General features: G+C 44.7%; 6 protein-coding genes and 1 long non-coding RNA gene across 17 annotated transcripts; 2 read left to right on the forward strand and 5 right to left on the reverse strand.

Moving 5' to 3' along the window:
- Positions 1-3,958: 3,958 nt before the first annotated feature.
- Positions 3,959-10,072, reverse strand: LOC107310625 (lymphocyte antigen 6E). Its single transcript, XM_015856443.2, has 3 exons — positions 9,929-10,072; positions 5,827-5,946; positions 3,959-4,790 (listed from the first exon to the last, which is right to left on the reverse strand). The coding sequence occupies exons 1-3, from the start codon at positions 9,978-9,980 to the stop codon at positions 4,582-4,584; spliced, it is 381 nt and encodes a 126-aa protein (XP_015711929.1). The 5' UTR covers positions 9,981-10,072; the 3' UTR covers positions 3,959-4,581.
- Positions 10,073-13,889: 3,817 nt separating this feature from the next.
- LOC107310616 (lymphocyte antigen 6E-like) lies at positions 13,890-25,137 on the reverse strand. The gene is made up of 3 exons (XM_015856423.2): positions 24,569-25,137; positions 20,593-20,712; positions 13,890-19,893 (listed from the first exon to the last, which is right to left on the reverse strand). Exons 1-3 carry the CDS (start codon positions 24,618-24,620, stop codon positions 19,682-19,684), a joined length of 384 nt encoding a protein of 127 aa, XP_015711909.1. The 5' UTR covers positions 24,621-25,137; the 3' UTR covers positions 13,890-19,681.
- A 5,243-nt stretch (positions 25,138-30,380) lies between these two features.
- Positions 30,381-35,560, reverse strand: LOC107310639 (lymphocyte antigen 6E-like). The gene is made up of 3 exons (XM_015856472.1): positions 35,377-35,560; positions 31,792-31,911; positions 30,381-30,995 (listed from the first exon to the last, which is right to left on the reverse strand). Exons 1-3 carry the CDS (start codon positions 35,426-35,428, stop codon positions 30,787-30,789), a joined length of 381 nt encoding a protein of 126 aa, XP_015711958.1. The 5' UTR covers positions 35,429-35,560; the 3' UTR covers positions 30,381-30,786.
- Positions 35,561-38,905: 3,345 nt separating this feature from the next.
- LOC107310617 (lymphocyte antigen 6E-like) lies at positions 38,906-43,084 on the reverse strand. Of its 2 annotated transcripts, none has more exons than XR_001553659.2 (3): positions 41,619-43,084; positions 40,109-40,228; positions 38,906-39,609 (listed from the first exon to the last, which is right to left on the reverse strand). XR_001553659.2 is itself a non-coding variant. In XM_015856424.2 (3 exons), exons 1-3 carry the CDS (start codon positions 43,053-43,055, stop codon positions 39,401-39,403), a joined length of 381 nt encoding a protein of 126 aa, XP_015711910.2. In that variant the 3' UTR covers positions 38,906-39,400. The 2 variants fall into 2 exon arrangements, 1 of the variants encoding a protein (XP_015711910.2); XM_015856424.2 differs by having other exon boundaries at positions 43,004-43,055.
- Positions 43,085-52,852: 9,768 nt separating this feature from the next.
- Positions 52,853-65,094, forward strand: LOC116652996. The gene is made up of 2 exons (XR_004306307.1): positions 52,853-55,972; positions 63,052-65,094. It is a non-coding gene; the product is annotated as an uncharacterized LOC116652996 (long non-coding RNA).
- Positions 65,095-68,125: 3,031 nt separating this feature from the next.
- On the reverse strand, positions 68,126-84,519 carry TOP1MT (DNA topoisomerase I mitochondrial). Of its 8 annotated transcripts, none has more exons than XM_015856444.2 (14): positions 77,979-78,136; positions 76,150-76,265; positions 75,718-75,839; positions 75,016-75,138; positions 74,402-74,589; positions 73,966-74,110; positions 72,937-73,080; positions 72,548-72,733; positions 72,395-72,463; positions 71,437-71,551; positions 70,882-71,009; positions 69,995-70,089; positions 69,026-69,175; positions 68,126-68,572 (listed from the first exon to the last, which is right to left on the reverse strand). In XM_015856444.2, exons 3-14 carry the CDS (start codon positions 75,781-75,783, stop codon positions 68,470-68,472), a joined length of 1,512 nt encoding a protein of 503 aa, XP_015711930.1. In that variant the 5' UTR covers positions 75,784-75,839; positions 76,150-76,265; positions 77,979-78,136; the 3' UTR covers positions 68,126-68,469. The 8 variants fall into 8 exon arrangements, 6 of the variants coding, with proteins under 6 accessions (XP_015711930.1, XP_015711931.1, XP_015711932.1 ...); XM_015856445.2 differs by lacking the exon at positions 77,979-78,136 and adding an exon at positions 77,405-77,656; XM_015856446.2 differs by lacking the exon at positions 77,979-78,136 and adding an exon at positions 77,021-77,095.
- Positions 84,520-86,508: 1,989 nt separating this feature from the next.
- RHPN1 (rhophilin Rho GTPase binding protein 1) lies at positions 86,509-109,363 on the forward strand. 3 transcript variants are annotated; one of them, XM_015856452.2, is made up of 15 exons: positions 86,509-86,672; positions 92,523-92,641; positions 95,633-95,761; positions 97,550-97,625; positions 97,989-98,066; positions 99,202-99,326; positions 99,721-99,887; positions 100,213-100,400; positions 100,525-100,681; positions 102,096-102,215; positions 104,206-104,400; positions 104,536-104,612; positions 105,826-105,972; positions 106,528-106,686; positions 106,997-109,363. In XM_015856452.2, exons 1-15 carry the CDS (start codon positions 86,571-86,573, stop codon positions 107,192-107,194), a joined length of 2,037 nt encoding a protein of 678 aa, XP_015711938.1. In that variant the 5' UTR covers positions 86,509-86,570; the 3' UTR covers positions 107,195-109,363. The 3 variants fall into 3 exon arrangements, with proteins under 3 accessions (XP_015711938.1, XP_015711940.1, XP_015711939.1); XM_015856454.2 differs by having other exon boundaries at positions 107,000-109,363; XM_015856453.2 differs by having other exon boundaries at positions 92,526-92,641.
- Positions 109,364-141,717: the final 32,354 nt, after the last annotated feature.

Here is a 141,717-nt window from a genome sequence, read left to right on the forward strand (position 1 = left end):
TGTCTTTATTCTTCTTATTCTCTTACAATAAAGGTAACACACAGTTACAAAGCTCACGCATATGCATTAGTAAAATTGACATTTCTTGGTAACCATCTCAGTGAAATGAAATAATTCAACAAAGCTGGAATAAAATGCATTAATATTTTCTTCTGCAACACTTTATTGGCCTTATTATATTTTCATGAAGTGTTTCAGTTTTGATTAACTGGTAGGTTTGGGGCTGGAAATGTGCTCGGAAAACGTTGGACCTGGGAAGCCTATTATGCTTTTTAATTCTCAATTGACACTAACGGCACAGAGTTGGACAAATTAATACATTCCATCAACTTCTGAAGCCTCTCGTTTTCTGCTTTGCATGCAATTATGTGGTTAAAGGTAGCTCACCCTTGGGTCCCGATTCTCTATTTCGTTTGTATTAAGGTTTTCTCCTTGACCTGTGAGATCTTGGCTTCAAAGCATCTCTACCAGGTCTAGCAAAAACCAGTAGATGGCAGGGTTGACCCAGGGCTTTGTTTGCCTGTGCGCCATAAATACTCCCAGCAAAATGCAGACTTGAGCACTCTCTTTCAGTTTGAGACCCTCAAACAACAGCATTTCAGATGGGAAAGCAGTTCCTCAAAGGAAAATAGTCAAGACCTACATAACCTGCAGTGAAAGAACCCAACTGCAGCAGGCAAATCATTGAGATCACAAGACTGAAGGTCTTGAAACAGTGCTCAAAACATCCAGGCATTCAGTTGAGTATCACATCTTCCTTCTCCAGAGATGGGAGAGCAGGGACAGCTGTATCTCACTCCAGAATGAAAGCACGACCTCCACGGATCATGCAGTGTTGGTGGGACCACAGCCATCTCCATTGCAAAAGTCTCCAGGAAGAAAGTTATCTCAGGTAACACATAACTTGAATGAATCAACACCAAGCAAGGACATCCTCTGCATATCAGGATCAAGCAATTGGAAATATTTATTCTTGCTGTTTGTTCAAGGAAATCACATGAAGTCTATTATATTCCAAAAGGAGAAGGTCTGTCCTTTTGTAAGAAAAGAATCTCAAAAACACTTTTGGAAGAACGCTGTTCATTTTTTAAGTCTTCCTTTCAGCAAAGAGCAAGCCCAGTTGAACTTGAGCAGGAAGCACTGGAGCTGCAGTAAGCTTCAAGCATGTACAGAAAGTACATAAAAAATGGGAGCCCTTGTGATGTTAACATAGTGGTAGGCGGCAGCACCTGCCATTGAAATACAGCCATTTCCAGGATGGAAGCAGAGAAACCATTTTCTCATTAGCGTGCTCCGAAGTGGGCAGTTTTTGACCTAAGCCGATCTCATTTTCCAGTAAAAATTGCTCCAGGGTATTTTATATAAAGCAAAGCTGTCTCCCCATTAAGCCTTTTTCTGGTCTGAAAAAGTGAAGATCTGAGATTTCCACAAAGATTTCAATCTCTAATTCCACAAGCCAAGTAAACATATTCAAAGCACTTAAGGGCTGTCCCATCATGGCCCTCCAGCTCCAAATCAGCCATTTGGTTTGACAAGTCTCCAGTTTCAATGCTCTGTAAATGCTGGGATCTTACTCTATTTTCTTCATGTTGTTAATGTTTTTTAATTACTACATTTGCATATTTTGAGGCTTTTCACCTCTGGGCTTTATGACAGCTACGGTTCTCATCTGATTTCAGGTGCTGGAGATTCAGGGGTAAAAAAGAAAGCATCTACAGTGAGAACTGTTCATACGATGCCTGGAATTAAACTATTGAATTACATCTCTTGCACTTGACAGGCTGCCATACCCTCCCTGTCTCTCAAATGCATATATATCAATCAAAGTGATCTTTACCAGCTGTGTTTGAAAGGAAAAATTACAAATCTCTCTTCTCCCCCATACTAAGTGTACAAGAATATACCATGCAAGGGAGAAAAGGAAAATGAAAGTGAAAAGGAAGAAAAAACCATCTCCATGTGCAATCTATTTACCATCTATATGCTTAAGAACACATGCAAATTAACCTTCAGATCACATTTCTTGGCAATGCCATTAATGTTAACGTATTTCTATAGGTTATATAGCCTGCTGACCACTCTGCACCCTTGTTCCTTTGTATAAGCAATTCCTTGTTGTGAGGAAGCTCTGAAATGCCAAAATAAGTAATGGGCCATTGGTCTGATTTTCAGGTGGTCCTGAGTAGAGCCATGAGTTGCATTCAGTAATTGCTATGGGTCCCTTCCAACTTGGGATATTCTATAATTCTATGATTGGAAGAAGTGACCATGCCTTCCAGTCCTTCTCTTAGCTTTATCACATGGCATTCTCTAGTGTGACAGCCTCAGGGCTGCCTTGTAAAGGCATGAACATGCATTAGGACATAACTATGCTGGTGGCTTTGAAGTCCAGCTCTCTCCTTGCTATTGCAAGCATAATTTGAGTCCAAAAGATGAGCAGGTAGCTAGAAGAGCCAGAGTCCCACTGATGATAGGTAGAACACTCTGGGTGCTGCCTTGGACTCACGTGATGGTATCCCCGTCCCTCTGATCCACATCCCACAGGAACTTCAGCATCTACACACATCAAGCAGTGAGGAACAACTTTATCCTGAAAAAAATAAAGGGTTTTTAACCCTCTCAGAAGGGGATATTAACTGCCCCACCCCTGTGAACTTCCCCCATGGCTTGCCACATGCTACTGCGCATAGCAGAGGGCTGGACACTGGATTACAGTGCACCTCAAGCAGGATTGAGCCTTGCTAAACCTGGAAGATGATGGAGGCTGAGATAAGCAGAGGAAGGCAAATCTCAAGCCTAGTGAGATAATAGACTATCATGCGTTCTTACTGAACTCATCACCTAATAGTGGGTTGCATTCACGATCACCCAGCCATTCCTGTTGTATACCCCATCATTAGCATCTATGACAGCTTAATTAATAGATACGGAGCAAACTGAGGAAGCAAAGACATGATAATGCTTTTGTTGTAAGATGTCTATACAACTGCACGCATCTTTCATTGATAAGTTGTTCATTACTCATTTTAAGTGGGGACAGAGGTTATAATTGAACAGCGTGTGCCACTTAGGAGTTCATTCTTTCTGACACAAAATAGAAAAAACACAATCAAAGGAAAGGGGGGCAAGGCTGAAAAGTACCAAATATTACACCTGACTTTTGCTTCTAGAAAAAAGAGCCCAGCGCAATTCTGATCAAACCATGAAAATGACTACAAACTTTCGCCTAAGATTAAGGCTCACTTTTGGCTCGTTTTGAGTCTAGCAGGCAGGAAAAGTAGGTAGGAAACCAGCATAACGTGGAGGCAGCAGGAAGATGCATCTCCCATGGGATGGCTGAAAGCTTCCAGGAGCAATGCAGTGGAGAGATCTGGGAAAATCCTGGGATCTGGAAGGCAGCAGATATGGCCAGTTTGGTGAAGTCGCCTTCTGTAGTCCACAGACACCATTGACCATCCAGGGATTGCAGGTTAAACTTAAATATCTGAATAATCATCTCTTCGCCTCAGACTTCACTATGTTTTGCAAACAGACCTTTTACCCTGGTGCATTTAGGTATTGAAGTTATCCATTATCATGATCCCAAGTCTTTAAGCTCAGAAATTGAGGCATCAAGTGTCTGTATTACACAGACTAACTTGTACAAGGCAAATTCGCAGTGCCAGGAGAATTAGGGTTGACTCAGATCCCAACAGCTGGCATTTTTCACAAAAAAATGAACCTGGAAAAAGCAATGTGAAGCATGCTGGCCAAAGGGTATTTTATCAGGGCTCTCAGAAAGGAGAGGGACAGAGAGGAGGTGAACTCATTGCTCAGAGGTGAACTGCTGAGATGGAGCACTCAAAAGACACTTGAGAGGGTAAGAAGCTCTCCTGCTGGGCATAATATTCGAGTTTTCCTCAAGTGTTCCTAATCTCTCTGGTGGCAGCAAGGAAACACACAAAGTACACATCCCCGCTCAGGTAACAACAGGAGCATGTTTATTCAGGTCTGGCACTTACAGAGCTCAGAGGGACAAGGTACATGTCATTTGTTTTCCAGAAAAAGTCAGCCCGAGATTGGAAGTGATTTATAAAAAGAGATTCCAGCTGCATTGGTTGGGAATTTGTCTCCACTGGGGTCATGCGTTCCCCATGCCTGGGGGGGGGCATGTTGGGGCACAATGGTGCCACAGGGACCTCCAGGACCATCTGAACACTGAAGTGAGCAGTGTCTGGGGACAATCGCTTCTCAGTGAGTCCCAACCTTGTTTTAAGCAAAATTAGAAAGTGGGGGCACAGGTTAAAAAAAGCAGAAACCCTTCCAAAACAATCCACTGGGAAGTGATAGAGTGCAGTGGGGTATGTCCGAAGGAGGAGGAGAAGGGTTAGGCCCAGCCACTCAGGTCTCTTGATACTGGAAGAGCGTAAAGTCTGGGAAACAATCACTGTTGGAAGCCTGTTGAGAAGTAGAAGATCTCCTTGTAGGCAGCAATAGAGAAGACATCAGCTAACGAGACCTGTGATGGCCAATGGAAGACAAGGCGCCATGTTGCAGAGGTGCAGAGGTCCCCGGGCGCAGGGTCTTCCTTGGCTTTCCCCATCACTCACGAGCCCTGAGGACGTAGACAAAGCTAACCAGGATCCCCAAGGCCAGAACAGCATAGCTGGCTTTAACACTGCTGGAACCACTGATGTTGCAGAGGAAGGAGTCGCAGCAGTAGACGGAGGCAGCCGCAATGCCGACGTTAATCCCGGCACTGGGGCAAATAGGAGAGCAGCCTTTGGAGATGGACTGGCCAGACTTGCCACCTGAATTTAGGTTGGGAAGAAGAGCAAAGAGGAGATGAGTTTAAAACCTTTCAGCTTTCTGATCACGTTTTGCAAAGGAAATAACGGTACTGAAAAGACAAGCAGCACAGAGGTTGTGAAGTTTCTCAGTGAGCTACGTCAAGTCTTTGCACCTCGAGAAACACTCCTGGCTGAATTTTCGTTGTACACAACACTTCTTCCAGGCAGCTGGCCAGAATTTGGAAATGTGGTGAAAAAAATAACCTCAAAAATCACACTCCAGCTCAATCCTAGGGCTCCTCAGGTGAGACTGGGAGAGTCAGAGAGGGATTTGAGAGCATACACTGTGTTCTGAGCTTGGCACAGCTCACATTTACCAGTGTGCACAAGAAACAGGAAGCCGTAAGCAGGTGTCAGGCTTATAAAAGCTCCCAGCCTCTTGTTTATGCACGCACAAGCCGCCCACATTACGGGCTGCAAAACTTGGGTTTGAAACTCTCTTCCCACCTGCATGCCAGAAGCAGAGGTTGGAGGAAAGTGAGGCAACCCAGGATGGAACGTGGGCTCTGCAATGTCACCAGGACACCAGCCAGAGCAGCCTGAGAGATCCTTCAGATTATTCCTGGTGCCTGTTCCCTCCTGTGTAAAGCCCGTGATTGGTGAAGGAATCTGCAAATTCCTGGGAATCCTGCTGCACCCAGAGAAAGCAAAGCAAAGGAAGGACTCACAGATAACAACCAGAACAGCAGTCAGCACTGGGCAAAAGCAGGAAGGGTAACCCTAGAATTTCCTGCAGAGGAAATCCTCTACCCTTCCACTGAATTCATCAGCAACCTCCTCTCTCCACTCCTAAATTCCCTTCAGACTCCTAGCACGAGCACACGCACGTGGGCTTTAACGTGACTTGGTTTGGCAGCAAGTTCCTCATACAGCACCCCTGGGATGGTCCAGCACTTGGCAGCCAAGCATCACTTTCTCCAACCAAACGAAAGAAAACCTTCTTGCACCTCCCCAGGTGATCCAGCTAAGAAGGGCAGAAGGTCCCATCGCCACTCACCGATTCCCACTCCGACGTACGTTGTCACACAGTGATTTTCATTCTCTGCACACTTGACAGGTGTCAGGCAGGCCCAGTTGGAGGATGCATCCGAGCACGAAAAGCAAATGAGCGTGTGGGCTGCAAGAAAAAGGCACATCTTTAAGTCAAGGGCCAGAGGAAAGATATCCCTGCTGTGGCTCCCACCTCACAACGCTCAGAACTCATTGCAACCAGCCACAGCCCACACTTGCTGTGTCAATCTGTGACAGGCTTTTTGTTCCCAAAATTTGGCCAAGTGAAGGGTACAAGCAGAAGGAATACATTTTAAGGTCTTGGTTGGAGACTTTGGTTGGTTGGCCAATAAAAGGCTCAGTGCAATTGCAGGTCAGCCTAATACTTTTACAATATGTGCCTATTTGTACCATGAGCAGGTCCATGACAACCTGAATCACAAAAACAAGCTCAGGCTTGCAGGCTGGAGTCTAAAATTTAAGCTTACTCACCTTTGCCACAGTGGTCACTGATGGGAAATGCCCCAGGTGTGATGTGACTACAGGTTTGAGCTTTTCATGGCCTGCCTTTGGCAGTAGGGCATAAAGCTCAAGCTAACACATGATAGAAATGATTTCTTAGCAAAAGCAAGCCCAGCATTTCAGCAAGGCCTGCAAGGACTTGCACTGCCCTGCTACCCAGAGAGTCATAGCACTACGACATATGCAACTAACTCTTCTAATCTGGGGCAAAGGGAGAACAAATCAGCATGATTTTCTACATGACAGACCCCAGATGAATTGGGGCAATTCCATTAGGGGAATGGATTGCACTAGGATAGCTCCCATCTCATATCCTTCACATCTGCCCATGTGAAATCAAAGGTTGGGAAACAGCACTCAGTGGAGGGAAATGGTTGCAGGAACAGCCTGGACCAGTGACTCAGCATAGACATGTGTTATTTTGCAGTGGACAGATGATCTTCTCTGTATTTTACATACAGGAACATCACATCCACACTGCAATTGTTGACCTACATACACAGAGAGCTGGTCTGCTCCCAGCGCTTGACAGGCTCTGATTTTGGAGCATTCTGACTGCAAACTCTTCCGTGAAGCCCTGCCTCTCTCTTCCTTGTTTATAGGATGCAAAATGGAGGAGTTGAAGATTCAGGATGGAAGGAAGTACAAGCTGTCTTGCTCCTGCTCCTTATCCCCTTCACCCCCATGGTAAACAGATTAGCCTAAGAAGGGGATATCAGAGAAGCCCTGGATGATTTTGCTAAGACTTGGCAGTCCCTGCTGTGGTATATTTTGAAGAATAAATTGGAAGAATGTTGATAGCAGCTGTCCCACTCTGCTATGGGCCTGCATGACCTCTTGAGGTTCTTCTCAATCATGTTTCTCTCAGAATATAAAAATATAAAAAGCCCTTTTCAGGAAAATTGGGAAGAAAAATGACTGTGCTCAGAAGAATGATTTTTGAGCAGCAATGGTCAAGGCAGGGGAAAAAAAAAAAGAATGAAAAACATAATAGCAAGTCTGACAGAAACAAATCAAAGCAGGTTATTGGGCAGGCCTGTATGTCACACACTGGAGATGAAGCAAACATCACAACCCCACAGCAAACATTTCCTGGACTGTCTCATAGAGCCTTCAACCATCATCATCAATCGGCCAATGATCCTGGCAATAAAGCAGTGTTACCCCAGCATGTCAACAGGGCAGTCACAACCCACATGGAACAGCCGGGATTATAGGGCCACCAGTAGAGTCAAGGCCTCAGGGGAGATTCCTCATTGGAACACACCTTTGGGTCTAGGAGAGTAGGAGGACTAAGAGAGAAGTAGGTCTGAGCCACTCATTGCAAGGCCATCACCGACTATAAACACCATTTCTATGGACTGCATTCTTCACTTCAATGGCCAAAAATCAGCCTGAGACACCCAAGAAAAGCTTGGCTCCCTCCTTTTCCTCTATCCCTGCTCTCAAGTTTCAGCTGACTGTCCCAAACCACTCCTCTTGCAACCACCCTGATGGCAAACTGAGGCCCAAGAAGGCAAAGCAACTCATTCCATCCCATGAGAATCATCTGCAAGCAGGAATTAAGTGGATTACAGACTTCCCACGAACATTATGGTAGCACGTCCATTCCCTTAAGCATTTGCTTGTGATGCTGAATGCAGAAGTTGAGTGGCGCAGTACTATTCATTATGCCCTAAAGATTACAGATACACACACATCATAAATATTTGTGTGCACAAATAAAAGTGCCTACAGGCACTAAATCCCCTGCCATTAAATCTATGTTAACACTGCCTTGTCCACACCTTTTCCTTTGACACATCTATTACCCTTTGTCTAAAGGTAGACTAAGTCTTTCCAGGATGGGTAAGTCTTGCAGCATAGTTTAAGAGAGGAAATATTCAGTCTTAATTAACTACTGCTGCTTTCTGCTTAGGCAAAACAGAACTAAATGACCAACTGCAGAGTGAGGAGAGCAAGAAGGCTGCATACTTCAGACAGAAGGCACAAGAGGGGAGCAGAATTATTTTACGCAGCTGGAGACAGAGCAAAGAGTTGCAGCTCAAGGCTAAAGGGAAAAAAAAAACTGAACAATGCAAAAGGAAAGCCTCGTTTCCATCAGCTAGAAAAGGCAGTTTTCTTCAACAGGAAGAATTTATGTGTTTATTTGTTTGTTGCTTGGCTCCTTGGAGGAACAAAGGGCTTCCAAACCAGAGCAGATCATTTGGGATAATTCTTCTGATAAGAGGTTGAAACCCCTCCTTGCAAAGAGCAATGCAGGGACAACAAAAAAGCCTTTGAAAGCCCACTCCAAAGCTCAGCAGCACCAGTGAAAAAATACGGAAAAATACTGTTGCTTCGGCAGCTCTCCATTCATCCCTATGCCAAATGTTCCTTTTCTTCACATTGCTTTCAGACAAGATTCTTACACACCATACGCCAGCTCTTCGGGGCACTTTGAAAACCAAGCAAAAGAAAACCCTCACTGGATGTGCTGGAAATGTTTGTAGATAAAGCAAACTCACAGCAAAGCCTTTTGCCTGGGTAAGAAGAACCTAATCTTAAGTGGAAGTAGGTATTTTCTTTTAAAGGGGCTGGGAAGGGGGGAAATGCATTAACCTCTTCCTGCCTGGGCCTGAGCACATGCTAAATGGGCTCTGATAGAAACCCAGTGTTTTAACAGCCAGTTCCTTCACAAACCCCAAGAGAAGGGGGATGTAAGAAGGGCAGAAAACAACTGTTTTCTTCTCATTGGTGTCCTCGAGAGCCACTGAGAGTGTCTGTGCTTCCTGACAAGAGGGTCAGACGATGCAAAATTCTCCCAATTTGCTCTTTGTCTGTTTTTCTCCAAGAAATGCCATACAAAAAACAACGCAGCATTTTGCATGGCCCCATTGAGTTCGGCTAGGCAGAAATCGAGTCATGGAGACTGCAGACCTGCAACTTAGCCAACTTGTTTCACACCCAGCAACAGGCAGCACGTTGGCCATGGGTTCAAGAGCAGCACCAAGATGTGCTCCAAACGACCCTGTCCCTTGAGGGTGCCACCTCCCACCCTCTTGGCCATATCAGCCTGTCGTTAAGAATCCCAGGGAACAACAGCAGCCAGAATCACAAGCGGTTCTGCCCAGACTTTACTCCTGCCATTACCGGGGCAGGGCTCCATCTCCTCCCCCCCCACACCTTCCTTCCTCCCTTCCCCTCGGCATCATCTCAACCCATTTCAGCGCCGTTATCCCGACTCGCTGCAGAGAAAAGGGGGGAGCGGAGCCACCCCCGGCTCTTTGTTCGAGCTGCAAACTGGGAAAAGCTCCAAGATACAGACGTACACAGCTGGAAGTGCACACCTATAATACAGACTGAAGTTCCAGATGCAAGGGAAACACTGCTGAGAGGTCTTGGCAAGACCCCCTCCCTTTCCAAAACCTCCGCCAACCCCCTGCATGGCTCAGCCCCACTCCCCCACACCTCTTTCACTGCCCTCACTCATTCCCGCATGCCTGCAAGACGCAAACCCCACTAATTCTCTCCCAAAGCAAAATCTTTGAGAAAAGCTTATAGAACCACGAGAAAAAGCTGGTGATATCCTGGGGTAGCCCTCTTACCTCTCTCCACGCACAGCACCGCAGCCAACACGGCGAGCAGTAACGCCTTCATGGTGCTGCGATGGGGGGGACGAGGAGATGCGCAAAGAGACAAGCAGCGAGCAACGCTAGCGATAGAGATGAGCTTTGGAGGAGGGAATGGGCAGCGGCGCCGCCCAGCGGTCCGCCTCCACGCCCCGCGCCGCCCTCCCCCTCCTCCCCCCCGGCCTTCGCTGGTTTCGTTTCCCCGCTCCATCGCTCCGGAGGCCGGGAAAGGGGTAGTCGTTAATCGTGGGGGTGGCTGGCGGGTTGATCAGAGGCTTCGTAGGAGTAAAGCCAGCTTCCCCTCTGGCCCCTTTACATCCCTGCTCCCATTTCAAGGCTTTTTCGCTCGATTTCCCTGGGGGAAGGGCATTCAGCAGGGGAACCCCTAGCATGCAGATCCTCACTCGTGCATAACCCTCTTTGCATTCACAACTCTTTGCATTCACAACTCTTTGCATTCACAGCTGTTTTCACCCACTGTATTTGTGTCCCCAAAACACACATGCACAGATCCCCTGCGTGCGCTTGTGCTCCTGATACGTCCACAACCACCCTGCATGTGTCTGCAGCTCTTTCTGTTCATGCAAGACTCCTCTAACATGTGTGATGCCCTCTTTTCATGTATGCTGCATGCACAGCCCCACACATACAAAACTAGATGGACTAGATCGTCTTCCAAAGACTTTTCCAACCTTAATGATTCTATTATTCCAAGACCCAAGAAAGTAAGCAACCAACTTTCTGACCCACTTACTAGATCCCAAATGGGATTAGACATAGACAGTTGGGAATTTAGAAAGTGTGAGACCAGGCAGCAGAGACAGCATGGGACATTCTGAGCTACACGACATGACATGACAGGTCTTCAGAACACAGAGTGGTCCAATAAAAAAGGATTGCAGTTGTGACCCAGGTTCAGCCGGTCCCAAAGATATAGCAAAGTCTTGCAGAAAATGAACTGGATAGAGGCTGCTGAGGGAGGGAGTCTGAGAAGTTTGCTGTTGAAGGGAGTCTGGGAATGCAGGTTTGACAAACTCTGTATGCCACAGCTGGGTTTAATTCTGCAGAATCAGCGTTTTCTGGCAAATGAGTCTTGTTGGAAGAAATTCCAGCTCCTGACTTTTCAGTGTGCATTCAAAGTCCTCTACTCTGAAACCAAATCTGTGCCCATAAGCTGCCACTTCCCTCATTTCTTTTATGGGTCATTTCTATTTATCACTGACTGTTATTCTAGCAGGAACTGAGTGTGTGTGGCGAGTTTTTGTGGCCTAATGTCTTCCACTGATACCAGCTGCTAGTGCTGTTTCTTTCTTTGGTTTGCAACTCAGATGCACAAAACCTGTCAAGTTTTAGCTTCGAAATTTGAGCATAATTCAGCTGCTCTGTGTGCCATTGTTCACATTAACTCATAATAATATAACATTATTATAGAGTGCCCAGCAGCCAAGTTCAGGCACTATCTGTAAAAGTCAGTCTGACTTTTTGTAGTCCGTATGTGAGCAATCTCATGGCACATCTGCTTATCAGGAAGGCAAAGCATGTTCTTTCATCCCTCCTGCTCCTTTGGTGTCTTGTGTGCTCCACACATCCCCAACAGAAACATACAAACACGTACAGCTCTCTGGTTTTCTCACCCCCACAAATTTAACCTTAGCAGTTCCATTACTTCATGCAGAGAATTCTTTCCTTTGTTGGGAAGGAAAAAAGAAGACCTTAGAGTGACAGGACACGATTCACCACAGGATCTGGAGTCATCCCAGTAATACTGAAATGATGGGTTAAGGACAGGAATAATTATAGGATGCTGCCAGTAGAACAGGTGGGCAGAGTGCTCAGGGACCAATTTACTATGGTAGATGGTATGGAAAAAGCACAAGGTAAGGCAGCTCTTCTGAAAACTCACTGGTCTAAAGCCTACATATCCTACACCACAGCCTTGGTAAGGAGGATGGCAAAGCCGTGATTGTCTCATGGCAGGGCTTTCTTTTCTAAAGCAACATACAGCCAAACACTGCTAAATAACCCAGCCTTGTAGGTTTGGGGTTTGTTGAATGACTTTGCTGAAGTGTAGGGTTCATATTTTGAATGCAAGGTGGAAAAATATGTCCTCAGAGGCAATAAGAAAGGCAGAAGGGGTAAAATCCAGCAGCAGGAATGTGGTTTGTGCTGGAGAGAAGTGGATTCAGGTAAAGAGATATGCTCAAGGTAATCCTTTTACCTTGGGAGGTAAAAGGAAGCAGCTGGAACTGAAAGCAAAGTAGTGCTAGTGTTAAGTATTACATGGTTTGGCTGTGTGCAGGGGAGAAACGGTCAGTCTGAAAATAAGGAAATGGAGATAATGGCAGCTCCCTTCACGGGTCAAGAGAACGAGTTAGCAGGGATCAGTGCAGCAATTAAAACTGGAATTACTAGGTCTGCAAGGTTTTAGGGCTGAACTGGCACTTTGGGAGTTTGCTCAGCATTTGCATAGCCTGATGGCATGCAGAGAGTTTCCTTCACTGTATATTCTGTTTCAAGGCTTGGGGAGAATGCCTGACTGTAGCCAGGGTTGTCTCTGTGAGGCACCTATACCCCAGTGGGGTTTGCAAATGGGGTTTCTCTTGCTAGTGGAGCAGAATGATTTCCCAGAGTAAATCTGCTAAAACCACTTTGTGAAGTTTTCTCATTGGCAAGCCAAGCCACAGGTGTTTCTTTGGACTTTCTTGCTGCCTACAGTGCCAAAATACTCACTTGCTCTCCATCACCTTGTCAAGACACTCTGCTGCAACCCATGGGGGCAAACCTGAGATAACAGAAAACGTGGGTGTATAGTCTTTGGGCTGCTGTATGTATTAGAATAGGACCTTTGTCTGATCAGACCAAGCAGAAGTCGGAAGCGTGCAGTCGTAGTCAGGATGACAGATTTATGAACTGTTGTTTGTAGTTGGTGTCAACATGTCAGATTTCCCTCTTTCCCAGAACCATTAAGGTGAAGGTAGTTCAATGACTGCTGCATGTCCAATCTGTATCCACGGCAGCATTCTTACTCATTCCATTCTGTATGACTCACATTCTGTCTTGCTTGTTTATTTTAGGCTTTTTGAACTGTGAAGCTTTAAGCAGAGGTCATTACTTAAGTAAAGAATTGTATTCTGATTGCTGCTGTTGAAGTGTACTGAAGGATATGTCCCTGTCTAGAACGGACAGAATACCTCCAAATAAAGGTTGCTCTAGAATGATGCACTCCAGCATTATAAACCAGCTCCTCTACCCAAACCTGACCTTTTTTTGTCCTTGTCTGGACTATGTGGCTGTCTTGCATATCTCCAGCCTTGTCCAGAATGAACCTTGGAGCCATGCTGTCGTTATTTTAACTCCAGTTCTGGTTTTGGCCTCATTTTCTACATGGCAATTGGACTGAAGCCTTTTCTCCAGCTCTGTCTGCTGGATGACCCTTGGACCTGTATAGTACATTTCCCATCTCCAGTCCTATCTCTGTTTCCTGGCTGAAATTCGGATACACGTTGTAGCTTTGTTTCCATTCCTGGCCTCTTTTGAACTGTAGTGAGGTTCTGCAGCCTTCTGCAAAGGTTTCTATGCCTGGGGACTTCTCTCTAAGTGCAGGGCTTAAAATGTCTGGTGGTTTTGGGAAAAGAAGAAACATTCCAGACCTTTCCCATCCCTTATATCAAAAACGTGTCATATACTGAAGCTGCAGGCAAGGTGCTGGACTTCGGGAGATTTGTAGTACAGAGTTCAGCATGGGTAAAATACAATTGGGTGTATATCCATGTGTGTGAAGACACCTAGAAGAAACAGAAGCACAAGGGTTAAGAGGAAAGGCATGTGTTTACTGCTGTAACCCATTCCATATTTGATTGCTTTCAAACAAAGCAGAACAACAAACTGACCTTAAGTAAAAGAATGGAGATGGGATGGGAGCAATAAAATGCCCAGTTAAGCTAAACAAAAGAACTGGAAAGTTCGGGATTTTTGAGTTACAGTTTGAGGCAAAATAAAAAGGAAAAATGAGCCAAGGCAGCTTCTTTCCTCCCAAAGGCTGTAAGAGGCAAATCCAAAATCAGCTTGTGCCCTGCCAAGTACCTTGGAAGTATGGTGAGGACTGCATAACTGTCATCTCTTGTTTAAGTGTGGCATAGAATTGACACTGGCCAGATCACCTGGCCAGTGTCACACATGTGCTGGTGCTTGTGAGAAAGGGAATAGATTAAATCTGTGAGAATAAGTTTGAGAGGGCAAAAATCAACCTGCTTAAAAAATTTTGTATGATAAAATTGCTTTCTTCTCCTGGAATATATTGTTTTACTGCACTCATTTCCTCTAGACTGCAGAAAGAGAGTTTCTTGTTCCCAAGAGCAGTGTCTGCAGGTTATCTAATTGCTGATTACATCTAATGCTTGAGCATGCCCTGGAGCCAAGGGCAGGTCCCAGATGAGCTATTGTGAACACCAGGCATAGAGCCATTGTTTGCTTCCTGCACCAGCAATGAACTTCTTTTCATGCATGATGAACCTCGTTGTGCATGATGACAGTGCTTTGCATGGTGCTTAAGGGTTTACCTGGGTGACAAATCAGCTGAAAAAGGAGAAATCCTTATCTCATTCTTATTATGCAGAGCTGTGTCAGCAAGTCTAGTGCTTGTACTCCTGATGCTGGGAACCAGGGAGGCGTTCATTCTTTGGAGTGATCTTCCTATGTGGTGTCAATGGAAGAGCATTTTGGGGTCAAATTTGGTGCTATAAAGCAAAGTCAAGCCGGAATAGCACAACACAATTATGCTTTAATGAAGAAATCATAGAATCACCAAGGTTGGAAAAGACTTTCAAGATCATCCAACCATCCACCTACCAATATTTTCCCACTAAACCATGTCCCTTAGTACAACATCTAAACATTTTTGGAGTAGGAAAGGAAAGGTAGCCAGAACCCTCATCAGCTTCATGAGAATGAGCAGTAGGAGGGAGAGAAGGGAAATGGAGGGGACCAGGAGGGGTGTCCAAGTTCATTCTCCTTTCCCAATACTCACTAATGAGATGCTGAGGACAATATATCATGCAACTGGATAATGATGCTCAAGCTGCTGATGCTGGAGGCAGTTCTCCCAGCAATCAACTCCAGCTCTTCTTCCATTAGATGCTAGGAACTTTTCTGATCCTATCTAAAAGCTCCTTTGTGGCCATGTGAACAAACCCTAAAGCAAAAAGTGGAGAGAATGCAGCAGCTCAAGCTTTACCACTGGGCAAGAGATTGGAGGGATCTCATCCCATCAAACTCCAGTTTACACTGCCTGGCATGAAGTGTGCAACTTTCCAATAGATGCAGAGTTCCAACAAGGCCTTTTTTTGTTCTGTTTCCCCAAGTATGACAGATGTTAAATGCATGATCTATTGTAAATGCAACTTCTTTTTCTGCCAAATTGCTGGAAAGGGTATTTCTTCATCCTATATTTGTGCAGATGATGTGTCTGCAGTTAACAGTAGAGCTTTGTGCTTGTCCTGCGCAGATTTCATTCTCTTTCTCAGATTCTCCCAGTGTGTCACCTGCAAACTCAATCTATTTATTCTCTATTCTGTCTGTCAAACCGGTAATTAAAATATTGCATCATACCAGAGCCATGGCATGCTGCAGAGTTTAATACATCCTTCTGGTTTGACAGTTATTTGCTTGTGCTTCTAACTAGTTTCCTAATGAGGCTGTCATGTGCTATGGTAGAAAAAAAAAACTGTATTAACACTAAAATATGTGCTAAGTACCCATTTTACCTTTATCTACTGATTTTTCCACCTTTTCATGGGTGGGAATAACACCCATCTGTCACAAAGTTCTTGTTGTTCATTGCCATCTCCTTGATAACCCCTACACCATTACAAGTTGTTTGATGTTTTATTTCAGTTTTCTTTCCAAGACTGGGACCTGGACTGACAGCTCCCCATGGTTTCCCCGTTTCCTTTATAACAATGCACACTGCATTTGGAAATCCCTGGTTTCCCACCCTGAAGAAAAAGAAACAGGTGAAACAAGCTGCGTTTCTATGATGTGCAAGATTTCCTCTATGCCTAGTCACCACTTAGTTTGGTTAATACCCTTTACTGATGTGCATATGGAAAAAAACACCTTTTCTTCTTGTGGCCTGCTTCATTTTCATGTTCTTGGTTTTCATGTGTTAGTTGGCATACCAATTAGCATGTATTAGATGTGGCTCATGTCTCCATCTGACTTCCCTTTTACCCTGCATTTACTGCAGGCTGGAAGCAAAAACACATATCCCAACTCTGAGTGTGGAGCTCAGTTATTGTGAGACTGCAGAACAGGAGCAACTCTAAGCGTCATCTAGATGTCTGCTCCTGGAACAGATCCTATATTAAAGAGCATCTCTAAACGTCATCTGGGTGTCTGCTGCCAACAAATGCAGTTAACCCTAGAGATCACCAGTAACACGATCCTGGGTATGGCCATGCACTGCATTTTCATTGGAAAAGGCAAATTTGATTCTTCCCATGGAAGAAGAGGTGATTTTTTCAGTCTATGCCCAAACTCCTGGGTTGTGAGAACCCATATCTGTGGCCTGCACCTTTCTGTAGCCCAGGAGGATAGTCTGGGACCTTAGCCAAACAACAACTCATGGCTCACTCCCAAGCAGGAAGGACAGAGATATAGTGGATTCCCCGTCCTTGGAGGCATTCCAGATCAGGCTCAGGAGCTCTGAGCAACCTAATTTAGCTGTAGGTATCCCTGTTCATTGCAGTGGAGTTGGACTAGATGATTCTAAGGAGTCCTTTCCAACTCAGTTCTATGGCTCTAAGTGTCCCTTTTCCTCTTTATTTCTCTCAAAGAATTTCAGTGATTTCCTACACAGAGAATCAGCTTTGATAAAGTCCAGGCATAAACCCTACCTAAGTAGCTACTATTGAGAGACCTTCAGTGCCTCATTCACAACTGTAGGTTTTCAGTCTGGGAGCTAAGTGGTTACTGGCATTGAAATAGTGAAAACCTGAAGGCATTTCACCCACAGATGTTCAATGGTCATAATCCTTGTACACTCAGATGCTCTGGAATCCAAACATTTCAAGAAAGGAAGGGGTTCCCTCTGAATTTGGAGACAGGGTGACATAGGAACTCCTCTGTTCATTTTGTCTTATTGGAGATAATATTTGTTTGGGTGCTCACTGTTCTTCTCTCAATCTTTGACTCCTTCCCTCCCCGCCAGCTGACCTCGCTTTGCTTTCTGCCATTCAGTGAATCTGGTTCAGATATAAATTACTCCTGCTTCCCCTTTCCTATGCTAACTTGTCTGGTGCTAAAGACAGTAATATGTCTGGCCCCGAGCCCAGCTTTCCTAGAGTTTTTGGAGAGCACCTACTGTATTGCAGGGCCTCTTGGAAGAAGTGTCTTCGATTTTCTCTGCACAGGATATTTGTGGTATACGTGTTTATGGTTTCAAGAAGCAGCATGGCCACCACAGCCTACAACACTGCTGCCAGCCTCTTCCCTTAGCAGAATCATTTCCCCCTATTTCCCAGCCATAGAATGAAATATCTAAAGCATGGGCCAGGCACCAGGCTCTAGAGATAGCAGTGGAAACACAAAAGGTAGGCATCTTTAGCTGGTCATAGAACCATAGAATGGGTTTGGGTTGGAAGAGACCTTAAAGATCATCTAGTTCCAACTCCCCATGGAGCTGGACCATGATGTTCACCATATCCCCTGGTACCTGTGTTTAAATCCTATCAGGATCCATGGACATGTGGATGTCAAATTTGCCTAAATGATTTTTAACTCAGTCCTTCTCAACCAAGAAAAAGTCTTCCTTTCTACAGAATTTCTCTCTGGACTCCTGAATCAGGGATTCCTTCATGATGATCTTGGTAGTGAAGACTGAAACAAAGAAGTCCTTCAGTATCTCTGTATTTCCTTCATCCTCTGTTGCCAGTGTCCCTGCCTCACTCTGCAGTGGACCCATATTTTCTTTAGTTTTCCTTTTGTTTCCTTTTTGAAGAAGCCCTTCTTGATGTCCTTGAAATCCCTAGACAGATTTAATTGTAAATGGGCCCGGGACTTTCTTACCATATTTCTGCCTACCCTGACAATATCCCTACAATATCCCTATATTCTATCCTGAGTCAGCTGTTGCTGCTTCCATTCCCTATACACTTCCTACCTATGCTTGATTTTTGTTTGGAATGCTTTGTTCATCCATGCAGGACTCCTGTTCACTCTGCTTGGTTTCTTGCCTGCGGAGATGCATCATTCTTTACCCTAGGGGATATGATCCTTTAATATTAACCTTGGATCTATTTTCATTCTAGGAACTCTTCTCATAGTCGATATATATATCAACTATATACTATATATCATTCTGTGGTAGTATTCATTCAAGAAGGTCCCTTGTTGAGCTTACTGACTCCCATGGTTATAGAAACCAAGACCCTGTTGCCAACACCAGCAATGGATCCTTCCACATCTGCAGCCAGAAATACGCTGACTTTCAAGACAATGCTTTAGACAAATCAAAGATCTCATTTAGCCACCAAATAAAGCATCTCATAAAAATAAATAAATAAATAAAATAACACCCACAACAACCACAAAACAAAGGCCCTGAATTGTTTGGATGAGTCCTGGTGTCAGAACACAGCTGAGCAAGTGTAGCTGCCAACTCTTCCCTTTTATACTTTCGTTCCAGAGAAGTAAGCTTGCAGCAGGAGTTATGACCAGGAAGCTCTGAGCTATTCATGTTAGTCTTCACCTGCTTGCCCCTCTTCTCTGTAGACATCTCCAGGCCTCATACAGAACTTTTCTGCCTCCCTTCAGCTGTAGCTCTTGCAGGGAGAGGAGGAAGCAGAGAGCCTGGGATGTAAAACCCAACAAAGCCCAGCACAGTCAATCATTTCTATGCTATAGTTTTCATACAGCTATTTCACAGTCTCTAAATGACTGGGTTTGGCAATAGCAGTTGGGTTGGGTTGGCTCTGAAAAAAACGAAAAAGGGAAATAGACATAGAGACATTTTCATTTCCAGCTGCACCAAGTCTGTGTATGCCAAAGCATTTCCTTCTCCCTCCCATCTCCCCACTACCAGACATTGCATCTCCTCTCTAGGTCACATTTGTTTCTCTTTTCCTTTTCTCCAGACTCAGTTGGTACATCGAAGCTGGGAGATGAAGGATGCTCGTGATAACCTTCCAAGTGCAAAGAGCCATGGGAGCCAGAAATTGTTGCTGATTGAGGCTGGAGGAATTTCCAGAGACTAGCAGAAATAAGATTTACCTCTTCTTTCCTGTTTATGAACCGATGTGTGATAACCAACATATTGTGACCTGAAGAAGATACTGAACTTCTCCAGCGTGCTGACATAACTATTGAACTATTACCTGTGTTCCTTACAGGGTGGATTGCTATTCCACATAGCGTTCATGTTGAATGTTCAACAGTCAAAGAGAAAAAAGTATGTCTCGAAGAATATCTTCAGAGCAGTAACTTTTTGAAGCCTGAACATGTCAAGAGGGTCTTTTACATGTTTTCTTAGATGACATGACTGTTTGAAGAGACTTCAGATTCAAGTAGGATTAGGAAATCAAGAGGAGTTCAGCATCTAACTTACTGATATTCTTGAAAATCTGAGACAAAGCTCATCTGCAAGTCATGAGCTCTTGAGAGAAGTAATTATCCCAGTGTAACACACTTTTATTTCAGACAATAATGCCAACACAGGGAGCTTTTCCTAACCCATCACTGTCCACAAGCAAAGATGTAAGTGATACTAGCTAGGACACCCAGGAACATCATTGCATAGCTGCCTTGCTTGCTGCTGCCTCCATTCACATTGCACAATGGTTTCTCACAGCATGTAACATTCCGATGGGCTTGGATTTGTTGCTGACTTGTTTCTGGACACGTTGGAGAGCACTTCTTGGAGATGATGTATTTAGGCTTGTCAGGGTCTAACGCAGAGGAGAAGGGTAAAAAAAAAAAAAAAAAAAAAAAAAAAAAAAAAAAAAAAAAAAAAAAAAAAAAAAAAAGAATGAATAAAATACAAGGATTATTCCTATAATGTTTTCCTAGCTAAATCTGCACTGGTGATTATTAGAAAAAAAAAAGGCTAGGAAGCAGTCCCCAAGACAAATATGTCCTCTTAGGACTAGCAGCAGTCTGGCCATGTCTATACTGCTGATATATGATGATTGTCTTCTCTGGGCTCCATGTTATATCTGTCTCTAAAGTGATATTAGCGTAGAATCATAGAATCATTTGAGCTGGAAGGAATCTTTAAAGGTCATCTTGTCCAACTCTCGTGCAGTGAACAGGGACATCTACAGCCAGATCAGAGCCTGGTCCAGCTTGACCTTGGAAAGTCTGGGGCAAGTAGTCAGATACTTTTGCATGTTACTCTAAGATAGACAATGGATAGGAAGTTTTAACCAGAATTATGGTTTAACTGGTGTTGCTATACATGGTGTCAGCATTTCCCCAACTCTTTATAACCGTATCAAGCAACTCCACACAGTGTTTGCAATAGGGAGCAGCAGGGTTTCCTAACAATTGGTGACTGGGTCTATTGTTTCCATGTGTGGCTGTGACTAGCATGAATTCATAGGGCTCCTTTTCCTACAGCGCAAATAAAGAGTTGTTCAGTAACTTACTTGTTCCAACATTGTCGCGGACAGTCACACAATATTTCTCTCCCTTTGCACACATGGAAATGGTTAAACAGTCCTTGTTGGACTCCTGTTCTTGGCACACATAGCACATAAACGGATAAACTGGGGGGAGAAAAAAAGTATGTTTTGTGTCTTAGGAACTTCAATACCTGCAATCCAAATATCTGCATTCTTCCTAGTTATATCCTGATAAATTCTCATGTGTGAATGACCAGTGACTTACTTTATCCCTTAACCTGTGGCTGCAATGTTAAATCCCTTTCTGTCTCATATGTCTCAGACTGAGAAGTATTATCGATCTGTTTGCAGTCTCTGGCAGCAGTAGATGTGAGTGGAATTCAAGGATTTGAGTGACTTTTACGATGGAGATTATTGCTGAGCAATAGCTTCTCTGTCCTGAGAGTTCCTTCATGTGGATTATCAATGGCTGCTCATTTGCTTCTCCTGAAGGGTTTGCCATGGAAAACTTAAGGATGCCTGAGTCCTGAAGTATTTTGAGGAGATGAACATTGCCTAGTGTCCTACTTTTCTTTTAGCTGTCTTGCAGAGTACTGTCATGTAGCTTTTCTTGAGGTCAGACACCACTGAGTGAGCTGGCCTAACCTCAGTCCTAGGGAGCCTAGGGAGAGCAGTTAGATGCCGTGTAGAACTTCTGCATACTACTGTAGGATAGACAGTAAATGGGAAGTCTTAACCAAAAGTATGGTTTAAATGTATTTGTCTGAAATACAGATATAGAGGATGACCAGCAGCACAGGCAGACAGTGATGAGTTGTCCTGTCTGTCAAGAATGCTTATGCTTGCTGTGAGATACAGAAGATTATATAGTAAAAAGGAAAGCCTATGGAAAGTGATGATAAAAGGAGAGAATAACAAAAAAAAAAAACCAAAACCAGAAATACAGTGTGCATGAGAAACCAGATCCTAGCTCAGCAGATTAACTGATTTATAGACTTGGTTGTGGTGATTGCATTCTGAGCTTTCCAAATCACCGGGAGCAAAATATGTGTTTGTGTGTGTAGGAGAGGGGATTAGTTTATTTAAAAACACAGATATTTTTGGAAAGTGAATCAACGCAAAATGCTTGCCAAGCTCCTGGTAAATGTGGGGACACTGTCAGTAATGAAAGGGCAGAACACAACTAGAGGACACGTTTCTGTGAGCGTGGTTTTGCCTGATAAGAAGTTGGCTACAAAGAAGTATAAGGACAGTGTAGTTCAGAGAAACTATTAAATTAGAAGTTCCTGATGGTCACGTGGCTGTTAGGTGAAGTCCTCGGTGACTGGAAAAGGGAAATATAACTCTATTTATAATAAAGGGAGGAAGGAGGACCTGGGAAACTACAGGCCAGTGAATTTCATCTCTGTAACCGGGAAGGTTATGAAACAAATCTTCCTGGAAGAAATGTTAAAGACACATGTGGGACAAGCAGGTGATCTGAGACAGCCAGCATGGCTTCACCAAGGGAAGATTGTGCCTGACCAATCTGTCGGCCTTCTGTGATGGAGTGATGGCATCAGTGGACAAAGGAAAGGCAACTAATGCTATCTACCTGGACTTGTGCAAGGCCTTTGACATGGTCCCACACCATATCCTTATCTCTAAATTGGAGAAATATAGGTTTGAAGAGTGGACTATTCAGTGGATAAGGAGTTGGTTGGATAGTCATAGACAGAGGGTTGTTGTCAGTGACTCTCTGGCCAGGTGGAGGTTGGTGACTAGTGGTATCCCACAGCAGTCTGTCTTGGGACTGATACTCTTTAATGTCTTTATCTATAACATAGATGATAGGATTGAATGAATTCTCAGCAAGTCTGCAGATGACACCAAGCTGAGTGGTGCAGTTGTGTCAACGGTTTAGTGCTGATCAGGCCCAGTTCTGTGACTGATGGGGCAGGGGGACCCTGTCCCATAAGGGAAAGGAGGGGAAGGGAAGGGAAGGGAAGGGAAGGGAAGGGAAGGNGAAGGGAAGGGAAGGGAAGGGAAGGGAAGGGAAGGGAAGGGAAGGGAAGGGAAGGGAAGGGAATCACCGAAAATGTACTGTAAGCTGAGTTCTAGGTGATTTTGATCTGTGGATGTAACAAAGGAATTAAAAAATGCATGTGATTCAGTAAAGTATGTTGTACTAAGATAAAATTGACCCCATAAATGTAGGACAAGAAACAACAGGTTGTGTTACAATTAAGAATGGCAGTGTAAATAGTGGGAACCGACGGTGTCACACCGTAGCAATGAAAACAAACATCACCCAAAGGAACACGGGCAGCAATGTCATGTGGAAGGTATGCAAGGTGGCCTTTCCACTCCGTCAAGACCTCAGCTGAAACACTGATGTCCAAATCTGTATGCGGCACTTCAAAAAATATGCAAAGCACTTGGAGAGAGACCAGAGGAAAGGGAGGAGAAGTGGTCAGAGATCTTGAAAATACAGCCTTGTAACAAATATTTGAAGCATTTAACTTTCTCGGTCAAACCGAGATAACATTGAGGAAAGACATAGTAACCCTATTCAAAGAAGAAAAAAGAACCTGCATGGAAGGTAATAAACTCCCTATGGTGAAAACGGGAGAACTACATAAGAGGAGATGGTCATTAGATGTTTAGATTAGCTCATTTAAAGTAGTGTCTTAGCAGTTCCAGGCTGTTTTATCTTCTTTTTTGGAAACTTTCAAAGCCACATCTGACAAACATCTGCCTGATCTGGCTCAGCATTGGAGCAGTGAAAAGGATCTTGACCTTCTAAGATTTCTTATGGTCCTACATTCTATACTGGTGAGATCATGGAAAGAAATTTAAATGACCATGTTTTTTGGGCTGTGAGACCAAGTGTTTTGATCAAAATTTGACACAGGAATGGAATGGAACCCCAGATACACGAGAAGAATAAAATAATGGTTGTCTCCAGGACTGCCTTTGAATTAGTATGGAAAGTTGTGATCTTTCAGTCTTGAGTGTAGAAGTCTTGAGTTAGAATTACTAGCTTTCTCTGATCTAGACTAGGCTACAGAAAGACGCTGTTTAAAAAGCTGTTTTAACATCCATTTGCAAGCTAATATCAACATGGAACATCATTGGCCCACTAGAGCAATAAAATATGCCAATGAAATGTGTTCTGCCAGAGTCCTGGATCTCATATCACATAGGACTGGGCAAAAAGTCATTTTCTTGTACAGTTTCATACCCCTTTCCTCACCCAAAAACCATCCAAAACTTGCAGACATACTGAAGAACCATCTGCCAAAATAATGTGGGAGTAAAGCTTTGATACATCGGAGAGCAAGAATTAATTAAATGCCTCTTTCTCAACCCCTGCTAGATATATATCATGGTTTCTGGGAAACCATCAGGCGTGGGGAGATATTGGCAATCTAATCGTTATTCCTACATGCCCGTAGCAATGCAGCAATACACGTGGATCAGCCTCAGAAGGAAGACACACACATTTAGAATACTTCAGGCTTCCCTTTGGAAGAAGTATGCTTTTAACACTGTGTATGCATGGAAAAGTTCTTTCACCTCTGACTCTGATTTCACCTATAAAAATCCTCTCTGCTGCATTTCCTAGTGAACAAAACAAGTGACGCACCACATGGCTCCCTATAATGAAGGAAGCAGCAGCATGGAAAAGGATGTAAAATATTTAAAACCAGTATGAATAAAAAATATGCTTTCTTATATCTTCTGGCACTTTTAACTTGCATAGCTGAGAAGGATCCTGTAGACCACTGTATGAATATAACCCAGCATCCAGTGCAACATACAACTATATTACTCGGTACTGCCTGCTGGAAAGAATTACTTTATCAAGATCTTATTTCTGCAACAAATAGTGTGCTCAGTGTTAGTCAAGGTATATGTGGAAGCTGGCAGTAGCATGGCTGAGGCTCTGCAATACTGCAAAGCTGAGGATAGCTCCCCAAATTCCATCTTCTCATTGGTAACAGCATTAGAGGCTCACCTTGCTCCACACACAGGACAGCAATCAGCAAGATAACAGGAGCAGTCTTCATCTCCACCAGATCCTCTCAGCTCAACTGGGAAGGTGTTTGGAAGACAGGTTATATACCTTTTGAACAGCAGCAGTTTTACAGGTTCCAGGCATGAAGTCAACCCAAGGGTGTGTAAGGTGCGTGTGGGAGTTCTCCATGCTGGAGCCCACGGAGCAGGATATCACAATGGGGAAAAGTCCCTTTAGCACCCCGTTTATTGCACCTCCAGTCTTATGAGTAATGGGGAAATGGGAGATGGCTCTTCTCTCTCTCTGGTTGCCTTTACTTCTCCCTGTCTTCCCACAGAAGCAGCAGCTGCACTGATGAAATAGCGGAGCCTGCAGGCAAAGGAAAACAGTCTTGGCAGTGCATTTTTGTAATCCCTTTTCCAGGGCTCATACAACAGTCTTAATTGTTACACAGAACCAGAAGGCCAGACTCACACCTACGCTGATATAGCTCCAAAGAAGTCAGTTTTACACTAAATGAAGTTGCATAGTGGTTATTCACACAAAATATTTTTGTTAATTTTTTTTTTTGTGTCAGCTTTCATTTTCTTATCCTTTCCCCCCCCCCCTTTAACTGCAGTTAATCCCTGTGCTCACTCATCTCTTCGTTGTATTTCTTGAATACCTTCTGAAATTCCATAAATGTTTTATTTAATGACGTTTTGCTTCTATTTCAGGCATCTTTTAGAGAGTCTGCTTTTCTCCATACCCAGCACTTCCTGGATATCAGGCCTCTATTTACAATACCGCCAATTGTCACTCTGGAATTCTCAGTCTACTTAAAAATAAAAAAAAAGGCCATCTTTCACAATGTCTCTTTTTCAATCTCTGCTCTTAAATAAATCATTTTCTCTGTGTATGTCTCCTCTGAATTTCTTAAGATCAGCTTCTGACATTCTGGGAAATAGGATGTGTCTTGTAAGAGCTTGTGCTTCTGCTTCAGTGTTCCTCTGAGGTGAGACTTGTCCTGCACAGCAGGGAGCAGAATGCACAAAAGAACAAGTTGTCAAAACCCCCTTTTTCTGACAATTACGGAACAACACAGCTGGTGTTTTTTGCAGTAGCCATCAGTAGGGTATTCTACTGGTCTTTGCAACACAAGGTGTTGTTTCCTTTGTGTCTGATTCATTTAACACTGGATGAATTCCTTATCCTCATGACATCTCGACACTTTGCAGGCGTTTCCAAAACTGCTCCAGGAGTTGCATAAGCAGGTGGTGAATTCCATAATTAATCAAGACCGATGTCAAAATAGTCATCTTTTCTCATGGTGTTGTAGATTTGTCAGGCTCACAGGGGGACATGCTGGTAAAGGTCACATTAAACCTTTTGCTTTGCAGAGGGCAGTCAAGTTTATTGTGTCTTATAAACAGGTTGTTGTTCCATAATCAGTGGGTATCTCTTTCTGCTGTTATTTTGCAATGAGGCTAAAAGGAAACAACCTTTTTCCTTTTGTTTTTCTCCTATTAATTAACTCATAGACTTCTGTTCTGTGCATATATTCACCTTTTCTCAGTGTGTGCAAGGCTGCCTTATTTATTGCCATAGGCCCTTGTTTTGCCAGTGGACAGGGTCAGCACAAAGGTCACAGACACCAAGTTAAAGAAGTGTGTTTATCTTTACTTAAGTTTAAAGCAATGAGATAATCATAGAATCACAGAACCATAGAATCACTCAGGTTGGAGTGATAATAAGCAAAAGGATACAGACAGAATAATACAGAACAAGGCAGTGCATTTAACCATTACTATATGATGATAGCTCCGACTTTGCTACAAGAGGTCCAGCTTTTATATTGTTGAATAAACAAGTTTACGTGACAATTAGGTGGAAACATCTGGTTTCATTCTCCCTTTGGATTCCACCTCAAGCCTGGCCAGGGCTCAAGGAGGAACCAAGGAAGTTTGCGTACTAGTAGGCCTTGACACTATGCTTCTAAACAAAGAAAGGTTAATACATTCTCATAGTGCTTTATCTAAACTACATCTTTTGCTAATGAGATGTTTTGTCCAAGATTTATATTTTGCTAATTATCATGCATATTTTGCTAATGATCAGATATGTAATGCTGAGTTGTGAGATTCACCTAGAGGTCAACTTTGGTTCGAGGCCTACTGTTCAGGCCTTAGTACTTCAACCCCATCATGCAAATCTTGCCAACACCCATTTGTTTCTACATGAACTTTAATGAAGTAGGATTTTGGCTCATTGCTTTCATCAGATCACCAGCTTATTAGTCATCAAGTGCAGCTAAGAACTGCCAACAAGTGTGTACTGAGTTTAAGAAGACAAAATTGAGTAGGAAACTTGTATGTCAAACAGGGAGCTGTTCTCAAGACATTAAAGTCTTTGCTATTCCCTGGGCATATTATAATGCTGGCGCATGCTCTCTTCCCAGCATCTAGAGAGAACTAATTTGCAGCCCAGTGACTATGATTCACAATGATTCCCTATTTCCCAAGAGGACAGATTACAAAATTCAAAGCAGTCAAAGACAACAATTAAGCAGTCAGAATGGGGAAGCAAGCTTCTCCTGCTGACCTTAGCCTGGAGGAAGGCCTGGAGCTGGCCAGTCAGGGGCACCATGTGGGAAGATCGAAATTGAGGAAGATCAAAATAAACATGGGGGCTGAGTCACCTCTGTAGAATGATTTCATCGATACTCATTTGGGAAATCTAAAATGAACCTCAGAGTGGAGCTTTGAGTTGTCTATATATTTAAGGCCAGGCTGGATATGGCTCTTTGCAACCTGGTCTGGTGACTGGCAACCCTGCACACAGCAGGTGGGTTGAAATTAAATGATCATTATGGTCCATTTCAACCCAGGCCATTCTGTGATTCTATGATTCTATTTTTGAAAAAGTTTTGGTTTTTTGAAGACCTTACACTGATCTTACACACCCGCCTTGTCTCTTCCTTTGTCCCTGGTGTACTTATTATAGAATCATAGAATTATAATCATTATCGATCTGATCTGCACAAATAAGGGAAGAAAACTGACACTGTGAGGGAAAAATAGAGACAACTCATGAAAGGAGAGCAGAAGGCAGCATAAAAATTTCCGTATCAATGGCGATAAAGCCTTGAGTTGAGGGAAAACAAGAGCCAAGGTCAAATCACCTCCTACACATGCCTGACTTAGTCAGGGCAAGGTCTCCTTGACTGATTCAAGTCCTGGCATTGTAAGTGAGAGCACTGAAAACAGAGCTCTTATGTAATCCACGTAAAGAGAGCCAACTTCTACCAAGAGCAATCCCAGCTATTTGAGTGAGACACCAGTCTTCTTCCCAAGAACCTTCAAGGCATCTCAAGTGTCTACAAGGCAGACTGGTGTTCCCATGGGAAGAGTGTGTAGTAACTGTAGCCAACAGATAAGAAACCCTGGTAGAGGGATCTGAAATTAGGCATGGAAGATGTTACATCAGGATTTCTCAGGAAGGCTAGCAGAGAGGAGTCTTCTGTTATACAAGAACTATTGCCAAGGAGAATTTTCCATGGAAGGACCTCCTGTGCCTCAGGGCAATTGCTGCTCCCATCTCCAGATAAGGACCATTTTATGTAACATGAGATGTGAGTCAGTCTTGATGGGTTGTGTTGCTGGGCAACATGGAACGTAAAACCTTTGGGGTCATAGAATAACACAGGATCACAGAATGGCCCAGGTAGGAAGGGATCTCAAGTATCATTAATCTCCAATTCCCTGCTTCAGGTAGGGCCATCATCCTGCACATTTAATACTAGACAAGGCTGACCAGGGCCCCATCCAACCTGCCTTTGAACACTTCCAGGGACAGGGCATCCACAACCTCTCTGGGCAGCCTTTTCCAGCACCTTACCACTCTCAATAGTAAAGAATAAGGAGAAACAAAGTGATAAAGGCAGGCTGGTGCCCACAGCTGGATCTGCTCCCTTTGGGACAGGAATCCTGGCTTCCCAGTGCTGTTCATAACTCCTCCATTAAACAGCCATAAGCAGAACATAGATCTTAGAATCATTAAGATTGAAAAGACCACTATGACCATCTAGTCCAAGCATTAACCCAACAAAACTGAAATCTTGCATGAATTCCTGCATTACAGAAGCAGGATCTATCACGTTTCTTCAGCCCTTTGGTCCAAACATTTTTCTTTCAGGTCCCAGCCTTCCTGTCAGCCCAAAAGAGAGGCACCTTCCAAGCTCAGGTAGCACAGAACAGTACCTTCTTTTAAACCTGGATGCCAAGAATAGGTTTATATTCCCAAGTTCACCAGGACAAGATGTGTCCTGCAATCACTGCAGTCACTGTTACTATTCCCAGCCTGATCTTGGTCTGTGCCAACTAACAATGTCCCTAAGAAATCCTAAAACTGAGGATAGCAAAGATTGGAGACTACTTCAAACAGCCTGATTTTCACAATCTCGTGATCTGGTTTAAGGGCAGGGTATGGCCATTTGAGGGCAGAGCATGGTCGCAGAAGTTGTTGGCTCGTTCAAGATGTTCAAATGTGTATGTCACAGAAGTACCTCTAAATTTAGCAGGAGGGAAAGAAAGGTGAAGGCAGCAGATTGGAAGGCAGGAACCATCTCAACTGAAGAATAGCAGTGCAGTAGAAACCATACGGACAACAAAGATTCTTGTAGCTAAAGATGGATTATCCTTGGCCAATCCTGCATTTGCACCAAGGAGAAAAAAAGTGAGATTAATCTCTAGCAAGAAAATAAGTATTGGAAGGGAAGTCCAGGCTGGCGCTGGATGAAGAAGGAAGGCTAGGAAATAGCTAGAGAACATGTAGTCAGATACAAAAGAAAGGAAGGGTGGACAAAAAGGGACAGGAGCAGGCTGAGTAAGCTGGGGCTGTAAGACCACGTTTCCTTTGCAAACCTGTTATAAAGATCCAGATATTTCTCACTATAGCTGTTCCTCTGCTCCCGGCAAGTCCCAGTTGAGTGAACAACACATACAGCTTCTCTCCCTGTGTGGTGAGTCTATGGAGACAGAACCAGCTGGGTGAGCTGCACCCAGCTAATTATCCTGGGAGATCTTTGATGGAGTAATCCTAATGGAGAGCTTCTCCAGCTCAGGAGAAAGCATTTCAGCATTAAGTGACTCACTTTGAAAGAGTTTCAGTGAGCAAATCTCTCATTCACAGCTATTATCCACAAGGAAGGTCAGCAAAGGGGAATGAGTTCCTTTAGTTTTAACACAGGTAGAAAACTTGACTAGCAAGCATAAGAGATTTGTCCTCAGCGTTAAGTATTTGTTATACACTCCAGCAGACACAGGGTAGAAACCACCTTTTCTTTTTTTCTGATGAGTTTCCTTTAAGCACTGCTTTAGCTACTTTTCTTTCTTTTCAAGATAATCCATAATGCTTATAAAGCAACTTCCACTGGAAGAAGTGATTTCTTAAATCGTTGTAAGAAAAATTTAATGCTCAAGATCCCTTCATTTTCAGTCCTACCTCATCCCCTCTGTTTGCCTGCTGAAGATCACAGCAGCCATTTACTTTCTCCAGCGGACCCAGAAGAGAAACTGAAAGCAAGTCAAATAGAACTGATCTTACTCTGAAACAGACTTACAAAATGACACTTCTAGCAATTAAAAACAAAACAAAACAAAAAATCCACAAAGGAAAACCTTAGGAGAGGCTTCCCAGAGTGAATGAGAAGTGAATGCAATATATTTCAGCATCATTTCCATCCAACTTGCAAACGAATGCTTCCACTTTTGTTGCTGGTAACGTGGATGCACCCAGCTACTGCACCCTATGTGCCGTATCACACACTCACACAACAGAGTAAAATAAAACTTTATTGTGCTCAGCTTCTGTTTTAACAAATCGAATATCAAATGGGAAAAAATGGTATAAGGGGAAAAGTGGCACAAGAGAATGGTAGGGCCAAAATGAAGGGCAAAAATGTATGGAGTTATAAAGTTTTGTAGTAGGAGAGATGGTGTCTATACAGTACTCTGTGTATGGTACAGAGCATACACAGCGTTCCAAACACCATTCTGAGGTAGGGTCATGCTCTTGCGCATGGCTGTCAGAGCATGGAAAGAGTAAAATATTTACTGATGGGATGAGACACGACAGGTTGAAGAGACAGGATGACGTTCACCCTGGCAGAAACTTCTGTACAGACGAGATAGTGAACTCTTGCAGTGCAAGGCCAAGTAGCTCCTTTCCCCCCATCCCCTTTAGAGCCCCAGACGAAGGATGCAGGCAAGACTGGCCAAGACACCCACAGCTATCATGGTGTAACTGGTTTTCACACTGCTGGCCCCACTGATGTTGCACAAGGAAGTCTGGCAGCAGCTAGTGGCAATACCTGCAATCCCTATATTCAGGTCAATTGTTGGGCAAATTGCAGCACATTTCTTGGTAATGCTTTGCTGACGGTCATCACCTGAAGTGGGAGAGAGAGATCAAGGGGAAAAGTCAGATTTTTTTATCTCATATTTTTTAATAAATGATAAACTGTCTGCACAATATGCAGTGGGGAATGTGCTGTTCTGTACTGAATGCTGATGGCTTTCCCTCGCTGCATCATTATTTGTTTATAGGTGACCTATGGAGACCTTCCCTTGACCTTAAGGCTCCTATGCCATGTTCAGACCCAGCGGAATGGAACCTGAAGCATAAATTCAGACATCTAATGCATTTCTTTAGTGCAAGATTGCCCTATCTCTAGAGATGTTCAAAGCCAGGTTGGAAAGGGCCCTGGACAACCTTATCTAATGCCTGATTTATCACTTGGCAAATGTGTCTATGGCAGGGTTTTGGAACTAGATGATCTTTTAGATCCCTTACAACCCAAGCCGTTCTATGATTCTCTGTGGTTCCACAATTCTATGTCATCATCATCTTGCCTTGGCTTTCTCCCTTGCACAGCATCCGGTCTTTTCTAGTTCTAGCACTCTGTCAATATATCTTTAAGCCCATAGATTAGACAAGGTTGTTGCACAAAGAAATCTTCTCTTTTCCATCATTTCCCTCTCCTGGGTGTGTTTTACAAGCATTGTTACGATATATTGTGACAGAGATGAATTAGCTGAGTTCACGCCTGAAGCAATACTTGTTGTTTTTGTGACAGGATCCTTCTAATTCTTCTGTCATATCTCCCGATGGGAGGACACCTGCAGTCAGCCTAATCTCAAACCTTGTTTGTCAGGAGAGAGCCCTAGAAAAAGCTTCACACTCACCGAGTCCCTTAGTAGAATATGTCGTAAGACAGTAGTTCTCATGGTCAGCACACTTGGTTGGATTTAAACATTGCATGTTGGAAGTTGCATCTTTGCATGTGAAACACGTCAAGGAGAAAGCTGCAGAAGAAGCACACAACATCCATCACTCATCTCTAGAAATATTCATAGGAAAACAAAGCTGGTGATGCTAGTCCAGGCTGAGGATCTATCAAGCACAACCACCACAGGCAGGCATCCAAATTTGGACCAAAATTGCTCTTTCTTACCAAAATTGCTTTAAGTTCAAATTCTTGTGAGTTCATTTATTCAGTAATCCTCAAGGAACATCCATTCTGGATACTTAATTGAGTCTCACTTGAATCCATTTAAATTCCTGGCATCAGAAATGTTAGTTGGAAAGTCTACTACTGGAAACATGAGGCTCTTGTGGTCTCTTTCTAACCCAATTTCTGACACCTCTCCCCATCTCCATCTGTTGGCCAATAGACCAACTGATTCCTGTCCATTCTCTTTTGCATCTCCTTCAAGTTATCTGAAGAGTCCTGGCCAATACATTCTTTCTCAGAACAGACAGGTGGACTGACAGTGAATTCTTACAAAAAAACTTGAATCCTATAAGGAAGAGAGATCTGAGAGTAAATTCTCTGGCCATACCGAATTTTTTCCCTGCATGTTCCCACAACTTATCTCAAATAAGAGACAAGACATGTAGCTCTCCATCTCAGTGTTTGGTGGGAAGGGGGATGCTTGCATCTGATGAATTCATTCCTGGGGCTTTCCTGCACTGGGAAGCAATCCTGGCTCTGTGGATGACGTGGCTCAGCAAACTAGCTCCTCAGCTTCAGCACATTCCTTTTTCTAGTCATCCAAGGGTAAATACTCACTAATACTACAAATTTGGTACATCTGTAACACCGTGCATCTGCAAAGTGCTGTGCTAATAGGAATGAATGAAAACAGCTTGTGCTCAAGTAAGCTAAAGCAGTCATTCATAGCAAAGAGATCCTTAGGGAAGGTTTCTTTGCATGATAACAGGAATTTCCTGCTCATCTGTTTATCTGGAGCAAACACTCCTGCAGTAATGCCACCCAAAGGGGATTAGTCTCATTCTTCTCATTCTCAGGCTATCCCTTTCTGTGACCAGTTAATATTCATCTTATTCTTGTGCCAGCAGTCTCCCTTAGCTTTGTTTCCCCTTCTCTTCTTTTCCCTCATCCTTCTTCTCTCTTGCCCAAGTTCCTTTGCCCTTCCTGGTACCTTTGCCAGAAGTGTCTTAGCCACATTTCTGCCCTTTTTGGACCCAAACAGGGGTCAAATAAGTCTGTCTGACCCAAACAGAATCTCCACTCCATTAACCCAAGTGACCAGAGCATGCACTGTATATCACAGGAAACCACAAAAATGAATTTTAGGGAAGAAGTACCCATCTTTCCCTGTCTATGTTGGAGCTGCTTCCTCACCCCCACTGCAGCTAACAACTCATTTTCCCTTCCCATAGCCACTCAGTACTGACCTTCACTTTCCTCTTGTGGCCTCTAATCCCCACATGTTCTACCCTCCTTCTTTTATCTCTTGATGAAGAGCACCTAGCAGAGGACACGGAGGTTGGGTGGCTGGGCTTGCAGTGTCTCAGATACCATCTCTCTCCTTTCCCAAGCTCAACATTTGCATTGCCTTGCTCACTTCTCTTGTGCAACTTGAAAGCAGGCACATCTCTGCTCCAGTCCACTGGGAACCACCCTTTCCACCTTGATAGCCATACACTCGAGCAGAGTCATCAGACTGGGTTTTCTAGACATGTAGTACATTTAGTACTTTAATGACAATTAAGATAAACTTTATAGACCTTTGCAGGAAATTGTGGAACTTGTTGCATGCCCAAGTCCTGTTTCATCCCAGATTCCCAGTGCTAGTAATTTCAGAGTCCTGTTGAACTCAGTCTCAAAGCAAGAGACTATCACAACTGCCCTTTGCTCCCAGTAAGCATCTACTGATTTTTGGGTGGTCCTGTGAGGAGCCAGGAGTTGGACTTCGTGATCCTTATGGGTCCCTTCCAACTTAGCATATTCTATGATTCTACTAAAGGCATGTGGCTGCCTTGAAGGTCTTCTGCCTCTAGTAAGGAAGATCTCTGCTCTAAATGAAATGGAACATTCTTCAGTGAAGATTTTCATGCAAATAATTTGAGCCACATGGATAAACAGTTAACATATGTAAGGCACTAGAAAGTACAAGTTCTGGCAGAGGTAGAATTTGCACCATTAAAATCATTCAGGTTCGAGATTAATTGGAATAGCTACCAGCTTTCTGGCTAGATTGCACAGCAAAGTGGTGCTGCCTATGTTTTAATTTTTATCAACTCCTTTAGTGAGTTTGCTGTCTCATCATGTGATCTTTATTAAAAAAATGTGATTTTAGTTGATAAGCTGCAGGAAGGGATTGGCTTTATTGCCTTTGAGTTTCTCAACCCCATTGAGTACATGCCAAGTTTGAAGCTGGTGAAGTCCCACAGTAAAGACAATTACAGCCTCAAATTAACTATGAGCCTTACTGGTCTGCTAGGTGGGGACTGAAACTGACAGAAATACGCAGGTATTCTCTGGCCCTATAACTGAGTCAGAGAAATATTAGGTTTATCCTAGGTTTAGAATAGGGCAAAAGCCATCTGAGCTGAGAAAATCAAACATTTCCCCTGACGTAGTCAGAGAAACATTCAGACAAGAAAAAAAGAGTTATCATAATGAGGATGGGACCCTGTGGTTCCATCCCAAACCTGGGATCAGAGTTGACAAAGAAACTGCAGGAAAGAGATGGGAGACAGAGCTACATCTTCTTGCAGCACAAACATCTCTATCAAGTTAGGTGATTAAGGTTTCTAATTGCAACCAATAAATAAGCAAGAGAAAAAATGTCAGGCTATATTTTCTTATAGGTCAAATTTGCAGGCTTATTGGAGATATTTAAGGTCAGGCTTGAGAGGTATCTGAGCACACTGATCAAGCTGTAGGTGTCCCTGTTCACAGCAGGGAACTGGACTAGATGACTTTTAAAGGTCCCTTTCAACGCAAATGGTTCTGTGATTCAGTGATTCCATATTACCAATGATTCTATATTACCTCTTCCAGCTCTGTATAATCCTCAGTTAAGTTCCCCTCCTCATGGAGCTCCACCATGCTCTCAGATCCCTACACAGAGCCAATCCAAATGCTGGAGTGAGTTGGAAGGTGTCAGGTGAGAGAGCATCTCAACCCCCACTTCAGCTCCTCAGCATCATTTCAGCCTGGACCAGGCTCTAAGCGCCTGATCTAGCTGCAGATGTCCACGTTCATTGCAGAGGAGTTGAATGAGGTGACCTTTATAGATCCCTTCCAACTCAAATAGTCCTATGGTTCTATGATTTCTCCTGGTAGGAAAACAGCAGCCCACAGAAAGGATTGGCTGCTCTTATCCCGAGGAATGGAATATCCTCTAGAGCATAATAATCACTATTTGTGCTGCAAAATCCTCTCCTCAGCCTGCAGTGTCAATGACATGCCCCAGCTCCTGCCTTTTGCTTGCACAAAACAACCCCTGGCGACTCACCAGTCTCCGTGCACAGGGCAATGACAAGCAGGACAAGAAGAGAAGCCTTCATCCTTTACAGTTCTCACAGCCTCCAAAATAAGCAGAGCTCACACGTGGCAGCTTTTATACCTCTGCTGTGTTTGCTTTTATGGCAGGATAATAACCATGGTGTTGCAGTGCGTCAGGCAATGACTGATTGAGAGTAACATGCCAGTGCTTGTATGGGGAAATATGCTTTGTTGGAAATCTAAACAAGCACATATCTTCCCCCCCTATTCTTTTCTGAGTTATTTCACAATGTGGCTTACTCATCTGGTACTAAGTATGAAACAGTTTCTAATTCTGGATAAGTAGAGGAAAAGCAACACAGGAAAACAGAACAGAGTCCACGTGAGAAGCGAGTGCTCACCTTTCCAGGCTCAGCAAAGGCTGCATCCTCCAGGATCCCATCCTCACACATTGTCTTAGTGCATATGGAAATGGATTGAATTTGAAATTGAAATTGGGATTGAAACATCTTCAAAACGTCTCCCAGGATTCTCAGTACAGCTAGATCACAAGAGCAATCTCCTTCCACTGCATTTCATAGGGGACCAGGTTTAATTTTCTGCGAGTCTTTTCAATACCGCAGTTCAAAATCCTAAATGTTTCTGTTCAAAAAAAGTGGATATTTTATATGAGGGAAGATATTCTCTTACTGGGAAATAAATTCCACCAGGCAATGAAAATGACCACCTAAATTAGAAAATAAAAATAACATCCACCCCCATCACATTGAGCAAGCTGTGAATTTTCTCAGGAATTGGGAAAAAAAATAAATGTCAGGGAGAAAAAAAAACAACAACAAACAAAACAGTGAAAGCATAGAGAGTGAGGGGCTGCCTGATCAATGCTATCAGCACATTAAGTCTTCAGAAAAAAAGAATGATAGCCAACCAGTATCATTCTAAATGCCTGATAGAAGTACACCTTTGGGTATATATATATAGAGAGAGAGCTCTATTCCTCCATTTTTACCACGTTTCTCCCTGTACAAAATCAGATCGTTCTTCATTTTCTTCTCATCTCTGTTGTTTTTTCCTCCCACCATTGTCTTTCTGCCATCTAACCATTGGGATGGAGGCACAGACCCAAAAATTATCCAGCTGAGTCCCTTGCACGTGACACTCAGAGCAACCTGTGTGCCTCAGGCTTCTGCCAGGGATTCTGCCCCTTGCTGCTCTCCATCTGTTGTATTTTCTTTTTTTCTTGGTCCCAAAATTGCTTAGATTTCCACCTCCCACTAGATGGTTGATCTTCCAGTAGGACCCACCTCCAACCATTATCTCAGTGGAAAGGCATGCCCAGTTCTTCAGGTGATGTAAGTCTTTCCAGTGTCTTGTAAACTGAACATAGAAATATTGCTAGTATGAAGACTTACGTGACTAAGGTGAGGAAATTTCTGTTTTCTCAATCGGTAGGGCATGAAACTCAGCAGGAACAGAGGCAGCAATTAACCAAGGAAGCTCAAAGGAGGGGTGTTGTTTGGCCAAGGAAAGCCAATGCCTTCGTAATATATCAGGCAGGAGGAAAACAGAAGCTTGCACCCTCCATACCAGGGACTGCAGCCCTCATTTCCTTGACATAGTTTATTATCTCCAATCCAGAAGATATTTCATATATTTTTATTGGCTAATCAACTTTTACTGCAGGCTATTCGAGGTAATGGCAGAGCAGGGTGCTCCAGCCATCAGGCAATGTCACTCTGCAGCCTGTACATTGCACTGCAGAGGCAGCCCACATTCAGGTTTATTTCAGCCAGCAGCATCCATTAACAGGTACAGAAATAGCAGATCTGCCAGGCACTTTTTTTTTCCCTTCCCTCCCTTGTAGCTTCATCCAAGGAAAACCCGAAATATGTCTTGTCTCCTGCAAGCTGCTGAGATTTGGAGATGGAGATAGTGTATTTTTATAAAGGAGTTATTGCAGGGTTTTTGCATGCTCCTGCAACTAGTCCTGTGTATGTCTCTGATGTTAATGACTTCCACTCTTATCAATACCAGGTGATATAGACTGAAAAGATTCCAAGCGGATAGAAAGAGGTCACCAGAAGGACCCAGGCAAAAGAGAAGAGAACGTTACAGCTTACAAATGTTTAGATGTTATGAAATTCCAGAACATTTTGGAAAGAGAAGTAAGGGATTTAAATGAGAGTGAGGGGGATGCGTGTTTTCCTTGTCTTGTTTTGTTCCTCTTGTTCTAAACCTAGTTGAAGTTACCATGGGAGAAGGATGAATAATTTCTTTATTTTGGTGAAAACATGTATTTATTTTCAAGAAACGAAAGCTGAAATTTAAAGTTAACCATGGTGCATAATTCAAATGTTGTTCATAGATTTTCCAGTTGGCCCAAAGCCTTAAGAATCATTTCAGAAATTAATGCGGTTAGTATACAGGGAAAAAGTGATGGTGAAAGAGATTAAAGAGAAGCACAAAAGCCAAGTTTCTGTTTCTCTTTCCAAAAAGAAATGCCTCAACACTTCAGCTGGACCATCTCATATTTCAAGGAATGCCAGGACACTCTTGTTGCCCAGAAAATAAATCTTTACAGAGTGACTAAGCCTTTCACAGCCTTCAGCCAGCACTGTGGTTTCTCACCGTGGTGCAGAAAAGTTCATGCCCTTTGCAGTTCGCCTTGAGCACTGATGGAGCAGAGCTCCCCAACCCAACTGGGCTGCATGCAGGAGTATTTTTTCCAGGCGTTACTTCTATTTAAGCCCTCCTAAAATGTGGCTCCTGCATGGTATTCCACTAGGAATTACGCACCCTCTTGCTCCAGGAGTGCGTGTCCTTTGACCATTATCTTAGAGCTCTGCTCCTCCAAGGGCTCTTCTGGGATCTCCACTTCATCTCTCCCATTCCCAAGCCTCAAAATACAGCAGCAAAAGAGATCACCCCATCTGATCAGGCAGCACCGCCTCTCTAAGCTCTTTCTGCCCATTTCCCATCCCTGTAGGCATGAGCAATCATTTAGAATCATAGAATCACAAAGGTTGGACCTCTAAGATCATCAAGTCCAATCTTCAACCCATTCCCACCATGTCCACTAAGCCATGTCCCTCAGTGCCACATTTCCATGTTTCTGGAAAACCCACAGGGACGGTGACTCCAGTATTTCCCTGGGCAGACTGTTCTGATATCTCACCATGCTTTCAGAGGAGAAATTTTTCCTGAACTACCAAACCAGAATCTTCTCCAAGCTGCCACAGAGGCCATCTCTCAATGAGTGGAACTCTTAACAGCACCGTCCTTATCTTGAACATCCCCAGCATCTCGAGGAGGTACTCTGACCCATTTTAAGAGGTGAAATCATCCACATTGCAGTGATCATATGACTTGTTAGCACTGCCAAGAGTGTAACTTGCCAAGCCCCCACTCCCATGTGCTTGTAGTTGCAAAGCAGTCCTCTATGCCTCCACGAGTGCCAGCTTGCATTGGGAACAACACAAATGGCTTTGACCTTTCCACATTGACACCTTCATTCATCAGCTCTGAGTGATCAGGCAGAACATGTGGCTTTATGGAGTGTCTTTCTTGAGCTTCTGGATGCAATTGAGTCAATGGGGAAAGGCAGCCAAGAGAGTACTCCCAGACACTAAAAAAATAAAAGGGATCTGATGTGATGTAGAGATTCAAGCTGCAGCCCGTTCAAGCAGAGCTGTTTTCTCAGGCTGAGCTTAGCGTGGATATATCAAACACTCTCTAGAATAACATAAATCTTTATTTTGTCTGACAATTGTCACGTATGTGCAATCAAAATAGCTTTCTTGGGGAAAATTAGTACAAAACAATAAGGGGGAAAAAGAAAAACCAAACTAGGAGCTACACTGCCATGACATTTTGTGGGTCAGGTCTGGGAAAAAAAAAAAAAAAGTGTTGGGAAAAAAAAGCAGAATAGCATAGACCTTGGTGGAGATACTTGACAAAAGACATTGTTTAATCTTTTTGGCAAGACCATGTGTAGGCCCTTGGGTTGCCATGTCTTCTCCCACCCCCAACCCTCATCACAATCCTGCCCTAATGACACAGATCAAACTGGCTACTGTCCCCAGGAACATCACAGCGTAGCTCAGTTTCACACTGTTGGCACCACTGAAATTGCACAGGGAGGTCTTGCAGCACTTGGTGGAAATGGCCACCACTCCAAAGTCTGTGTTGGTCTCAGGACAGTCTGCAGAACATTTCTTGGTTATGCGATATCCCATGTCTTTGCCTGGATGAAAAACAGACAAGAAAGGAGAGTTGTGAAGTAAGATTCACCTGCAAGTTCTGACCAGAGGAAAATGGGAGGAGTATAATGCTCTGAATTTAACTTGCAATGCAGGAATAACAGAGATTAACAGATCTGATGAGTACTGGGTGAGGGTTCACACAACCTGAATCAAGTGGACAACACTAGACTAAAGTCCTTGATAGAAATCCATGCCTTGCTTCATTCAGGACAGCAAAAAATCACTGTCTGTGCATATTTAATTTCTGAAACTACATTCCTTATAACTAACCCCTTTCTTATGTCACAAAGCATGGGTAAGAGCTTCCAGATAAAGCAACAAGGTCTGCTCATGAAAATATCTGTGTTCACATTATGTGACGTGAGCCTCAAGCCCTTGTGATCAACTCCAATAAGAGCGACTACTGCCCTGAAGAAATTATTGCCTATCTCCGTCCTTGGAGACAAGAAACATAATTCTTGATGTGTTACGAGTACTCACCAAACCCAGCAGCACTGTATGTGGTTGTACAGTAATTCTCATGTTCTTCACACTTGTAGGTTTTAAGGCAGTTCCAGTTGGAGTGCTCATTTTCACATGTGTAGCAAAACAAGGAGGAAGCTGGAAAGAGCATTTAAGACACACATCAGTGGCTTCAGCAACACACTTCTGGGAAGAAAGTGTCAAAAGCCATGTCCCTTCTTGGAAAATAAAAGGTACATGTTACAAATGAGTCTTCCCAGCAAGTTAAATAAGAGGTTGGTTTTGATTAATGAAGCTGAAAAGGCAAACAAACAGAAGAAAACAAGTTTTCTTTACTTCAGATTTTTGGTGATTAAATCTGAAAACACATTTTTCAGGCTGAGCAGTGCTCTCCTGTGACTTTTCCTCCAGACTAAGTTCCATTTCTCCTGGGTTTTATGCTGCCCTGGTTGGCAGCCAACCTGCAGAAGCAGAACTTGGTATAGTTTAGCATAGTGTAGTTTGGGCAAGGGGAGAATAAATTAGTACCGTTCTCAGCTGAGAGCTTAAGGTGTTTTTTTTTAGTATTTTCAGAGTGCATCTGCAAAACACTGTACAGACACGAATTAATTAAAGCCTATGATACCTCTGTGAGCTAAATTACTTAGAAGAGTCACGTTAAAGGGAGTTCCCTGGGAGAGGCTGCTCTGAACAATGGAGTGATTATTTCCACCATTGCCTTGAACAGCATGTCCTCGGTGACATTATAAGCAAGTCTCAGCCAGGGCAATTACGAAGACAGGAGGTGGAAGGATATCTATTTCTGAACAAAACTCTAGTAAATTGAGTCAAATTTCCAAGCTTGACACCTGGCCAAGCAAGAAACACAGGCGCGTGCCATTGCGTTCCCTGGAGGTTGGTTCACAATTGCTGGGAATGAAAAAATGGTTTCCATCCTGTTCAGAGTCCTGTGACCATTTCCTTAAATTTCTGGTCAGAGGTGAAGGAGGCAGCTGAGCAGATATCAAAGGCAGCCTGCTCCATTGCCACCCCTGGTTAGGATTATAGAATCATAGTAAAGTTGCAAAAGTCCACTAAGATCATCAAGTCCAACCATCAACCTATCCCCACCATGCCCACTAAACCATGCCACTTCTACCGTTTTCCTGAACACCTCCAGGAACAGTGACCACAAGAACCTGCATGGCAGAACCCCATTGATTGAGGGTTCCTGATCAAAGGTGATAAACTGGCAACCCAGAGAGGGTTTTCATTTAGACCAAAATTTACTTACTTCAGCTCTTTTTTTTTTACTTTCTTAAGTCCTTATTTCTACACAGAGCATCTCCTTTCAATTGATTTTGAACCTGTTTTTTTTTTAATCTCCTTCCACTATTCTCTGAAGCCCAGCTGCTCAGTTGATTCAAACACATCCCTAAATTTGAACCTGCCCATAACTTTTGGTTAGACAACTCCAGAAGCAGCTATAAAAGAAAATAAAAAGCCATTTTATGCCCAAACTCCCCCAGGTCAGAGAAGGAAAACCTACCTGTCTATGCTGCAGGGAGTTCAGGTGCCTTGCATACAGATTTGGAGCTTTGAACTTCACCAAATGACCGATCACCTTGTTCTGAAACCTACCCAGATGCTCTTTCAACTTCCTTTTAATTGACTCATACAACACTCAGTGCTTCTCTATCATTTGGATTGAGCCTCCCACCTTTCTCTCTGGATGTCCCCTGACTCAAGCTGTGGATTGATATCCTTTGCGTACCGTGCCAGAGCAATTCCAGACTTGCTGTCCGACCAATATGTTACCACATTTTTCATTCCATCTAGTCTTTCTTGATCTGTTTCTCTGATAAATCACACATAGCTATTTGAAAACACTTCCTTCAGAACCGAGCTTCCAGTACGTGTGCAAAAGCAAGAGAAATGCACTCATGCTCTCTTTCACTAATGCAAGACAGGAAACCACTTAAAACACTGCAGTTGTTATGAAGCTTTGCCTATGTTTGGCCTCCACCCTCCCTCCATTAGCTCCAGCTTTGCAAATGCAGTCAGAAATAGCCTTAGCAGTGCAAAAAGGCTTGCAGTACTCCTTGGGATTACAAACATGCAGGGAGAGCAACTGTTGTGGTTTTTTTATTTGATTATCTCAAGGCAGTTATCAAGTCATATCTTTATATCCTTTTGAAAGGGGCCAAGCACAACATATTGTGGATCCCATTACACATGCACTCACTCTGAGGCATTTAAGAAAGCTCATCAAAGCGGTGAGCAAAGAGCTCTTGGGTTTTCAAATATCTGCCAGCAACCTAGTTTCTTAATTGCAGTGCCATTGTGGGAAATAAAGTGAAACGCTGGCAGAAGATGAAGCCTCAACAGTAGCCCAGTTATTTTTATCAGCAACTCCAGCAGTTTCATTCAGGAACAAAAAGAAAACTGAAGGCAAAACCATGAGCCCAGCTTAATTCATGGAATCATAGAATATTTTGAGCAGGAAGGGTCCCACAGAGATCATCAAGACAAACTTCTGGCTCCACATAGGACCACCTAAAAATCAAACCCTATGTCTGAAAGCATTATCCAAACAAACTGGCTGGATTGATGGTCCTCAGCTCTTAGCATTTTTTGGTTCACGTGTGTATCTTCAGATGCTCAGAGCATAGTACTTGAGAGTGAGAGAAACACAGGTCACGAGCTCATCTTCTGTGGGGTATGAGCACCTTGGTAGAGCTCAAACAGAGGCTAAGACTCAATCTCACTAAATATCGTCTGAAGTAAGGAATACCAAAGAAAAAGTGCACTACCGATACTTCAGCAATCGCAGCAAAAGCAGTCAAATCCTCTTGTTCTTGCATTATCTCTAACTTCTCTTCTGGTATTTCCATCCTCTCCACCTGGCTGCCCCAAGCCTTTGTAGCACCTTACCTTGCTCAGCACATAGGACTGCCACCAGCAGGGCAACAAGCAAAGCCTTCATGATTGCTGTACCCTCAGAGCCCGCACAGTGTGGGATGATGCACCATCGAAAGGTTTTATACTGGGACTGTGCTTGCTTTGATTTCATCTGATTGCATCAATTTGAAGTTTTGGGGAGTGACAGCCCATAATATGGAATCAGCGCTGGGTGTGTTTGTGCGTAGGAAATAACCCATCACACGCAGCAATTTCTTCTGCCTCTCACTCCGATCCAATCTGTTATTCCAACGTCTGCAGGGCTAATTGGAGGAGCAATTTATGATTCAGACACGGGAGTCCCTTCCTACTCTATAGGGTTGAGCCACAAAACTTAAAGCAAGGCTGAGGCTGCCATGCCAGTCTGGTGTGGCTCATTGCTTTCATGTGAGGAATCATCTGGCATCCTCCATCCACAACAGGACAGATTGATATCTGTCATAATGAAAGTGGGAGAATAGGTAAATAAAGAGATTTTCACTGGCTTGCCCACAGTCCTTCAGAATGAACCCACTTGTACTGAGAAAAGTACTTAAAGCAGAAAAACCCTGTACTGTAGCATTCCCACAACACAACTGTTTGTGCCTGGGGACCGTCACTGAGGTTCTCAAGGGCTCAAGCAGGGATGGGGTCCAGTGCTTTTATTTGCTCTGCTTCTCTGCCCTCCAGAAACATTTAGGGTTTCCAAGCGACAATGTTTGTTGTTATCTGTGGATTCTATCAGGTTTTTCCAGTCCTTGGTGACCTCCTCAGTCCATCCAGGCTCCCTCCTCCTGCTCTCACAAGCATACTGTCACCTCTTGCCACATATGCACATCACGCAGCAGAGGCAAGAGAATGGGAACAGCTGTGGGAGTTAAATTGGGAATGATTAGAAATGAAAACAAGAAAGAAATGAAACACGTGCTGGCCAAGAGGAGATCTCATCAGACTAGGAACCTTCATCTTCAGAGAGAGAAAAGACCAAGGGCAGTTCATAAACAGGACGGTTCCTTCTGGGGTTTTAGGGACATGATTTATTGGTAGGTGGACATTGGACAGTGGACTACATGATCTTAGAGGTCTTTTCCCATCGTTAATGATTCTATGATTCTAAAATTCTAAGGTCATGGAGCATGTGGAAACAGAATAAAGAGCATCCAATTGTTTCTTTTCTCCACATCGCTCCCTAACACATTGGTTCACAGTCTGTATATTCAGAATCCTAAGCAGATGGCTTCCTGCCCAACCTCTACAACTTCTCTTTTGTTCCCAGTACTTCTTTTGTACAATTCCTCATTCCTTCAAACCCCAGTGCTTTCTCTCTCTGCTTTTGCCTGTTAAAGGATGGAAGTATCCTGTTTTTAGAGTCCTCCATTCTTCTTTCTAGATTTACCCTGACCTTGAGCATGAATCTTTAATCACCTCTTCTTTTAGCAAGGTTGTGTGAGTCCCACATGACAGCTAATGCAGCAATGATACTTAGGAAATAATCTGTAAAACAGCCATACTGTCTGCACCAGACATTGTACATGCATGAATGCTATCAGGAAGGAAATATAATCTGCTGGAGTGTGGGGGGAGGAAGGATAAGTATTAGTCCACATGTTTGTTTTACTTACAGTGTCCAACCTCCAGCTGGCCGGCAGTGAAATAGAAAGTAAAAACTTTCCTTTTCATCTACACTGAAAATCCAGAAAAGAAATCAAAAGTAACAAAATAAATTGAATTATTGCTCTTAATCCAGCCCCTCCTGGAGCCAACCAAGCAGAGAAATGCTTCTCCTCAGCAGGAAGAAAGGAGCAATGCATGTACACAGACCACAACAAGAAAGGAGAAAGGCTTTGAAATTAAAACAAATAAATGAGCAGTAAATAAATGACACTGTTAAAGCACAGTGCAGCTGAACAGAAAATTTACAAGTGAGAAATGGGCTGTAGGAAGTAGAAATGTAGGAAAGCATTTAAATAGATTAGAGAGGGAGAAGGCTAATAATAATAAACAAGATTAATATTTCAGCCGGAACTGGAAAGAGAGAAAGAGAGAGTTGAGAAATATTGTTACAAAGCAAAATAAATCAAAGTGAACAGACAAATCTTGAGTGGGGAAATAATTAAAGGAATGTAGGAAAATGGGATGGGAAGGAAGGATTGGTCCTCCACTGTGTCCCCTATGGTGGCATTACTTATCACTGTGGACAGTGCACATGTTTTGTGCAGATGCTGCTTGGGTATTAACCACATCCCTTTAGGGTCTGAAGAGCATTTTCTGTCGCTCCACAAATCTCAGTTGCAATCAGAATACAGGGTGTCTGTAGGCAACCAGGGTACAGAAGGCAACTAGAGCATCACCTGGCCCTTATCCCTATATCCTGAAGTAGAAAACTGCAGCTTTCAGACCCAGACAGGGTTCTGGCCATGTCTCAAACCATGCTTTTTTATTGCATGATGTTGCTATTGCAGTCACGGCCAGGGCCACCGCCAGGGCTCTGGACTCCCACCAGTATCACCAACAGGGGCCAAGTATGTCTTGAAGCTCAGTTTTTAAAAGCAAGGAGAGGAAAAAGAGCTTGTGGGGGGGGGGAGGTGGGAAGGAAAGGTAGAAAGAAGACAAAGGGGGTAGAGGGGAGGGAGAGCAGAAAGTGGGGTAGGTGGGTGCCAACCTGGTACCACAGAGGGTGTAACAAATTACCAGAGCTTGGGAGTTTTAAGGAAGAAACTTTAACCCACTTTTTGTTTGGCAATGGTCAGCACGTGTGTTTGTGCCAGACCTTGGGAGCACACTGTGCAAAGTTTGTCCCCCTTTTGTGTAAGTGCAGATAGACAAAGAGTGTTTTCTATGCAGAATGGAGTGGATACGTGTAACAAATGTCAAGGTCTGAGGAAGTTTTACTGCCAGTTCCCCCCGGTTTCTCCTTTTTTCTTTCTGGAGGATAGCTCCAATCACAGTTGTTCTTCGTCTCACTGTTGGAAACTTCACAACGTGGGAGAGATCGTGGGACAAGAAGAAAATGCACAAGCTTTGTGCTCATGTTATGCCTGAATCATGCAGCTGGTGCATGCAGGTCAAGCAGTCCAGCTTGGCCTCAGATAACATCAGGCTGGTTGGATTATGTCCTCTCCTCCCTCCTTAATGGGTCAGGGAAGGCTCTGTATTTCATTGCAGTTGCAACAGAGTTAAGTGTAGAGGCATCTAACTGGTAGAATCAAAGAATCATTAATGCTGGAAAAGACCACTTAGACTGTCGGGTCCAACTGTTGACCCTTCACCATCATGAGCATCAAACAATGTGGTCAAAGTGCCACATCTCCATGGTTCTTGAATGTCTCCAGAGATGGGGACTCTACCACTTCTCTGCAAAGCCTGTTATCACTCTTCTAGGAAATAAATTTTTCCTGACATCCAACATGAACCTCTCCTGGTAGAATTTAAGGCCATTACCTCTCATCCTAGCACCAAACAGAACAAGTAGGCTCCAAACAGGACAGAACTCCTCAAGGCAGCCTTATGGCAGATAGTGGAGGCTACTAAGCCTCCAGCTAGAAAGCACAGGACTAGCCCAAACTCACCTTGTCAGTCTGAAAACAATATGAATTTGGTAGACTTTTATCTCAGCACGACAGCTGACTGTCACCAAAAGATTCACAAGAGCTGAGTAACAGAAGTAGTGAGGCTCTAGAACAGGTTGTCCAAAGTTGTGGATGACCTATCCTTGGAAGCATGGTAGACCACGTTAAATGGGGCATGGGGCAGCCTGATCTAGTGGATGGTAATGCTGTTTACAACAGGGAAATTGGAACTAGATGATTTTTGAGGTCCCTTCCAGCCCAAGTCAGTGTATGATTCTATGATTCTATGAACATGAGGCCTACTGAGACCATGGCTACCAGCCAAGAAGCTAACAAAACCATCCTCTCACATGCCTTTAACCTCCAAGGTCCTGAGAGATAATTCAGCCCCATCAGCTTGGGACACATTAGACAACACATAGAAGCATAGAATCATAAACGCTGGAAAAGGCCACTAAGATTACTGAGTCCAGTGATGGGATCAAGTACCCTGATTCACATCCACATCAATGTCCTGGCTCAAGGATTGGATCCAGAGTAGCAAACATGGCACAAGCCCAGCTTTATCCATACCATCAGACTATCAACACAGTTAGGGCACACCCCAATCAGCAGCCCTCACATGAGACTGTTCCTTGCAAGCAATTTGGAGGTCACCACCCTGTTTGTAAAGGAAAGAGGCTGTGGATGTGAATCATCCTTCTTGGATTCAGAGCCAAGATTTATGTTGGTGGTGAGACCTCAATAGCCAGGAGGGGGGGATACTGGAGAACTCTAGGGTCTGAAGGAAAAAGGATGGTGGAGAAGCATGGCTGGGATGAAGAAGAGGTGAAAGAGAAAGTTCATAGAATCATATCATAGTATTATAGAATGGCCTGGGTTGAAAAGGACCACAATGATCATTTAGTTTTGACCTCCCTGATGTGTGCAGGGTTGCCAACCACCAGACCAGGCTGCCCAGAGCCACATCCAGCCTGGCCTTGAATGCCTCCAGGAATGGGGCATCCACAGCCTCCTTGGGCAACCTGTGTCACCACCCTCAGTGTGAGGGTATCCCTTGGGATACCCTCTAAGGAATTAATGCCTCTCCAAGGAGGACACCACTGGCCACAACTGTGTATAGAGACATTATCTTAGACAGGTTTATTGAGGCTACACTCGTAACACAGCTCACCTGATAATTCTGTCATTGCATTTCCCTGAAAGTGGGATTTTTTTTGGAGGTTCAGCTCTCCAAAAATTCAAGATCTTAGAGTCACATGGTGGTGCAGGGAACAGTCATTTGGAGCTTCCAGGCCAGGGATATATATGGGAGAAATTCATCTGTGACACAGCTATGGTAGCAGCTGGCCTTGTGAGAGCCTCCACAGGGACATCAGAAAGTCGTGCTGTACTTGACAATTTACCTTCTGTCAGAAATATAATTTCCCTTATCTATATAGGGAATATATATAGGTGCCACTATAAAGGCACCCAGAATGCCACACATCCCCTTCTTCCCCAGCAGGCAAGGAAACAGTCATGCTTTGCAAAATTGTTCTTTTTTCCTTTTTTTTTCTTCTTCTTTTTTTTTTTTTTTTAAATTTTCTTGACTCATCCAATGATTTGAGTGATGGCTCTTTCAAGGCTGGAAATATCCTCTGCTGTGCAACGTGCAACCTGACAGCTAAAATTTCCATGGTTAAATGAGAGTGAAATGAGAAAACTTCCTTTCTCCATCTGAGGGAAAGCTGTAATGAGCTCCATAGACAAGGTGTCTTCAGTTCATTTGTTTTAGGGATTCTGGTTCTGATTTCTTGCAGGTGAGACCCAACTGAGAGTGGAAAGCAAGAAGCGGTTGAGAGTAGAAAAAATTCAGTACATGCATGGCAGGATGAGGGTGCTCCAGTTTCTCTCTTGACCCACTCCTGCTCACCCAGCAAGGCGTCAAAACCCCAGTTGCATGGTGAGAAAAAGGTGCTTGTTACATCTAGAAACTCGTCACACCTTGGATAATAGCCATGCTGAAACCTCCACAACCGCATCCTCAAAGGCAGACAAGGAGGGCAAGGAGATCAGAGCTGTCTCTGTAAGAGGTGAGCCCACAGCAGGTGGAGGAGCAGTAGATGGAGGAAACATCCTGGCTGAAACCATCCCAACCCGAAAGGTGTGTTTTGAGAAGGGTAGAGAAACAAACAGCAGGATATCTGGGATCACAATCATATGCCTAACAGGGCAAGCAAGAGGGTATGTTCCCAGGAGGATTAGCCAAAGAGTAAGAGCTGTGTGTGGTTGTTTTTTTATTATTATTATTTTATTATTATCATGGAAAAAAATATGGTTTTATGGTGCATATTTTCACTGGTGGTCAAGCAGAGGGAGGGAAAGGAACTGATCTGCCTTTGCAGCATACTGCAGCCTTCCCAGGCTTTGGTTCTTCACCCTCACCCCTGATGCTCCAAGTTATGGGGAGAGCAGCTCTCTTGACACAGTCCATGCCATCTATTGGTGGAGCAGCCCCTCCTAAACCCAGCTTGCCAGTCACATAGCACAAACAAAAACTTTGAAAACCTCATGGATGACAGCCTGGGAAGGGCATGGGAACCAAAAACCACCCACACCATGCCAGGGAGCAATAGCAGCGTGAAAAAACCACCCTGGGTTTGTAGACACCATTGTGCTTGCCAAGAAAAGGGCATAGTTGGAACAACTTGTCCCAGTTTGACTGCATACACTGGGTACTGGGTTTTGACTCATTCCCAATTTGAGAACCATGCCCAAAATCACTGGCATGGTAGAGAAGTGGATTGCTGCAGCTGCAATTGCTGCTTTCCTTTGCAGCCCAAAGCACAAGCAGGGCAGTGGGAAGGAAGAAGGATCTCTGATGGGAAAAGAAACTCTATGAAGTTTTCCACTCTCTGATTGCATGGGGCAGGGAAACATCCACCCATTTCTGTGCTGTAAACACAGTGCTTGGCATCAGGCACTGCTTTTGTTCACAGCTGCTCTCTTCTGCCGCCCCAGTATAGAGGAAAACCCAACTTTAAAATCATAGAATCATTAAGGTTAAAAAGAGCACTATGATCATCAAGTCCAACCCCAAGCCATCCCTATCGTACCCACTAAACCACATCCCTCAGTGCCCCATCATCATAGTTCTTGAAAACCTCCAGGGATGGTGATTCCACCACTTCCCTGGATGGTCTGTTCCAATTCCTGACCATTCTTTTCTCAGTCTAAAAGAGATATAGGATGAAGGAAAAGCTAATAGAAATGGTTCTGCCATGGCCTCAACCCTGGAGACCTGTTCTGAAGACGTAACCTCATTTCTCATTCTCCAGGCACAGCTTTCACAGGACACCTCCTTTCTGACCCATTCACCACACCTGACATTGCCCTTTGGTATCACTATCACAACCACAACATCTTTAATGTCCCACTGCCAAGGATTCCTACTGGTGGGACAAAGTCCTACTCTGATGCCATCCGTGCATAGAATCATAGTATCATAGAATGGCCTGGGTTGAAAAGGACCACAATGATCATTTAGTTTCGACCTCCCTGCTATGTGCAGGGTTGCCAGCCACTAGACCTGGCTGCCCAGAGCCACATCCAGCCTGGCCTTGAATGCCTACAAGGGACGGGGCATTTCATCTCATTTCCCCAGAGAAGCATGGCCTTAAAGGGAGGGATGCAACACATCACACTAAGCAAGCAATTACTGCATGTGCAGGAGCTGGGATGCACAACATGGTTGTGCCATTTAAATTTCCCAAAACTCAGAAACTCTTCAAGCTTTGCTTTCTCTGAATCCATCAGTCCCACAATGTGGACAAGCCCTGGGAGCAGCATCAACCTGCAGTTATATCCAATCCAAAAGCACGGCAGCTTTTCCCCACGCAGCAAAGAACTCTGAGTGTGGGGAAAGGAGAAACAGGGGCTGTTGAGCCTGGAGAAGAGAAAGCTCCAGAGAGATAAGACAAGGAGAAGAGGTTTGTAAGGTGTGGAGAGGGGACAAAGCACTGCCCTCCCTTGTCACCACTGCTGACATCCTGATGGGAGCTGGGCAAGAAGTAGATAAGCTGGTCTCCCAGGTTTTCTAGGGCGGAGGACATTTCCAAGCCTCCTCCTTGCTCTCCTCTCTGCTGTAGCATTTAATCTGCCCTCCTCACCCACGCCAGTGCTCTCACCCACTGCTTTTAGAGGTTTCCTGAGGACACAGGACTCTGTATCTTATCCTGTTGTTGGGATCATCTCTGGGGAACAAGTCCTGGCACTGCAATCTCTACTCTTCACCACCCAGATCCTCATGGCTGGACATGAGACTAATGGCTCATAAATCCCTTCAGATAGGTTTGAGCTCATGCATCTGACTGTGCAACTTGCATCTTTGCTGACACCAAATCATGCTTTGGCCAAGCAACCCATACACTGAGCAATGTCCACTCCCTTGCCCTCACCTCCAATTGTAAAATGGTGACGAGGAAGCTGGGGAGAGAGATCCTAATAGAGCTCCTAACACGAGCTCCTCAGCTCTACAGTGAGTCAAAGAACAGCATTTCTGTAGGAGGGAGCAACGTGGGAGCAACTCTGGTTTTGCATGACAGATTTTCTTCATTGCATGACAGGGAGGATGAGTGTTACACATTGGTTATAGCAGAACAGCACTGCAGGATCTGAGCTTTGCATGGCACCAGGCGGGCAGGATTTAAGGGGTTAGGGGGGTGGCTAAACCCTACGGATAAGGAGGAATGGAGAGACAGTGGGATCGAGTATTAGAGAGGGGAGAAGATGTAAAGAGGGAATGTGCAGGAAAATTGGAAAGAGAGGACCCAGAGTCATCCATAATTCAGATTGGATGTGAATGAGAATTTATTTCTCAGAAAGAATGGCGAGGAACTGGCTGCACAGGAAGGTAATGGAGTCACTGTGCCTGGAGGTGTTCAAGAAACATGTAGATATGGCACTGAGGGACATGGTTTAGTGGGCATGGTGGTGATGGGCTAACAGTTGGACTAGATGACTGTAGTGGTCTTTTCCAACCTTAATGATTCTATGATTCTGTAATGGCACAGATCTTTCCAGTCTGATCCTCTCTTCACTCCCTAGGCCAGGGGACTTTGCAGGTGCCAAGAAAAGAAGGTTCCCTGCATAAAGTCCAGCAATTTTCAGGACTCCCAAAAGCTCTACAGGAAGGAAGAGGGGTTTGCTCCCCATTTCCAAGTAGCCAACAGCCATATCCTGTGGGTTGAAACCTTGCAGATCTTGGTACCAGCTCTGAGTATTTTGTTGGATGGTACTATGGTCCAGTGACTGGCAACCCTGCCTATGATGCAGGGGGCTTGGAGCTTGGTGACCATTAAAATCCCTTACAACCCAAACTATTCTATGGTCTATGGTCATGACATGATTCTATGAGCCTATGCTAGAGCAAGAAACAAGCTCCCCACGAGCTGGTATGAGACAAACAAGCAAACCCTATGCCAACAAACAGAGGCACATCCCCTGCTGCCGACAGCGTGGGAGCAAGCAGACGCTGGTGGCTTGCCAGGGCTGCTTACACAGTCTGGGTGGTTTCCAGCAGAGCCCTTGCATCCCTTGCATAGCTACTGGTTTCTATTCCCTTGAAAATTGCTTAGGCATTCTGTAGCCACTCTGGCACCATACAGAAGCATTAGCTCCCTCTCGTGGGCTTAGATCAGCTCTCAGTATTGGAATCCATCCAGGACTTCTCAGGGAAGTGATTTTCTATTGTTTTCTTTCTTTTTTCTCCCCTTTTTTGACATTTATCACTGAATATTCACCATGCAAAACTGAAGTTTGGTAGGAATGTGCTGACTTCTATCACGCTTCCTTTCAATAAGTACAAGGAGTTTTATTTCTCCCTGTATTTTTTGCTGCCGTTATTTTTATTTTACCAGTGATTCAAAGCAAATAATTTGGGGAATCAACCCAAAGTTTCCCAGTTCTCTACTAACTCAAGTTGATGCATTCAGAGCTGAAATACACCAAAAATGATCCAAGGGATGGAACACCTCCACTGTGAGGACAAGCTGAGAGAGCTGGGGCTGTTGAGCCTGGAGAAGAGAAGGCTCCAGGGAGATCAGAGCAGCCTTTTAGTATCTAAAAGGGGGTTTGTAAGAAAGAAGGGGACAGACACTATAGCAGGGTCTATTGTGATAAGACAAGGAGAAATGGTTTCAATCTAAGAGAGGAGATTTAGACTGAATTTTTATTTTATATTTTATTTTATTTTATTTTATTTTATTTTATTTTATTTTATTTTATTTTATTTTATTTTATTTTATTTTATTTTGCTTTAAGGGTAGTGAAGCACTGGAACAGGCTGCCCAGAGATGAGGTAGGTGACAATCAAGGTCAGCCAGGTCCAATCTCTGAGTAACCCAATTGAGCTGTTGATGTCTCTGTTCATTGCAGGGGAGTTGGACTAGCTGACCTTTAAATTCAAGATGACCTTCCAATTCAAATGGTTCTATGGATCTATGTTCATCCAGCTCCAGCCCCCTGCCATGGGCAGGGTTGCCTGCAGGGTCTCACCACCATCCCAGTGATGCTCACCACCCCAATAAGGAAACAAGGATCTGACCCTACACACCAAGTCCTACAGAGAGTTGGGCAACAGTTTGGTGGAACTGCTCTTCAGAAAGGTGCTTTGGGGTTTTCCTGCTTGCCTTAACACTCATATTGTTGGCTTGTGTGGGTGGTGGCCATAGAAAGGCTTGACTGTCTGTATTTGCCATTTGCCCTAATCTTTGCAAGCCTTGATGGCTCGAATTGGCTTCATGCACTCTTTCAGCTTTGCTCACACAGTCACAGCTTGGGCTAAATTTATTGCATGGGTTTGGCTGCTGGAGGCTGCAGGTTTGCAGCTGTGATGCTGGAGGGGAAGGGTTACAACCAGACACAGCAGATCTGACCATACAACCACCTGGCCCCAAAGCAGCTACGTCACAGCTTCCCCTTCCTTCCATTCGACTCATCACTTAGGTATTTAAACTGCTATTTATTATCTGCAATCAAATATTTATTACGTCATCTGTAATTGTGTGTTTCTTCACCTCTGTGATTATGCACATGCAAGCTCCAGCCACTGAAAGGATGCAGTGTTTCTCTTGCCGTGCTTAGGCACTTCTTCCATGCACTTTTCTCCAGTGCCTCCCATCACTTCGGGATACAACCTCAAAATGCTCTTCCTCTCCTCGACGCCATGTACTAGGATAAGCAGGGACAGGTGAAGTGCCCATTTCAAAAGTCTGATTCAAGTTCTTGGGATCCACAGGGTAATTTTCTGGATAGCCTCATCCTTGTGTTAATGATTGCCATCTATCTTTGATCCCCATCAACTCTAATTGCTGTGCAGAATCAGTTGTTAGACATTGCACTTATGTTTTTTTTTTCTCCCCACACATCTCAGAGGAGTTTTTGCTCCTCCAGGATGGTTTTGTGCCATGGAAGGAGGTCACATTTTGATGCCATAGAGCTGCAGTGCTTTTTGCTCTTCATGTTTATGTTCCCTTATGTTTACTGTGGGGCACTAGAAGGCTCTTCTGCAGAAAGGATAGAGCAAACGAAGCAGGCAAACCAAGCAAAATAAGACAGTTTTGCTTTAAAACGGCCTGGAAAACGAAAGAAAACAATCCTGTCTTTTCCTGCAGGCTGCGGGGGACTGTCTCTGCTGCCACAGGATGTATAAATCCAATGCAATGAAATATTAATTATTAGAGTCTATCCAACTGGGATTCCTTTCAGAGAGCTGAATAATTCCGGTGCACTGAAAAAAAACCAAACCAAACCAAAACACACACAAAGTCAGAGGTTTTTTTGTGTTTTTGTTTTTTTTTTTTTTTACATGAAAATATTGTGTCTGGAGTAAATTAGAGCTTTTGAGCACTCAGGCTTAGAGACAGGAGGGTGCTGTGATTGCTTCAAGGCAAAAAGAAGCAAATTCCTAATTAGGATGTGAAAAAGAGTTGTGGTCAAAGGAAGAGGTAAAGAGAGGTGCATTGGTCAGCATAGCTTCTTCAGCCCAGAGAGCTGCCCTTGCAGCTTGGTGTAGGGGTAAAGTAAAAGCAGAAGTCGATTAATAAAAGAGAGCATGCATCTCTGAAGGCTGTTGTTGTGCAGCACTTCAGAAGGAGGCATTCATCCGGAGAAGCCATGGCACTGGCCCCAGGGAGATGCACTCGGCAGGGCTCAAAGCCCCTTTTGTCCCCTTGTTTACCAGCACTGGGTTGGAAGCACCACACAGCACAGAGCATCATCCTTTGGCTGAGCAGTGCTTTGCAGATTTGAAAGCTCAGAGAGTTGATTGTGAAGCGAGTACTGGGCTGCAGATGTGCTCTGTTTTTGTCATGGGAGTTGGTGTAAAGGTTCAGCAACCAAATTACAGCCCCAGACCTGGGAAGAACTCTTCAACCCTCTCAACTTACCCAAGTTCATGCATTTCCATTCTCCTCCAAGAAGTGCTTCTTGGAAGGAGGGAAAGGCACTCAGTAACACCTCTAGCAATGAAGAATCCCTGAGCTCTCATTGTCATTATTCATTTTTTCAGCTTCCTTTTACCCTCCATTCTCTGCAGCTTCTGGAAACATTTACATGAAATACTCAAAAATCTGTATTCTTCTCTCATAAACCTCTCTAAATGTTCCTCCCCAGATTGACCCAAAGGCTGCGAATACTTTTCATTACCCTGCAGTTGCTCTGAGGGATGTCTGAGGAATGGGCAAATGAATGACTCACTGTAGGACGATGCATTGCCAAGAGGTAGATCCAGGGAAATTGATTCACTTGGCTCAAACAGCAGCTGCAAGCAAGGCAACACAAAGAGGATGGCCAATGAGAGCCCATGGAAATGAAGATGGGGACAAAGACTGCAGATAAGTATTTTGTTTCTTATAAAAGTGTGGTATCATGAACAGAACCAACAGCAACAAGAATGTCAACTGCTAATGGCATGATAGCATAGGGATGTCACTGGCACTAGCTGGGGACCAGGAGCAAGAGGCTGAACAGAGGGGGCAAGGGAGAAAATCAGTGGTTGGGATCCATTACAAGATCAGGATTATATGCTATTTCCCTTCCCCAGCAGACATGATGTGAGTTTGTACAGTTGACCTTGAATTGGCACAAAGAGGTATTTATTTCTGGTCTACCCTCTATTCCAAGGCTGGAAAGCTGCTCTTTGCTGTGTGACACCCAGCTGCATCCAAGACAAGGCAAGACTGCAGGAGAAACCCCTCTAGAGAGGCACAGACCATGCAGAATCAGCATCTCCCTCCTCCAAGCTGCAGAGGACATAGCATGGTTACTTCTCTGTCAAGTTGCTGGGGTGATGGAACTCAGACATCAGAAGCCAGTAAGAAGCTCCAGATGGAGAGGCAAGACAAGGCAGAAGGTAGCAACCTTAATATTTTATCTAATTAGTATGCATGCATGGTGTCCATATCATAGAATCATAGAATCATAGAATCAAAGAGTCATAGAATCATAGAGTCAGAGTCATAGAATGGCTTGGGTTGGAAGGGTCCATAAGGATCATCAAGTTGAAACCCCACTGCCACAGGCAAGGTTGTCAACAACTAGATCAAGTTTCCAAAGTCCCCATCCAACTTGGTCTCAGTGCTGTGGTAGCAACAGTAATGGGAGGACAGTTGGACTAGATGATCTTGTAGGTCCTATCCAACCTTGAGATTCTATGATTCTATGATCACATCCAGAGACAGGACACCACAACCTCTCTGGGCAACCTGTTCCAGTACTACATCACACTCTCATTGAAAGACTTCCCCCTGACATACCCTTCTGGGGAAATCTGATCATGTTCTTCAGGCCTTTAGGATTTCTTTTCTCTGAGCAAGTGAAGGACACTGATTCAGGAACACCAGCATCTTATGGTCGAGCAAGCCTAGGTCCTGGGCAGGCAGGCAGGTTGCACAAGAAGGTCTGGCAGCAGAATGAGGTGTACGTAGCCAGGCCCAGGCTGAAGTTGTGGTATGGACAGGTCTTGGAGCACTTCTTGGTGATCCTCTTCCAGAAAGACAAAGAACCTTGATCAAAGGAGAAAGGGGAGAGCAGTGTTAGTGATGAGGACTTCCCAAGAGCTCTTCAGTCTTCTAGAAGAGGAAATAATATGTCCTTCTGTCCTGAGGACCAGCACGGTCAATAAGAACCCTCCCAATCTCACCCACTCAACAATTGCCAAGACCATTTAATATCTCTGATGGGCATCCAGCACTTCCCAGCACAGATCCTCATGTTGAGACTTTGTTAGGTGTACAATGGTGGCATACATGGAATCATATCATATCCTGAGGTGGAAGGGATCCACAAGGAATATTGAATCCAGCTCTATGAAGCTCCATGAAGGAATGTTCTTGCCTGGATTGAAAGCACTTTGCCAGATTTTATTTCCTTCTGCATCTGCACTAGACCTATTTCAGTATCCTTTTCCATGCAGGCATAAAACAAGAAGGAAGATCCCAAGCTGTGCTGGGGAGGAATTTTTCAAACTCTGTTAACTACAGCCCTGCCAGATTGGGCTATTGAAATCTCTGCCTTCCATATGTCCTTCCCCATGATTCCTCAACTCATCCATTCACAAAGAGCAATCATATAAATCTAGCCAAAACCCTACACCGCATTCCTGAGTCCCTGTGCACTGACACCACATACCTATTCCTACAGCAGCAACATTCGTCACACAGTACTCATCCTCATCGGAGCACTTCTTAGCCTTCAGACAGCTCCAGTTGCTTTGTTCCCACTCACAGGTGTAGCAATACAGGGCTTTTGCTGCAGGAGAAGACAGGAGAAGTTGGAATATGAAAGATGATGACAAAACGTTGTTACTCCTAGTAGCAAAATGACCACTTTCTTTCCATTGCCCCTCAAATGCACAACATGCAAGTTTGCTGAAAACTATGGATTTGCAAGACTCAGACTCAACTCACTCTGCTCTCTGCACACTTGCACATTTAAACCCAACACATGCACACAGGTGCAGGCATCTGTGTGTAAAAGTTCCTGCCCTGCACTCAAAATACAGCACAGTGAGACAAAGACACAGGGTTTGATATGATGCAAGGAGCAAAGAAGCTCACGACCTACTGTAGGAGTCTACAGGGATGTTCCAAGGCTTGGATTCACCTTTTCTAGTTGCTGGGGACACAAAAAATAAGACTGTAGCCAAATTGGTCCATAAGCACTAGGACTTGTTGGTCCTGTTAACTGAGACCTCTATGGCCTGAAGTTGACAGACCTCACCCTAAGGGTCTCTGGGTGGAACTTCAATGCCTTCAAATCTGTGTTAAAACACCAATTAAGAATAGTACATTTAACTCTTAGCTGTGTGAATTCACCCATAAGACATATGCAGCCCAAAACTTTGTTACTTTTACTGCATACATTATCTAACTTGAGTTAAGGTGCTCTTGATTTTGATGCTGAAGACAATCTCTCAGTCCCTTGGGCCTTATTAACACTTGGAAATTTGCAAAAATCACTGTTCTAGAAAGTGAGCCAAGGTAAACAGCAGAAAGGTATTCTTAGGCCACAATGCGACACAAATAACTATTCCAATAAATTCTTTTTTTTTTTTTCTACAGCAGAAAATGTGGCAAATTTCCATGAGCTGGAAAACCTTATTCCTCAGTGCAAATCAAAGTTGACATTTATTCTCCCTCGTTGCTTGCATATTTTGTCAATAGAGGTTATAGAACCGTATACTTTCAGAGGGCTCAGATTTCAATCTCAGTAAAATAAACAATAAGACCCATAATGCAAATAAGATGCAAATATTTCTCTCCACCCACATATCCCAGCATAATGACACTTATTCCATATAGCTCACTTCCAAACTTCCCCCTCATTCCCCAGCTTGACTCCAAAGACCCTGAAATCACTTGGGTAGGGTCTCTGAGAAGAGCAGACAGTAGGGGAATTAAGCAGGAAGCTGCACAAAGGGAGATGTAGATCTGACCCTATCCCACTAGAAATGGTGTCACTAGCTTCAGGAAGAGATAGGAGCATGAAGGTATGGATACACTGTGTGATTGTAGGCTAGAGCACTTCATCAAGATATAGAAATAACCACAGTCTTACAACATCTGAACAAACGAACCCGCTGGAAAGTCTTTTAGCACAGACAGAAAAGCGGCGGCTGCCTCCTATTGTTTTTTGTTGGTCTTGCTTTCATAAAAATCCAGTAGTACGTGAGTTTATAGAGAAATACATCCTGAACATAAGCAAGCCTTCATACATTCCATCTGAGAAATTAAAGAGGAGTTCCATCTCCCCCAGCATCTCCACTGCAAGCATTAAAGCATTACAAGTACTAAGACATCCCTTCCCACAAGGCCTCTCTGTCTTTCCAACATGCTACAATTCTTTGTGTAATAGAAACCACGCTCTTACCTTGATATGCACATAGGACCAAAGCCAGAAGGGCAAGGAAGGAAGCTTTCATCTTCTCTCAGTCGTCTTCACAGCCTGGGAAAAGCACCCTTATCTGTGGACAGGATATATATCTTGCCTGCGTTTAGACTGAGTGATGATGAAGACAACAATTTTAAAAGATGGGCAGGGATCATGTATTATTTGACAGGATAGGAATGCACGTTGTTTTTTTTTCTCACCTCAGTATTGCCTTCAGGCTGGTCTGATGGGTCTGAAGATGAGTGAAAGCACCATGGGAGCAATTCATCCCATTTATTGCTTCTAATGCTTTAATGTCTCTATGGTCAGGCTAGTAGTACTATCAGTGTACCATTACTACATCACATCTACGGCCAGATAGTTCAGCAAAGGCATCTACTCCAAGCAAAATGGCAATAAATGGCATAAATTAATGGCTTCATTGTGTGGATGTCTGCTAAGTGCCTTTCCAGGGCTAGACCTGGAGAACTCCTTTATGTCTACAGTCAGGGTGGATCTAGATCTGTTTTCATGGTTGACAATTATAAACAGGAAATGTTTTATGATTTCCTGTAGACTATAAAAGCTGCTGGTTACCTATAAAGTCCTAAATGCTCCACATCCTACTTTTGAGAGCAGCTGCAGCAAGAGAACAACAGCTTTGGTGTTCAAACACAGGAGCTGGCACACTGGGAGTTGGTTTCCAGCTTCGCTACACCTGAGCAAAGGGTAAAAACACATTTATGCCCCTTCTACACAGAGCATCCAATGCAATGTCCTGCTAGATAGCATTCAAGTATAAGGTTCCCAGCCTGTATGACTTCTCTGTCTGTTTTTTGGGGTGGAGCTGGAGCTGATAATTTAAGACCTTCTGGAGCCTTTGTTTGATTATTTATCACACTTCTGCTTCTAAGGAAAGAGCTACCAGGAAAACTGGTACAGGAAATCTGCAGACTTCTCCATGAATCATCATAGACCCAGCCACTAAAGAGCAGAGAGGACAAAGCAGGAACAGATCCTCTGCCAGATTAAGGCTGCTTGGTCTGCTCAACTCCTCTACCTTGCAAGACGTGGCTGAGGAAAGAAAACGGGATTGCAGAAAGAGAACGGACCTGTACACAACCTGGGGCTTAGGAGATGGAGCTGTAGAAGAAGAATAGGCAGAGACTAAGAGAACATGTAGAAGACCTTAGATGGAGAAAGGGAAGGGTATGAATTTTAGGCCCTGGATAGATCAGCCCTGAAGCAGCGGTCATGGGCATCTTGCACATTTAAGGCACCTGATATGACTACTCATCACTCATCACTGTGAAGGCATGGCCAGAGGAAGTTCAGAGGGACACCAAAAACCATGGTATCATCTTTTTTGATGGAAAAAAAAATGGCGAGGGGGGTGTACTGATGTTGGGGGTAGTAATTTTCAGATATTTTTGAGGTTTCTGACATTGGCTTCAAACCACTGGGGCTATCCATACTGCTGACATGAGGCAGGATTAACAGGATGGTGAAGTCAGCCCTGATAACCCCATGAGCATTCATCATTCCCCAACAATGGACATACAGCTTCTGGGCGTGGAGAGGGTAAACCACATTGCTTGCCCAACAGATGAAGTCCTGCCAAGCACAGGGACTGCCTGCCATTGTGGATGCTGGAGGAGGTGTGTCAGTCCTCCTCGATGTCACAAGGCAGCAACCAAAGAGCTAGACCCACTGCAGAGAACAAAGGATTGCCCAGTGTGATTCACAACATGATGTCCTCCTGCAGGGATGACTCTTCGTGAGGATCTGGAAATCAGTATGGGCAGCCAAGGCTGAGTGTCCCGCAGCCAAAGGACAAAGCTCTGCATAGACCAGGAAGGAGTTTGTTTTAACCTGACTTAACTCTTATTTTTGAGGAAGAAGTGAAAAGTAATTGTGTTATTTATCAATACGATTAACAAAGTGCATAATTGAGTCTACAGGTCTTGCTGAAAATCAGCATAGGATTAAACTCTTCATGTTCCAAATAGCTGAAGGACTTTGATGCCTTGACTCTGCCCCCATCTCCCACATGCTCACACTTTTCCTGAGCGCTCCGAAGGTATCTGGGTGCTCACTATGGGAGTCCCACTACAGCACAGAGATATTCAGGTTCAACAACACAGCATGGGCAGCCTGTGGGCCAGGTAACACTGAGGTGTTGAAATCCTTTGGAGAACTTGCCCTTTGGCTCAAGGAGGGAAAGCGGTGCCCCAGGGATTTCCCAGAACCATATTACCTAATTTGCTTGTAATAGGGGGATCCAGTTGTGCTACAGAGGAGGTCACCAACTTTCCAGCTTCCTTGGGGCTAGAATCACACTGAAGAAGGGCTGTCATAGAAGAAACCATGTCTAACATGAAGAGTTCGGTCATAGTTTCAAGGCCTGTCCTATAGCACGGGGGACAGTTGTCCATGATGTTTAATTACTAGCAGAGTTTTTGCCTGAACATCTAAAACCATCTCTGACAGTTCCTGGACAGGGAGCAGAACTTATCACAAATTAGATACACTTTCCAACTGGTATTTTGGACTCAGCCACTTTGTTCTAGAGGGATACAGACGGATAGCAGCCAATCTCAGGGCCAGGAACAGACCCAAGAGCTTTCATTTGCTAATAAGCCTTCCCCATGATGTCCCAACTCCTGTCAGGACCTGAGTATAGATGATAAAATACCACTGGATGTATAAAATAATGATTTTCTAGGTGCCTTTCTATGCACCTTCAGAAATTTCTGCCTGGCTGAAGCAGTAGGAGACACGATTTGCTCCAGGGTTGTGCTGATCAGGATCATCTCCTCCTCCTACTCATCCCCATTTGTTTAGCTCTCTCTAATTGCATGAACAACCAGACCATGCTGCTTGCAAAACCTCAGCCCTGCTGTGAGTCAGCTATCAACAGACATTTCCAAGACAGGTGTTATTTATTCTCTCTTTATTTCACAGTGGCCACAGAGCCCTATTGCATGAGAAAGTAGAAGATTAAACAAAAAGAAGGATCAAGTCAGGTTCAAGACTGGTCTGTCCATGTTTGATCACCACCTGTTTAGAAGACAGATGAGTAAAACATTGAAGGAATTAGGAGACCAGAACGGGCTAAGAAACTTGCATGGGTTATTCAACAGGAACCCAGTTTCCTAGGGCATCACGGTTCAATTCAGAAAATGAACCTGCTGACACTGACAAGAACTGCAGTTCCCAGCACCAGGAAGGGACATCTCATCCTGGATGCCTTATTGGATCTAGGATAAGAGTTAAGAGCCTTAAGTTGTTCCAGGGGAGATTCAGGTTGGATATTAGGAAAAAATTATTCCCTAGAAGAGGAGTAATGCATTGAAACAGGCTGCCCAGGGAAGTGGTGGAGTCAGCATCCCTGGAGGTTGTCAAGGCATTTTGGCATTTAAGGACATGGTTTAGTGTAGGGTATGGCTATGATGGGTCAGCTTTTGGATTTGATGATCTTAGTGGTCTTTTCCAGTCTTAATGATGCCACGATCTCCAGGTCTGCTTCTTCTTCAGCTGGCCAGTGATGAACTGTTTACCAAAAAGCTCCAGTGCCAGTCTCTTTTCTTATCCCCACTTGCCCAGATCCCTGCTGTTATATCAGACCTGTTTTTCTCTACATTATATCGTTGTGCCTGTGCCATAAATACCTCACCGTATACAGAATAATGGATTGTTACTGCTATCTATAAAAGCCTACAGTTGCATCATACAAAGATACATAAAAGCAGAACAAATTAGCCAAAGCCACCTGGTCAATTAGAAAAATTGCTCTTACAGCTAAGCCAAGTGAAACAAAGCTTCAGGCAGGTCAAGACAAACTCAGCCTGAGCAAACCTTAGAAACATAAATCCTGAGGTCTCACAAACTCATTTCAAAGCTTATTGGCCCATAACCAGCAATAGCAGCACCAAACTAAGGTGCTAGGGGATACCAAACCCTCTTGTCTTAGAATCTAATGAGGAGCAAAAATAGCATGAGCAATTTGGTTTTATTTATAGTATTAAATAACCTGTTTGTTTGTTTGTTTTTCTTTTCCAGCATGTAGAAAGGCACTATATAGAAAGCTGGATGAGAAGTGAAGCTGCATTTGTCCAATATAGGATACCAATGAAAAAGGGTAAAAAAATGAGTACAAAACAAAAGGATAATAGGATTATGTCATGTACCTGGGTTAGGAGAAGCTAGGAAATTAGTCTGAACCTACAGGACTTCTTTTCTTCACTTCTCACCCCTACCTTCAAGTCTTACCTCTGGAAGGGCAATAGACAAGATTTGCTTTCACAGGGAGCCTGAGTGGGAACTCCTTTGGGACTCCTGGCCTCCTACTTGGACAGAATCCTCCCTTTCAGGTCCAGAAACGCATAGGAAGAGGGAGCAGTAGAGATTTAACCCTCTCACATTCTTTCTCTAATATAAGTAGGGTTTTGCAGCACCAGGAATGAACTACAGAGACACTTTCTGCCTGAAAGGGAGCTTCCAAGAAGTGAATGTAAACCCTACTTAAAACCAGCTGCAATAATTCCCACCCAGCTCTCCCTCTAAGCCTTGAGAGGTTCAAGAGTCCATCTTAAGAAATAGAAAGAAGAAATTACAGAGCACACCTATATAAAACAAAGAGCTCATTCACATAGAGATTACTTCTGGGAAGGAGAGAACTCCTCACCTGACCCACACCTTCGTAAGTAAATGCCCTGTGTGCAAGAGAATGGGGAGTTGTATACAACCCACCAAGCTAGAAACACAACTTTTTTTCTTTGTTTTTTTCCTAAAATGGCAGCTACTCACCTCCCCGTCCCTCCTTTACAAGCTTGATACACTACAGGCTAACTAAAAGCTACCTTGGTTTGCAGAGATAACACATTGTGCTCTTCTCAGGTTCATGGCAGCAGAATGAATTTATGACCCCTCTTGCAGTTATTTAAAGGCTTATTTTCGAGGCAAACTGATCACTTGTAATTGCAGCCTAATCCAGATATGGATTAAAAATTGTAATTAAGCAATTTATTGGAATTCCTCATGCCCCAGCTTGCAGCAGCACAGGATTAAGATCTAGAGAAGCTGTTCTCAGCACCTGAGATGGACACAGTTAGACTGAGATATTCCTGAGCCTGTGTTGTTCTTTTAAATAATGCATGTGCTCGACTGGCCAAGAATGTGGCAATTATTTCTAAAAAGAAGCCATAGGACAAACCAGCCAGCATGTCATCTACTCACTCCCTGTGGGATGCTAGTGATGGGCAGCTATCTCCCTCCTCCCAAAGCTGGGCACAGTGCCACAAGCTCTCCCTCCCACTGCACAAACTTGATATCCTAAGGTTTTATCCTTGCCTTGGCAGCCTTCCCTCTTCCTCTCATTAGACTGCCCTTCGTTTTGTCACAGAGATTCAATTTCTTGTAGGTTAATCATTCACTTTCCTTTGCAGCCGCTCACCTTGGCACCAGCAGTACCACATTTACAAACGCATGACAAGGGCTAACGCCTGTCCCAGCAGAGCTTATTTTACAGCTATCTGAACATAGCCAACAGTTGATGGACACAGAGTACAACTGCATCCACACACAGAGCTCCTGAAGCACGTATTTTATTGATGCCAAACCACAGCTGTGATCTCCTCCTACTAGAGGAGGCTGAAAAAGAAGTTATTCCATTTACTGCATTCTGAAGAAGAAACTCTGAAGCCCAGCAGCGATGGTCTTGCTTAAATAGTTTCCTATCCCACTGACACAAATATTACCCTTCAAAGTTTCTGTTCCATTTTTCCTATTTCTTTTTCCCCCCAGCAGTTTTGCAACATCAGGACTCACGAGAAGAAGGTGGGGAAGAGAGAAGAACCCTCTGGCAACCCTCCATGTTTCTCTTCCTCATATCCCTGCAGGGGTTTTCCCACCTCTCACCTGTCTGCCAACCTACAGCTGTTTTGTTTCCTCCTTAATCTGATGGCTCACCAGGGAGCAGACAGAATGTAAGAAGCAGTCCAACAGAAAACACTCCTTGCTAAGGAGCTCTTATCACACCCACTTCCTTCTCTGCACCAATTAAGATGGATCAACCCAAAGGCTGTCTCTTTGAAGAGCCTGCAGGTGAGCCAAGGCCATGTCATTAAGAAGATGAAAGAGCAGCTTTTGATAGAGAGCTGGTCACCGAAGACATTCAAGGTCAGGCTGGAGAGAGCTCTAAGCAGCCTGATTTAACTGTGTGTGTCCCTATTCATTGCAGAGGAGTTGGGTTAGATAGCCTTTAAAAGTTCCTTCCAACTCAATTCTATGGCTGCTTTACCCAAGTCATATAGCAGGTCACTCCTCTACCCAACACTACCAACCCTGTTGTCAACCCCAGCAAGAAAGCAAAAAGCAGCTCCAGGAAATGAAAGGCTGACACATGTCTTTTGTCAATGAGCATCAATAATCTGTTGGCTGTGCCTCAAGATGTTGACTCATACCCAGGAGAAAGCACTATGTGGGAAGGTTGCTGATAAGCAGCAGCTAGAACTAGTTGCTGCAAAGGGTGCCAACACATTGGCTTTCCTGTTCCTATCTCTACAGGCTGTTGATGCAAAAATATCATAGAATAGAATCAAAGAATAGTCCAAGGTTGAAGGGACACATAATGATCCATCAAATCCAATGCTTGGCTCTACATAGGACTACCCCCAAAATATCAGCCCTGTTAGAGCCTCCAACTGCCCAAGGGATAGATCTGCATCAATGGAGAGTCAAGCTTCATGTTAAGAAAGAACTATTCAGCAGAAGTTGGTGGGCATGGAATAGGTCCCATAGCAGTGGTCGTGACCCCAGACCTGCCAAAATTCAGGGAGTGTTTGGACAGTGTTCTCAGACATGGGGTTTGAGTTTTGTGCGGTCCTACACGGAGCCAGGGGTTGGATTCAACGATCCTTGTAGGTCCCACCTAACATGGGCGTGGAATCACATCAGAAGGAAATTTTTCACTGAAAGGGTGGTGAGGTGTTGGCACAGGTTGCCAGAGCAGTTGTGAGTGCCCCATCCCTAGAGGTATTCATGGCCAAGTTGAGTGGGGCCATAAGCAACAGAATCAAGTGGATGGCAACACCACCCAGAGAAGGGGGCTGGAACTTGGTCTTTGAGATTCCTTCCAACCCAAGCCACTCTATGAAACCCCCCTTCCCCAGACTCTGAGTTGCATAATTATGGCCACAGGAGAAGACTACACTCCTCAGACTTGTCACCTTCTCTCCTTAAAGCTCAGCTAGTTCCAAGGTATTTCTTTCACTACTCAACCAAGTATCAACTCAGATACTTAGCCAAACACATGACTTCCCCACCTTGCTTTTGCTCTATTGAATCTCCAGTCTTTTTTTTCTTCCCCAACAGGTTTTTTTGGTTTTTTGACAGAACTGGTCAAGCCATACTTGTAAACACAACACAAGTTAACACCCTCCTAGGGAAAAAAATGCAGATACTTTATCTAAGCACCTACATAACAACCAGTAACTGTTTGGCTGACACTGGCAGCTCTTCAGTCCTGATTTCCAGAGCATCTGAGCATGGTCAAGAAGCCCTTCAGTACTATATATAGCCCATATGCAGCTGCTCTTATTAAAACAGCTCCTTGTGTGAAACATTCACTGTGCTTATCCATTTGCATTTTGTTCCTTTATTCTGCAATAGAAAGAGTATTCCCCCTACCCCCCCTTAAAAGGGGTTCCTCTGGAGTTACCCCCTTAGTTGGGGGTGGAACAAGCTTTCAATAAATCTCTGATAATAACAATAATAATACACCACTATTTAAAGCAAGGAAATATTTGTAGTAGGTAAATATCTCAGTGCATTGGATCCAAACTGGGTCTCTGTGCTTACAAATTCAACATGGGGTGCATGCTTAACAGCTTCACTGATAGCTAGTCTAGTTTTGCCAGGAAATTAAAGCTCCTCTCATTTTTACCACCATTCAGATCTCTGGTTTAGAATTCAGTTGCCTCACTTAAGCTCTATATAAGCTCCCATGGCTTGGAGAGACAGTACTGACACATCTCAGCTAAGTCATGGAGCACTATTACACACATAATCCCACACCAGTACTGCATTGGGTTTGCTCATGCATTTCTCATCATACATATCCTGAGACCTAGAGGCCTATTGGAACAAAATGGTTTGAGATCTGTATTGAGGTTCTTTGCTTGAAGGCAAAGTATTTCATATCAGTTTCTGCAGGCAACTGAGTACATACACACCCATTACAGAGCCTAAGCACAAAGCTGAAGCATCAGCTCTCGGCAGAATCACATCCAGTCTGAGCTGCAAAAAAAAACCCTGGCTTCCAATCACACATTCAGAAAAATCACTTCCATTTGTAATAGCTCCCAACTGAAATAGCAGTTCAAACACAAGAACAAGTGGCTGTAAACACACCCACTATATGCACCAACCACAGCAGCCTCAACACCAGCACTGTGTTACAAGGTTTTGCTATTGATGCAATAGCTTGCTTACACTTGAGGTTCATTGACAACTAGGCTAACTGTACATGCAAATATCACCTTTTTCCCTTTCTCTGAAAAGCAGCCAACTGAATAAGCACCAGCACCGTATACAATTGGTCTCTGCCTCCTCCATGTCCATTGGAAGGATGCAGACTGCTGATTGCTAATCACTCCCCAGTACACCTGCATCCCACCATAGCCTCACAGCCAGCACTGTCCTTTCCCAATGTGAAGTCAGTGGCTGGAGAGCTTATTTCTGGACCAACATGAGATCTCCTCTCAGAGACCAAGGCTTGATCACACAGGGGTGGAACAGAGTATGTAACACTTATTATTTTCAGCTTTCTACCATTAAACTCACTTTATGACCCAGCACTTTCCCATTCCTCCTTAAGGATGCAGCTTCAGTGATATTGGCTTCCTTCCCAAATGTTTCTTTTTTGATTATATTTGTGCAACTGCAGTTTCACCAAATCCCAAGAATGAAGTGGCACAAAATACCCTGAGATTCTTCCCTTTACTCCAGTGCATCTCCCTGACACAAGCCCAGGTCTCACACTATATTACACCTATTTCAACACATCATTGCCTCATGTTTCTGTGTCAGGATAATTCAGAGTATCTAAGAAGCACAGCACTTCTCCACAAGGAGATGGGATTAACTGTGTAATCTTATTTATTGGCACAGTTAAGGCTCTCAATCTTCTTCCAAGATTCTCGACAAGGAGGAAGGAAGAAGACATCCAAAGCAACTGACAGCTCTAGAGAGGAATTAAAAGTTCAAATTTAAGTTGCACTCAAAATGAGTGCCACAAGTCCATAGCATTTGCTTTTAACACTTGGTTTCTATTTATTTTTTTTTTAAATAGAAAAAAACAGTGTGAAACACCTACAAACTTGTGTTAGACAATCACCCCACCTCTGGAATAATCTCAGCACATTAAAAAATTATTAAACAGCACCAGATGTGCATGAGGCTAACAGGAAAGGTGCTTCCTCAGAACTCAAAGTCCTCATCAGTCATGTCGATTGCCCAGGCAAACTTCTCCCTCTGTGTCTTGTTGAAGATCTTCTCAATGGGCACACCAAACTTCTTACACCTGTGGAGACCACAATGCAATGGAGAGACATCCCAATGGATGCACAATCCACCCCAATTAACTCCTACCATAGTCCTTCATGTTCACTTGTGTAATCTCCTTAAGCCCCCAAAGGAAATCGCTTTTGCACCTTGCCTCTGTTGATAGATGTGCTAGTTCTGGTTTTACAGCAAGAAGTGTCATCTTGCCTTGCAATCAGTACCTAGCAAGCAAGGGAAGTCGCAGTTTTGGACTTTGTTGTTGGCTTGCCTCTATTGATGGTTGGACGAGATGATCTTCATGGTTTTTCCCAACCTTAATGATTCTGCGATCAACTCCAGAGCTTGGACAGGTTTCTCTGCCCCAATACAGTTTTTCCCCCAGAGGCTCAAGCACATACTTGCTCACCAAAAGCAGGACAATCTGCACATCTCTAGAAAAAAACATCTGCCCCAGAGCATGCTCAAAGCTTACCAGGCTATGCTAATCCTGGGGTCCAGGTAATTCAGCTTGGATGTGCCCAGAGCTATCTGTTTGTTCTCCTCCTTGTCTGTGGCCTGGACACTTAGTTTGGCCAGCTGCTCCTTCAGACGTTCCAACAGCTTCTTTTTCTTTTGCACATTGCTGAAGGTAGGGGGAAGAGCAACATAGAGAGCAAATTAAAGGGGGAAAGCAGCAGAAGTGAAATACAGAGCAGTTCTCCTGTTTTGATGCTGCTTAGGAAAGTGATAAGAAGACAACAAGCTTCATCTCAGTGATCTCTACACCCACTGAATCTAGAAATAGCTCTAGAATGGCAAAGTGGAAGATTTTGTACCAGCCTATCAGAGAAAAATAGAATCCATTAAGGCTGGAAAAGACCTTCAAGGTCATCGAGTCCAACCATCACCACCATGCCCACTCACAGAATAATTACTAGAGAAACAAGATTGATTTCTTGTTTAAACACCTTTGTACAAATGTTGGGCAAGTAGTGTTTGCACATAGAGTCTGGCTGCTATCTCAGATGGCTCCAGGAGGAGGAGTAAATTCAGACAAGACCCACATTATGACTACAGCAGAGATTAGATATGCCACAGTCCACAAGAAAACACATATCAGGACCAGTCTGTGTACACTCAGCTTCAACCCCAAGTTAGGCACCCTATGTACTATGGCATTTGTAGGATAGCCCAGCAGTTTGCATTGAAGTCTAAGTTTTCAGAGATATGCCCCACTATAAAAGAAATGAATCCCTGCAAGGAGTTATTTGTCAGTCCTACGCCTGCAGAGACCCAACCACAAAGACCTTCATCCATCTGCCAGGCTCTCATGGGAAAGGAGGTACCCAGAAACTATTTCAGTTCCCATTAGCTGCATGTAGGATATTGGACCATGACATTCCCACCCACAAATCCTGGGCACATATCCCTCCACTAACAAGAATTGAAAAGAATCACTCACGCCTCTGCTTTGGCATTTTTTTTGTCTTTAAACTCATCTTCAGCTTCTTCCAGCTCTTGCTGGGCCTTTTCTAGCTGTTCCTTCTTGGCATCAATCTGAAGTAAATAGAGTGATTGCATGCTCACGTCCTTCCACAGAGATTTCAGCTACCGTTACCACAACAAATTGCTCCTTAATTTCTCATCAGTCCCACTGCAGCCCCCAGAAACAGCCCTGAGACACATCACTAGGGCTCAAACATTTCTTAACATCTTCAAAACCTCACATTACTAATGGCAGAAACACCTGAAGATCTTATTTGCCTTATGCAACTAACCAAAGCTGTCTGGCTCATGACAGCATCAAGCCACAGTCACAAAAGCCCAAGCTCACTGATAGACTGTGAACAAAAGAGCTGAGGACAACTACAAAACCTTAGTTTGTAGCATTTCCATAGCAGACCCATTAAAATTTCAGCTGGTTCTCATGCAAACCACCAAATTGTACAACTTAATTCCATGGTCCTAAGCCATGTACCCAGCTAGGCCTGAAGACAAAAAAAATTAAATAAATAAACCAAAACCCAAACATATTCAAGCCACGTGTGCTTATCTGATCCTTATCCCCCTAGGTAGTTGGTATCTCTGTACTAATTAAGAAAAGCCGCTATTTTGTGTTCATTCCTTCATAGAATCATTAAGATCATAAAAGATCACCCAGTCCAACTATCAACCCATCACCATCAATGCCCACTAAACCACTTCGCTCAATGCCACAAAAGCCCTTGCTATGCTTGCTCAATGTAGTCTCTTCAAGCATCACATTTCTCACCCTTCTTTTTCCCCATTCAAGACTGTATCAGTGAGGTTGGGAGCAAATCTGAGGACTCTGAGTTTGGTCGGCCTCACCTTGGTTTGCAGATTTTGCATTGACTTCTCAAAGGTTTTTGGCGTGGATCTCTGATGGTTGCACAGGATGGCCACAGCTCGGTTTGCTCGGTTGTAGGAGAGAAGTTTTCCAGCAACACTGTCATCAGCTGGAAATGAATTGCAGCATCACAGTTTGTTTCTTTTCTGGGCATTGGGAAAGGCAAAGAACAAACCAGAACATCAAGTTGTTGGCCTTTGCCATAAGAGAGCAACAATGGTGGTCCTTTACCAGTTTCTACAATCAAGTGATCACATCTCATCACTTGAGGGCAGGACAGAAATAACACAAGCAACCAATAATACAAAGAAAGGGAAAATCTACTCCCATCTTGGCTGTCAGACTACCACTGAGCAGGCAATTTGATTTTGCCACTTTGCATGGCTCCCAACCTGCTGCATATACCTACAAGTTATATACCACTCTACAACATGACACACGACCAGCCAAGGAAGAGGGGACAATGGGGTCACCAAGGTAATGCATGGACATCTGAGCCCATTGCCCCTACAACACAAATGTGATTAAGAACTAACGGTTAGTGAGGGCCTTGAGCTGCTCCTGCAAGGTGATAGAAGCATTGTAGGTCCTGAACACCTTGGCAGTCAAACCATCCATCAGCTTCTGAAGGTGTTTGTTCAAGGCGGTAGTCTGGAGGGCGAGCACAGGACAACATGGAGAGGGAAAAAAAGGAAAGAACAAGCAGATGTCAAAACAATAAAGCATTTTTTCAGGCCATCATCTTCTGCTTAAGCAAACCAATTAAACAGATCGGCTATATCTTGCATATTTACCTGTTGGCTCACGCTCTAATGAAGACTAGGAGAAACATCACTAAAAATTCACAGAACTTCTGAAATTCAGTAACTTCTGCTTACATATATCCAAAAAGCCACATCTCACATCAAGTATCTCACATAAATTGCATCTGATATCTTTGTTCTACAGAGCACACATGGCTACAACCAGACAAGATGATACTAAAGGCCTGTCACAGGGAAAGTTGACTCAGGTAAAGAGGAGCAACTTCTTACCTCTATAAATTTGGGCAAGGGGCTTTGTAAGGCACATGGGCAGAAGGGAAGCATGGGTGGCAGCAGTTCATACCACATGCTGAAGTGGAGGTAAGAGGTTTTACAAAGGGGATAACTTGGGAGAAGGCTCTCACACTGAGCCCCAGTTAGGTGGGGAAGTACCAATTGGGTGAGGTTTGCCACCTCCAGCAATACCCTAGGCAGCATGTGTATGGGCAGCTCCTCCCAGACTCAAAAAAGCCTAGACAGGTCAGTTAGAGGAAGAAAGGAGCAGAAAACCACCTACTTAACAGGGACATGCATTACTTATGGGTGCATGCAGACAGTCATGCCTGCATTTGGGAAATAAGAGATATCACCCAGTGGAGAAAGAACGGGAAACAAAATAGAATCATGATTTGAGATGCTGAAATTTTTATGGTTGAACAAGAGGTTCAAAAGTAGAGACACAAAAACTTACGGAGAGATGATCAAAGAGGTCATCACCTGGGTCTTTGTTCTTCATGAAATGCTGCAGGTTCTTGAACACCTAGAGGAGGAAGAAAGGATGGCCCTGGGCAGTCTTGTGCCACATTGCCACACTGGCCACAGCATCCATCTCCACCACACTTACTGGCTTTTCCACTGATACTTTATTGTAATAGCGGATAGAGTCTTTCCCAAGGAAGTCAAACTCAACCACGTATTCCTGGCCATCCAGCTCAGGATGCAGCTTGATATGTTCTACTCTGAGAGAGCAGCAGCCAACGGTGTCAGCTGTCTCCCCTTCTTCTTTCTCATTACCAGCTCTCAAGGCCAGCTGGAAGGACACACAAAATCAAATCAACCTCTCCAGCCCACCAGAATTCTTCTAAAGGTAAAGTAGACATGGACACCAGAAAGATGTGGAGCCAGTAATATCCGTCAGACAACAAAAAGTCATGGTCTGAAGTGGATCAAATAAGCTAATGTCAGCCTCAAAAGTAGCAGAGAAGCAAAGGGGCAAGGTGAGGCCACAGATACCTTATCAATGAAGTAGAGGGCCACTGCTCTCTGCCGTACTTTCATCTCTTTGGATTTCCAGTCAGCCTGATACTGAGCACGGATTTTGTGGACAACATCCTTGAGTCTCCGAGCTACCTCAAACTTCTGCCAGTCCTTCTCCCCCTAGAAAGAGAGGCCAATGCATTGTCACTCAGTGCCCCATCTTACTTCCATCCCCTCCAGCCAGACTGCTTTGGGAACACAACTTTTCCAGGTTCTAAATAATCAAAATGCAGTGTCTTGAGGAAAAAAAGAAAAACAATCCATGAAATACAGGAAAGAAACAATATCAAGCAGAAACAACTCAACTGGGGCTTCAGTGCCCTCTGCTGGCTGCACTGGGCCCAGGATCATCACAAAACGTGAGCTGTTAATTGGATGCATCTTCTGCCAGCTTGTGGCCAGCGTAAGACAAGCAAGGAGTCAACTGTTTATAACACTGCACAGCTAAAGCCACTGATTTTCACACACCATTCGTGTGGACTGATACACAGTGCATGTACTTGGCTGCGCCCAACTTAAATACGCTTTCCTTATTTGCTTTGAAGAATGGAAATAGCTTTAAAATAACCTTTCTCTCCCCTGTTCATTTCCCTCCTCCCTCCCACAGTACTACAGATGGCCATCCCACCTCCTCCTGTCCTCCGTTTGCTAACACAAATGAACTAAACCCCATGGACTCTAACTCCCTGTGGATCTTCTCAGTGCAAGCCCAGCTCTCAGCAGCCTTACCAGGATGCACGTGAGCAGCACGGCACAGGGACAGCTCTACAAGTAGCAATCTGTCCCTAAAAACAGACTCAATGTTCAACATAAACACTTCTGCTCTCCCTCTCCCAACCCCCCTCCTCCATATATCAACCAAGAGCATCCCAACTAATCTGGTTTTCTTCCTTTTTCTTATTAAGTACACTTTTATTGACATGCAACATATTTTCCTCTACACCCTTTCTTTCTGGAAAGAGGAATGGCCATAGAGCTCTTCACAAAGAGCAGCATCTCACTGACCTTCAGCTTGGAACTGGGGTTCAACATGATGTACTTTAAGGTGTTCTGGATGTTTTCAGTCCATGAGGCCAGCCAGGTGACTGTGTTGTCAAAGCGCACTTCCTTCCATTTATGCCCCACGGGTGGCTCAGGGATCTTAGAGTCCCTGTGGATAGAACAAGGACACAACCATTGGTGGGACCAGATTATCTTAGAGTTGTTTTGCAGCATGGTTCTATGATTTGAGAGACCACAAAGGAGAAGAAACTGGTTGGCACCCCAGTCATTCCTTCACAGCAAGCTAAGGATGCTCAATAAGTTGCACCACTGCTAGCAGAAAACAGCCTGCTCAAAATTATTCAGCAATGCTATCAGTCTTTACCCTTTGGATGCAAGGGATAAAAGGAGAACTAACTTAAATATTTCTGCTTGGAAAGAGCTCATCTCTGCAACTCACTTGCTACAGTTGATGATCACATCTTCTGGCATGATGCGCCTCTTCAACATGCCCATTTTGGGATGGTTCCCTCGGCCTCGGAAGAGACCTGGAGGTTCAATCTTAAAGTTGCCTATCTTCTCCCTGTGTCCATCAAGGATGCAGTATCCATACTCCTCCTGGATCTTATCTGCCTCCTCCTTCAGTTTCTGAAACAAGCATCATGCCACCCCATAAGAAACAGCTGAAAACCTATGACTTATGCTTGCTCACTGTTTTTTTGTTGTTTTTTTTCCTAGTGGAAACAAGGCAGTAAAGACAGCTCAAAAGGTCAGAGAAAAATCAAAGGTCCAAGTTTTCTTCATACACATTATCCTCATGCACCACGCAAGCCCACATGGCAATGCAGTCCCAGAATATCACGCTAATGAAGCAAAGGTCTACCACCTTCTGGACAGAGCAGAACCTGGAACCATGGACTGAGGATGACTGGTACCTTTCAAAGCATGTGACACATGTGGTTCAAATACTAAAGAGGCCCAGGTAAGGGCATAACCCACCAGGATGGGAGGCAACCCAAGCTGCTCCTAAAGCATAATCAGTCAGTTCTAAGTACCATAGGAAACAGTTCTCACCTGCTTCTCCTCTTTGGAAAGTGCTTTCCGTGCCTCATTTTTGTCCACAAAGTACTTATGAATCTCCCTAAAGTCACATTTGTCCAACTGCTTGATTATCTCTTGTTCCTGAGGTGTCATCTCCTGTGGAAGAAATGAAGAGGGCTGAGGAATGGTAGTGATGGGTTAGCAATTAAACTGGATGGTCTTAGTGATCTTTTCCAGCCATACAATAATAAATCTAGGTGGCAAAACCAACTTTGTAGTGCTTTTTGACTATGTTTCACCTCTGGAGAACAGGAAATAAAGATCCCCACATCAGTGCATAAAGACAGAGAGATGCAGCCAACCTTGATACTTTAGCCACATCCACACAAGGGTAGATTAAGCTGTACCAGCAAATGGCCAGGCTGCTCCAGACCCACAGAGAAACAAAATGCAACCAGCTCTGGGGTGAAGCAGATTCAAAGCTCTTCTACAGTAAGAAGTAGCTCCAAGAGTAACCACACACAGATGGCACAGTCTACAGAAGTGGCACTGGAGCGTGGGATATGCACTAGTAAGCATCTCATTTATGCATAAGGAATTAGCCACGGTGCTGCAGGACCAAGAGGTTAATCTTTGAGAGGGGTGAACACCCCAAAGAAAACCCACAGCCTGAATCTTAACACTGGGATTCAGTGCAGAGGATTGACAGCAAGGAAGTCACAATATGCAAAGTACCTTCCTCCAGTCATTAAAAAAGTTGTTCTGGAAGATCTCTTTAGTCGTGTACTCGTGATCAAGCATTTTTGCATAGAAAGTGGCAATTTCTTCTGTGGCAAGGCTCAGTTTTAGGGGTTTACCTAGAAAGGGAGAGAAGCATTGGTTATGGGGGCATCTCAATCCAGCAGTCCTAGGATATGATCTTAAGGTATTAGCATTGAGATACACTGCATCACTTTGAGATACTCAGGGTCCAGTCCTGAGCATCCCACAGCCAAAAAATAAAGGCTGTAAGCAGAGGAGCAAATCTCAGATGAGGTTTGCTCCAAAGAGGTACTGTGGCCTTTTTAATAAGTGCTCTGCAACATGTCTCCCCTATATAAGAGGAGATACCAGCTCCTTGGACATGCAGAAGGCAACACCATGTGCTCCGTCCCAAGGTGAACCTACCATCATAATAAAATTGCACATCATCAGGCAGAGGCTCATAGAGAGGGACAAAGTAGGGTCCTTTGTGCTCCAGCTGTTTCCACTTCACCCCATCATTTGTCTTCTCCTCTTCCCACCTGGGATAGAAGCACATAGATAAGACCATCCCTACCTCAAGTGTCTGGAACTTTCTCCTGAGCACTGCCACAACATTTAAGTGAAATTCCATCCCTCCAGACGCTGCCTCAGTTTCCCCATTCTTCCAAATATGGAAAAACAATGATCAAACCAAGGGGAAAACATCCTGGAGGAGGCAGAAATTAATGACCCAATGAGACACATTCAGTGGGATGCAAAGGAACTGAAGGAGGGAGAACAAAAGGTCAGAACCATCAACCAAACCCCTGAGGACAGCCACCAAGAGCCCTAAAAGATCCTCATTTTGCATCAAAAATACAAGTGTTAAAATGCATGCCCTCCCCAGTCCTGTTCATTAAAAGGCCCAAAAACAAAAGGGATCGTGGTCATCCCACCACCCCATTCTACTTCTGGTATGACCTTAATGCAAATAGGATCTTAACATACCACTCCCCCACCCACTCCCCCTGCATGACAAACAGGATCTTAAAACAAACTGCGAGTTGCAGCTGTAAAACAAGGATGGAAATTAGGCTTAAAAACATCCACCCTGAAAAAAAAAATTATATATATATATATATACATATATATATATATATGCAGAATATTAAAAAAGATAACTGGGATTTGAGTAAAGAGGAAGAACTGGCAAGCAATGCATGGAGATAAGCAGATCTGCACCCCCCTGGCTCTGTACACACAGAACCACCAATAGAAATTAGAAACAGCAGGAAAAAGAACGGCAAGATTTTACCACTGGAAACAAGCAAGCAAAAAGAAAAGCATGAAACTAAGATTAAGTACGGAGTCATATTGCTCAGCATTACCCCGGAACTGTTTCATAGCTGACTCCTCCCAGCAAGAGGAGATTGCGTTAAAAGCTGGATAGATTGCATCAAAAAGCACATTTCGCCAGGAAAATTAAAATATAAGGGGAAAAAAAAATACTTTTTAAAGGAAGGCATTTAGGAAAATATAAATATATGCACACATTAAATCATCAGGCTGCAGAAAACGTGGCTGAAAGCACCTCTGAGAGACAAGCAGTGATTTGCAAAGCGCTATAATGCCTCCACCTCCTCCCCCTCCCCAAACCCATGTAACCCTCCGGCCAAGCAAAGCAACCCCATGCACTCACCTGCTGCAGCCTCCTGACCCTGCACAAAGGGCAGTGGGGATGAATCGGGATCGAGAGACCCCTCGGCCAAACAGGGATATGGCCAAACACCGATACATACCACCCACAGCTCATAGAAGTGGTCACCCCCAACATCATGTCCCAGCACCCCGTTATACACTGGGGTGCATTGGCATTGCCCAAAGCATTGCCATGAGAATAAAAAACACGCTGTTGGTCGGGTTATAGCACTTCCCCCACGTGTTGGAGCAGTGGAGCCTTGTGGGAAATGTAGTTGTGTTTTTAAAACACACTGTGAACTGCAAAATCATTTCCTAAGGTCTGGGGTTGTTGGAACTAAGTGATCTTAAGGCATCCTTTCCAATCAAAGTCATATATATACATACATACATATATATACACACATACATACATATATATATATAATTATATATAATTATATATAATATAATAATAAAACAAATATATATAAGTTTCATTTTTATCCTAGGAAATAAAACTAAAAGCCTCATTATATCCAAGTTAAACCTGTCCAAAGGTTTCCCTTTGGTTGGCTCACATGCAGGATGCTTACCATTTCCACTTGTTTTGTGTTTCTTCTTTCTTTTCTTTCTCTTTTTCCTCCTTTTTAACCTTCTTATTGTTATTCTCCTCTCCATCATCCTTGGATTTTCTTTTCTGGGTTTTCTTTGGGGTCTCTTCCTCTTTGCTCTTCTCTTTATCTTTTTCTCCTTGGTTTTCTGCTTTTTCCCCAATACATCTCCTTTCCCCACTTCCTTTTCCTCAGTCTCCATGCTCTGAATCTGCCCACATGCTTTATCTTCTCCTTGCTCATCCATCTCCTCCTCCTTCACCCCTTTTCCACCTTCATCTTCCTTTGCTCCATCTCCCACTTCTAATTCCTCACCCAGCCTTACCAGCTTTTGCTTCTCTTCCACCTTTTTCTCCTTCTTTAGTTTCTTCCTCCCCTCCTTCTCCTCCCCCTCCATTTTTACCTTCTTGCGCTTCTCCCCTCTCCCCTTCTTCTGCTTTTCCTTCTCATCAGCCCTTTCCCGTGTGCTGCTGCTCCCTTCTTTAGCTTTACCCTGTCTGACTTCACAATTCTTGCGCTCACCAGCACCATTTTCCTCCCTGATGCCCTCCATCACACTCCCAAGGCTTTCCTCTAATATATCCCGTTTGCTCTCTCCTTTTCTCAAGGAATTCTCCCTCTGCTTCTTCGGCTCTTGCTTCTTCTCTGTTTCTTTTTTTCTTTTCAGATTTCTGGCATCCCCTTTCTGCTTTGGGACACGGGGATCTGTCTCCTTCTTCACACCCTCCCTCAAAGCAGTGACCCTCACAGACAACCCTGAAGCCCCAGGCTCTCCAGCCACACCATCATCACCTCTACTGGACTTGAGGAGCTGCAGGAAGCAAAAAACAGGGGGAAAAAAATGTTGATACTGGGAAAGGAAACAAAGAGAACATGCACAAAGGAGGAAAATACCATGCAAGATTGAGTTTGGGGAACTATGGTCATCCCACAGCTTTCCTACCCTAACTTTGTCCTCTGTCTCTGAGAGCTGCTGTCCCACTGCAGGTCCCTCTCTCCGGGATTTACTCTTTGACCTGTAAGAGACACACAGCCTCTTCTCATAGCAGAATGGCTGAGGTTGGAATGGACCTCTTTGGCCATCTAAATCAGACCCTGCTCAAGCAAGAGCACATTACCCAGAACCAATATTTTAGGCACAATGGGAAGGAAGTAAAGCTATTAACGAGCGTCCCAATAGAAGACCATGAAGATGGGGATGGATCTGAAGGGCAAAGCATAAGTGGAGCAGCCAAAAATCACTGTGTTTGTTCAGCCCAGAGCAGAGGAGGCTGAGGGAGGCCTTATAGCATCTTACAATTTCCCAGAGGTACAGTGCTGAGATCTGCTCTCTGGTGACAGTGACAGAACCCAAAGAAATGGCATAGAGCTGTGACCCTAAGAAAGATGGTCAACAGGAGGTTAGGATCTTCACCAGAGTGGTGGGCATGAAATAGGCTTGCAAGGGCACGGACACCTCCAAGAACAAAGCACCTAGTGAATGGGACAGTTTACAGGGTTTGATGACTAAAGTAGGACATGGAGATGGCATTTGAACATCATAGAAACACTGGAGGAAGTGGTAGCCTTTAGGCAAGACAGGTCCTTCCAAGACTGTGAGGATTTGCAGAAAGATACCCTAACATCCATCCCAACAAGGGGAACAGAGCGTCAGTGTGATGAGGACGTACATAACTCCTTAATTACAATAGGCTGCAGGATGACAAGGAGCATCCAGATCCATGATCTCCACCAACAGCAACATTGGAAGCCACTGTATGGGGTCTTCCCATCCTGTTTTCAGACCCCTATGAAGAGTCAGCATTCCCACTTTTCACCACTAGCACCTCATGGCTCTCTGACATATCAAACTCAAAACCCTAAGTGGAAGAGGCACAGCCTTCAGCCAAGTTAAAGTATGGCTTTGCAGTCAAATCCCTTGAGAAAAGCTTGCTTTCCCACAGCCCAAATCCCAAAGCAGCTCCAGGGAAATAACACTAGGGAGATGGCCCAGTCCGGATGCATTTTTGGGGTATTGCACAATTTTCACTAAACTCATTAGTGCAAATAGCTCAGCAAAACACACTTCAACCGGCTCCTAATGAGATTGATTTGTGACTCAGAAGGTAAAGTCCTGCAGCCTTTTCAGAGGAGATCCTTCCCCAAAAGGTCTTATTAGAGGCTTCTCACTGGACATGAAAGCCCCTGCCTCTATAAGGTGGAGAGGATTAGCCTGTTGAAGGCCAGCATTATGAATACAGGTTCCTATCTCCACCCAGATCTAACACAAGGACAGGGATAGAAACACCCTTTTCTCAGGCACTGTGAGACTGCTTATCCCCCTTAATGTTTCCTCACCGCCTACCTCCCATATTTATGTAGGTATGTGCAGCCAAGCAATTGTGTTTTGCTGACTTGAGCATCCTTCTATGCTTTGAGAGGTCAAATCAGGCCTGCAGCCTCCCACATCCATCCAAAGGCCAGGATACACACTCAAATTGTACTTGCATTGTTTTCTGGCTATCTCTGGAGGCCACCAGAGGCACCAGTACACATCCAAGACCCATAAAGGCATGAATAGTGGGGTGGTCTCAATGATAAAGGAGATAAAGGATAAGTTTCCATTTCTCTGTGCAGAAAAAGAGAAAACAAGAAGAAAACAGCCTGACTTACCTAGAGGAGTCCTTCAGTCCCATTGATGACCCTTGATGGAGAATGGAATCAGTTTCCTCCTGGAAGGGATTAACAGCATTGATGCAGGGAGGGTTTTAAAAAGACAGAGTTTAAATGGGTTTCCAAGAGCAGCATTGCCCCCCAAGCAATCACCCAGCTCCCGTGACAGCAGCCACCCAGGTCACAGTCCCTGCATCCCACAAATATTAACTTCTTCCTCAGCCACCTCATCTAGAAACCTTAAACCCAAAACAGTGGGCATATATCAGCCTGATCTCACCAAGCAAAGGGGCAACTTTGAGGTTTTATTAGGTTTGGAAATCCATATCTTAACTTCAGTGCTAAAAAGGTGTTTTGTAGAGCACAGACATTAAAAAGAACCATCACCTGCCTTATCCACATGCTTATCAGATATACTGCTGTTATTGGCAACACTGGGCCAGGATGCCAGAAGGATGGGAGCACTCCAAAAAAGATGCTTCTAATCACAGCTTATGTGCATTCAGGCCAGCTTATTCCTTGCAAGATTAAATAGCCATTGTAGCAGATGGCAAAGGAGAAAGAAAAGCAAGGGGCAAAGCCATAGGTGGGAAGTACAAGAGGGAGCAGCAGGGAAGGAAGTGCAGGAAAAAAAAAAGGAAAACCACAGGAAAAAACGAGGACAGGATCTGGAAGCAAATGAGCTCAGGTTGGACTCAGAGCCCCATAAGCTGCCAACCAGCATACAAGGCTATATCTAACAATGCACTGCCCTGAAACCCATGCCAGCTTCTCTCAGTGTTTGCCAAGCACTGGGGGATCTTGTTAAGAAATTCTGACTCCCTGAGTTTCTCTTTCCAAAAGCTTTCAAGGGAGGCCAAAACCACACACAGATTTTTCTTGAAAGCTGCTCATGAGAAGCAGCTGGGTTAAACTCATTAAAGGGGGGGTAAAAAAGCTGAGTTAATTATAGGTTGGTTATGGCAATATGCACTTCTGTTCTCTGGGAATATGCCTGCTCTCAGATTCACAATCATCCAGCCACCATCAGAAATTAGGTGGTCAATTCAGGAGCCAGGCTTTTCCACAGAAATCCTGCATGCAAATGCTATTGAGAACAGTGGTAATAACAGGACATCAACCACGATGCTTTTAGATTTCAAGGCTGCAGCACAGCTCCAATTGGGAAAGGTCAACATTTTCAACACCATTTGCAAGAAAGATGAAGACTCAACATGGGAGGGTAAAAACAAATGTCAAGCATCCCTGAAGCAACAAAAAACCCACCAAGGGCTCTGCTATGGGGAAAACTTTCATGGTTTTATCACCCATCCTGGATGCCAATATAAAGTAATGCAACATCTGAGGTCTGCATGGAGATGGGGCTCCACCTGCCCCTACCCAAGTGAAATACATTAATATGGATTACTAACCCTACAAGATATACAGGAAATTACCCTGGATACATGATTCCTAGCATTATCCCAAGAACAGCAACAAGTCATAGAATCATAGAATAGAGAAGACTATTAATGAAGACCAAATAACTCAAAGGAATGCTGTTGGGATGAGACCTATCCCAGTCTCATGCTTGAGTGAGTCGTCACTGGTGCTTCCCATTAGGGCCAGCTCACACTCTTGATCCAGCTCCAAATACACTGAATGCACCTCAGTGTTGCCCACATGTACTAATAGATCACACAAGTTTCAGTTCTTTTATTTAACTGAAGTTGCTCAAAGGATCCTTTTTGTTGGCTCACACCAAGCTACAGGACACTATCCCCACACCTCCCTTGAAAGTAAACTAAGAGCGTTTCTGAATCCCTCAGCACAGAGACCACCACATACCAATAAGGATGCAGCTGCTTCCTTCTCTTGAATCCCATCCTGCCAGCTGAGATCTTTCTCTTGTGCAGCCTCATGCCTTAGAGAGCTTCTTGGACAGAAAGAGAGAAGACACGTTTTTCCAGTTAATAAAAAAAGCACTTTTAATAATAATAATCCCAACATGGAATAGGTAAAGCCTCATAGCTCCCACCCCCTCCCCACAGATGCCTTCAACCGTCTCATCCAGCTAAAGGAGTTACCTACTGATGGTGTTCTCCTGCAGTGGTTTCTCTTTGACTTTCTTTTTCCCTTTCAGCACAGCAGTCTACACACCAGGAGAAAGGAAGAGAGAGAAGTTCACGAAACACCAAGGCACGCACAAGAATAATCTCCAATGCTCAAGTATAGGAAGGGCTGTCAGGTACCTGCCCCATGCATGATCTTTCTTCTGGTTGTTCCTTCACCCGAGTCGTCTTCAGCTTCTCCTGCCCCTTCTCCAACTTGCTCTTTTCCTTTCTGGAGGATGATAGCAAATTTATCCCATAGAGGCCAACCTTCCTGCAAACACCTTGTTGACAGTAAGCCATAACATACAGCTACACTGCATAACCTTGCCAGAAAAAGCACTCCTAAAAAGGACAACTGGGAGGGTTTATCAGTAGATCATTATAGGGATGAGATGCCCACTAGAACTAGCTGCAAAAACAAAGCCCCAAACCCCACAAAGTGCCCACCGACTGCTGCTGTCCTTTGTCTTCTTGGTCTTTGAAACTCCCATGGCTTCATTGATAGTTGGCTCTTCAGGATAGGAAGCAGAGTTAAGGCAGCATTGCCAAGGATGTACACTGCAACAAGATGGAGATGAGGGACAACAACCAAGCAATGTTCTCTGGGGAAACCCTACTGAGTGCTCAATCTATAGCTCAGCTTCCAGAAGGACCCAAATGAAGCAACAGTCAGCATTAAACTCAGCATTAAACTCAGCTCCTAAAATGTTGATAGTTCATTTTCACCACTCTGTCCCTGAATAAATCCCCATAGAACAGCTTCATAGAAGTAGATATGGATTGCGTGTTGGGCTGGATTTGCACCCAGAAGGTACAACACAAATTACCCACAGCACTGAATATGTCTAAAAGATGATTACAGCTAAAATTTAACGAAATATAGCAAATATGCAAGCGCACAGTTTGGTATTTGACTTTACAGTTAGGACACCATCAACTATCAACAGTCATCTCCCTTCTTTTCCACTGCTGGAGGGGCCAAAATCCCCCTAAAAATTACTGTTCCCCCCTTGAAAATCAAAGGTCTAAAAGAATGCAAGAAAGAAAGCTCTGATTTAAGCATCAAGTTGATCCTCAACCACGAAGGCCCTTCCCATCAACAGAAAGAAGTGAATTTTCCAAGGATTTAAGGGCTAGCAGTAAAGTACCATAAGACACCCTAAAAATTCTTTAAGAAATAGGAAACTCTTTGAAGACTTCTTCTCTGTTACCAACCCCTGTAGAGTGGTGAGAGCTTATACTGGTAGGACTATGGTACAAGAGGACAAGACTATGACGATTAGACTATCTTCAACCAGCACAGAGTAACATGCTCAGAACCACTCAAGCTGGATAAAGCCTCAATACCGACCCAACCACTTCCCAAAAGAAACCAACCCCCTTGAATTCAGTTTATTTTAAGACTCTTTTGGTCCTGATTGGAGGCTCCCAGCCCAAAATGCACCATGGAAAATGAAGTTTTCAGCTTCCCAAAATAAGTTTAAAGATAAACCTTAGCCAGAATGCTTTTAGCAGCACTTTGTATTGCTTTGGAAAAATAGTAATAATAAAAATAACTAACATTATGCAACCCTTTCTCTTCCAGCAGATTTCACCCCTGCTATCAGATAATTAGAAGTCTAAAATGCAGCCTTTCTCACCTGCTTCTTACCCATCAGAGCCCCATGGTTGAACTCAGAGAAGCATTTAAACCCAAGCACTGGGTGCAGAACTTGAAGCCTCACAGACACTGCTGGCCATAACTTCCACCCTGAAGCATTCACCCATGCTGCTCTCTCTCCAGCCCTATTAATGCAGGTTAAACTATTGATTTCACCTGCACTCATTCCCATCCAGCACCTTTTTGCAGCTGAGCCTCAAAAGGATCCTCATCAGCAACACATGAGGTTAATAGAAAGGGTTTTCAGGTGTTTCAAAACACTTCCATCTTAGTCGTGGTGCTTATGGACATGGTTTTTGTAGTTGTGGATTGATTGTTGGACTAGATGATATTGATTCTTTTCCGACCTAAGTGATTCTATGGTGGTTTTGACCCAAAGGTTGTGTTTTATTTAAGGATATTTTAAGCCACTGTCCTATATTCTATGATTTGGGTTAGTAGCTCTTCCACCATAGATTTGGTGTTAAAAGGGACGTGTCGTAAGGTGGTCTTGGTAGTGGTAGATTGTTGTCTAGACGTGATGCTTTTAAGAGTCTTCTCCAATCTATGTTATGAATTGGGCACTTCGCATATCAAGATATATGACCATTGCCTGCAAAGTTGGGTTTTTAAGGAAACCTTTCAGCATCACCCCATATATGGGCAAATAGCGGGGCCCTGTGTTCCCTTGAGAAGGTGCCGAAGCAGAAACACCCCAAGGCAGGGCTGGCTCCAGGAGAATCCTCTTTGATCCCATTGCGCCACATAGAGAAGAAGCATCCAAGCCACCTTTCTTGCTGGATGAGTAAAAGTCATCACGGGGTGGGAGCCTGCCCCAGGCCAGGGAGCAGGAGACAATGGCATGCTGTGGCTTGTTTGCTCTTGGAAGCCTTCTATAAGCTAAGGACTGGCATATATTCATGGCTTTTTTTGTGCCTATGTGGATTTATTTAACCTCAGTGTGGATTTCTCTTAAGGTCTCAGTGCTGGCTGTGTTGTCCGTGATGCAAAAGGGTGGGGTTTGTAGGGCAGATGAGATGGGAAAATAAGCTATCCCAATCCATAAGTGCTCCAATCTCTCCTCTACAAACAAAATCCATGTTAAAACTGGATATATGTTATGTATTATTATATGTTTTCTTTGAGATGAGAGCAGGATGGCTCCATTCGCGGCTCATTTTGGATTGGGAAACCAAAGGAGAAAACCCCCATTATAACCCACTGCTTTCCTCACGATAGCATGAAAAAAAGACTCGACAAGGGAAAATCATACAGGAAAGGCGGATAGGGTTGAGTTTATTTTGGCTGTTATGCAATGATCTAACACAGCTAGGCTAATATTTCCCTTCATTAAACAGCTGAGTGGCGTTGACGTGCATAGGACTCACTATACACAAGCGTGCTCTCATTAACTTCATTATAGAAACAAAACCAGCAGTAAAGAACCTTTTGGGGTGACACACTGTGATGGATGCTGCACTTTAAGGGTCCCAAGTGCAACTGGGAATGATCATTTTCCAACCTCTGGGTATTTTCTATGATATTTTACTGCCTTTTCATCCAGCTCGTATATTATGGAAAGCAAAATGGCGAAAGCAGGGCTGAATTTATTAGTGAAAATTATTAATATTATTAATATTAACATATGTATCATTTTTAAAGTCATTTTGTCATAAAAAAGTAAAAAAAAAAATTTTTTTAAATTTTTTGCCGTAAAAATAATAGAATTTACCCATTTATATATATATATTATTTCAATTTAAGTTACATTTTGCTGGTATAGGACAAACACCCCGCATGATGCAGCTGTTCCCCCATCCAGATGTGCCCAGATGTGCCCAGATGTTCCGGGGGGGGGGGGGGGGCGGGGAGAAGCCCCTCCCCCTTGCGTGACGTCACAGCGTTCTCATTCCCACCGTTGCTACGGGCGACGGCTCCCCTTCCCCCCCCCTCCCCTCCGTTCACCTCGTCGCCATCTATTGGACAGCGGCTCCGCCCATCATCACCGTTCCCTTATCTTATTGGTTGCTTTCTCCTTTCGCCCCGCCCCACTGCCTTAATTATGCTCCGCGCCGCCTGGAGTCCCCTTCAGTGTTGAGACTTGGGGGGGGGAGTGAGGGGGTGAAGAGTTCTTAAGGGGGGGGGGGGGGGGGTATTTTGGGGTTATATCCCCCTATTCCCCCCCTGGAAATGATGGTTTCTGCTGTGGACGAGCAGAACATGGTTGAAGGAGGAGAAGGAGTTGGGGGTTTCGCCCTATTACGAGCCTTGAAGAGCGGCAGTGCCCGGAAGGTGAGGCCTGGGGTTATGGGGTGGGATTGGGGTTTAATGGGTTTTAATCCCCCTTCTCCATAATAATGTTATTTAAGGGTTAAAGTTTAGGGAATAATGTTCTTTAAGGTTTAAAGTTTGGGGAAAGGGGGGTGTTGTTCAATCTGAACTTTAAGGTGCTGTTTGGGGGGTGAGAATATAGGGTTCCCCCCCGCCCCCCTTCTCTTTTGGTTTCCTTTGGGGTATATGAAGCCTCCTTAGGCCTAATACCATTGTCTGAATACCTACCCTGCTCCTTTTAACCCATTTCTTCCCCATTTCATCTTATTTTGCCCCCCCTCTATTCTAAAAGCCCACTTACATTCTGGTGATGTGATCAGCCTTGTCCCCCCCTTTATCCTGTATATGAAGCCCCCCCTAGGCCCAATATCATCGTCTGAATACCTATCCTGCTCCTTTTAACCCTATTCTTCCCCATTTCATCTTGTTTTCCCCCCCTCTATTCTAAAAGCCCACTCAGCTTCCTCCCACCCCTCCACCCCCACCCCTTTATCCCACTGAATATCTCTTTATTTCAGCAATTACCCCGCTGGTGCTGCTTGATTAATTAGTAACATTAGGGTGAGCTCTGTCCTTGGGTGCCACCAACCCTACATTGAGTGCCAGGGTGAGCTTACACCCTCCTATCATTGCTCTATGAAGATCATAACAGCCACAAAAGCTGCCCCACTATGTCTGTTTCTTAGTGGGATTTTTCCACGCACCAATTCTATTAGCAGCTGGAAAAACCTTCACTCTTATCCCATCCCTTTTGCAAAAGTAGTTATCCGGAAAACTTCTTATTCATTTACTTTTCTTTTGCTGCTTTTCTTCAGCCAAAAAGAGAACGGAGCGTGGATTGAAAGCGCAATCTATGGATTAATCTGACCCCGAATCGCTCGAGCCACTGCAGCTCTGAAGGTTGCAACCTTAAACCAGGCTGAGTTCACCCAGGGCTGTTTCTTGATAGCAGGTGCCGATTTGCAAAGGGAGATTAGCAAGGCCGCTTATTTCACATTTACTTGTGTGAGGTTTTTCCTTCCTTCACTCTATTCTGCTTTAAAGTGCTGGGAGAGAATAACACAGCAAAACACTACGAAGCTTTAAGGGGGAAAAACCTATTATAGGACATGCAGCATCTCTCCTAACATGGTTTTTGAAGCGATCCAATGGGATTTCCTATTAATACTATCAATTTTGAAGCACGCTCTCACTATAACCAGCACTTTTCTTCACTCAGACTGTGGGTGCAGCCCCACACGTTCATCTTCTCATAGGGGAATCACCAACACTATGGCACTGCTCACTATCTTCTTTTGCTTTGTGGGGCCATGGATTTGATGCATCTGTTTCCTATTGGCTCTATGCCCTGGCTCCCGTGGCACAAAGTACTACAGCAACTGAATCGTCCCATAAATGCAAGCTCTGAGTTGAGATTTAAAAGCCCAGTGCCCCCATTTCCCTCCCCCTTTGCCTTTTTTTTCCCCCCCCTGTGGGCACTTTGGGTAGTTTAAAACCTTAATCCTCAGCCCGTTTGTTAAAGGGCCTGTGTGATGTAACCATATTCTCAATAAAGGTTTTAGAGGTTTTAGCTGGTAATGTCTCCCACAGGAAAAACAGCTTTCAGCCAGAGTGCTCCATGAGATTAGTTCTGCGATAAGGACTTTTCTATATAAATAGACATTAAAGGAGCAGAAGCTTTTACCGTGACTGACCTGTTGCCTTGCTGTAGCTGCTCACGCTCCAATCTGAAATGGGGAAATAGAGGAAATATTGATGGTTTTCTAAAAAGGAAGCTTTCAAAGCCTTGCTTTGGTGCCTGGAACAGCTCTTTGGGTTTTGTTTTCCCTTGTCCAGTGGCTAAACCAGGAACACTTGGCCACTTACCCTGTGCTGACCTAATCTACGACTCATGGTTTTACAGTGGGGGATAATAATGCTGGGTGACAGCTCTGGCTGCAATGAAATAGCAGGGCTTTTACACCAGAGTTATTCTGGCAATAAAAAAGGTGTGGGATGCCTGTTGCCCTATTGCTAGGGCAAGCTTTGTGGCTTCTGGACTACCTGAGCATGTAAAAATACGTCCCTCTTGGGGACAAAACCCTTGTGTATGACTGCTAGGAGACAATATTACATCTGAGAATGGATGGAAGCTGTGGCCATCACTTGCTAGAGAAGATTTAGGGTGAGCTGAGACTGCATCCATACCCAATTTAAAAGGTTGGGCTTGTCTTTAACTCTTTGGTCTCTTTACATGGGATCACCTACCTCTGCCTGCATTGCTCTTGGATCGTACTTCTGGGTTGGCTCTTATGGGAACAGATTGGGTAGAAGGTGAAGAGATAAGGGTAGGTGATGAGATAAGGGTGGGTTATGGAACCAGATTCTGTTTGAGCTCCTGATGTTTTGTATTTATACTGGGAGCAGCCAACCTTGAGTTTTGGTGGTGCAAGGAGGGAATGGAGTAGAACTATGGAGGTCAAGGGATTGAAATCACCGTGGGATGTCTTCTCTTAAAGTAAAACAGGTTGTGTATTCCCTGGGAAGCAAAGGTTAGTTTCTATAAGTCACATATACAGCAGTCTGGGGTAATGAAGATGCAGCTGTGCTTTGCTTTGTGTATCCTGGTATCCAGCATCTCCCGAGTTGATTTCAGTTTGGTAGCTGTGATGGGCCCATGGTGGAAGCCCATGGTTTCTCTGAAGGTAGCAGCTCACCCTCACATAATTGCACTCCTGGCACCAGGGGTTTCTCTGTATGTTTACGTACCCAAATGTGTTGATAAGGATTGTGGCTCATATCTTTGCTCCCCTGCTTCTTTCTCCTTCAACCTCCATGAGCAGGTGTGGTTGGGTTGCTGGGTGTGCAGCCCAGGTCTGCACCAACCAATTGAATGTCTATGGTTTAGGCACGAACGAAACATTTTCAGGTTTCTTTTGTTTATTCTGTGAGCTGTGGGAGCATAATCCAGCCAATCTCTCCAGGTAACCAGGAGCACTTGGGGCTATAACCCCACTTCTTGGGGCTGTAACTAAATAGATTGTAGACTCCATTCTTCTCATTTTGATAGATCTATGCCTGGCTTGTTACCATGCTCCTGAACTGTGAATTCCCCTTCAGACAGGAATGCAACTACTCCTTCAGCAACAGGATCTGCAGATGCTGGAACCCCTTAAGCAACATAAAAATCATAGAATATCTCAAGTAAGGATCATTGAGTCCAACTCCTGGCTCCACAGGACCACCCAGAAATAGAAAGTCATGCAGTATTCCAAATTGAAAGAGACGCCTGGATCTGGATTTCCATTTTTCTTGCTTATAACTGTACCTGCACATCCCAGGATTGCTTTCCTTTCTGACAGGTGCAGTGATTTGATGACTTCAGGTACTAAGGTTGTGCTTTTCTCCAGTCACTTTTGAGCTCCCATTCTTCCAGCAGAGGTGAAAGAGCAAGAAATTAGTCCTTTTGTACACTTCTTTGTTCTTTGGACTTTCTGGTCTCCACCTTTTCCCACAAGTGATTAGTGTTGTCTGTTATTATTGCCTAGAAGAAAAGCTGGGAGGCAGTGGCCTTGTTATTGCACCCAGGTCATAAATAAAGCCCTGGGTGTGCCTTGTCACTTAGGACGCATCTAGGCTTCATGTCTTGGTGTTTACTCGAGAGACAAAGAGCAACATGAACTTGATGATCATCTCTAAGCAAACATTCCCTAAGGACTTGAGTAGACAAGGCAACCTAACAATGCAATTGCCTTATTTAACACTCCATAGTGTCTTCACACTTAGACACATAGTGTCTTTAACACTTCATAGTGCCTCCATGGTGGCCTTGAAGTTGTGACTTTGGTCTGTGCTGGCCAATGACAGTTCTTCAAGACTAATGGCAGAGCCATTGGAGGCTGAAAACAAGGTATGGGGAGACCCCATCTAGCCTCTAAAACCAAGAAATCTCAAGATCCTGCTTTGCCATCCTTATTTAGGCTTTGGTGTTGCAGCTTTTTGCTGTTGGTGTAGAAGCTTGTATGGGAATTGATAACTATCTTGCGAAGTCCTATTGAGGAAACATGCAGTGTTGAGGCAGAAAAAGCCTTGCAGCTGCATAGCTTAGTGTCTCTTTTTGGGGTGAAGCCGAAGCAAATCTGAATGCCAAGACATCTTGGGTGTTGTCAGAGCATGTTTACAACAGAGCTTGCAAGAGTTCCTGAAAGGCACCTCCTCTGTTCCTGTCTGCAAAGCCAAGGTGATGGATGATTATCAGTGCTTTGATGTGGTAATGTCTTGAATTTTGTGCCTTGGTTACTTCTTCCATCCTTACTCAGCTTCCCATAACCCCTATATCCCCTATAGGTCTCAGCTCTGCCCCATAACCCCCTGCCCTCTATCCCCTATAGGTCTCAGCTCTGCCCCATAACTCCTATATCTCCTATAGGTCTCAGTTCTGCCCCATAACCCCCTGCCCTCTATCCCCTATAGGTCTTAGCTCTGCCGCATAACCCCTATATCCCCTATTGGTCTCAGGTCTCCCCCATAACCCCCTGCCCTATATCCTTGTGTGAGGGAGCTGCTATTGGGGCTGTTCATGTTTTGAATGGGGTTTAATGGCCTTTTTTGGTGGAGGGGGGGGTATGGTTAGAAATTCCTCATCCTTTTCCTTCTTCCAATTCCTGGATTTTTGCTTCCTAGGAAGCAGTGATATATGCAAGATGGTTGGGTTTGCCCTTGGTGAATCCAGAGGTAGAGTTTTCAGAGCACCCTTTTGTGTCTTTGCTCTTGGGTGTCTTAAAATGGGATCTGTAAGCGGTTGGGGGTGTTTTCCTTAACAGAATAATCCCATCTCCATGCTTTCAACTTGGTCCTTGAGTCATTCTAATGAATTGGTAGATCACTGTAAAGCATTAAGCCTATAGACTTACAGTCCAGATGGAGAGACTGTGATTCTACAGTGTCTGTGTACCAATTAGGAGCTGAAATCATCTTACTTTAATGAAAAAGTCAGTGTTAATCATGGAATGTATTCAAACTGGGCACCTGTTATCGGACATCACACATGAGGCATGAATTCCCACAAAGCTGACGCTGTTGGAGCCCAGTTTAGCCTCTTGAGTGACAAAATCCACGCTCTTAAATGGTCCTTTCCCAGAGAATATTTTTACCCAGGCATCTTTCTTGCACAACAGAAAGAATCTCTGCTTGGACAGAGCTTTTTGTGGTCGTGGATGCAGAGATGCTCTTTGTGGCCTCAGTTCTGCCTGGAGCATCATATAGTAACCTCCTGCCCTTGTGGGATGTTGCCATCTGCTGTTTCCTGAAGCCAGCAATTAAATGTGCTCCCCATCTGCAGGAAGTCTGAGCTGAAACTCATGTAGGAGGCAGGGATGGAATGAATTTATTGCTTTGTGCAACTTGTATCTCCGTCCCGTGAACTTTTGACTTGCATCCCCTTGATCCCTTGTAGCCAGCAGGAGATGGTTGCACTTACAGATGTAGCCCTTGAGCTCTGGAACAGATGTGGTGCTATGTGAGCTTGTCTGCACCCCCACCATAGTATGGCTTCTTTTCACTTATATTGTATCCAGATGGCAAGACTTCAGTAAGGAGATGCTTAATTCCTGTATCCCTTCACTGCCGTACTTAAGAAGCCTTTTCTGAATAGCTTAGAAAACAAATTTACTGTAAGCGACAGGTGTTATCCAGTAAGTGGCTCTGCCTCCTGCTGCAATGCTACTCCAGTGATGGGGTAATGCAAGACTATGCATGAGAGCAGCAGGGGATGGAGCAGGATAAGGGCCAGTTGCCATGATGTCGTGATGAAACCTTGTTCCTTTCTCTCAGCAGGGCTGTGACCCTTTTGCCCAGACCCAGCGTAGCAAGCTGCAGCACCGGAGGGCAAGGATCAACCAGCAGATCAACAAGGAGATGAGGATGCGTGCTGGGGCAGAAAACCTTTTCAGGTGAGTCCTGGACCCTGAAGCATCCATCTGGTCCAGGGATTTGACTGGGGGGGGTGGAAATGTAATTATATATACTATATACTCCACTATATAGAGGAGAAGGGGGTATAAAACTGTGCAGGAAACACCTGCAGGCTGCTTGCAGAAAAGGAATGGTTTTGGATTATCAGATGCTTTTTCTTCATGTTTTTCAATCTTTTCCCCTTCCTTAAGAGGCAATTTCATCTCCTTCTTGCACAAGGTTTTTCCTTTAAGCCACATCAGTTACCAAACAGCTGCTTTTTGCCCTAGTGATGCTTGCTTAGGGCTCCCATGGCTGTACCTTGCTTGAGCTTTGCAGCACTCACCCTGGTAATGCCTGCCCTGTGTTCAGTGCTGTGCTGATGCAGTGGGGGTTAATGACAAGTGGTTGTTTCTAATGCCCTGCAAGCCTGTTAGAAAGCAGACTGGGAATGGATGCAATTATGGAAACTAATGTTGAATTGGGATTGAGCTCTGAGTGCAGACATCCTGCATGATACCCCCCAGTAAGTGGGTCAAATCCAGCTTTATTTAAAAGAGAAAAGCTGTCCCAGTAATTCCACCCAAGGAAAATCTGTTGGGATACTCAAGCATTCCTTTGCATACAGACACAGCCCAGCAGCTCTCCATCCTGCTACTAGGGTGCCTTTGTGGGATGGCACAAAAACTGCTGTTTCTGCATGGCATTCAGGTCACAGCTGGTTCAGCACATTATTGCCATTCCTAAAGAGGGGTCGTGATGAAGTCATGATGCAATAGCCTAATGTCTAAAAAAAAAAAAAATAGGACATCTACTGCCTTTCTAACCTGTAGATGACCTTCTTTATAGCTGTAGAGTGTGTATCAAGTTCCTGTAATAAATATGAACAGGTGTGTGGGCTTGTTAAGATATTTTTCTTTTACGAAGACTGCTTTTTTTCATGGTTATCATGTGATTTTTTTAGTGTTGTTCCTCCCACCCTCTCCAATAAAGCAGACTTTTTCTTGTTGGATTGGGGTGATTTGATGTCAGTGATATGTACAGCTGAAAGAAAGCAGCTATCAGTGTTCTACCACAGCAAGTAATAGAGTTTAACAGGTGGCTGAGAACAGCAGGGATCCCCTGGAAGATGGGATCCTGGGGACAGCGAGGTATGAAGCCCTGAAGGACCATAACTCACCTAATTAAAACGTCTGTGAGACCTCCACGTGCCACTCCACGTGCTTCACCTTTTGTTATGAAGAGAAAAAGAAATTCCCTTAAAATATGCAGCCTCAGCAGCAAATGTGCCCAGCTGTGGTTTTGGTGTGGAAAAGTGTGCATCAGAGCTGTTCTACCTCCTCCCTCACCAGGGAGTGAGCAAAACTATGATGCAAAAGCCGTATTAATTACTTGTCCAGGGAAGGGAGGGATTGTTTTCCTGCAGGGCAGAGGCAAAATGCACTGATGGGGCCCTTTTTTGGCTGGATCAGCGCTTTGGATGTGCTTTAATAGCAATGATGTTTCCTTCCTCCCACCTTCCCTCTAGTCGAGTTTACAGCTGATATGTGGTTTTGGGGGTGGGCTTTTGGAGTTTGTAAACGTTGAGGGGAAGAAAATGAAGGCTGTGCCTTAAATTAAAGGCTGAGAGGGGAAGATCATAATAAATTCTGAGCAACAACCTTTTTAGACTTGACTTGCCCTGACCTAACAAATCTATGCAAAATGCAAAGAACAACTCAGCCTTTAGTGAAGTTTGCAATTCCTCTCCGTTCTTGGTTTCAAAAAGCCACCATAAATCTCAGTGCAGTTTCCTAAGCTGTTCAGTTCCCTTCCCTGGAGAAGCTGCCATGAATGGCACGTTGGTTAAAAATGCACACAGTGTTTGCTCAGCATTATGGGGCTGTAGGGTTTTTTTTTGTGTATTTTTCTTCTTGCTGGGTAAGTAAATCAGCAGTGGAAACTCTTTCCTTGTTCAAATACTGGGGTGCAGTGAAGATAAAGGTGTTGCCAGTGAACCAATTCTTTTTAAATAACTCAGAAATCTTTGTTCAACATTAAGCAAACAGCTGATAATTCCACTTTGTGTGCTCTTATAGAGATCAATGCCCAGCATGAAAATACCAAAGCCTTTACCAGCATATGTTTGCTCCTTGTGCTACTGATACACAATTGCTTGCTCTTAAAAATGGCCTCTCTGAGAGGTTCTGTGCTGCAAAAAGCACTTGCAGGATGCAGAATGAAGCGGTCCAGGGTTAAAAATGTTCATTCTAAATCTGAGAGCAAGCAAAACTGTCTTGGAGGTGCAGAGGAGGAGACTAAAGAGCCATCATCTTGAAAGAAAATCAGCATAGCTCGTCAGGTCAGAGCAAAGGCCCTGATGGATGATGCCAATAATAAACAAAAGCAATGTGTTCTGCAAAATCTGGGGCTGAACAGAGCTCATACACATGGTGTTTTTACTGCATCCCAGTGGGGCTTGGTGTGATTTAGGGTAAGCAGCCAGAGAGTCCCTTTCAGAGAGTCAACAATTGCTCGCCATTGGCTTTGCTTGGCTGCTGGGTTATCTCTCCCTGCTTTAGTTTGGAGCAGATAAGGAGGGTATAATCAGCCTGGGAGTTTGCTTTGCTGAGAGCAGGCAGCTTGCTGCAGCTGAAATCAATCCTTGGTGTTTACATCTCTTGACATGCATGAGGGGGAAGGGAGGGGAGAGTGCTGCTAATGGGTGAGCATGGCAAACCTGGCTCTTGCAGAATGGTTATTTGCACACACAGGGAAGTTCTGTTTTAAGTGGAGGTCTAAGCATGAAACAAAGCTTTTGTTTGGTGTGGGCAGACACCTGAGTGCTTATAACCAAAGCCAAAGATGTGCTGGAGATGGGAGCGTGGATGAAGCTCATGAGCAATACTTCTTGAGAGTCATATACGTTGCTCTAGGTTTATTTAGTTGCTGTTCTTCAACTCAACCAGGCTTTTACAGGGAGATTTGATCCATGCAGTGTTATCTTGCAGAGCCACCAGTAACCACAAGGTCAAGGAAACGGTTGCGTTGGAACTGAGTTACGTGAACTCCAACCTGCAGCTGCTGAAGGAGGAGCTGGAAGAGCTGAATAGCTGCATGGATGTCTACCAGAATGACAGGTAGTAGGTTTTGCTTGGGGGTTGGCTGGAGAATAGAAGACCGGGGCATGGGATAGATTGGCTCTCCTTGTCCTGAGCATCCTTCTAGAGCATGATGGTTTCCAGTGGGATATTTAAGTAATTAAAACTGTACCCAGTCTCTTGTTCTAGCTGATCTTCGGCTGGTTTCTTTTCCTATCCAAGGGTATTAGGTTTTTCCCCCTCTTTCTGAGGTTAGACCTTTTGCTAATTGAGAAGTTCTGTCGCTTTGAAATGCACACCCAGTCACCTCACGCTTCACTCATTAAAGCCATTTCAAGGAGGTGAGAAAAGCAGAAATCACAAAGGCAGAAAAGGCCAGGGATGCTGCAGCAACCTGGAGCTACAGAAGTTAGTCCAAAACATCTGGATGGTGTCCATAAATCCATGTGCTTTGCTCATTGTCTTGTCCTCCTTTGAGGAGGTTGTTCTGCTTCTGGGGGCACAAAGTGCTGCAGGCAGCATCACTGACTCCCTTCTGTTTGCTGCACTGCTGCTAAGTGCAGAGCAAGGACAATCTGGATGTGTGAGTGTTGCATTAGGGTTGCAGAGAGAAGAGGAGGGTTGAGGAGGCTCCACCTGTGGTCATCAATAACCTTCACTACCCTGGATGTTTTCCCTCTTTCCCAACAGCGGGATGGTGATGGGAGATTGCAGTTTGGACTCCCAGGATTGCAGGCATCCTCCCTGAGCTATGCCCAAGTGTTTGTTTTGGTTCAAAAAGGAAACAATAGCAACAGCAACCCCCAAACTGTGCCTAAACCAAACAAAAGCTCCTTTGTTTGCTCTGGACATTGGATTCAAATAGAAATCTTGTTAGAGAATAAGCAATAATGGCTTTCCTGCTCTAATTATAGCTCTTGAAGCTGTTTATTCAGTGAGCGTGAATAGACCAAAGTGTGGGTGCAACCCCTGCTCCCCAGTTTAACCCTCCTTGGCCTGTGATGTGCTAATCCGTGTTTCTGCTAATGTGTACTTTCTGAAGATAATGAGACATGGCTGTTGTGCAAATCTGGTCTGTTGAGGGCCTGATCCTGCCTGACCTGCCTCACTTCTTGCATTCAGTGCAAGCTGGGAACCCACCAAAGGTTCTCACCTTATATATGTATACAGAGGTTGGGACCAATTTGAAAGCTTTTGCAAAGCAACAAGATGGTAATTTTATGCATGCTGAAGGCCATCACTTATTGTCAGCAAAAAAAAATAGCAACAAAATCCCACAAAAGATGATCCTTCCTGAAAGTCCTACGATTCCTTCCTCGGTTCTGTGCAAATGCTCTGCTTTACTGCTTTACAAACCACTCCCAGCTGGGTGTTACCAATGTCATCCTAATCTGCAGTGTTTTACAGTATCGACCTGGCTGTGCGATAAGTGCTATTAATAGCCAACTGCTTTTAATAGAGGCAGCAAATTTCAATATCAGGTGGAGCTGCACTCCTGAGCTGGTCCTTATCAGCAAGTCCTTATCAGCGACAAAGCCCAGATTAACACGTAGGAGCTCGTGAATCCATGACCTGTGCACACATCACTCCCATTTCTCAAGTGCTGTTAATTAAAGCAGCTTCATCATTGCAGCCTGATGTGGTTGCTGTTGTATCTGTCAGAGATAAAAGCTGAAATTTAAGTAATATGGCAGATTTGAGGTTATCAGCATGTTTTCTGTGCACGTCTCGGGGCAAAGCATGTCCCGCAACTGGGCAAAATTGGGTTCTCTTCTAGTTTTCCTCTTCAAAAAAACATCCATCAAAGAGTTTGTTGTCTTCTTCCAGTGAGTCCATCAGCGTCCCCATGATTCCTTTAGGCCTGAAGGAGACAAAGGAGCTGGATTTGCTGGTGCCACTAAAGGTGAGTGAAGGGGGTTTGCCCACAAGATGCAATAAAGATGGATGGAGGAGTGAGGACTTGCACTCTGGGGATGTTTCTTCACTTGGTCATGGTTGGGAGCTGTAGAGAAGATGCCACATCAGTTTTGGAACAATTATAACAAATATATGTAGGTGGAGAAAATGGCAGGGGGAAAGGAGATGGGGGGTCTGGAGCTATGGGAAAGGAATGTATTTTCTGTTGTAGTGGAGAAGAAGAGCTGAGTGGGGTGATTACTTTCCATATTGTAAGTTTTCATGCAGGGAGAGCTGACAAGTCACCCTTTAAGTCCTGAATACTTGTTTCTAATGGTTATTCAGGTTTCTCTTTTCTTTCCCCATCCAGGACTTCATCAGTGAGCACTATGGAGAGGAGGGTGTCATGTTTGAAAAAGAAATCAAAGAGTTCATGGAGCTGCGGCAGGTCGGTGTCCCTTAAGATGCAAAGCCTTACTTTGACTTGTTAAGAATTACCCATTGGAGGAGCTGTATTTTGCTCTGGGTACCTTAGTGCTCACTGCAAACTGCACCCTTGTCCTCATGTCTCGGGGTGCTGCATCCTTGGCTTCAGTTCAGAAATTACGAAAAGATTACAGACCTTTTGGTAATTGTTTTCTATCTCCATAATGGAGTCCTTTAATGACCTGATAACCTAGAATGAACAGCAATAAAAATACCATGCCATCCATTATTGTTGTTTTGTGAATAGTTCACCTCTGGCAAGGCTAAATGACTGCTCTCTCTCCAGCTAACACGCAGCGTAGTGCTTGGAGAAGAGGAAGTGTAGAGCAATCCGGTGAAGGTGAACTTTATTCTCTCCTACAAAGCAGCTCTCATAAGTAACCTCAGTTTTGCCTTGCCATGAAGCTTTGATCTTAAGAGCGGAAAGAAAAGGCTTTCTCAGGCTTTATGAAGGTCCTGATCCTGTTCTTTGGGCTGTGGGAGTGGTGCCCTGGAAAGCCACAAGCTGGGAAAAGACTCGTGACTGAAACTAGGAGACCTCTGGCACTCCTCCCGGTCTCGAGTCAAAAGCCCAAGGATTTATCTGTTTTGAGGAAAAAGTGTTATTTCTTTCTAGCATTAATTCCATTAGACTTTGCATGAATTTCTCTCTTTAAAGAAAAAAAAGTCAAATCCCAGCTTGGTTTGAATGAGTGCTGCCACCAGCATGGCTGGCTCATCCCTTGCTGCCAGGCTACTGCCTCTGATCTGTTTGCCCCAACTTTGTCTCCCCAGCCAAACAATCAGTTGCATGAGGGTTTGCCTCCTTTCAACCTTCTGAATAGCAGAGAAGCCACAGAAATAAAGCTTCTTTTTCAGCATTAATACAACCCTGCCCCTTGCCTGCATGTATTAGGGTGGTCCATAGGAGCTTAGCTCCGTGCCGTTGCCCTCATCCCCTACAATCCTGCCCACAGAGCCTTTTGGATAGGATTTCTCCCACCTGGGCTGCAACCCATAGGGTTGACCAGCATGTGCAGCACCTTAAATCTCATCTTTCTCTCCCATTCTCCTCTTTTCCTCCCAACATGTCTCTTCCCTCTCTCCCATCCCTGCAGGCGATGCGTACCCCCAGCCGGAATGAGGCTGGACTGGAGCTCCTGATGGAGTATTATAACCAACTCTACTTCCTCGACAGCCGCTTCTTCCCTCCCAGCAAAAGCCTGGGTGTCTTCTTCCACTGGTTGGTGCAGCTTTTCCCATCCGTGCATAATTACTAATGGGGAGTGGGGAGGGAAGCAGGGCCAGGCTTCCTCCACTAGGTTTTCCTAGGGGTTCATCCTTCCTCTGAGCTCCATCATAGAGCAGCCGGTGTCAAGAGCTGGGTTTCTTTCTTGCTTTTGGTTTGATGATGCTGCCTTTGATGGATCTATTGAAGGATATAGGGGAAAGTGAGGCTCTGAGGATGCGTGGTGGTTGAAAGAGAGTCTGTGCAAAATGTTCTGAAGGCCTCTTGTTGGTCATCTTGAACTAGCTGAACCTAAAGGGTTCTTACCAACTTAAAATTCTATCATTAGGTGGGAGCAATGGCTGATGGCCTTCATACTCTCATCCCTTCTGGCTCTTCCCTTTTCCAGGTACGACTCGCTGACAGGGGTTCCATCCCACCAACGGGCACTGGCCTTTGAGAAAGGCAGTGTCCTCTTCAACATCGGAGCCTTGCATACCCAGATTGGGGCACGGCAGGACCGTGCCTCCCTGCCAGGGCTCAACCAGGCTATTGATGCCTTTCAGAAGGCTGCTGGTATGTGGGTTTTCATTCTCTGTCCCCTTCTCCACCTCTGCGTAGTGGTCAGAGCAGGGCTAATATTTCATTATGGCAGTGGTGATGTGAAGGAGGGGAATCAGTTCTGCAAAGAGTGTTAGAAGAGTCTCCAAGGGATTGCTGTCAAGCAAGACCACCTAGAGCAGATTGCCCAGCACCATGTCCGGGTTACTTTTGAGCATCTCCAAGGAGGAAACTCCACAACCTCTCTTGGAACCTGTGTTCAGGCATGGAAAAACCTTCATGCTCCAAACCCTCCTCACTTGTCAGCCTAGTAGCTCCCAGCATTTTCTCTCTTGAACAGGTGCCTTTAACTACTTGAAGGAAAACTTCTCCAATGCTCCCAGCCTGGATATGAGCACTGCTTCCCTCAACATGCTGGTGAGGCTGATGGTCGCTCAAGTCCAGGAGTGTGTTTTTGAGAAGGTGACCTTGCTGCATGCCCAGAAGGACTTCCTCACATGGCTGCAGCTCGCTCAGGAGGCAGCCAAGGTAAGATCATCCCAAAAAGATCCCCATAGTCGCTAAGAGGAATGACAACATGCTGTCACTACCACCCAATGAACATGCTAGTTTCCAGCCCATACATCACCTGTTTGTGCATTGACACCCACAGGTGGAAGATGCCTACTCACTGGTGCACCAGACAATGACCCAGGCTCATGTGAAGGATTATGTTCCCTTCTCATGGACCACCATGGTCCATGTCAAGTCAGAACATTTCAAAGCCTTGTCCCACTACTTCGCTGCCATTGCTCTCTGTGACTGCCCAGGTGAGTGCTGTGGCTCAGAGTCTGCTGCTCAGCTGAGCGCTGCCTTCTTGTCTTGATGGTCTTAGAGGTCTTTTCCAACCTAATGTAAAGTAATTCTCTGCTTCTATGTAGCAGCCTGGTGTTGGGGAGGCATTGTGAGAAAGAATTAAAAGGAATCTTGTATAGGATCCCGTGCATAGATTCTTTTGGGATGCTCTGAGCTGCTGACCATGCTGATGGGTTCAGTAATTTGTACACAGTGCAGAAGTCCCCCATATTTCTGTTCATGACTTGCAAGGTGCTTGCAAAGTCCCCCTTCGATCTGGGTGTGTGTTCCTACCTGAGCAGCCTCCATACCCACTTAACTATATGCTGGACCAGCAAAGGGCTTCATAAAAAAAACAGCAATAAACTCTCATAAATCAAGAAATCCCTGAGCTACTTAAATTTACTTCTGCCAGGCTGCCCTGGGTGTCTGCATGTGGTGTGGTTGTACCAGAGCTGGGTGACGTGGCTACAGGGAGCCAGCTGGAGTGTGGAAGCAGGATGTGACCCATAAGTTCCATCTGTGCTGTCATCATGGTCCTGTACAATCGATTTTGTGTCAGGCTGAGTGTTTGGAGGCGGGCAGCTGATGCATGTAGGAACTTGTGGTGTTGAACCACCATGTGCTAAGGACAGAGTTGGAGGACTCCTGCAGGTCTTCTTCTAGGGTAGGTTCATCTTTTTGGCCAGAAGCAGCATTCATAGCACTGCCATGAGCCCAGAGGTATTGCAGGGCTTGAGATCACTAAGCTGCTGGGCTTGTGCATTGCAGAACTGGGATTGAACAAGGACAGCTGCTGGGGTGGAGATGGAATAGGGTTGGATGCCATGGGGATGAAGACAGAAATGGCAGAAGGATGTGATTGAACCAGGTTTGCACAAGGGATGGGGCCAAACTATTCCCTGAAATTCTGAAGCTCTTTGCCTGTCCAAATAACACGAGACACTGGAAGGAGCACAAATCTGCAGGAGATCCCTGAGTCAGGGGGTTTGTTTTACATCAGCACCCTGCAGAGATCTCATGTTCCCACTCTCTACATCTCCAAGTATGAACTCTGGTCAAGAATAATGAATCCTTTGTTCCTCCAGATGGCTGGCAATAAGCTCCAGCTCCTTATGCTGCTGTGGGTACTGGAATAGGACAAGCCAACCCTGGAGATGCTCAGAACCAATGCCAGGGATGCTGACAGGGTTTTGACATCTCCTGCAGTTTGGACCAGCAAATCCACAGGGCTCTTTTACTTGCTTGTGCCCAGGAGAGGAGGCTGCTGTATAAGCCAGAGAGGCAGGGAACAGCTCTGGATGAGAATAATGGTGTAGAAATCAAGCCTGCTGCGGTGCTTGGAACAATGTCTTGACTTTTTTTCTGCATTCCTTTTGTTTCTGTTAGTGGCATCTGATGCTGAGCTGCCTGAGCATGAGAAGGCTTTTCTCCAGTTCCATGTCACCATGCCTGAGGGACCATCACTTCGTGTCCTACTGCAGGATCCTGAAGAGAGAAGGAAGCTGGGTGAGCACATCCATAGGGGCAAACTGCCAGGCTAGGGGAATGAAACCCTGAATCTTTGTGGGAATGGTATTCATGGAGTCATAGAATAGCTTGGGTAGGAAGGGACCTCAAAGGTTGTCTACTGTCAACTCCCCCAAGCTTCTAGTGATGAACTCCTGCAGGACCTCTCTATGCAAAAACACCTTTTGTTGGAAAGAACCTCTCCTGGGAAGGCAGGGAAGCATTGCAGTGTTCCCTATTAAGGTGTTGAGGACAGCTCATGATACTTGTATTGACACATTTTGCCAGGTTGAGCAGTAAAACCCCAGGCACTTGAGACAGGTAACATCACGCAACACAGCACAGAGAATTCCTTGGGGACCTGGAGCTTTTGCAAAGGGGCCTGGCTCAAGCTTGCAAGCTTGACTTGACGAGGAGAAGCAGTGAAGGCTGGGGGTGGCTTTTTTTGCTGCATCAAAAGGCTTGGAAGACGAGAGCTTCCTCCCACGCAGATTTTTCAGCTTCAGGGAAGAGACACAGCGTTGCTTATTCAGCTGAAGTCATGTTTTAGCAAAGAGGCAGGAGTGAGAGCAAGCTCAGTGCCCTGCTTCTGGGGTGTCATCTTCTGCTTGCCTCCTCCACAAGCTGCCTCTTGGTCTTCTTTTTCCAAACAGTCTCCTTTCAGTGCTGGCTTTTGAAAAATTCATGTGCAGACACCAACTCCAGCTCTAATTTTGGCCTGTAGGAAGGGAAGAAACTTGCAGCATTATAACCATCTCCTTGGAATGATTATTTTTTCTTCTCCTTCTGTTACCACATGGTCTTAGAACACTGTGTTTTATTCTACCAGTTTCAATAAACTGGAGCTAGAAGCTTGCACAACTTCCATTCCTGACGTGTATATTCCATGCTCTTATCTATTTGTTCATTGCTGTAAATGCAGAAGTTAGTGATAAGTCATTAAAACCTACTTACTGTAACATTTCCTTGCCTAGGAGTGAGGCTGGTTGTTGGTGCTAGCATAGAATATGATAGATGCGTTTGATAAGATTATTTTGGAGAGTCCATTCCTGTCTGTTTTTCATCCAGCCTCAAAATCCTTCCTTGATTGGCATCTTGCACAGAGCAGACATCTTCAATCTGTGGTCCCTCTCACTCAGAGCTAACTCCATCATCTCGCTGGCTTATGTTGCCACCGTGTGTCCTAAAGCTGTAAATGCTGCAGGCACACATGTATCTATGATGCGTCCCTCTCTCTCTCTCTCTATATATATGTCTTGATCTTTAGCTTATATCAGATATGTGTACTGTTGTCACAGTCTCTTGCAAAAGGGTTGTTGCAGAGTATTCTTGGGGCATTTATTTGCAGAACATTGGGATTTCTTTGTCTGCTTTCTTCACAATTTGTTTTCACAAAGTTGGAAATATTATCATGGTCAGTTGAGAAGTGGAAAGTGAGAAAGGGCACCAGAAGAGATCTTCAGGGCATGGTGAAGGCTGTGCTTAGCCTAGAAAAGAGGCATCTGCAACAGATCTCCCTGAAGCTAAAGTGCGGTCACCAGGAGAACAGGGCTCAGTTGTCCTCTGTACCCACCAGGGACACGAGGCAGTGGAGAGAAGTTAATATGCAGAGATTTAGGTTAAGGGATAGGAGGAACTTCAGGGGGGTGGTGGTGCCAGCCTCCCTCTCCGGGTGACGGCAGCATCATCACCAGTAATTTTTTTTTTTGGGAACATCTGCCAGCCCATCTCCAGATTCACTCAGAGGAGTGAAGTAGGTCACCCTTCAAGGTCCCTTTCCAGCCCTCCATTGGGGGCTTGAGCTGACGGCTGGGACCTACTCCATTTAGAGCCCGTTGGCAGGCTGTGAACGTGACGGGGCCGTCCCTGAGTCACGTCGGGTGACACAGCCGCGGAGGCTGCTTTAATCCGTGGGCAGCTGAGCAAGCGACAGAGCCTGAGCTCGGAACCGTGCTGAGCTCTTGGGCTGTCATCTCTCTGCTTTCCGCAGGCAAAGCTCACCTAAAGAAAGCCATCATGAAGCATGAGGAAGCCATGAGGATCCACGGCTTATGCAAAATACTACGGAAGATGGACATCCTCCAGGAGGTCCTCTCCTTTGCCCACAAACGCTCGCTGAGCAAATACTCAGAAATCGACCACGAGGAGGATTTTTTTGAAACTGGAGATGCCCCAGATATTCACCGTAAGTGGTTTTCGGTCCGCTGTGGGTTTTTGTGGGTTGCACCTTTGCTATGTGGGCAGCAGGATGCAGAGGCGACAGCTGCCACTTTGGTTCCTTCCTGACCTGGTGAATGTGCTTTTCTCCTCCTTCTATTAGCCAAAACACACCAGAAGCCGGAGATCAAATCACCCAGCTTCTCTCAGGTGAAGGTGACAGATCTCTTCCACAGGCTGGTACGTATAGCACTGAGATGGGCTGGCCCCATGGGTGCAGATGTCACCTCTTCCCCTGCATGCTCTGTTTTCCTGCTCTCCTTCTTCCTGGTGCAGCTGCTCTCTGAGAAGGATGAGCCAGTTCCTTGTAGAAAGGACCTGGGTAGGTGAAAGGATGGGAGGGCATGGGTCCATCTCTGCAAGACCTAAATGGCTTGAGCCAGGGTGAAAAAACCCACAGTGAATATTATTGTGAAGCTCCTCCAGTGCACGGGGAAGCAGGCATGGGTGTTTTGGGTGGGTTTTAGGCTATTTAGGGGAGCAGAGCTGGTTGAGGGTAGTGTTATCCCTAGAGGTAACAGAACTCAGTCTTAGATATGTGGTGTTGACCAGCAGGCGCCAGTAGGAAAATCCCACCAGGTCCTTTATCTCTGCTATCTGTAGGCTAGTTGGGGTCCTGGGGAGAAGGGCTGAGCTTTGGGGCTGCCCTGGAGGCTGCAGTGACTGCGCTGTCCCTATCCCCCAGACATCTGAAGCCCATGTAGCACCTTGAGGAGAGAATGAGTTGATTGGGATATAACCAGCACTTCTGCTTTCGGGCAACCTGAGTGGAAGACAGGCAGGTATATCATGCCTCTGGAAGAACAGGAAAGATATTTAGAGTGGTCTGACCCTCAAGGTGTGACCCATACCAATGCCTTGTGCACTACTGTTGACCACCCCAGACTGTCTCTGTTTCCCAGAGCAAGGCTGAGGTGAAAACCTCTTCCCTCTCATCCTTCCCCTTAGTTCCAGAAGTGGGGAGTTAAGGAGCCAGCTCTGCACTGGAGCTTTCTGTTTTGTTACTTCAAGGATTGCGGTGTCTGAAATGATGCTAACACCCTGACCTTGATGAGACATTCACCTGCCTTGCAGGGAGGACGTCATAGAACTGTGACCTAAGCTGCTTCTAAGAGGATAGGAAAGGAGGACTCAGGTCCTTTCCAACCTGCACAAGCCTGGACTACTGCTCACAAAGCAATCTAATAAGTGCTTTTAGCTCCTCTAGACGTAAATGTCTTGGGTTTTTGGACTTGCAGGCATGGTAATACACTGGGCAGGCTCATAACTGCATTATCAAAGAAGTGCAAAGGACAGGCTTTCTTGTTCTTCCTCTTTTCCATCAAAGGCTGTAAGTTTTCACTGAGTTGCTTTTGCATTGAAAGGTGTTTTCCTCATTTCTGCTTTACCCCAGGGGCCCCTCTCAGTTTTCTCGGCCAAAAACAAGTGGTACCCAATGCGGAGAGTCCATCTGATGAGAGGAGAGAATGGCTTTGGGTTCACACTGCGAGGAGATTCCCCTGTCCTCATTGCTGGTGTCATACCAGGAGGCTGTGCTGCTGTGAGTACTCCGAGCCCTGATGTCCTCACAGGGTGCTTGAGGTGGGGGGGATCCTCCACTGAAGGATGTGATGTGGGATGGAACACGATATCAAACACAAATTAGTGCTGTGCAGACTTGCCATGTGAGCTTTGCAGTGGATCAGGATGTTTTCTGGCAGCACTTTTCTTGGAGCATCCTGGTGGGATGACCAAGTGGGCCCCCTATCCCTCAGCACTGTGCTGCATCCTCTATGCCCCCCAGATCCTAGAATCTCCCTAATAACAGTCTCCTTAGCAGCAGGATCGCATCCTTTTTGTACAGCATTTAACCTAAGTTGTAGCTGGATATACTGTTATCACAGAGCTTGGGAATTCATTGCATTCTGGATACTGAGTGTGACCATCACCATGTTTGTGAGCTGCCAAGCAGCTGTAAAATCATTAATATGATGGCTTTGAGTATTTCGTGCTGTAGGCCATACCCAGCCTTCCCCATGCCCTGTATTTCTTCAAGACTGGGACCTGCTGGATGGGGAGGAAATCAATCAGACCTCATTCTCTTTTACCCCTGCAGGAAGCTGGATTGAAGGAGGGTGACTACATCATCTTGGTGAATGGCAAGGATTGCAGGTGGTCCAAGCATGCTGAGGTGGTGCAGCTGCTGAAGAGCACTGGGGAGGAGGGTGTGGAGATTGGAGTGATAACCCTGCAGGGCTCAGACGGGCCAAAAGCTGTAAGTCACATTCTGAGCCTCAGATGGGAAGCTGAAGCTATGGGGGGTGAAGTGGGCTGTGATCTGTTTAAGGCTCAGCTCTGTCTCCAGCATGCAGCAGGTTAATTTGCAACCAGCTTGGCAAATGTAAAGCAGTTAGCAGCTTGCAAAGATGGAAAACATCTCCATTTTACTCTTAGCCTCAAGAAAAGTAAGCTGCTCTGCAGCACACAGAGCTTTCCCAATGCCCTGGGGCAGGGCTGAGACCAAGCATTGTGTTTGCATCACCAGCTCAATGCTGCCCTGTCTTTACTCATCTCTGCTCCCCAAGCAGGTGGAGAAGAAAGCAGCAGCAATGTCCTCTGGCAGCGGGCTGCTGAAAAGCAACAAGGAGAACAGCCGGAAGAGCCTGATGAACAGCAAAGGTGCCAGCACACTGCTTGTCTGGAACAAGAAGAGCAAGCGGAGCAAGAACAGCACTTACAGCATCCCCTTCACCACCGTGGGAGACAACGAGGCCATGTACTGAGGCTAGGTTGTATCCCGTGAGCTCTGGGGCTGGTTGCCTATTGATCCTCATGAGCTCTCATTGCTTCTATGGGCTGCGCTGGTGTCGTGGCCACATGGAGCATCCCTGATCCAGAGGATACTGGAACCCCCATCCTTGGGGATGCACCACTGGTCAAAGCCTCTCTAAAGAGGTGAGAGATGCACAGCCACTGTTGCTGCTGGTTGCTGGACTCCTCATTCTCCTGCGTGTTAAACTCTATGGGGAAACAGTGATTTATTATTATTTTTTTTTGCTCTTAAGGGGTCGGGAGAAACTGTGCTTCAGGGTAAAGCAGAGTCTGGTTTGTGTCTTCTGCTCAGCACGAGGAGCAGCCAAACCAAACCCAGCCATTAAAGCAAAAGCTATAACCTTCTCTAGCATCTCTCAGGCTTTCTCTGCAAGGTAGAAGGCAGCACTGTCGCTGTGCCACTCATTGCTAGTGGAACCAGGTTGTTCAGAAGCATCCAGAAGATGGAGAGGGTTTCAGTTTTGCGAGCCCTGTGTTAACAAAACCCTTCAGGGCAAATGGAGATGATGTTTGACTCCTGTTTTTGGGAGAGGGTTTTGCTCTGACATCAATGATGTGCAGTGTGTATGATTATTGGGGTCCAGCTCAGACCTGCCTCTTGTTAGGCTGCACTGAGCTGCATGTATAAGTCAGGCTGGACAGGACTCTGAGCAACCTGATCGAGCTGTAGATATCCCTGTTCTTTGCAGGGGGGCTGGACTAGATGACCTTTAAAGGTCCCTTCCAACTCAAACAATTCCGTGATTCTATCCCTGCTGTGATACAGCTTAGGGGTGTCCCAGCGAGCTGGGATGGCATTAACCATGTGCTTATCATCAGCTGGCAATGTCAGGTCTTCCATCAGGTAATCAGCAGAGGGGCAGAGTTTGGGCTTCGCATTCCCTCGAGTTTTGCAAATAGGATAGAGTTGGTCACATCTAGGCCAGCTCAGATAGAAATAAGAACATGAGTTAGTGCTGTGCTGAATTGGGGCACTTGTGCAGGTTTGGGTTTTTTTTTAGCTGGAACTCAGGCTTGCCCAGCAAGCACAGCTTGGCTGCACAACCTGCTTCTTGGGAAGAAAAGGGAAAGACTTTAACAGGCATTTGTTGTCTCGGTTCTTTTTTTTAATCAGTAGAGGTGGATTGCCCTAAATATGTGAGTAGATTAATAGCTAAGAGCCTTGTTTCTTACTTGGTATGAGATTAAAATTCCAGGAAGATAGCTCCTCCAGATTATTAAACTACTAAATTTGTGCTAGTATTGGATCTTGCACACGTTGCTAATACCCTAACACTGTGCTGTCAGCATTCGTACCAGAGCTGGCCTGATGGATACATGCATCTTGGTAATTGTAGTGGAAATGCAGGGAGACTCGGAATACTCATAGATATATTGGCAAAATTTTCTCAATCTCATTTCTGCCTCATGCATTAGTTTTCTGAAAGCTAAAGAGCTGTCTGGTCCCTGAGTGCTTGGATGATCTTGGTAGGTATAAAATACCCTTCAGAGATGCAATTGTATTTTTGTACTTTTTAAGTTGTGATAAATATGTAGCGGGAGCTTCGTGAAACCAAGAGCGGGTTGGCAGAGAGATGTCACCACGATAGCATCCCCCATGATTTGACCTTCATTTCCCCTCTCTTTCCCTGTGCCCACGTGCCAAGCTTTCAGCTCTCATTTAAGAAGAACTGGAGGGGGAGGCACTTCCAACTTCTGCCTTCCTTCCTGAGAATCCTCTCTGTTTGTGCGATGCGAGACCTAGACATCGTCAGACAGGATTATGGGCCTGGCTGCCACCACGGGGCCATCTGCCGCAGTCAGATTTTCTGCATAATCTTACCAGCTGCTCGGCGCGGGAGTGGTGAGATATGCAGAAAATGGCTGCCTGGCCCTTACGGCATCCTGAACACCTAAAATGTCTTGGAGCTAGAGATGTACTTATTAAATAGAAGCGTGGGCATCGTGGTTCCTCCCTCATCACCCAACCCTTCTGTTGGCGTTGCTGGAGGGGGGGTTGCATTTTGTGCAAGTTGGGTATTTTTCTTAACGCCAGTGTTTATGTTGTTGTTTTTTGTTTTTAATTTGTACATGGACTCTCACCTTTTATGGATTAAAAAGCACTGGTTTGAAAACGCTTCGTAACGTGTTATTTTTTGCTAATTATAAGTGGATTGGGTACGCGAGTTGTGGCGAATCGAGTTGGCGAATAAGTCAGTTCTATGTAAATCTGGAACTGGGAGAGGTGGTTTGGCTCTTGTATGACCCGAGCCAAGGCAAAGCAATCTTAAACATCCAAATCAATCCAACAGCCTGTGCTGAGCCATCATGTCCATCTCCAGCATAGTGGGAACTGGTGGCTTCCTCACACAAATTATTTCATAGAAGTAAAGCAAGAGGTGGGGAATAGGGCTCAGACTTGGATCCCTTGGAGGCTTTACTCCTAAATAATAAAGGAAACCATTCAAACAAGTCATCTTTGCTTCAAAGTCAGTGTTCCTGTTGTTGGAAGAGCCTTCATTGAGGATGAAGGCATCACTCCCAGGTGGAGAAGGAGATCACTGTCGAGTGACCAGCTCTGTAGCTGGAGGGGAAGTGGTTTCCAGAACCCATGATCCCATCCCAGAGCTGAGTCACTTGAGGAGTATACACCTCTCTGCCCCTTAGAGGAGGTGAAAGGACAGAGTAAGAACTAAGTCAGAAGTTCAAACCCCTTCAGGTAGGAATGGACCAAGGTCAGTGCCTTCAACACCAAGGAGTAGGTGGTGGGGACCCTACTCTGATTGGGCTCATCTTCTCTTCCCATCTGCCAAGCCATGTTTAAAATAACATCTTGCATTACTTCATTTTGCAGTATGGACATTTAGGACTTGTTTTTCCTTTGATCAGGTTTATGTGCCCAGCACCAAACGTGAATCCCTGCCAGTTTTTAACCATGGTTAATGGTCTATCAGGTTTTTAAAGCCACCTACGGATGTTTTGCTGCAGTAGATCCTCTTCCCACCTACCACTGACGTAAGAAACTTGTGATGCTGGAAGCAGGATCACCTCCCCCTCTGGTGACAGCTTTTCAGATGCATGCTCTTATCAGCAAGAACTTGTGCTCCCTACTGAGCATCTGCAGAGCAGAATTTACATCCCACAGACTGTTTCTAGCATGATCAGGCCCTTGAGAAGTGACTGACACCATATTTATTGTGTCCTGAATGAGAGCAGATGAGCAAAATTGGCTTGGTGGGAGGGTAGGTCAGAACAGGCTTCCTCCTGCCCCGGGGAAGGGGAGTGATTCTGTGCCCACTTGTATCATAGAGTTGTTAAAGTTGGAAAGGACCTTTGGAGATCATCTAGTCCACCTCCCCTTGAACTCCCGCTTCATCCCCTTTCTGGCCATGAAAGAAGGCTTCATCACAGAGTGGTTGAGGCTGGAGGTATGTCAGGTACCATCTGGTCCGATCCTGCTCCATCATAGCCCCTAGAACTGTGTTCAATCTCTCGTGTACTGCAGGCCCAGCACTGGTTCCTACGCTCCAGCTGCAGCCTCACCAACCATCCCTCGCCCTCTGTGCATCCTGATGTGGAGCAGGGTGCTTTCTATCTCCTCCCTTTCCAGCCTTAGCCCACTGGAGGGCAGCAGCACCCTGTCCATGCTCCGCTCATCCCTGCAGCAGCATCTGCCACTCAAGGGTGAACGGGAAGTATCCCAGGGGTGCTTTAAGACGACTGCAAAGCATGGCATGAAAAGAGGTTCTAATCCCTCTATTCTTATGGGACAAGTAAAGGAGGACTAGGTAGGAAGCTGGTCCTTTGTGAAATTAATCTAGTCAAATCCTAGTGCGTTAAGAGTCGCCCTTTATAAGCAAGTAGCTTTCCCACAACTCACCCTTCCTTATTCCAATGTGCAAAACTTTTACCTTATGCAAAGTGCAAAGCTGTCTCACTTTGGAATCACCATCCACAAGTGAGGAGGTGCCTCCTGTTGTCAATGGCAAATGGCAGCAACCAGAGATGGATATATTAATACTATCTCACAAACTCCACTGCCATAGAAGAACTGATTTCAGGGCTTTTACCAGCTGTAGGATGCCCTGGGTGACCAAACTTGGGGCTATCTCAAATAGTGAGATCCAGAGGGCCGTGCTATGAGGCAAGGAGAACATGCAGTGGTGAAACAGAGTCATGTCATGGAGCAAAGTAGATATGCTATAGAGCAAGAGGTCATGTTGTGATGAAAGCAGGTCATGCTGTGAAGGAAGAGGGTCATACTAAGGGGCAAGACTGTCATGCTGTGTAATAAAGGGGCTGTGTTATCATGTTGTAACACAAAGGGGTTTTGTTATTGAGTAAGAGTTGAACTATATGATCTTAGATGGCATTTACAGTTAGACTACACGATCTTAGAGGTCTTTCCCAATATTAGTGATTCTATGATGCTAAGAGGGTCATGTTAGAAGGCAAGTGGGTCATGACGGACAAGGGAGTTGTGCTACAGAGCAAATGGGTCACACTATGGAGAAATGTTGTCATGCTAGGAGTCTAGAGGATCGTGCTATAGGGCAATGAGGAATGCAATGGATCAAAATGTTCCTGTAACAGGGCAAAGAGGCTTCCAGGGTCCTAGAACTCAGTGGGGCTTCTCAAGTCATGGACCAAGCCCAGATGGTGTGATCTCACCCAGCACAGCAGGGCCATAAGCCCAAGACTTGCACTGAGGAGAGCCAGCAGCCAACATGACCATTCCAGAGCTATAGATCCTGCTCAGCTCCTGGGGACAAGGGACAAATACACCCCACAGCATATGAAGAGTCCTTTTTTGAACACATCTATGCAGGGCAGAAGTGCCAACACGGCTCTCTACCGACAGACAAATGAGTTGAAGGCACACTAGTCTGATATTGGTCTGTTTTCTGACTGTTTGCCTTTAGCCCCAGCCACTCCCAAAGAACTCATCCCATCTTTTCCCTGTCTCAGGAGCAGTCCTCTTCTTTTTCTCCGCACTCACAAAAGGCCCCATCTTTAATGGGAAGGACAGAACTGAGCCGTTCGGAAATGGCTCCTGAATCTTTAATAAAGCAAACATTGCTTGGGCCATAAACATATGATGACAGCAACAGAGGCTCTCAAGCTTATTGCCTGGCCGCTAGTTCTTTACTTAACTCTGCCATAATGGCTTTAATAGCCCGGGAGGGAGCTGAGGTGAAAGTCCTATTAAAAAATGTATTTCCGAATTTAATTGAGGCTCCATCTGTGGGGAAAGACAGAGGAGAGGTCGCTCCACAAGAGAGCCATGAAAAAAGAGCTCTCTCCTCCTCCACCTCCGCCTTCCCTCCCTGCTTCTATCCTCACCGGTTTGTGCCTGACAGCAAATCTCACCCCCAACTGGTGGCCATGGGGACACTGGACATCCATGGGATCTCTTTGGGGAGACCATCAATCCACTGGGACTGACAGCATAGGGAGGGGGCAGCCTGATTTGTGATGCATGTCTTCTGAGTGTCCCCTTTGCAATTGTTCATGGGGACCATCAGTACATTCAGTCAGCTCAGCCATCCATACCAGTGAGCAGCATCTGACTGCACCTAGGCTGGCTAGAGGCATCCATGGGTGTTTGATCTGTCTGTCCTGCCATCACTGACCTTCATGTGGCTCTTCTGTAATACATCACTCTGTCTAACAGTCTCCACTAGCTTCTATACACCTGTACCCATATACATGTATGCGTAGAATCGTAGATTTCTTTGAGCTGGAAGCAACCCTTAAAGGTCATGCTGTCCAACCCCCCCTGCAAAGAACAGGGACATCTGCAGCCAGATCGGACTGCATAGAGCTACAGATGGGATAACCTTGAATGTCTCCAAGAATGGAGCTATCTGGACAACCTATTCCAGTGCCTCACCATCATTACTGTGAAAAACTTCCTCCCTATATCCAATCTAAATCTCTCCTCAATTTAGTTTTGAAACCATTTCCCCTTTTCCTATCCCAGCAGACCCTGCTAAAGAGTCTGTCCCCTTCTTTCTCATAGATCCTCCTCTAGATACTGAAAGGCCACTCTCAGATCTCACCAGAGCCTTCTTTTCCCCCCAGAGCGCCAGCTCTCTCAGCCTGTCCTAATAGGAGAGAAGTTCCATCCCTTGCATCATGTTGGTGGCCCACCCCTGATTCTATTGTATACAGATATATGTGTGTATATAGATATACATTCATCATCAGTTTGCCCCTCTGTCTACAGCCAACTGTCTATCCATCTCTACCATTCTATCTATCTATCTATCTGTCTATCTATCTATCTATCTATCTATCTATCTATCTATCTATCTATCTATCATCTGTCTGTCTATTTGTCCATCCATCCATCCATCCATCCATCCATCCATCCATCCATCCATCCATCCATCCATCCATCCATCCATCCATCCCATCCATCCATCCATTCATCCATCCATCCATCTGTTCATCTATCCAACTATCTACCCATCTGTCTGCCTATCCATGCAGCTGACAATCTAACTATCCACATCCTGATCCATCTGTCTATCCATCTCTCTCTCCAGTTACCCAGCTTTCCTCCATCCAAGAAAGCTTCGTGCACTGAGATGTTTGTGACCACGCAAATAAGTCATATGGGAGGAGTCCCCATGTCCACTTGGGAGCTAGAGGCCCTGAAATAAGATTACTTCACCCCGGATAAGTGTCTGCTGGGAGATGGATGAATGAAGAGACAAAAAGACAGAAGATGAATAGATGATAGAGAAGGAAAAGAGGAAAAAAAGGAGTTGGGATCAAGCTGGGAGATGTCCCTGTCTGCTCACATCATGGCAAACAGTGGCTGTAATTAGTGATGAAGAAGAGAGAATGGGAGCAGAGGAATTTACTCCTTCCTCCACCTCCTTTCCTCATCCCTTCCTGGCGAGCATCACCCTGAGTCAGCAGATCTGCCGAGGTCACGCCACCCACTGTATTAATTGGATTAATAAAGATGTACGTCATTGAGGTAATTACTCGCTAATTGGGGATGACAAGGTTGTCAGGGTTTGTCCCTCAAAGGGACAATTTCCCGTCCCCGTCCCTCCCCTTTCCCAACACACACCGAGTCAATCTCATTAATTAAAAATCAGAGAGAGTCCATAACCTTGTGCTACCAGGCCCTGGGGAAATTATCACCTCTGGAGCCATACAGCAGAGCAAGGTGGTGGCATCTGCCACCTTTGGACACCAGAATGTTGCACATCTGAATGCAGAACCCTGCACATCTGGATGTGGAACAGTGCAGTGCATGGGCTGGTGTTGAGCCCTGCAGAGGGATTGGGGGGGTGCGTGGGATGCACATCTGGATGTGAGGCTGAAGCATCTGGATGTTGAGCTTTACACATCTGGATGCTACACAACCCAGTGCATAGGCTGATGCAGAGCCCTTTTAAAAGGACTGTGAGCTTTAAGCAGCTGGATATTGACTCCTCCGCTCTTGATGCTGAGCTCTGCACATCAGGAGAGAGGAAGACATGTCACGATGTTGTGTGACCTCAGCACTGCTTTCGCCCTGGACTGCTGAGATTGCAGGACTCAGCTAATGAGCCCAGGCTTAACGATGCATGAAAATTTGGCTTTCCCCCTGTCTCATTGGTGTGGATCTCCAGATAGTGCCCTCATATCCCATCTGTTGTTTCTTCAGAGGGCTGATGGAAAGGGGAAACTGAGGCACACAGGTCTGCAGGCTCTGCTGCTGCCTGACGTCTCCTCTAACTGCCAGGTTGAGGGCTGGAAGGTGACGTTTCTTCATCTGCTTATGCGACAGAACCAACTTATTTAATCCTTGCTGAGCTGAAATCAGCCTCCCTGCCTGGGCCCCTGTATATCAGAGAGCACGGATATATTAAAGTGCATATTAAATTGCTTGAGCAGTCATTAAAATTTGCCATACATTCATAGTGCTACTGATCTAATGTTTCTACAGAGACTCGAACTTCTTAATTAATCGATTTAGGGTGGGTTTACTTTCTCCTAACCATCATTTTGTAGTTTGTTTTTCCTTTTTTAAATTATTTTCTTTTTAAATTTCATTTTAATGAATAGCCAACATAATCTCTTTTTTTTTGTGATTTCAAGGAAAACTGCGTCTGGAGGTCTTCCCTTCCATAGCCACAGTCAAAGGAATTGGGTTGTGCTAACATTACCTGTACCAAAACTCAACAGAATGAGGTTTGAAAGTCAACAAAAGGAATTTCTATCCAGAGCTTGGGACAAATACAGTAGACAGTGCATCAGACTGGGAATTAAGAGGGGTTTTGAACCCCCACTGAGCACTTGAGCATATAAAGGGGACTGGGCTCTCCTTTCTGCATTTTCCTCCACAGACAAACAATAAAAATATGATTAAAGCCAAGAGATTAGCACGGGCTCAGGAAGCCTTCGAGCAAAGGATCAACCGCAAACGATGCACCTGGCAAAAAGGCAAACAGCACAGAACAAACAGAGTTCTTGTTCCCAAATCCCTCTGGAGACACACACAGAGGACAAAGAGGTCAGAGTGGTGTCACGGGGCCCATATTCTCCATTCCCTGAATTTTTAACCCAAAAATTGCCTTTGGAGAGCTCTGGTAGGAGATGCTGAGCTGTGTCCAGCAGGCGCTGAAGGAGAGTGATTACCCAAGCGATAAATCAACAGTGTGGGGCTGATGATATAATAATGGAGATATGATGTCATCTCAATCCTGCCCATTGATTTTTTTGCCTCTTTTTTTTTCCCCCTTCCTCTTGATGAATCTCTTTTCCCATCCATTCCCCTCCCTGAGCTCACATTGCTGCTGCTGCTATATGGCTCTTTATTTCCAGACTTATTGACTGAGCCCTAGTGCCGTGATAAAGTGATGACAGTCAGTGCCTGCATGGGGACCCTTGCTTAGGACATCCACAGTGAGATGCCATATAACCCCATCAGTCCCTTAAACCTCACCCATAGAGAACAGGAAAATTTTTGTTCAGGGATTAGCTGTAATTTTGTGCTTGGTCCATGGGTTATATCCTCCCTTTTGCTTTCTCTATGTTGTTCTTCCCTCTGCTGCTGCAGCAGGTGAGATAGAAGCATCTCCCAGGGCATGAAGGAACCATCTAAACACACATCTAGGGTGACAAGATGTAGAAAAAGGTTTCATAATGGAAGTGAATCAGTCTTGGTCTTGGTTAAGGTATTCGTCATAGAACCATAGAATCATAAAATCATTCGGGTTGGGAGGGATCTCTAAAGGTTATCCAGTCCAGTATATGTTTGTAATATTTCCAGCCCTGTCTGTGTATTTAAGCATCCACAATTCAGCAGAATCTGCCTGACTTTGTCTTTCTCCTGACCCCATCCACAGGTTTCAGCTGCCAAAGCTGCTGCACACCTTGCCCATTCCTTTTGAATGGTTACCACCATCCATGCCCAACATTGCACCAACATCCATAGCTGCTGCCTCATGCCACAAAGACAACTCAAGACCAAGCTGATTTGGAGCTCCATCACCTTGAACATCCTTCTAGGGAAGAATTTCCCTTTCCCAGCATCCAGTCTTCAGCAGGAGAGGCACCAGGCTAGCTGACTCCTCCAGAGCAGACAGTTTTCCATTGGAAATGCAAGGATAAGCAATAATCCTCAGTCTCTGCAGAGTCAGGCTCTGCCATGGATGAGCAAAGGCTCCAGGCAGGGAAGGTTTCCCTACATGGTCCCCTCTGTATCATCTTCCCATAGCCCCCCACCCCCCACACACACCCACACACCTTTCGTTGTCACCCTATAGCCTATCTCCCACTCCCCTATCAGCACCAAGGACAGAGGACCTTATCTCCCCAGGTCATTCTCCCCAAGGGGACAGGGAACAAGATCCATCACACAGCTGGGATGATATTGGGTAGAGTTTCAAAATATACATTCATTAAACTAAAAGTTGGAATGAAAAACATGGATATGAAGATGATTCACATGCACTGGGGAGCTTAGGGCAGGATGTCCCTGCACCCCTGGATCCCATCTCCTGTCCCTGTACCCAAGCTTTTCAAATCCCAGAGAAGGGCTGTGGCTCCCAAGCTCACCTGGGAAACCGAGATGTGGTAAGCAAGGAGCAGCTGATGAATTGACTGAGCTGCTGCCAGCAATTTCATGCCAGTTAGATCCATTTATCACCTTATCACCTTGGCATGATAAGAGTAGCCACCAGAATCAAAAGCCACCATCTGACACCGATGGGCAGGGAGGATTCCTCCCCAGCACCCTAAATGTTTAGAAGGATGAGTTGCAAACAGGGAGTGACAGAGTTTTCACAGTGCTCATAGGACCTTCCTGTGGCTTGAGAGCTCCTGATCAACCCCTGGGCTCTGGGGATGCTGCACCCAAGGGTGCACCCAAGGGTAAGAAAGATTTTGGGTGGTTTTGAAGTCACAGGTTTATCTCTGGTGGCAAGAAGCTGCATGGGACTTTCCCTCTTGTAGCGTCTGTTCATGGTTTCTGGAACATTTTTCTCTCTTAAACTCACTCAGATCTCACTATAAAAAATAAACTACACAGATAGCTTTAGGATGCATCTATTTGCCCTGTCACATGCTGTCCTCTTTATTGCTGAAGTGGGCACTTCCCTGAATACCCTCCAAGGGAGATATTCAGAGCCAGCACAAAGGACTCACCACCCATGCAGGATCTGAGCAAATTGCGAGCATGCTGCAAGCAGAATGTTGCCTGCAAACAGACATGCTGTCCATCTCTGAGTGAGCAAATGCACACACAGTCTGTGTGTGTGTGTGGGAAGACACATTTTCACATGCAGATGAACCCATGCATCCTGTGGTCCCCTCGTTGGGTGTTTTGTAGGGCACACAGTGGGGTGCAGGGGCTTTACAGCACATCCTTCTCTAAGTGGTAGCTGTGTTTCGCAGAGTTAGCACTTTGTAGAGTGTAATGTTAGGGCTGCAGTGGGAATTGCTCTCTGATATTGAACAGGTAAATAAAGCACGACTTGGAAAAAGCCTACAGAAATGGGCTGTGAGCAAGGCAGTCTTCCCCAGGGTGTTCTTAACCCACAGTCCATCCTGTCTACCCTAAGACCATGGCAGCCTCCAGTCTCCTTAACCTATGAGACTGTGGTTGGAGGCTGCCAGCCCTGCAGGCTCCATTCTTTTATATCCCTTCCCAACCCCTCTGCATTCTGAGAGCAGAAATTACCCCCACAAGAGTCATTTTCCTCCCCTCCCAAGAGATGTGTGTGATGATGGTGTGATGGTGATCAAGAATGGTCCTTACACACCCTTGCACCTCCACCATGTCCACCATCCCCATTGGGATTCTTTGTTTTGAGAGCACCAAAAGAGAGGACAGATTCAGCATTTCAGACATTAGCAGAGAACACCCAACATAGCTCCATGCCCTTCAGCACTGGTGTTGTGAACCCCTTCTTGTGGCCTAGATAGAGGCTGATATCACATCTTCTGAGGGTCCTTTAGAGATGAATCCCATTTCCCATTGCATCCAGGAGCAGAAGGATGCTCTACTGAGGGAGAGCTGCTGAGAAATGAGCCCTTTCCTAGCTGGAAATCCCATCTGAGCATTGTGCCTATCCCTGCTTATTCCAGGGTAGAAATCAGTACAGATATCCATAGCACGATCAAATTGTTCCCATTGTCCCCCACTGTTACCATGCAGGTGACACAACTCATATTCCTGCAACCACACAGACCCATCCATGGTGACGGCCCAAACCCTTCCAAACCCATATTTATAGATCAGCAATATGCTCATCCCAGGGCTCATCACTTGCTAATTTGCTCCCCATCTTTCTCCTTGATCCAACGTGGTTGTAAAGTGGTTACATCTCTGCTGAAGGGGATTTGAGGCTGATGTATATCAGTATTTTCTACTCCCCTCGGGGACCCATTTGTGAAGTTATTGCTGTAAAGAAGACGGTTGCCACCGAACACTGAGCAGCCCTTACATGAGGTATTTGGACAGATTAATGGCATCAGCATGGGGTAGCTTTCCTTCAGATATATTAAATGAAAAGATTATTATTTTGTTATAAAACAAAGAAGAGAGAGAGAGAGAAAAGGGAAGGAAGATGAAAGCCCTTTGGAGCTTGCATAAGGCTAACACTGAAGAAGAAAATTTGGGAAAAGGAATTTGTTGCTTATGAAGAATTTCCAGGAAAAAAAAAGAAAGAAAAAAAAAAAGAAAGAAAAAAAGAAAAGGATTGTTTTAGTGGTGTTTGGATTGTTTTAGTGGTGTTTGGATGGTGTACTTTAAAACTGCAAATCCTTCAAGGTATCATTTAGGTATGTTTATTAAAAGCTCTCAAATTGGTTTCTTCTGGTTGCTTTTTTGAAAGGTGTTTTCATTTATCAGAAATATGGAAGTGGAACATTTTGCACTTTCATTTTCTCATTGAAAAACGTGGAGAATTTCCATGGAAATAATCCTAAATGAGAGAAAATGCCACTTGCAATAAAATCACAGGTTTTCATGCACTTACTACCATATTCATTGCTGAATTTGGTACGGAAGTGATGGTTGCTTTGGGGGTTTCGTGATTTCACACTGGAGCTTTCCACCTTAAACCCATGGGAAAGAATGCACCCTATGTCTGGAAGGGCTGATAATGTCTGAGTCCCTGAGACTTAGAATAGCCCTTTCTGGGAGCAAAAAAGAGCTTGCTGTCCCAAAGTTGATACACATCAAGGTGAGGTTACCATAAGGTGCAGGAGACATGGAGAGAACTGGCTCTGAGTTTGGCCTCAGCAATACATTGCTTAGCAGAGTCAGGCAAGGACTCTACGAGCTCTGGGGCTGGTCAATACACCTCGCTGCGATCAATGGACAAGCGGCAGTAATTACATTTCCAAGATCAAATGGGCATATAAATGTTTCATCTGGGTAAACGTTGTGTTGTCGAGTGTAGGTTTTTTTTTTCTTTTGGTTTAGGTTTGTTGTTTTGTTGTTGGTTTTTTTTTTCCATTTCTCTTTTCTGCATACGCTGCGAGCATCTGAGCGGATCCCATCGACCCAAGCTGAGCCTTCCCACCATAGCATCTCCCATAGCTCTCCAATAGCTCTGGCAGAGGTTTGCATCTATTTTTGCACCTGTCCAAGGTAGACGGACATTGTCTATACAAGCAAACATGATTGTGATGTGAATATATCCAAAGAGACCTAATGCACAAACCATAAAACCTATTCTTCCATCACCACTGTGGCCTCCATCCTGTCCTGAAGACTGCCTTGCTGGCTGCTGGACCCTCACATTTGTCATTCATCAGTATGCAGACATTTGCTTCCCTGTATTGTTCCATTGCAGATGGATATATCCCCAGCAGCAATGCTGGGAAGCGTCCTCTCCATTCTCTGCCTCTCCCTGTGCCATCCAACACCAGGCTGTTTTGCACAGCAAAGCAGAAGAAACTCGAGCAGCCTCTGAGGACACAACATAACCACTTGGATCTGTTTCACCCTGCAGATAAGCCCCCAAAGCATTTTCCTTCCGGATGCTTCAACCCTTTTCTGACACCACTGACCTCCAGGCTGTGATGTACCAATGGTAAAGGTCTGCAGGAGAGGGAGCTGGGTCCTTCCAGTATTGAGCAAGTATCTTTACACAGCTCAGGGAATGTCTGACCCCATCTCTGCTGCTCTCCATATGGTTCATAGAATCTATGATTCCTTTTCTCACCTCTCCTTGGCTTTTCCTATTTACTCACGGGCTGTTCAGGAGATGTAACAAAGCAGAGGCAGATGAGAGGTGACTCTTCTGAGATGCAAGGTTCAAACCCCTTCTAAACCAAATGGGATATCTTTAGAGGAGCAAAGACAGTGAAATTGTGAATGTTATCACTAGTGTCCATGGAGATCAGGAAATGCAATTTTGATTTTTCACAAAGCATATAAAAAATCTTTTTTTTTTTTGACTGTCTAGGGAAGAGGAAAGTGTTTGGGCTGTTTCAGATATTTAGAAAGTTTAGACTTGATTGACTGCATGTTCTGGAGCAGCATTATCAAATTGGATTTTTACTGCTCAGCAGCATAGGGGCAGATCTTCCTATTAAGGGTAGCAATGATGCCTGGAAAAGGACACTGGGATGTTCCCATCTGCTCACTCACCAAACCAAGACTGGTGATCCATGAGTGATGTCTTTTGATGCTTTAGAGACTTTGGTCTCCCTCTTGTCTCCCTCTGCCTTTGCAATAGCATTGGGAATCCTTGGGGCAGGAATTGTCTGGTCCCAGAAGTTTCCTTTAGGGACATGGCAAGGCATGTCCTGAATATCTCAACCCCTAAACAAGGTTGTCTACAATGGGAAGGCAAATGATCTGATCGACCCAAGACATTGCAGAGGGGACACTAGCCAGGTGATCCCCAATCCTATATCTGCTTCTACACCTGAGATAGGGTGAATCCACCCCAAATCCTTGCAATCCCTGCTTATCCACTTCCTTCCCTCTTCACCCTTACCGTGCGCTAGCCACTCCATGCTGTCAAAGTCATCACGGCCCCATGTGGCCTCTGCAGGAGTATTGCCCTTGAGATGTCCTCAGAAGCTGCTGAGGAGCCAGTTCCCTAGCTGCTGACTTAGTGCATTGGCTCACACAGGGAGGCATTTTGGGGCCAGCTTCCTCACCTGGGCCCTGGAGCTGAAACCCAACACCAGGCTGACCCTTGGAAGAAGGCTGACTGTCCTGTCCCTGACAGACAGGAGTTTTACTGCAGAGAGCAGGGATGGTGTTCCCAGAGCTCTTGACTGCGGTAAGATCTGGGCATGCTTTCGGACTAGGCATAGATTTTTATCTTCCTTTTTTTTTCGAATCCACTTGCTATAGCCAAGAGCAGAATGACCCTAATTCTGTGCAAAATCCTTTGGGTCTTGATGGGGTTTTAACTAGTAGTGTCTAAGAACCTGACTGTCTTCTTGTCCAAGCACTGGAGCATGATTAAAGACCCATAGGACCACTGGAGATGGACACACGTTCATGGCCCAAGATGAGTAGGTGGCCCGAGGCTGACAACAGTCCTCTCATTGCATGTAACATTCTCCAGAATATATTGTCTGCAGGTCAGCAATGGTTGGCATTGACCCTGTACTCCATCAGGTGTTCCCATGACAGCACAGGTCATGTATTTCATGGCCCATCTTGGCCTCATGGGTAGTGACCAAGAGTTGTTTTGGGAAGATCAAGTGACCTGAGATGCTCCATTAGTCCCTCTCCAGCTTCACAGGAGACAGAAATCCCAAACCTCATTACTCTTCTCTCTGTCCTGTGGGTTTTCTTAAACACCACAAATCTTGTATTTGCCTAATTCTGCCTAACTAATTGGACTGTGTTACTAAATATATTTCCTTCTCCTTCATACAAGCATTTGCTATCTCTGCACATGAATCACTGAATATAGAGACTGAGCATTGCATATCTCCATCATACTAATGCACATCAATGTGAAGATTTCTTATTTTATAGAAAACTTCAAATGTCTTTCTAAAGAAGACATGCAAGCTTCTGGTTTTCTCTTGCAGGCTTCTTACAGAGACCTGAAAATCTTCAGCAAAAGCAGGCTCTTGCCAGGGTGAGGTTCTTTTTGCTAGCAAGGGGATCTGAACAGCAATTTGCAAGCAGCTCAACTTGAAGGGGGTTTGCAGCAGTTCTTTTTCTTTTTGCTACATCAAGAAGCCTTTGGTGAATCTGGATGCTAAGAATGGATATGGCATGAGATGAGCTCCACTGAGACCAACTGATTGCAAACAGTGCCAAGTGTCAGCAGTGACTTTCAAGACATTCAAGGTCAGGCTGAACCAGGTTTTGAGCAACCCATTCAAGTTGTAGGTGTCCCTGTTTATTGCAGGGAGTTCAAATAGATAGCCTTTAAAGGTCTCTTCCAACTCAAACAATTCTATTATTCTATAACTTTCTATATATATTCTATATATTCTATAATTCTATAACTTCTCCCAGGTACCTCCAAACCTGGAGCACAGCAGAGCCCCATATCACAATGTGATGACCTCACTGCAAGGGCCCTTTTTGCTTATGAGGGCTGGAGAGTTGAGCACAGCCTCTTTCCCAGGGTGCTGCAATCAGCATCACTGTAATTCAGAGCATCATGCCTAACTCCACTGCTCAAAATCCCTTTTTCATTCTCCCTTTTACCCAGAAAAGAGTGAATTGGAACAGCTTACCAGGGTGACCGCAACATCACAACGGCCGCAGGACGGGATCCCCCTGTCTCAAACTATGCAAAGTACAACAAATAAATGACCCCAATCCACAGTTGAATTGAGGCAGGCAGTGAACAGCTAGGAAAGAATGAAACTCCAGGAGTTTGCTTGCTAACTTCACCCTTAAAGCAGGCATTAAAGAGAGCCCCCGTCCTCCAGGTTCCTTCCCCACATTCCTGCATTGAAATAATTAGTTTTCACTTCTAAATTAATATATTTATATATTTCCAGAGCTTAGAAGGTCAAAGTTTATTACCTTCAGAAATAAAAAATAAAAATAATACTAGTGAAAAAAAAAAATCCCTTCTCTGCTTTGCTGGCAGAAAACAGCAGAGGGTGAGGGGTAAGGGAAAAAAATCAATTTGAGCTTGGGTCAGCGGTGTGTGCTAGAGAGACCTTTGGAGCAATGGAGATTAATTTAGTAGGAGAAAGAAGGCAGAGTGGAAAAGCAAGGAGGGGGAGAGGAGAGAGTCCAGCCCGGCTGTAGGGGAGCTGGGGACAGGTTTGGGATGTGCTTGCTCTCTCTTTAATAAGATCCCAGTGTGGCCCAGTGAAATTAATCACTGCTTCGTTAGTACACAGATGCAAAAAAGTGTCGAGTCAGCTGCTGCACTAGAGGAAAAATCTGAGGAGCTGCTGTGTCCCAGAGCCATTGTCCCCATGGATGGAAGCATACAGGGAGATAATAGTGCCCAGGTGAAGACTTTCCTCATTGTCTCTGATGGAAACCCTCCAGCCTTTCTGGAAACCCTTAAATCAAGCTGATAGTGGGTTCAGAGGGGCTCAAGCAGTAGCAAAAGTGCAGATCTCCAAGGATTTCACCAGAAGGATACTTACCCAGGGAGACGTTGGGATAGCATCACCAATGATCGATGATTGATGATTGATTTATTGAAAGGGTTGTTAAGCACTAGAATAGGCTCCCCAAGGAGATGGTTGAGTCACCATCCCTGAATGTGTTTAAAAACCTTTAGGATGTGGTGCTCAGGGACATGATTTAGCAGAGGGTTGTTAGTTTGGGTAGCATGGTTATGTTGTGGTTGGACTCGATAACCTTTAAGGTCTTTTCCAACCTGAGCAATTCTATGATTGTATGATTCTATAAAGAGCCTGGCTGGGTATGGAGTTACTGGAAGAGTCTTAGTGACAGGAGGGACAGGCCCAAATGCTCATCTCCACCTGTCAAAAGCATCATCTCCGGATTATGTGTTGCTATAACTGGGGGAGGATAATAAGCACCTAATCCAATGTCTGCCCAAGCCTTGTAGCATCTCAGTGGAAGATGAGCTCCTCTGCAAATCTGTTCTGCTCACCTCCCTCTGTTGCACTGGTGGTTTCTTTGACGTGGGCCTTTCCAGATCTGCTTAAGAGCTTATGGAGCCCAGCTGGCTCATTAGAGGCACCTCCTCAGTCTTTGGATGGAAAATAAGAATCTTTGAAGCAGGAGGGTAAGGTGGGGGCAAGAAAAAGGCAAAATGAATCATGGAATATCCCAAGTTGGAAGGGAGGTGCAAGGATCATGAGTCCTACTCCTGGCTCTGTGCATGACCACTCAAAATCCAAACCCTTTTTGAGAGCATTGTGTTTGAGAGCATTGTTCAAATGCACCTTTTGATCCGGTGGCTTGGGGCTGTGCCCACTGCACTGGGGAGCCTGTTCCAAGCCCACCACCCTCTGGTGAAGAACCATTTCATAACACCCAGCCCGACCCTCCTCAACACAGCTCCATGCCATTCTTTGGGATCCTGTCATTGTCATCAGAGAGCAGAGTTTGCAAGTTGGCTGTAGTCTGCTATGAGGGAGCTGTCATTTGCCATGAGACCTCCCCTCAGTCTCCTCTTTTCTGGACCCAACAAACCAGCCATTCTTCATTCATAGAATCATAGAATCACCAAGGCTGGAAAATATCTCCAGCTTTGTTGCCCTTCTCTGAACACGCTACATGCCTTTCTTGCAGTGAGGGGCCCAAAACTGAACATAGCAATCAAAGTGTGGCCTCACCAGGGCTGAGTACAGAGGGACTTCCCTGCTCCTGCTGGCAACACTATTTTTGACAAAAGCCGGATGCCATTGGCCTTTATGGCCATATTTTTCCATATGAATTGTGGGGGGTTTATTCTGCTCCCCACCCAAGACTTCCAGGTCACTACTCTGAGGCTAAATGATCTGACTTTTAAAGACACATGTAAGAAGGTATTGAGAACCTCAGCCTTTTCCTTATCTTCAGTGGTCAAGCTTTCCACTGCATTCAGTGAAGGATGGAGGTTCTCCTTAGCACTCCTCTTACTATTGATGTATTTGTAAAAAAGTTTTTGTTGTCTTTTACCCCGATGGCCAATCTGAGTTCAAGTTGGGCTTCTGCCTTCTTACCCTCTATACCCTTCATCATCTTTGCAGCCATCCTTTGGACTCTTTCTAAACTTATGCATCCTTAGGATCTAAATCTAGCTATCTAATGATGAACTTATCTGGCAATCTCACACTGCAATGGAATGCAAAAGGCCTAACCCTTGTTGGTAATGAGTCATTCATGGATTGATTGATTTATCTGTAACAACTGCGGTAAAATATTGTGGGGTGAAGTCTGACCATATTGACCCTGGCGAACGTGGCCATCAAAGACAGGATTGACAATGATGAGTATTGCTATGGGCAGCATCTTGCATTGACTGAGATGACAGCAGTGGTGGAGGGTGGCGGAGGGGAAAGAGCGATCTTTACCTTTCCTAAAGATGTTCCAAAGCTGCCAGAAGTACAAGAATTGGGAAATATGATGTAGTATCGAGGAAACATAGGTGAACTCCGGGCATCCTCCCATGGCCTGGCTCCGAGACTGACCAATTGCAAGAGATGGCAGAGATGCAGCTTCACTCACCAAGGCAAACGGACTGAGATTTGGGTAGATGCTGCCTTTCTCTTCATAAGTTGTTTGGCCAGCCAAAAGCCCCCTGACCACAGGACCTCAGCAGCATGAGCAATCACAGAGTGTTCTGCCTGCAGCCACTGAGTTTTCATTTCCCATAAAACTGAGGGGTTCAAGCCAGAGTTAAACACTATGTGATGCTGCAGATGAAGGGTTGGTGAATTGGAAAACGGGATTAGTTACTTAAAAGTGGGCCATCTAAGGAATCAGCTGGAAGAATTCTATCTTCAAGGTGCTTCAAAGCATCTCTCCTCTACCATTAACCACCAGCCAAGACTTGCCCTGATTTCTCTATTTCATCAGAGATAGCAGAAAGCATCTAGATAAGATAAATTGCTGTCACAACACCCTTATGTCTCAGTTCCGTGATGCTTTTCACAGGGAGAGATAAAGATGTGCCTGACTTGGCCTTGATGTGCTGATAACCTTAATGCTTACTACCCCAGATTGAGAGCAAAGATGTGTCTGCCTCCACCATGATCCTGGTGACAGCCAGATCTTACCCAGCTGGAGAAGGTAATATTGCTAACTGAGCTTATGTCCAGCAGGATTAATGGTTTGCTGAATGACCCTGGGTGCTCAGCAACCTTGCTCTGCCAATCATGCTAGCAGAAATAAATAAAGACTTTCTTATGGGTATCTAAAAGGCCTTTAGAAAAAATAAGAAAAATTCCCCCAAAACAGCAACCTGTCCCAACCTTTTAATTGAGTCTGAAAAGTATTTAAATGCTTGGCTGGTCAGCAATTGCTTCTAAATTACTTAGGGAGCCATAGGGACCTTCCCACATTAGGCCAGTATCACTGGGTAGTTCTGCCTTGCAGCACATTCCCTCACCATTGGAAGATGTTTGTCCTGTTGATGGCATTTTGGGTCAAGAGTGTTTTGAGATCAGGATCCCTCTCAATGTAGTCACTGCCATTGTGCCTTGGCTTCCTCATCTCTAAAAGTAGGTAATGTGAACAGAGGCAGAAGGTAAAGGTGGTTCAGGTTGAGTACAATATTTGAAAGAAATAAAACCCACTCTTTAAAGTATCTTTTGCTCACATACATGCACACTTAAACACACACATATATGTATATGCATTTCCTTCTCAAGTATGAGCACATCATGAAAGCAGCAAAGGAGGAGCACAGTTTGAACTGAAGAACTTTGTTCACAGCATATGTTCTACATAAGAACACTGAAATGTATTAAAATCTAAAGGGAAAACTCATCTTTAAGGAGAAAAAGAAAAAAAAAGAAAAAAAAAGAAAAGAAAAGAAAAGAAAAAGAAAGAAAAGAAAAAGAAAAGAAAAGAAAAGAAGAAAAGAAAAGAAAAGAAAAGAAAAGAAAAAGAAAAGAAAAAGAAAAGAAAGAAAGAAAGAAAGCAAGAAAAAGAAAGAAAGAAAGAAAGAAGAAAGAAAGAAAGAAAGAAAGAAAGAAAAGAAAGAAAGAAAGAAAGAAAGAAAGAAAAGTAAAGAAAAGAAAGAAAGAAGGTCCAATTCGATCTTGACTTTCATGAGATAACCAGCTAAATTTTTTTTAAGCTTCTACACCAAAATCGTCTAAAATTAGATCCAGGGAATTATTTTTATCTGCATGGGGAAAAAAGGCCGTTTGATACAATGAACTTATAAGGGGACTTCTCAGCTTCCAAACACGTTTAGAAAGATGCTTTTGATTTCTTTTTTTCCCTTTTCTCCTCCTCTTGTCTTGGCAAGCTCTCAATGCGTTATTACAGAAAAATTAAGAGGCGCTCTCAGGTCTGGCGAAGCCCAACATATAGATTTTTGTTTTAAAATAAAAGGTTGGACTGTTTTTTACTTATGGGCTTTAACACAGCAAAAGAGCACTATAAAAGCAAACGCATTGCCGATGTTGTTCCAAGTGCTGATGCTCCCCGTCAACCTCTCCCCACGGCATTTCCACTGTGCCAGGCTCTGCTGGAAGCAGATTTCAAACCTTGCATTTTCAAAGGCTGGGACAGAGAAAGAAAAGAGTGTGAGAAGAACCAAAGCAAAATGGTGGGTAAGTGTCAGCACTCACAGGTTGCACCATGGAGAGGCAAATTGTTAAGCTCCCATTGGAACTTTCCACTTATGCGCAAGTTCCTATGAGCAGCTTAGCTGCACGTGGGATTGTAGAGCTCACCTCATGGGGCTGCAAACGTGGGACAGCCCTGAGTAGCAAGGGGACAGTGTGTCCCTGAAGATTTGCCATAGGTGGCTTGATATCACGTAGCTATGCAGGAGACAAATCCCCCGTCACCAACACCCTCTGTCTTTGTGATCATACACAGTATAGCCTTCAGGCCCAGGACTTGGGTTTGCACAACCTCAAACACAAGTAGGGTTGGATTTTAACAGTGTTCATGTGTGAGGCAAGAAATAATGCTAACACGGAAAGAGTCTTCTGACTCGGAGGTCACAAGAAAATATTGCGGTCTCAACTGAGTTTATGTGCAATGGGATTGATGGGGTCTAGGAAACAACAGAAACCATCCATCTGCTTGGAACCCTCATCTTCCAGGATGAGGAGAAGAAAATAACAAAGCGAAAAACAACAAGCCTTTCGCTTTGGGTGTCTGACTATGGGTGGACCAATGGCATATTTTGGGCAGTCTGTTACATAAAGACAGATTTAAACCCAACATAACCCTTCGAAATAGAGCAGAGGACTTAGGGAAGAAAGTGAAGGTTTCTTCTATGCTTTTTTAATTAATTAATTTGTTTGTTTTATTTTTCTTTTAGCATTCAAAACTGCCGAAGGAATTAAGATGCGTAAGATATACTTGTCCATGATGCTGCATCTAAGCTCCTTACCTGTCAGCATTTCTAAATTAAAACCTGATCCCCATTCACCTGCATCCCATGGAACTGCCCTGCAAGTGGCCGCAGTGGTGTTACACGTGACAGATCTGAGGGTAAGGAGCTGACCATAACCCAGTCAGTCCTACTCAAAATAAAGGTCACACATTTAGGAAGCAGCTGGGACCATTTGGTTGCAGCATTGTCACCTCCTGGACAAGTCCTTATCTGTGTTCACCTTGCCAGGTTCCACAACTACTGTCCTGTAATGTCAGCAAGAACAGAATGTTTTCATCATGGGACCAAGTCTGGATCTGGTGAGAGGACAGGTCACAGGCAGCCTCAGAGTAAATGGGTGTTCTCTAGAGAGATCTGAAGAGTGCATTTCCTTTGGCTGCGGTGCTCATGAGACAGTGAAGATCCTGAGGGAAGAGAACCAGACAGAAAAACAGATTACAGCCCTGGACACCTGGAAAGCATATTTTGGATTGTTAGGAAGAATTTTATGAATAATAGCATCAGAAAGAGGAATTGAAGAGAGGTGGTAGTTTTACAGGTACCACCTCATAGAATCATAGAATCATAAGCTCGTTTGAGTTGGAAGGGACCCTCAAATGTCATTTTGTCCAACTCCCCTGCAAATGAACAAGGACACCTCTCTGAGTAACTTAATCCAGTGTCTCACCATCCTTGTTGTAAAGAACTTTTTCCTAATATCCTCCTTCAAGCTCAAGAATATTCTATCCCAAAGTACAAGCAATTGAGAAAAAATCAGGATGGAAATCTGACAAATAATGTAAAAAAAAAATACAGTCTGTAATCAGTTCTGTAGTCAGAACCATCCCTAGTAAAATCCATTCCCAACCAGTCTTCCACAAGTGGTCCAGCCACATCTTCTCCACTCCACTCCTCTCCGTGCCCTCTTTCTCTAAGTGCCATCCCACCAATCAACACAATGCCAACTCAGCACCAACAACTGGGCAGAAGGCACCAAAATCCTCTAGGAAAATTCCCCAGGGAGAAGCTGGAATTGGGAAATCCCATGCAAAAAATACATCACAATAAAGGTGACCAGCTCATAGAGCAGCTCTCCTGCTTTTAGGTTGCAGTGAAGTCATTTACCAACCAAAGCAAGCAAGTGTACTCTACAACCTGTCGTGTCATATTAATGGGCAGGATCATTTAAGCTTGGATAAAACCCACAACTTAATTTTTTTTTTCTCTCTTTTTTTTTTTTTTAGTTCTTGGTGGTGGTGCTTGTCGTGGCTGCCTGTTCCAGATGATGAATGGTTCTGTTTCAGGCCGATCCGCTTGTTTGAGCACTGTGGTGGTTTCAAGACTTCATGCAAAAGAGGAGCCCTGGCCATTTTTCACTCAGAGAGATGAGCGACACAGGAATAAATTTTCCTGCTTAAAATTTGCTGGGCCTAGGGTTTCTTGGTGAGGCAGCTTTGACAGCCTGTCACTTTGCTAGATGTTTGGTGCTCGGAGTATTCTGGGTCCCTTTATTGCTTTTTAAAAGATTTAGAGGAAACAAAACCCTGGTGCATTATGACATTTAGCATGGTCGATATATGTATCTGATTCAATCCAGACATCACACCGAAACACACTGGGTCTTGATCCCACCCTTGCTCAGACCAGAATAAATCATGAGTGGAATGGTGGCACGTGCAGGAATCCCAGGGCTATAAAGCTAGTGAAGGTAAGATCATAATAGAACCAAAGGCACAACTCAATACTGGATCACAAGCAAGCCAAGACTCAGCATTCTACACCTTCCCATGACAGCAGGAGGAAGAGATTTTTCCACGCCTGATAGAAAATAGTAGTGTATGTGCAATGCACATCCAACGTACAGAGCTGTGCAAAGATATGATAACATGCAACTGGTGATGGGCTTATTTTATTCAGTGACCTCTAGGGAATCTTGTGATGTGAGCCAAGGTCAAGACCTCCCATCAAGGTAAATTTCTTCCTTTTGAGGCTACAGATTCAGGGTCCCTTTCATCTGTCTTCACTCTGCCCAGTGTTCTCATCCTTAACACTATGCTTCAGCTTCAACAGGATGAGTGGAATTCCCATTCCAATCTGAACTGCTGTGGGAGTGGTTCACTGAACCCTCTTCAATCTGAGCAGTAGACTTGTTAGATAAGTTGATTTTTCAGATTAGACACCCTGCAGAGGAATGGCACTTTGTCTTCCAGCTCTGACACTTCCCACCACCCTGAAGATACAGTGACACATGATAATATGCATGTCCTACAGCCCAGCCCTCTGCATTGCCCTCTGCAGCATGTAGGGGATTGGATACTCCATGGCGTTTTCAGTCATCATAGAATCGTTAAAGACCACCAATCTAGTGGTCTTTATTCAACTCATCAACTCATACCTGTGTCTGCTCTAGACCAGGTCACTCAACATGACCCTTTTGCTTGAAAACCTCCAGAGGAAGGGATGCGCCTGGTGTGACAAGTCGTGTTAGACAAGTAGTTTAACATCTTCAGTGGGAGCTTATGTCAAACAGGTTGCATTACCCTATAGAAATCTGCAGTTGTCAGATTGAATACAACCCTGATTTGGACACGTCTGCTACCAGGACCAGTGAATGACAGGTGTGTCCAATGGCTGGACAGACATGGAAAGTGTGACTCGGATTAGAAGCTACCTGAGATCCAACTTCAGAGGTGGTCTGGAATACCAACACATGACAAACTCATCAAGTTCATGGGTCTGGAAGAACTGGAGTGGATGGAGGCTTGAAGTATGGGGCAGAATGGGGCAGGAACACAAGGAGAAGAGACAAAGGATGGAATCATAACAGATACAGAATTATAAAGGTTGGAAAAGACCTCCAAGATCATCAAGTCCAGCCATCAGCCAAGCCAATACTCAGGGAATTATGGTGACCATCAGCTATAGGAACTGAGTCAGCCCAGCACTACCTCAGCGCAGATAGTTCCAGAGAGGGGGGAAAAAAAACAACAATCAATTCCACTGGGCTGGCCCTCAAAGTGGGCACTTGGGGTCGTGGCTTATAAATGCTGCATGGAGTCCTGCAGGGACAGAGATTGGTGTCACTTTAAAAAGTAAACATACGCAGCCTAATGAATGAGTTATATCCCAGACGCTCCATTCCAGGAGAGGTATTTAACAGGCACTATTGGATTCTGCGGTATCTCTCTATCTGTAACCAGTGCATTATGACCATTAATGGATTTTTGAGGCTGGATTGATTTTTCATTAATTTGGTAAAAATCTTTTCCCTCTCCCATATAATTCTGTCTTAAAACGCTCCCCCTGACAGACCGATAAGTCACTCACCTCATAATGCAAGTCTGGCTCATAAATCTCAGCAGTCCAATGAGATGGGGTGTGGGGAGCAAGCTGGGCTGGGGGAAGGGAGAAGAAGGAGAAACCTCCATAGGTCTGAACAGAGGTACCAGACAGCTTTTATCATGGGCAGAATCAGAAAAGTCCATCAATTACAGAGTGATGATGAAGGGTGGGGTATGAGGATATACAGGTTTGTGGGGCTGATGATCATTCAGGTATGGCTTCCAGAGCTTACCTCACACATCTGTATGTGGGACAATGCTCTGGAACCCAAAACATTGCACTCCATGCATGGCGCTGTACAGGAGATAAAGTGTGTGGCACTGCATTGTGTTCAGCCCAGGGCCTCCCAGTTAATTTTATATCTTAGGAAAAGATTATTCTCAGAAAGAGTGGTCAAGTACTGGAGCAGGCTGCCAGGGAAATGATGGAGTCACTGTTTCTGGAGGTGGTCAAGAAAAGGGTGGATGTGGCACTGAGAGACATGGTTTGATGGACATGGTGATGGAGGGCTGGGATTAGACTTGATGATCTTAATGATCTTTTCCAGTCTTTACCATTCTATGATTCTGTGATCTCTGCATGAATAATGAATTTTCCTTTTACAATCCCAAATGCTTCGTGGAGAAGAATCCCTCACTCAAGGTTGGCTCCTTCTAATAGTTATGTTCTAATCACAAGTAGGTGAACTGGAAATATCTACTTATATGCAGACTCTCCTCCCACAGATACACGTGCACATCACATTCTTGGCACCGTGCATCTTAAAAGGAGTTGAAACAACCACTGCACTCTTCTGTATCCACTGCCCCTGCATGATCCCCCACAAATTACTGTGACTGCAGGAAGGTGTGAGAAACCTACTTTAACTCATGCTATTGGATTTTGCTGCAGCTCTTGTTCCTGTGATGTAACCAGTGCATTATCACCATTAAAGGATTTTTGAGCTCAGATTGATTTCTCATTAATTTGACCCCCCAAAAGGAAAATTTTTCTTTCTTCTCACCTTCTTTTTATAATGCTATCTTTGTATGCACCCCTGGACAGTAAGGGAAGCCAGTGCTTCCCAGTGCCATTGAAAGGAAAGAGGTAGAAAACTCATATTTGTAAATCCGCTTTTGCTTCCTTCCACACTGTCTGTCCCCAAAGGCAATGGGGAAGTAGGCTGGCAGTCTGCAAGACGTCATGATAAGGAGCTGTGATTCTCCACCAACACATGTATGTCCATGCAGGTCCCTTCCTCTCATACATCTCCCCTCTTCCAGGTAGGAAATCCTCCTCAATCCTACCTCAGCAATGCTCTAGTAAGAGGCTACAGCTCTGAATGTGGTTTAACATTGTGTCCTTTTCCTGCTTCATTCACAATATGGGTACAAAGAAAAAAACCCAGACACATCTACATCCTTATGTGCACACATTCACTTCCAGTCCTGCCACCTGCTTTCCAGTATCCAAAGAGCCTTGGATATCAACCCTGCAACCCTTTTGTTTTCACATGCCAAGTGCACCCCAAGAGCAAAGTATCTTCTCTATGATGTGCCATGCATTTATGATGGGTCTGGACAGTAGAAGAGCTGTCCATGGCCATAAAGTAGGACTGGGAGGGGCAAAAGGAGAAAGGGGGATAAGGAATGTGGGGTCCTCACATTTCCATTCTCCAGAGTGGGAATACTGGTTTCCAGATACTGGTCAAGAGAGACTGAAGGTTTCCTACATGTCCTATACAATGTCTGCCAGCCTCAGGAGGGTGTTGCAGGCATCCTGAGTAAACTCAGATGACATGAAATCATAGAATCATAGAATCATAAAGGTTGGAAAAGGCCTCCAAGTTCATGAAGTCCAGCCATCAACCCACCACCACCATGCCCACTGAAACATGTTTCTGAATATCACATCTACTCTGAGTCTGCTTCTCTGAAATCACACCTTATCACATCCATGTCCTGTAAATTCTAATTGTCCATCCTGACCATTCCAGCTCAACAGCACTGAATCTGCACACAAATAAACCCAGGTCAAAAGAAAGCCAGGAACTCACATCCAGGATTTAGGCTTTTCCCCTGGAAAAAATTGCAAATGAGCAAGACTGTTTATTCAGATTGACCATCTGATGCAGCTTTGCAGCATTTCCCAGTAAAAGCTTCTGCTTGCTCCTTGATTATCTTCCAATTGTTTATTAAAAACATTTTTAATGAAGCCTAACAAGCAAATAATCAATACCCGCACAGGTCACCTAGGAATAGATAAGCCTCAATAAGCCCTTGGGGATCAGTGTATTTACTAAACAGACAATTACAAGGATAATGACTATCTGAGCAATTTAAAATTAATAAGATCTGATTGCTTCCTGAGGAAATGCAAACTGATTAGCAGAATCACACGTTGAGATGGGTGGGCACTTTAGAAATGTGTTCTAACCTCAGATAGGGCCACCAGAGCAAAATACTTATGATAACTCAGTACTCAAAATCTTCATTAACCTGACAATCAAAAGCCTATTTGGAACTTTTTACACATCTTTTATGGAATCAAAGAACCCAAAGACAGTGGCATCTGGAAGGAACAGCTGGAAATCTCCCGTCCAGAGCTCCACTTAAATGATATCAGGGTTGAAACACCTTCTTGACCATTTCCAAGAAAACTCCCTTCTGTGGTATATCTTACATGTATCTTTCATTTATTTGCTTGTTTTTTGTTTTCTTTGTCCAAGTTACAACAGAGAATCTTGCTGCATGTCCAAAAGCAGTTTTCAAGCAACTCCACTGATCCACTTCCCTTCAGCCTGGTATTTCCCCACTGCCTCTTACCTGTATCATAGTTCTTATGTAGATCCTATCTTCATCTCTTCTTTGCAAGGCTCTACATCGCATGCTTTTCTAAATCCAGATAAATTAGATCTATTGCTTTCTACTCTTCCTAGAAAGTCTGTTATCCGAGGAATTTCTCAAGAGAGAAGGATGCTACCTATCTTCAATAAATGTATTTCCTTTCATTTATCATTTGCTCTAAGTCTATAGGTGGCTCCTTGTGTGTACCTAAGACCAGACTAACAGCCCTCTAATTATCCAATTTAGCTTTTACTTAATCCAGTTTTCAGCCAAACAGTTCCACTCTGGTTCACTTATGCTGTTTTCTACTGTAGCACTTCAAGGATTCTGGCTACAGCGTATTTGCACCCAGTATGCCTTAGGTGTATAGGTAGAGTATCATGTCATATACTCTGGGTGACTTTCTAAGGAAAACAAAGTGATATTTCTTCTGTACATAATGGGAGAAATGAACTCAGCTCTCAGAGACCTCTTTGCCCTTCCTCAGACTGCCTGCAACAGACATTCTTGAATCCAGGATCAGAAATTACTGAAAATATTGATGGATCTGTGCGTGTAGAGAGGAATATGACATCCATACAGATGATTTCCACATCAGAGCTGAGATCTAGACATGTTGTGGAAGAGACAGCCTAGAGACCTGCAGGGCTGCCACGTCTGGAGAAGACCAGTGTGAGTAGAGATGCTCCTTTCCAATGGCTCCGCTATAATTGGCTGTGACGGTTGATGTCATCGTCTTTGAGCGTTTCTGCCTTCTCTGCCAGCCCTGCCATTGCTATTCATCTTCAGTGCCACCTGCCTGCACGGAACGGAGGTGGATGGCTTGCAGACAAGGCCTTCTTGTGTGGCTTCCTGCTGCATTTATGCCTCCATTCCTTTGCTAGTGTGGCTTTGCACGATTTCCATTTCCATAGAGTGATACCTGTTGCTGTCACATGTCAAAGACTGATAATGATGAGGGGCAGAAAATACAAGCCCCAAACAAGCTGGGCTTCCCTGCAGCACAGCCCCAAAGTAAAAGGCCATCAAAGGAGGCATCAGTGACGCATTTTTGTCACCTCGATGTGGCAGAGCACCTTTATATCTCCCTTTCCTCCTCACAGACAGCTCATTAAAGCTGAAAGCAGTGAAGGGTGATCAGCCACTGAGCCAGTAAGCTCTCAATCAGTCCTCTGAGTCTAGCTTTGATCAGTAGAAACCAAAGATCTGACTGTGAGAAGGCTGTTTTCCAGCTGAGTTTCTGGTTACCTGGAAAATTCAGCCTGAAATACATGGAAAACAGGGATGGAGTGGGCACTGTTGGACATGAGGCCAACCCATCTCAAGACCTATGTTGCTCTTTTACCTGACCTGATTTTAAACTCATGCCGTGTCTGAGATCCCTCCTCTTCCCCAGGCTTGTTTTCTCTCCTCTCAGTAACAACAGTTTCCCTACCATCTATTCCAGATCTTTCCTGCTGTGTCTTCTCTCTGAGCATTTCTGGATTCTGGTCACTGAATTATCTGCCTTAGACCCAGACTGGACACACAGTAATTTCATCAGCTGGATGTTCACTACAGATGTACCCAAAATGTCATATGGTCATATACTGTCATATGTCATATGTTGCCGTGTGCTTCATGTGTGGAAATGATATTCTAAAGTATACATTTTCAACATCCATCTAGCCAACAACATATCCTAAATGGTGACTTACAGCAAGGATATATTGGGTCTTGGACTTCCATTGCAAGATTTGTGTTAGATGATTTGTTTCCTCCTCTCTTGGGTTTGCTGTCCAGAGGTATTTTCAACACTATCTTTGAGAAGAACAGGGAAAACAAAACAAAACCTGCAGAGAAGGCTGGGCTGCATCACTCACAGACTTCCCTGCAGGCAAAGTGGTCTGACATCCAGGAAACCCACCCTGCTACTAGAAGCTGAAATCGCTTGAATACTAGAGGCCAAAAGAGCTAGTAATTTGGAAACTTCACATTTCTTGACCAACAACAACAACAAAAAACAACCCATATTTGGGAAACCAGCTGTGACCTGAGTCATCTCCTGTAGTCCATTTGTGGAGTAACACTAAGTGATGCAAATGCTAGTCCATAACAAATGGAAATCAATAAATATGTCAGGTCTTATCTAGCAGAGGGATGAAAGAAATGCCCTCTAAAACCACCCTTCTTCCTATTTTACACCTGCCCACTTCAGCCAGGTTCTTAAATAAGCAGTATTAGCATTGTGAATGACGAGAACTGAGTTGGATGCAAAGGCAAGAGTCATCCTGACTCCAAAGCCAATTCTTTGGAGACATACCAGATTTGCTCCCTAAGCCTCTCTGGGCTAGATTTATTGGAATATGAGGACAAGGACTGTGCTCACACTACCTTTCTAGTTGCCTCAGCTAGATGTTGGTTGGAAAATATGTCAAAATTTGGCAGGTCTCAGCAATTAACTCTCAGACTTGGTTATTCTAAACTTCTCTCACTCAACTATTTAGCTATAGAGCCCCAGGAGGCAGTGAAAAATAGCCACAGATTGCTGTTTCGCATAGCTGTGCCTTTGCAAGCCCTCTTTTCCAACTGGTTGAAGAAAAATTCCAATAGTCGGATGGAAAATAAATATGAAGACTACCTTCATGCCAATCTGGTATCATCAAGCAGTTCTTATTCCCACTTAAGCTTATTTAATCAGCTACAGAGCAGAAAAAAGGAAAACCAAAAAGCATAAAACGGTGCTCCTAAGCAGTGAATATGCTTCTGCTCACTTCAGAAATGTCTGGAAGCTCTGCCTATTTGCATCCAATTGTGGGGTTATAACTCATGGTTCTTCTGGCAGCTGATGCTGTAGCTCACCATTCGTTTTATGGCTGCAAGCATTAACATTTCTGCAGAACATCACGGTAATTTTCTGAAAAGAATGATCATTTTTTTAGTGACTCGCAACAATTAATTATCTGCCTCTTAACAATTTGCTGGGATGAATGATCACCAGGGAGAGGCTATCGGGCTCTTATGCAAGCTGATATTCTAATAGATGAAATGGCAAGAGGTAAAAAAAAAAAGTAGAATTTGCAGTTTTGGTGAGAAGCTTCCTTGCATGACACCACTTTGACTTCTGGTCATTACATGCTTTGAAAGCTACCCATACCTCATGTAGGTTGAAACCTGTTTGGAAAATCTGTATGTAGGTGTCAGCCAGGATGTAATGAGTTCCAAGTCTGTGCCCCTTGATGGTGGAAGGCCAGCCCTGTACAATGACTTACAAAGGCAATGATTTCATTTCTTATTTACTTGGTGCCAGGTACCTGTAAGTAGAGCTGGATGGATGAAGCCTTTTCCAGGCACCCTACCTGTTGTTCTGAACAATGGGCAGTTTTGCACCCTATCTGGCTGAGAAGCAGCCACCCAACTCTATACCAGGTGCTAAGGTAGAGATTTGCACACATCTGATACATGAATGCATTGACATGCACCAGGGATGGAGGTGTTCAAAGGAAAGAGGTGGCACTGAGGTACATGGTTAATGGGCTTGATGGGGATGGGTTAGCATTAGAACTAGTTGATCTTAGTGGCCTTTTCCAAATCTAATGATGCTATGAGTCTGTGGTAAGAACTGGTAAGAGTGGCTCTTTTTCAGGTGAGTTCGCATCAAACGCCTCATTCAGGTTATCTGATAAGAAAGGCTACACAAGCTCAGTCTAAATACCCTCTCCCAACAGGACCATATAGAGATCATGAACATAAAACTATCATAGCAAAAACTCCTGAATTCCTTCCTAGCTTTCAAAAATGTGCAGCTTGCAACTTCCCAAGCCACAGGCAGTGTTGTATTTTACAGATCCTTCCACAATATTCTCCTTGCTTAATCTATCCTATTTTTCTTCTTTTTTTTTTTATAAAACCTTTGTAACACAGAAGGTGTTTCATGCACAGCATGCCATGACAAGTATTTATGTAATTTAACTATCCGCTATAAGAAGAACCTCTTCTACTTTTCTGTTCCATTTTGACCCTTCTAAAATTCATACGATGTCTTCCCAGGCTCTCCACTGGACTTAGGGCACCTTTCAAGGGAGATAAATTCCTCTAAGAAAGAGCAGTCAAGTATTGGAACAGGTTGCTCAGGGAAGTGGTGGGGTCGCCATCCTTGGAGGTGTTCAAGAAACATGGGGACGTGGCACTGAGAGATGTGGTTTAGTGGGCATGACAGGGATGGATCAACAGTTAGACTTGATGCTCTTTTCCAGTTTTAATGATGCTGTGTTTTGATTCTATGATTTCTGCTAACTCAGAACGAATGCCTGCATCTATGCCTGCCAGATTGGATCTAACAAAACTCAACAGCTCAACTTCACACTCCATGTCACCAGAAGGTAACATTAAGAGTCCCCACCTGCCAAGCACTGCAGACGCACACTCTGACAATGCCATCCCCGCTCTGAAAAGATCACTGTTCAAACCTCATGTGGGATTCATCTCCCATAAGTGCCTACAGAAAGGATACGTCCATCCATGACAGTCATCTTTGAACCCATTACGGTTGATGGTGATGGAGTCAGCGAGGGTTCAGAGCATTATTTATTGGAGACAACGCAGACACTGTGCTTCAAGATGACATGAGCTTCACTGAGTCACTGCCCTTTGACTACAGAGCGGTCCCAGAGTGAGGTCAGATATACGTGTCTCCACTGTAGACAGTGCATTAGCTCCATCCTTTACCGTCCGGATGGGAATGGGGAATAACATGGGCCATTCCTGCAATGGTCAGCAGCACTGGAGGAGGTGGACGTGCATGATTGCAAGCCAGGGGGAGCAAGAAACGTGTCTCAGGCAGTGGAGAGCTCAGTGTGGCAGGAGGAGCCCAGCCCTGCTTACAGACTCAATCTGCTGAAGCCAGCACATTTCTGCAGACTAAGCAAGTTTACTAATAAAACCCTCTCATAATCTACCACTGTTCAGAGAAGAGAGAGAGAGTGAGAGAGCAACTGGGCTGCTGCAGTGTCCGTGTGTAATAAGCACCGGAGATTTAAGTGAGAGAGAATTACCTTAAATACATATCTCTATAGGAAGAGAATATATAGGTAACATTTTAAAAAAAATATTAAAAAAAAAACACAACCTGTGCTGCCAAAGAAGAGTAGAACCAATTTCCCAATTTCAATTGCTGGCATGCTGGGACTCAGCCTCTCAGATGTTGCCTGCTTTGCTAAATTGGCTGGGCTGAGGGCTGCTCCGTTGCTTATTTCGGCTCATTGTGGTGCATTTATGAAGGGCTGTCACACAAGTCTGACAGGGTGATGAATTGGTTGAGCTCACCAGCACTGGGGGAAGGTGGGGAGGGAAGGGATGAGGGGGTTGCCTAGGGCTGGAAGGGGTGAAGAGAGCACTTCTTGGGAAGAGATGGGGGCAGAAGGGAGCAGGAGGGAACCATCCCGAAGGGTTTCAGTCTGTAATCGATTCCTCTGGAAATAAGTAGCCAAGCCCTGGGGGTGGCTCATTTATATGAGGCTGGAGGTGGGAGAAATGGAGGGAGAGGATGGTTTGGAAGCAGCAAGTTTAGCAATTTGTTGTAAAATTCCTAGCTACAACAAGACTTGATGCTGTTAGAGATGAGAGTTCTCAATAAGGTGTTGCAGTAGATGTGTATCTCACCTTTTCAGACTCAGTCCCAGGCTTTCAGCACCTCTCTACACTGATGTGTCTATGGGAGGGCTTCATGGGTGTCAACACTGCTCTGGAAGCAAAGAGTGTCAGGGAGCAGAGCAAGCAGGAGAGAGAGGATAAATGCACAGCTCTGGGCTTCTGAAGTGTCTGTCTCTTGTGTATCTGATGCTCTTGCTTTCCTCTCCATGTGCGTGATGCAGGTAAAATAGGGGGGTTTGTTTGTTTCTTTGCCATGCAAATCAGAAAATATTAAAGGAGTCTGGTAGACAGTGGTGGGAAACCAATGGGTGTAAAGGAGATACAGATATATTGATCTCTGAGACAGAAAGTCCATCTGAATCTATATCCCCAGCATATTTATCTATACTCAAGTCTCCCTCCAGTCATTTGTCCATCTTCGCTATAGATCTCTATCAATTTCTCTATCAAATTTTATGTCTGTCAGTTTCCCTCCCTCCCATGTCCCACAGGCACATAACAACAACCAGACCACCAACAACAAGGTATGATCCAATGCTAGCAGATGGAAATAACAATAATCCCCTTGTATGGCCAGCTTCGATGGCTTCTCTCATACGTGGACTGGTACACACTGTCTGTAAAGCCCCAGGTGGACCTTGAAGCCCAGAACAGCAGGGCCAAGCTTACATTGAACTCCAGAAAGTGTCTGGAGAAAGCTGTACCCAACAGGAATCACAGTGAATATACTTGGGACTCAGCACCAACCTCTATCTCCAATAGGAAAGATGT

Source organism: Coturnix japonica, chromosome 2 (assembly GCF_001577835.2).
Source record: "Coturnix japonica isolate 7356 chromosome 2, Coturnix japonica 2.1, whole genome shotgun sequence".
In the NCBI taxonomy this organism is placed as follows: domain Eukaryota; kingdom Metazoa; phylum Chordata; class Aves; order Galliformes; family Phasianidae; genus Coturnix; species Coturnix japonica.

Coding starts and splice junctions, on each gene's coding strand:
- RHPN1 (XM_015856452.2), top strand. CDS start 86,571: ATGATGGTTTCTGCTGTGGACGAGCAGAACATGGTTGAAGGAGGAGAA. Junction 98,067..99,201: donor AGTTCATGGAGCTGCGGCAG/GTCGGTGTCCCT, acceptor CCATCCCTGCAG/GCGATGCGTACCCCCAGCCG. Junction 104,401..104,535: donor AGATGCCCCAGATATTCACC/GTAAGTGGTTTT, acceptor TCCTTCTATTAG/CCAAAACACACCAGAAGCCG.
- LOC107310639 (XM_015856472.1), bottom strand. CDS start 35,428: ATGAAGGCTTCTCTTCTTGTCCTGCTTGTCATTGCCCTGTGCACGGAG. Junction 31,912..35,376: donor TGCCCTGTGCACGGAGACTG/GTGAGTCGCCAG, acceptor CTTCTTCTGCAG/CTTTCTCCTTGACGTGTTTC. Junction 30,996..31,791: donor ATATTCTACTAAGGGACTCG/GTGAGTGTGAAG, acceptor CTCCCACTTCAG/GTGATGACCGTCAGCAAAGC.
- LOC107310616 (XM_015856423.2), bottom strand. CDS start 24,620: ATGAAGACTGCTCCTGTTATCTTGCTGATTGCTGTCCTGTGTGTGGAG. Junction 20,713..24,568: donor TGTCCTGTGTGTGGAGCAAG/GTGAGCCTCTAA, acceptor TTCTCCCCCCAG/TTTATCCGTTTATGTGCTAT. Junction 19,894..20,592: donor CCGCGACAATGTTGGAACAA/GTAAGTTACTGA, acceptor CCTCTGCGTTAG/ACCCTGACAAGCCTAAATAC.
- LOC107310625 (XM_015856443.2), bottom strand. CDS start 9,980: ATGAAGGCGTTACTGCTCGCCGTGTTGGCTGCGGTGCTGTGCGTGGAG. Junction 5,947..9,928: donor GGTGCTGTGCGTGGAGAGAG/GTAAGAGGGCTA, acceptor TTTTTCTTGCAG/CCCACACGCTCATTTGCTTT. Junction 4,791..5,826: donor GTACGTCGGAGTGGGAATCG/GTGAGTGGCGAT, acceptor ACCTAAATTCAG/GTGGCAAGTCTGGCCAGTCC.
- TOP1MT (XM_015856445.2), bottom strand. CDS start 77,502: ATGTATCGGTGTTTGGCCATATCCCTGTTTGGCCGAGGGGTCTCTCGA. Junction 76,266..77,404: donor GGGTCAGGAGGCTGCAGCAG/GTGAGTGCATGG, acceptor CTTCTATCCCAG/GTGGGAAGAGGAGAAGACAA. Junction 71,552..72,394: donor ACCTCTTTGATCATCTCTCC/GTAAGTTTTTGT, acceptor CTCGCCCTCCAG/ACTACCGCCTTGAACAAACA.
- LOC107310617 (XM_015856424.2), bottom strand. CDS start 43,055: ATGAAGGCTTTGCTTGTTGCCCTGCTGGTGGCAGTCCTATGTGCTGAG. Junction 40,229..43,003: donor AGTCCTATGTGCTGAGCAAG/GTAAGGTGCTAC, acceptor TGCTCTTTCCAG/CTTCCTCCTTGTTTTGCTAC. Junction 39,610..40,108: donor ATACAGTGCTGCTGGGTTTG/GTGAGTACTCGT, acceptor TTTTTCATCCAG/GCAAAGACATGGGATATCGC.